Here is a 122,472-nt window from a genome sequence, read left to right as displayed (position 1 = left end):
CTTCTCCGCTATGCAATCTGGTTTCCGAGCTGGTCATGGGTGAACCTCAGCCACACTCAAGGTCCTAAACGATATCATAACCGCCATCGATAAAAGACAATACTGTGCAGCAGTCTTCATTGACCTGGCCAAGGCTTTCGAATCACCGCATTCTTATCGGCAGACTCAACAGCCTTGGTTTCTCAAATGACTGCCTCGCCTGGTTCACCAACTACTTCACAGATAGAGTTCAGTGTGTCAAATCGGAGGGCCTGTTGTCCGAACCTCTTACAGTCTCTATGGGGGTGCCACAGGGTTCAATTCTCAGGCCGACTCTTTTCTCTGTATATATCAATGATGTTGCTCTTGCTTCTGGTGATTCTCTGATCCACCGCTACGCAGACGACACCATTCTGTATACATCTGGTCCTTCTTTGGACACTGTGTTAACAAACCTCCAATCAAGCTTCAATGCCATACAACTCTCCTTCCGTGGCCTCCAACTGCTCTTAAATGCAAGTAAAACTAAATGCATGCTCTTCAGCCGATCGCTGTGGACTTCTCAGGGGGGGACTATTCCAACTCCCATGACGCAGTTGGCTCGACCCCTCCATGACCCCTTAGTATAGGTGGTCTAGAAGACCCACAATACCTATTTGACATAGACTAGGGCATATCAGAGGAATCATGGTGAAATTATTTTTTTATTTCGGCTTTCTGGAAGTAGTAGAGCCCTATGCATAAAAGTACTGCCATTTCCTGGTTGCTAAAATTCTAATAGTTCGTCTAATTTCAGTTTGTGATTAAACAACTGCTGTGAAATATATTTTCCTTAACCAAAAATATTGGATTTTCAGCTGTTTGAAGCTGGTGTACAAAAATGAAAGTAAAAGATACAAAAATGAATCTTAAGCACAGAAATATCGCACGTAGAACAGAACTACCACTTCTTGGACTTGCTTTCAATGAGACAACAGATCTATATAACACTTCTATGTGTATTTGGTCAGGTAGCCCAAAATCACATATTGCAGATTTAAAACAAGAATATTGTGTTTTATTTGTTTGTTTTCATGGCAACATAGGTTTTTTTAATTGCTTTTGGGAGTGTGGGAGGGTAGCAGTTGCAATTTTGATAAAGCATCACTGATTAATTCCAGCCTCTTCTCACAGGCTACAACTTAAAATCCAATTAATGTTCCTCACATGCTTCGCAGACAATAGGTAGACAAACAGTGACATGCTTACTTACGGGCCCCTTCCCAACAATGCAGAAAAATAACAAGGAATAACTGTAACAATAACTTTGCTATATCCACGGGGTACCAGTACCGAGTCAATATGCAGAGGTACAAGGTAATTGAAGATATTTTTTATTTAACCCTTAATTAGACAAGTCAGTTAAGAACAAATGTTTATTAACAATGACAGCCTACCCCGGAAAACCCCTAACCACGCTGGACCAATTGTGCGTTGCCCTATGGGACTCCCAATCACGGCTAGTTGTAATACAGCTTGGAATCGAACCAGGGTCTGTAGTGACACCTCTAGCACTGAAATGCAGTGCCTTAGACCGCTGTGCCACTCGGAGATGTGTGTGTATTTATTTATATATATTGGGAGAGGTAAAGTGACTAGGCAACAGGATGACTGATAAGTGAATTATCAGCTCATGTACAGTACATGCTACTTACCATATGGACCATTGATGAGAAATCTGTCTAATCTGCTCAGTTGTATTCAGAGACAAGTTGTACAACAAAGACATTGTAATAAATAAATAAAGACATTGCAAAATCAATTTATTTAATTTCCTTTTTGTCTGTAGTAAATACTTAATCATACAGGTGTCAACATGTTTATTCCCAGGTAATAAGAGCCTGGTTTCTACATGTGTGGTTCCACTGGTAATGTATTGCCATTTCCTCTATAATAGAAATACTTCAGCATATTGCTTTCTTTCTGTCCCATTGTCACCTGGGTGAGACATGCCCACTTGTCCAGTCAAATTCTGAATTCCAAATCACACCCTATCTTTTCAGATATACAGTTGTGTGGAGGGGGGCAAGGTGGCAAATTGGACTCAAGAAAATGTATACATCTCATAGGCCGAGAGGATACTGCAGTACACCAGGGGTGTATTCTCAATACTCTTAACGTGACTTCCTCGCCACACCTTTCTTCAAATAAACTGATTTGGGAGAGACTTAAGCCATGATGCCTATTCAAATAGGTGAGGTGAGACAAGGAAACAAAGCCACGTTAGACTATCGAGATGCACTGAGCTAATGACATAGCCAGCTTCAGCGGTAGGTTATTTTGCATTACATTTCTATTTCCTCCTGGGTCTGTTGGAACTCTATTCCCTACATAGTGCAGTACATTTGACCAGGGCCCATAGTGCTCTGGTGAGAAATGGTACAGTACAGGGAATATAGTGCCAATAGAGCCCTGGTTCTGCAGTAGGTAGGTCACTCTTTGACCTTGTGGACCAGGGTCTCCCCCAGTGTTTCCAGAACCTGTTTGTAGTCCTCAAAGTCTATCTGGCTTACACCACTCCAGCAGACGCTTGGCATGGTGATCTTAGGCTTGTGTGAGGCTGGTTGGCCATGGAAACCCATTTCATTAAGCTCCCAACAAACATTCGTGGTGATGTTGCTTTCAGAGGCAGTTTGGAACTCTGTAGTGTGTTGCAACAGAGGACAGACATTATCTTCACGCTACAGCACTTGCCGGTCCCGTTCTGTGAGCTTGTGTGGCTTACCACTTCGAGGCTCAGCAGTTGTTGCTCCCAGACGTTTCCACTCCACAATAACAGCACTCACAGTTGACCTGGGCAGTTCTAGCTGTGCAGAAATTTGACTTACTGACTTGTTGGAAAGGTGGCATCCTATGACGGTGCCACGTTGAAAGTCACTGAGTTCTTCAGTACAGGCCATTCTACTGACAATGTTTGGGCGGGGTTGTGGCAGCTAAAATAAAGCTATTCCGACGAACAAACTGGAGGCAAAACTAGTAATGAAATGTCAATTAATTGAAGAAAACGTTTTTTATTAGGTATTCAAATTCCTCGACGGCCACTCTTCAGACAAAATACCTGAAAAAAAAGAGCACACAGTGAAAAACACATTTAAGATATTCACTTATTTTCTTCGTGTGTTCATACACGCCTGAATCTTAAATATAGCTTTCTGATTATGGTTAAATTAAATAATTGCGCAGTCGTTTTTGTTATAATTTTTTTTTTTTAAATTGCAGTATTTCTTTCGACGTTACTCACCTCAGAACAAATCCAGGAATGAACTGGAAGGGGAGGGCCTTGGTATTTATACCCTGTGACGTTTTTGACGTCATACGCGTCTTCCAGCATGCATTTTCTGGGTTTTTCATGGTAACAACATTGAGTTTTTGGTGGACGCGCTGTTGTAGAACACCTTCATTAACTAAAGAGTGTTCTATCTGTGTCTTCATTGTCCATTAGGACAGAAAGATTACGCTGCACGTTTTGTAAATTCTCTTTTCAATTTACCTCACATCCCAAGTCTATTGTTGCATATCTAAACAAAGTTGAATGAGTATCAGTGCTAACTCACAAAATATGGTGCTTGCATTGAGTTATAATATCACATTTGGGAATAATTATAATTATAATATTTCTACAAAATGGCTGCGATGCAAATCAGGTAGACTGCCACACCAGCGGACACAATCAAAACCTTGCGTTTAATTAAAAATAATACAATTAATAAATAAATAAAATTCATAAAATAAATTAATTGAAGTCCAAAAGGAGAGTCTTTGGCCATGCACAACAATAAATAATGCGCTACTTGTTCTTTCACCTGTAACCTTTCAACCCTCAGTTGTGAAAGGCAAAATGGCAGCGTCCATACCAGGCATTTGAAAGATTTTATGCCGTGTCTATCCTTTACTTTTAGGCAGAATAAGGTATTTGACAATTATTTTCTATAGTGCGTCAGATAAGCGAAAGCTAGGACTTCCGCTGCACACATACGTTACAGATTATCAGATCACGAAACAGTGACCGAGCTAACGTTACGGTCGGTTAATGAACACAGTGAAGTTACAGCTTTAGCTAGCAACATAGTGAACTACATACCAGTACCTGACTTTGTGTACTGCGTATGCATATTGCATCTTCACTGTACATCATCCAATGCAACCCCCTTAATATGTTTCACATAGAACCATAGTCTATGCAAATGTATCAGCTTCGTTGTCTTGTGTACTGAACAGTACACTGTATTTGCAAGTTTTGCACTTGATGACTTGACTGACAGTCACTATTTGTTTGGTTTCTAGTTTCCAAAGAGGTTACCTGTCAGGCGTTGGACCCAGGCTGTTTCCATGTGTGAAGTCCAGCCTCTCTCTGTGCACTGCAGCCTAACCTGAAATCTCCAGTGATGCTGCTGTGGCAGTGGAGACTAACTGTTACAAGGACAGACCATGGGGCAACCTGGAGAGCGAAGGTATGGAGATTAGAGATTGTATGTATTTTCTATGTACTCTGCTGTTTTCTAAGGGATGGTTCCTCGGACCCAGACTAAGCCTGTTCCTGCACTAGAAAGCATGCTCAGTGGAGTGTAATTAATTACTGTTAATCCATCCATATGTGATCATTGACTGTCTGTCTACCTCTATCTCTAGAGTACATAGAGCACTAACTACAGGAGGAACCAGAAAGGAGGGATTCCCCCTCAGAAGACACGCAATACCTGCATTGTAGGTGTAACAGCAGTGGTTCTGTAACCTTGCCTGAGACCTGGAGACTTGTGGCAGCTCTCCAAGCTATTGTCTAGGCTTTTTTGGAGAGTGCACAGATATTCAGAGGATGTCTACCATGATGCTGTCTGCTCTGTGTTAGGCTATGTAACTCCATATTATTATTATTATATTCTCCACCAGACAGTCACACGAGTTCGTACTGTTAGGTGACCTAAACTGGGATATGCTTAACACTCCGGCCGTCCTACAATCTAAGCTTGATGCCCTCAATCTCACACAAATGATCAAGGAACCTATCAGGTACAACCCCAAATCTGTAAACATGGGCACCCTCATAGATATCATCCTGACCAACCTGCCCTCTAAATACACCTCTGCTGTCTTCAACCAGGATCTCAGCGATCACTGCCTCATTGCCTGCGTCCGTAATGGGTCCTTGGTCAAATGACCACCCCTCTTCACTGTCAAACGCTCCGTAAAACACTTCAGCGAGCAGGCCTTTCTAATCGACCTGGCCTGGGTATCCTGGAAGGACATTGACCTCATCCCGTCAGTAGAGGATGACTGGTTATTCTTTAAAAGTGCTTCCCTCACCATCTTAAATAATCATGCCCCGTTCAAAAAATGTAGAACTAAGAACAGGTATTGCCCTTGGTTCACTCCAGACCTGACTGCCTTCAACCAGCATAAAAACATCCTGTGGCGTACTGCATTAGCATCGAATAGCCCCCGCGATATGCAACTTTTTAGGGAAGTTAAGAACCAATATACACAGTCAGTTAGGAAAGCAAAGGCTAGCTTTTTCAAACAGAAATTTGCATCCTGTAGCACAAAATCTAAAACATTTTGGGACACTGTAAACCTCCTCCCAGCTGCCCACTGCACTGAGGCTAGGAAAGACTGTCACCTCCGATAAATCCACGATAATCAAGAATTTCAATAAGCATTTTTCTACGGCTGGCCATGCTTTCCACCTGGCTGCCCCCCCGCTTCTCCTTCACCCAAAATCCAGATGTTCTGAAAGAACTGCAAAATCTGGACCCCAACAAATCAGCTCAGCTAGACAATCTTGACCCTCTCTTCCTCAAGGTCCTAAACGATATCATAACCACCATCAATAAAAGACAGTACTGTGCAGCCGTCTTCATCGACCTGGCCAAGGCTTTCGACTCTGTCAATCACCACAGCCTTGGTTTCTCTAATGACTGCCTCGCCTGGTTCACCAACTACTTGATAGAGTTCAGTGTGTCAAATCGGAGGGCCTGTTGTCTGAACCTCTGGCAGTCTCTATGGGGTGCCACAGGGTTCAATTCTCGGGCCAACTCTTTTCTCTGTATATATCAATGATGTTGCTCTTGCTTCTGGGGATTCTCTGATCCACCTCTACGCGACGACGCCATTCGGTATACTTCTGGCCCTTCTTTGGACACTGTGTTAACAAACCTCCAGACGAGCTTCAATGCCATACAACACTCCTTCCGTGGTCTCCAACTGCTCTTAAATGCTAGTAAAACTAAATGCATGCTTTTCAACCGATCGCTGCCCACACCCTCCCGCCCGACTAGCATCACTACTCTGGATGGTTCTGACTTAGATATGTGGACAACTACAAATACCTAGGTGTCTGGTTAGACGGTAAACTCTCCTTCCAGACATTAAGCATCTCCAATCCAAAATGAAATCTTGAATCGGCTTCCTATTTCGCAAACAAAGCCTCCTTCACTCATGCTGCTAAACATACCCTCGTAAAATTGACTATCCTACCTAGAGGTAGACCGATTATGATTTTAACGCCGATACAGATTATTGGAGGACCAAAAAAAGCAGATACTGAATAATCATTTTTTTTTTTTTTTTGTAATAGTGACAATTACAACAATACTGAATGAACACTTATTTTAACTTAATATAATACATCAATAAAAATCAATTTAGCCTCAAATAAATAATGAAACATGTTCAATTTGGTTTAAATAATGCAAAAACAAAGTGTTGGAGATGTAAAAGTGCAATATGTGCAATGTAAAAAAAGCTAACGTTTGAGTTCCTAGCTCAGAACATATGAAAGTTGGTGGTTCCTTTTAACATGAGACTTCAATATTCCAAGGTAAGAGGTTTTAGGTTGTAGTATTTATAGTAGTAATAGTATTTATAGGACTATTTCTCTCTATACCATTTGTATTTCATATACCTTTGACTATTGGATGTTCTTATAGGCACTATAATATTGCCAGTGTAACAGTATAGCTTCCGTCCCTCTCCTCGCCCCTACTTGGGCTCGAACCAGGAACACATCGACAACAGCCACACTCGAAGCAGCGTTACCGATCGCTCCACAAAAGCCGCTGCCCTTGCAGGGCAAGGGGAATAACTACTCCAAGTCTCAGAGCGAGTGATGTTTGAAACGCTATTAGCGCACACCCAGCTAACTAGGTAGCCATTTCACATCAGTTACACCAGCCATTAGGCTGATTGGCTTGAAGTCATAAACAGCGCTGTGCTTGCGAAGAGCTGCTGGCAAAACGCACGAAAGTGCTGTTTGAATGAATGCTTACGAGCCTGCTGCTGCCTACCATCGCTCAGGCAGACTGCGCTATCAAATCATAGACTTAATTATAACATAACACACAGAAATACGAGCCTTTGGTCATTAATATGGTCGAATCCAGAAACTATCATTTCGAAAACAAAACGTTTATTATTTTAGGGAAATACGGAACCGTTCGGTATTTTATCTAACGGGTGGCATCCCTAAGTCTAAATATTCTTGTTACATTGCACAACCTTCAATGTTATGTCATCATTACGTCAAATTCTGGCAAATTAGTTCACAATGAGCCAGGCTGCCCAAACTGTTGCATATACCCTGACTGCGTGCAATGAACACAAGAGAAATTACACATTTCACCTGGTTAATATTGCCTGCTAACCTGGATTTCTTGCAGGTTTAAAAATATATACTTCTGTGTATTGATTTTAAGAAAGGCATTGGTGTTTATGGTTAGGTACAGTCGTCCAACGATTGTGATTTTTTTCGCAAATGCGCTTTTGTTAAATCATCCCCCAGCGTTGCATCGATTATATGCAACACAGGACACGCTAGATAAACAAGTAATATCATCAACCATGTGTAGTTATAACTAGTGATTATGATTGATTTTTACAAGATAAGTTTAATGCTAGCTAGCAACTTACCTTGGCTTCTACTGCATTCGCGTAACAGGCAGTCTCCTCGTGGAGTGCAATGAGGCAGGTGGTTATAGCGTTGGACTAGTTAATTGAAAGGTTGCAAGATTGGATCTCCCGAGCTGACAATGTGAAAATCTGTCGTTCTGCCCCTGAACAAGGCAACAATCTAATTTGCTCTCACAGTGCCATCTGTTTTGCCCCCAAAGCCCCATATACTACCCACCACTGTGACCTGTATGCTCTCGTTGGCTGGCCCTAGCTTCATATTCACCAAACCCACTGGCTCCAGGTCATCTATAGTCTTTGCTAGGTAAAGCCCTGCCTTATCTCAGCTCACTGGTCACCATAGCAACACCCACACGCCCTCCAGCAGGTATATTTCACTGGTCACCCCCAAAGCCATCTCCTCCTTTGGCCGCCAGCAGTTCTCTGCTGCCAATGACTGGAACGAATTGCAAAAATCACTGAAGCTGGAGTCTTATATCTCTCTCACTAACTTTAAGCATCAGCTGTCAGAGCAGCTTACCGATCACTGCACCTGTACACAGCCCATCTGTAAATAGCCCACCCAACTACCGCATCCCCATATTATTTATTTTTGCTCTTTTGCACCCCAGTATCTCTACTTGCACATCACCTGTACTTCTATCACTCCAGTGTTAATGCTAAATTGTAATTATTTCTCCACTATAGCCTATTTATTGCCCTACCTCCTTAATCTTACATTTGCACACACTGTATGTAGATTTTTCTATTGTTATCGACTGTTTGTTTGTTTATCCCATGTGTAACTCTGTGTTGTTTGTGTTGCACTGCTTTGCTTTGTCTTGGCCAGGTCGCAGTTGTAAATGAGAACTTGTTCTCAATTGGCCTACCAGGTTAAATAAAGGTGGGAAAAGAAAGACAAAACCCTCATCACTATTTCTGTTTTGTTTTCTTCAGAGGAGACACGATATGTGGGAACCCTTGTCCAATTTGTTGAGACACCATCATCCACTATCAGGTTTGGTCTCTCACATTTAGTCATGGCATATATACAGTGCCTTGCGAAGGTATTCGGCCCCCTTGAACTTTGCGATCTTTTGCCACATTTCAGGCTTCAAACATAAAGATATAAAACTGTATTTTTTTGTGAAGAATCAACAACAAGTGGGACACAATCATGAAGTGGAATGACATTTATTGGATATTTCAAACTTTTTGAACAAATCAATTATTCAGCCCCTTTACTTTCAGTGCAGCAAACTCTCTCCAAAACTTCAGTGAGGATCTCTGAATGATCCAATGTTGACCTAAATGACTAATGATGATAAATACAATCCACCTGTGTGTAATCAAGTCTCCGTATAAATGCACCTGCACTGTGATAGTCTCAGAGGTCCGTTAAAAGCGCAGAGAGCATCATGAAGAACAAGGAACACACCAGGCAGGTCCGAGATACTGTTGTGAAGAAGTTTAAAGCCGGATTTGGATACAAAAAGATTTCCCAAGCTTTAAACATCCCAAGGAGCACTGTGCAAGCGATAATATTGAAATGGAAGGAGTATCAGACCACTGCAAATCTACTAAGACCTGGCCGTCCCTCTAAACTTTCGGCTCATACAAGGAGAAGACTGATCAGAGATGCAGCCAAGAGGCCCATGATCACTCTGGATGAACTGCAGAGATCTACAGCTGAGGTGGGGGACTCTGTCCATAGGACAACAATCAGTCGTATATTGCACAAATCTGGCCTTTATTGAAGAGTGGCAAGAAGAAAGCCATTTCTTAAAGATATCCATAAAAAGTGTTGTTTAAAGTTTGCCACAAGCCACCTGGGAGACACACCAAACATGTGGAAGAAGGTGCTCTGGTCAGATGAAACCAAAATTGAACTTTTTGTCAACAATGCAAAACGTTATGTTTGGCGTAAAAGCAACACAGCTGAACACACCATCCCCACTGTCAAACATGGTGGTGGCAGCATCATGGTTTGGGCCTGCTTTTCTTCAGCAGGGACAGGGAAGATGGTTAAAATTGATGGGAAGATGGATGGAGCCAAATACAGGACCATTCTGGAAGAAAACCTGATGGAGTCTGCAAAAGACCTGAGACTGGGACGGAGATTTGTCTTCCAACAAGACAATGATCCAAAACATAAAGCAAAATCTACAATGGAATGGTTCAAAAATAAACATATCCAGGTGTTAGAATGGCCAAGTCAAAGTCCAGACCTGAATCCAATCGAGAATCTGTGGAAAGAACTGAAAACTGCTGTTCACAAATGCTCTCCATCCAACCTCACTGAGCTCGAGCTGTTTTGCAAGGAGGAATGGGAAAAAATGTCAGTCTCTCGATGTGCAAAACTGATAGACATACCCCAAGCGACTTACAGCTGTAATCGCAGCAAAAGGTGGCGCTACAAAGTATTAACTTAAGGGGGCTAAATAATTTTGCACGCCCAATTTTTCAGTTTTTGATTTGTTCAAAAAGTTTGAAATATCCAATAAATGTCGTTCCACTTCATGATTGTGTCCCACTTGTTGTTGATTCTTCACAAAAAAATACAGTTTTATATCTTTATGTTTGAAGCCTGAAATGTGGCAAAAGGTCGCAAAGTTCAAGGGGGCCGAATACTTTCGCAAGGCACTGTATATACACAATCATGAGAGATATAAAATTAGATGGTATTACCTTTGATTTCTTTAGGTTGATTTAACAAGCTATTCAATGTTATGTTTGGTAAGCAATGGACCAGTCTTTCTGCAGAATGTGAAGCTGCTGCAAAATTTTATAAGCCCATATACAGGCGTTGTGTATGACCCCACGCGGACAGGTAAGATGGTTTTATTTATGTAATGTGAATACAATTCTATGAATGAGTCTGAATCAACCATGCTGAATTCAGCAAGCGTTATCTAAATGCTTGCTGGTTTCATCAAAATAAGTTGTCTTTGATTTGATGAATTTACACAGTTGACACAGCCAAGAATCTGAGAGGCTGCCAATAGGTGTTTTAGTGATGAAAACCTTTCTGCATAAAGTAACATCTGGTTCAAGACCAACACTTTTTGTGAGGTTTGAGGTAACCAAAGTGGCACATTTATATTGTTATTCTACTTTTTTTATCCAGGAGAGTCAGAAACAGAAATTAACTCAAATCAGGCAATTGGCACTGCAAGAGACCATGGTAAGTTCAGCCTCTGACTAAGGAGCAGAATGCTACAGCAGTACAGTAATGAATAATATTTTTTTTTTGTGACCAGTGCAGCGGTTCAACAATGCCACCAAAAGAGAAACTGCAGTTCCCTACAGTACATAAATATTGTCCATATTTCCAGAGCTGCTACCCTTCCAGGTTCCTCATGTGGACTTCTCAGGGGAGAACTATTCCAACTCCCATGACGCAGTTGGCTCGGCCCCTCCTCCCCCCATCATGACCCCTTGGTACAGGTGGTACCACACCATACAGCCAGACGAGACTGAAGTGGCTCAAGTCAAGAAGACCAACGAGGCCCATTTGACATGGACTAGGGCCTATCAAAGGAATCATGGTGAAATTATTTTTTGTGATATCATTTGGGCTTTCTGGAAGTAGTAGAGCAAGTTTTAAAGATGCACTATGCAGAAATCACTCCACCATTTCCTGGTTGCTAAAATTCTAATAGTTTGTCTAATTTCAGTTTGTGACAAAACAAGCAAGTATAGTGTAAATAATCATTATACCATCTAAACCGCAGTGTGAAATCTTTTCCATAACCAAAAATATAGTATTTTCAGGTGGTGTACAAAAACAAGACGCTAAAAGTAAACTTAAGCATAGAAATAGCGCTCAGAGCATATTACTGCTTCTTGAACTTGCTTTCAACGAGTGACAGATCTACAACTCATATTTCTGTGAATTTGGTCGGGTCGCACTAAAAGTTCTAGAATATTGTTTATGGCAATATTGCTTTTGGGAGAGTTTTGCTAAAACATGTCACAGATCACCGATTCATTCCAGACACTTTTCACGGGCTACAACTAAAAATCAAATTGTATTTGTCACATACTTTGTAAACAACCAGTGTAGACTAACAGTGAAATGCTTACATCTACTTTGTGCATGACACAAGTCATTTTTCCAATAATTGTTTACAGACAGATTGTATCACAATTCCAGTGGGTCAGAAGTTTACATACACTAAGTTGACTGTGCCTTTGAACAGCTTGGAAAATTCCAACAAATTATGTCATGGCTTTAGAAGCTTCTGATAGGCAAATTTACATAATTGTAGTCAATTGGAGGTGTACCTGTAGATGTATTTCAAGGCCTACCTTCAAACTCAGTGCCTCTGCTTGACATCATGGGGAAATCAGCCAAGACCTCTGAAAAAAAATGTAAACCCCCACAAGTCTGGCTCATCCTTGGGAGCAATTTCCAAACCACGTTCATCTGTACAAACAATAGTACACAAGTATCATGGGACCACACAGCCATCATACCGCTCAGGAAGGACACGTGTTCTGTCTCCTAGAGATGAACGTACTTTGGTGCGAAAAATACAAATCAATCCCAGAACAACAGCAAAGGACCTTGAGAAAATGCTGGAGGAAACAGGTACAAAAGTATCAATAGCCACAGTAAAACGAGTCCTACATCGACATAACCTGAAAGGCCGCTCAGCAAGGAAGAAGCCAATGCTCAAAAACTGCCATAAAAATACCAGACTACAGTTTGCAACTGCACATGGGGACAAAGATTTTTTTTGGGAGAAATGTCCTCTGGTCTAATGAAACAAAAATAACTGTTTAGCCATAATGATCATCATGTTTGGAGGAAAAAGGGGGAGGCTTGCAAGACGAAGAACACAATCTCAACCGTGAAGCACGGGGGTGGCAGCATCATGTTTGGGGGTGCTTTGCTGCAGGAGGGACTGGCGCAATTGACAAAATAGATGGCATCATGAGGGAGGAAAATTGTGGAAATATTGAAGCAACATCTCAAGACGTCAGTCAGGAAATGGGTCTTCCAAATGGACAATGACCCAAACACACTTCCAAAGTTGTGGCAAAATGGCTTAAGGACAACATAGTCACAGTGTTGGAGTGGCCATCACAAAGCCCTGACCTCAATCCTATAGAAAATTTGTGGGCAGAACTGAAAGTGTGTGAGCAAGGAGGCCTATAAATCTGACTCAGTTACACCAGCTCTGTCAGGAGGAATGGGCCAAAATTCACCCACCTTATGGAAGGCTACCTGAAATGTTTGACTTGGGTCAAACAATTTAAAGGCAATGCTACCAAATACTAATTGAGTGAGTGTATGTAAACTCTGACCCACTGGGAATGTGATGAAAGAAATAAAAGCTGAAATCACTATTATTGACATGTCACATTAAAATAAAGTGGTGATCCTAACTGACTTAAGACAGGGAATTTTTACTAGTATTAAATGTCAGGAATTGTGAAAATGAGTTTAAATGTATTTGGCTAAGGTGTATGGAAACTTCCTACTTCTACTGTGTGTAGAGGTAAAGTGACTACAACAGGATGACTGATAAGTGAATAATCAGCTCATGTACATGAGAAATCTGTCTAATCTGTTCTACATCTATGCTCAATGTTTAATATTTAGAGACAAGTTGTACAATAGACATTAAGATGCAAAATCCATTTATTTAATTTCCTTTTTGTCTGTAGTAAATACTTAATCATACAGGTGTCAACATGTTTATTCCCAGGTAATAAGAGCCTGGTTTCTACATGTGTGGTTCCACTGGTAATGTATTGCCATTTCCTCTATAATAGAAATACTTCAGCATATTGCTTTCTTTCTGTCCCATTGTCACCTGGGTGAGACATGCCCACTTGTCCAGTCAAATTCTGAATTCCAAATCACACCCTATCTTTTCAGATATACAGTTGTGTGGAGGGGGGCAAGGTGGCAAATTGGACTCAAGAAAATGTATACATCTCATAGGCCGAGAGGATACTGCAGTACACCAGGGGTGTATTCTCAATACTCTTAACGTGACTTCCTCGCCACACCTTTCTTCAAATAAACTGATTTGGGAGAGACTTAAGCCATGATGCCTATTCAAATAGGTGAGGTGAGACAAGGAAACAAAGCCACGTTAGACTATCGAGATGCACTGAGCTAATGACATAGCCAGCTTCAGCGGTAGGTTATTTTGCATTACATTTCTATTTCCTCCTGGGTCTGTTGGAACTCTATTCCCTACATAGTGCAGTACATTTGACCAGGGCCCATAGTGCTCTGGTGAGAAATGGTACAGTACAGGGAATATAGTGCCAATAGAGCCCTGGTTCTGCAGTAGGTAGGTCACTCTTTGACCTTGTGGACCAGGGTCTCCCCCAGTGATTCCAGGACCTCCCGTTTGTAGTCCTCGAAGTCCCCGTCTATCTGGTTGACAGACCGATCCTCCACCACCCACAGCTGACAGGCTGTCTCAGTGATCAGCCGGGCATCGTGGCTCACGATGATCACAGCTATGGAGGGACAACAGCAAGGAATTAACATGTTACATATGAGAAACACTGTCAGAAGAGTCTACCAAAATGCACTATCAGCAGCATGCTAATTATATGTTTGATGTTGACAGACATTTTATTTATGCCACCACCACTGTTCCCAGCTCCCCCGTGAATGCCCCGCAGGAGAAATATCAGCACGCGCAGAGAAGCATGAGATTGAACTTAACTAAAAGGGGAAAACTAGTTAACACTTCCCTCTACTGTGCGAATTGTGATCAAATCAACATACCGAAACAAAATGAACAATGCAATAGATTTTATTGTAGGCAGAGCACATTGCAGTCGGATTCTATTGCATTGACAGGCACAATTCAGGCCCATACTTTACACAAACCGGTGTGCCATAACCAATCAGACCTCAGTATCCCTATATGTAAATAGACCATCGCCATATGGATCTGTGCCATTTACTTTGAACTGGACTGTGTTTACAGCATGAGTGGTCGAGAGTAGATGTGCTTGTTTTGAGCTCAAAGCAAGAGCTGCATGTAGCCAGGTGTGTATATTTGTTCATATTCTTTGCTAGTTAGTGAGTTATTAGCCCAGTTATAGCTAATTTCTAGTCAACAATGGGGCAGTGGTTGCTTCCTACAAGAGCACAAAAGTGTGCATTTCTAGCCATCTTTGAAAAGCAAGTTAGGTAAAGAGCAGTGTTGCATTTTGAGACGGGCTTGAATAAGCTAAGTAGTCAATCGGCAGAGTGTAGCATAATTTGTCTGATTCTCTGTAATAATAGTATGGTAATAATGAATTTTACACTGAACAGAAATATAAACACAACCTGTTTCATGAGCTGAAATAAAAGATAACAGAAGTGTTCCATACGCACAAAAAGCTTATTTATCCCATTTTGGGCACAAATTTGTTTACATCCCTGTTAGTGAGCATCTCTCCTTAGCCAAGATAATCCACACTTGTCAAGTGGATGGATTATCAAGAAGCTGATTATTAAACAGCATTATAATTACACAGGTGCACCTTGTGCTGGGGACAATAAAACGCCACTAAAATATGCAGTTGTGTCTCACAACACAATGCCACAGATTCCAATTGCACTCTCTCTCAACTTGACATGCTGACTGCATGAATGTCCGCCTGAGCTGTTGCCAGAGAATTGAATGTTCATTTCTCTACCATAAGCTGCCTCCAACATTGTTTTAGAAAATTTGGCAGTACATCCAACCGGTCTCACAACCGCAGACCAGGTGTATGGTGACGTGTGGGTGAGCGGTTTGCTCATGTCAATGTTGTGAACGGAGTGCCCCATGGGAGGGATGGGGTTATGGTATGGGCAGGCATAAGCTACAGACAATGAACACAATTGCATTTTATCGATGGCAATTTGAATGCACAGAGATAACGTGACGAGATCTTGAGGCCCATTGTCGTGCCATTCATCCGCTGTCATCACATCATGTTCCAGCATGATAATGCATTTCCCCATGTCTCAAGAATCTGTACACAATTCCTGGAAGCTGAAAATGTCCCAGTTCTTCCATGCCCTGCATACTCTTATCCATTGTTACCCATTGAGCACGTTTGGGATGCTCTGGATCTACGTGTAAGACAACGTGTTCCAGTTCCCGCCAATGTCCAGCAACTTCGCACAGCCATTGAAGAGTGGGACAACATTCCACAATCAACAGCCTGATCAACTCTATGAGAAGGATATGTGGTCTCATGCAGCAGGACACATCAGATACTGACAAGTTCTTATCACGCCCCTACTTTTTTTTTTAAGGTACCTGTGACCAACAGATGCATATCTGTATTCCCAGTCCTGTGATATCCATAGATTAGGGCCTAATTAATTAATTTCAATTGACTGATTTCCTAATATGAACTATAGCTCAGTAAAATCTTCTAAATTGTTGCATGTTGCGTTTAGATTTTTGTAAAGTTGTTTCTTGCATCAATTTGTTTCAGTCACCTTGTCTGAAGGACAAGTGGATAAACATTAACCTGTCAATCCCTACATGTTTTTTTTTTTCAAAAGTCTCATGGAATGTAGGCCTACATTTAACACCACACATTGGCTGCTACTGTAGAATGAATGATAGAACAGCTATTTCCATGTTAATATATTTTGGCCCTATTTCCATGTAAACGCACACCAGAAGTTAAACAAAATTTTCACAACGTTCAAGTTTGTGCGCAGCAGACCTGAAATTTGCTCAGTGCCCGAAAACAATTAGAGGGAACATTGGCCACAGCTACCCCATATCTGAGGCTACTTTCTGATCCTACATTTAAACAAAAGAAACCCTCAATACCAAACAGCCTCTTGTATTTGTGTACATACCTCCTTTGTACTCATTAATCGCTTCTGATAAGGCATCGATCGACTCAATGTCCAGATTGTTAGTAGGCTCATCCAGGATGAGAACGTCAGGTTGCCGACAGGCCAGCTCAGCGAACACCACTCTGGCTTTCTGACCACCTGGATGGAGAGGAACATAAACAGATTGACAATGGATGATGGTGTGTGTGCTTGCACATGTGTGTGCATGCATGTTTCTATTCCTAACCTGATAGCTTGGAGATCTGGATGGTGTGTGCATGACTCTCCAGTCCGAAGCGGCCCAGACACTTCCTGCTGTCCTGGTAGGGCAGGTTGAAGTTCCTCTGGAGGTACTCTGTAGCTGCCTCCTCCATGTTCAGCTGGTCAGCATATTGCTGGTTAAAGAAGCCCACCTTCAGCCGATGGTTCTTTCTCATCTCCCCCTTGATCTGAAAGGCAAACCAACACACATTTAGTCTGACACACAGTTAAACCAATCAGTGAAAAAGCAGATGCCGTATTTGCATTTGTAAGGATACTTTTGTTGTTATTTTTGTTTGGAGGCAAACTCACTGGATTTAACCTGCCAGTGAGAAGTAGTAGTAGGGTACTCTTCCCGACTCCATTGGGTCCAACTATACAAACTGAACAAGGATAAAGAGCTGTCAGGTATAGTATGGAGGCTAATGACATGGCCCAGGTTTTCAAACAGAAATAATTTCTCCATACTTCTAGTCTCCATGTCGATACCAAAGTCCACATTCTTGAAGAGAGGTTTGTGTCCCTCAAAGGCAAAGTCCACACCTGAGACAGACAGAGAGCAGAGGGTTAACAGGGATATACAAAGAGAGAGAGAGGAAGAGAAAAAAGAGGAAGAACTCACTGTGCAGTCCGAGGATGGGAGGAGAGAGAGAAGGGGGGTTGGGGAAGGTGAATTTGACAGTGTACTCTTTGGGCCGTTTGAGCAGCTCTGTTGCTTCCAGACTCTCCTCTTCCACCCCTCCCTTCTTCTTTCCCTTCGCCTGCTTCCTGGTCAAGGCTTCCTTAGTCTGCTTCTCCTAGAGAGATAGACAGAAAACAGTGGATGATGGGAGAAGTACAGAGAGCGAGACAGATCCAGGTAGAACCATGTCTAAACAGGTAGCTGAACTAAACTTACGGCCTGTTTGGTGGACTTCCCTCCAGCCTTGAGATCCTTGAGCTTCTTCTCCTGTTTGTCGTACTGTTTCTGGAGCTCCTTCTGCTTCTGAACGTACATCTTCTTAAACGTCACTGAGAGGGAGACAGAGTGAAAAATACATTTTAGTAAATTAGCAGACACTCGTATCCAGATGTAGTGCAACAGTTCATCTTAAGATAGCTAGGTGAGACATAGCTCAGTCATAAATAACAAAATCTCAGTCGTATCAACTGTCAGTGCCAGTGGAAAAAGACAAGTGCGAGGGTTAGATGCCCCTAGCATGCAAAAGACAACTGATGCTACTCCTGGAGAGATCAGATACATGTTCTACATTAATAGAAGACGTACCTACACAAAAACAAATACAACATACAACAATTTCAAAGATTTGACTAAATTACAGTTCATTAGGGCCTAATCAATGGATTTCACAGGACTTGGAATACAGATATGCATCTGTTGGTCAAAGATAACTTAAAAAAAAAAAAAGATAGGGGTGTGGATCAGAAAACCAGTCGGTATCTGGTGTGACCACTATTTTCCTCATGCAGCGACACATCTCCTTCGCATTGAGTTGATCAGGCTGTTGATTGTGGCCTGTGAAATGTTGTCCTACTCTTCTTCAATGGCTGTGCGAAGTTGCTGGATATTGGCTGGAACTGTAACACATGTCGATCCAGAGCATCCCAAGCATGGTCAAAGGGTGACATGTCTGGTATGCAGGCCATGGAAGAACGGGGACAATTTCAGTTTTTAGGAATTGTGTACAGATTCTTGCAACATGGGGCTGTGCGTTATCATGCTGAAACATGAGGTGATGGAGGTGGATGAATGGCATGACAATGGGCCTTCAGGATCTCGTCACAGTATTTCTGCACATTCACATTGCCATCGATACAATGCAATTGTGTCCGTAGCGAATGCCTATCCATACTATATCCACACCACCACCACAGGGTACTCAGCAAACCTCTCACCCATACAACTCCAAACACACTGTTTTCCATCTGCCCGGGACAGTTGAAACCGGGATTCATCTGTGAAGAGAACACTTCTCTAGCATGCCAGTGGTCATCTAAGGTGAGTATTTGCCAACAGAAGTCAGTTATGCCCCCGAACTGCAGTTAGGTCAAGAACCTGGTGAGGACAACGAGCACGCAGATGATCTTCCCTGAGACGGTTTTTGCAGAAATTATTTGGCTGTGCAAACCTACAGTTTTATCAGCTGTCCAGGTGGCTGGTCTCAGTCGAACCCGCAGGTGAAGATCCTGGGCTGGCGTGGTTACACATGGTCTGCGGTTGTGAGGTCGGTTGGACATACGGCCAAATTCTCTAAAACGACGTTGGAGGCGGATTATGGTAGAGAAATGAACATTCAATGCTGTGGCAACAGCTCTGGTGGATATTCCTGCAGTCAACATGCCAATTGCACTCTCCCTCAAAACTTGAGACATCTGCGGCATTGTGTTGTGTGACAAAACTGCACATTTTAGAGTGACCTTTTATTGTCCCCAGTACAAGGTGCACCTGTGTAATGATCATGCTGTTTAATCAGCTTCTTGATATGCCACACATGTCAGGTGGATGGATCATCTTGGCAAAGGAGAAATGCTCACTAACAGGGATCTAAACACATTTGTACAGAACATTTTTGAGAAATAAGCTTTTTGTGCGTACGGAACACTTCTGGAATCTTTTATTTCATCTCATGAAACATGGGACCAACAATTTACATGTTGAATTGCCATTTTTGTTCAGTGTAGTATGTCAATAACCAAATACACACATTTTTGTTTTTTGTTGTGTTGAAGTATTTCCAGGCTAACAGTTTGTGGGGAAGGAGAAAGAATGTACATAGCAAATACTCACAGTAGTTCCCTCTGTAGTAGTAAAGTTTCTGGTTGTCCAGGTGAACGATGTCAGTACACACATCGTCCAGGAAACTCTGGTCGTGAGACACGATGAGGAGAGTCTTCTTCCAGCCCTGAAGGTAGCTAGGTGGAGAGATTGATATATTAGCCACTGTAGTGTATCATTCACAGATGCAGGGCTGAAAGGAGACCCATTGAGTAAGCAGCTGTATGTTGTGTGGTGTCCTGTCCCTGGGAAATAAATGATATTTAAGTAAAAGACTGTGTGGTGTGCCCTTACTTGTTGAGCCAGATGACAGCGTTGAGGTCAAGATGGTTGGTGGGCTCATCCAGCATCAGCAGGGTGGGCTCCATGAACAGAGCTCTGGTAGGAGAGAGAGCCACAGGAAGCTTAGGTTAGAGTTTTCACTGCTGTTTTTATCTCTGTTATGCTTTTGTTTTATTATCTCTAAAAGTGACGCTTCAAAAATGTACTTTTAAAAAAGTAGCTAAAGAAAAAACAATTGAAGCAATTGCCATATAGCTAAAACCTCTAAATCAAATCCCTTCAGATAAGTGCCTAAGCAGGGCAAGGGGGTCTACAGATATAGGATCTTCATTTGACCTATGTTGTTAAGGTAAAATAATCCTGCAGCAACAGGATTTGAATGTTAAGTCCATAATGTTGCTTGATCGGTGGTTATGCTATTAGCTGGCCAAAACTGGGTTACATTAAAAGTGCGATACTGTTAATAACCATGTGGTAGTGTGGGTTTTCAGTGAATTTATTGAAATCATGAAACTCATCTGCATTTCAAATTCTCAGCAACAAAAGAGTGATCCAATTAAGATTCTACACCTGGAATTCCAAAAAAGTCTTACCTGGCAAGTGAGACTCTCATCCTCCAGCCTCCAGAGAACTTCTTGGTAGCTCGATTCTGCATCTCTGGGGTGAAGGAGAGACCAGCCAGGATACGACGGGCTTTAGCCTCCGCTGCTGCTGCCCCGATGATCCTCAACTCCTCATAGACCTGGTTGAGACGGACACACAATATGTAGACAAGCAGTGGCTTAGTCTATTGACAGATATTATATTTATGTCTTAATGCAGCCTAAGAGACAATAACTCCAAAGTCTGTTACCACAGTCTGAATTTAAAAAACGGTGTATCCAATACATTATCATAGAAATTAGGAAGTGGATATTTCAGCTGGCAGATCTAACTACATTTTATAAATTGTTTTTATTTTATTTAACTAGGCATTAGGGTTTCATTATAATGCTTCACCATACCTTGTCCAGTCTCTCAGCCACGCTGTCTTCTCCTTTCTCCAGCAGAGCCTGGAGTTGTCTCTCCTCTTCTAGGAGCTTCAGACGCCTCGTGTCTGCCTTCAACACAGCCTGGACCGCCGGGGTGTCATCAGCTATAACCTCTATGGAGAGATGGAGAGTGACATAGGGTGTTAGAGAGGGGGAGAGAGGGTAGGGGTGAAGGGAGTAGAGGAGTAGAGAGGAGTGTTGAGACAGGGGGTAGGGACAAAAGACATGCAAACAGATAGATGATGAGAGGGAGACAGAGAAGGGTATGATGGGGTGGGGTGGGGGGGTATTCTTCAGAGGGCAAGTGAAATACCTTGCTCACAGAGCAGCACGTCAATGTTAGGAGGGATACTGAGAGCTCTGTTGGCGATATGTTTTAGGAGAGTGGTCTTCCCCTTCCCGTTAGGTCCAACCAGACCGTAGCGTCTTCCTGCCACCACCAGGAGATCTGCGTTGACAAACAGCTCCTTCCCGTGAGCTGATATACTGAACCTCTCCAGCTGGGGGAGACATTAAAACACTGAAACCCCTACAGGTGAACTCTGATACTCATGGAACTTCATGGATTCCCATTTGACATTCTGCAGGCAGGATGGGCAACTGGTGGCCCGAAGGCCCTCAGATCAATTTACATTTTTGTTTTTAATTAGGAACTCAGTTGGGGTGTCAACTTACTGTTACACATTAGAGCAGTAGAATATACAAGGTGCAATTTCGAAATTTGGTTGTGCATTAGCAGTTGTCGTCAAGTCAGTCAGCAAATCTAAAAAATGTTAGCTGACATGGGCTAAGTTAGCTGGCCGCTAAACTATCTAAACTTACTATCATGGTCGAATTAACGTCCGGGGTGCCCCCATTGACTGTTAGTTAGTCCCAATCAGATATCATATTCAAAAATGAAAACATTTCTCTCCACCCTATGGCAAAATGTGTAGAATTACAGGAAATTAGTTATAAAACTGAATAATCTTCCCTGACCATGGGGTTTTGTGGCCCCCACACCCATTAAATTTGCCCATTCCACAGTATAGAATGGTTGAAGGAACTACCTCATACTGTCTACGTTTAATACATTTTCTTCAGTATTCAAGAACTATGTTCTATTAACTTTTCACTTAATTCTTCAGAGTAAAGTAACACTCGATGAGTTGAGACGGTCAGGTCACCTTGATATCGGATGCGTTCTCCAGCATGGCCTGCCTGGAAGACAACTCAGCCTGGGACACTGAGAAATCGCCCTCGATGGCGTTGGCAGCACGCACACTGGCCACCTGCTTCTCATATTCTATCTAGAAACACAGAGGCATGGATACACACTTCCAATGAATAAAAAGCTTCTTCTGTGTCTGGTCGAGCATACACTACCGGTCAATAGTTTTAGAACACCTACTAATGCAAGGGTTTTTCTTTATTTGTACTATTTTCTACATTGTAGAATGCGAGTGAAGACAACACACACATATGGAATCATATAGTAGCCAAAAAAGTGTTAAATCAAAATATATTTTATATTTGAGATTCTTCAAATAGCCACCCTGACAATGGTGCCGGAAGAAATGGCAGCAGTTTTACGGGCGCCCAACCAATTGCTATTATGTGGGGGTTTTTCACGTTATTTGTAACTTATTTTGTACATAATGTTTCTGCAACCGTATCTTGCTGCAAAAAAGAGCTTCTGCATATCAGGACAGCGATCACACACCTCAGATTAGACAAAGATTTTTTCTTCAACAAGCAAGACGCACAGGACATTCTCCAAACACCCGACAGGGCCAACATCCACATTATTTGCAAGAGGAAGCGACACAGGTACAGAGGACAAAGAGCCTGGTAAAGACCCGGAAAATGCGAGTGGGAAAGCTGCCGTTACCGTCAATACTACTCGCCAACGTGCAATCATTGGACAATAAACTAGACGAGGTACGACCACAAATATCCTACCAACAGGACATAAAAAACTGTAAATCCTATGTTTCACGGAATCGTGGATGAATGACGACATGGATATTCAGCTAGTGGGATATACGCTGCACCGGCAGGATAGAACAGCACACTCTGGTAAGACGAGGGGAGGCGGTCTGTGCATATTTGTAAACAACAGCTGGTGCACGAAATCTAAGGAAGTCTTTAGATTTTGCTCGCATGGAGTATATTGTGATAAATTGAGGGCAACACTACTTGCGTAGAGAGTTTTCAGCTATACCTTTGTGGTTGTTTATTTACCACCACAGACAGATGCTGGCACTAAGACCACACTCAGTCAGCAGTATAAGGAAATAAGCAAACAGGAAACCACTCACCCAGAGGCGGCGCTCCTAGTAGGCGGAGACTTTTATGCAGGGAAACTTAAATTTCCATCAACATGTTAAATGTGTAACCAGAGGGAAAGGAGTACGCCACATCAGTCACTCGCTTTATCAATAAGTGCATCGAGGATGTCGTCCCCACAGTGACTGTACCCCAACCAGAAGCCATGGATTACAGCCAACATTCGCACTGAGATAAAGGGTAGAGCCGCCGCTTTCAAGATGTAGGACTCGGAAGCTTACAAGAAATCATGCTATGCCCTGCGACAAACCATCAAACAGGCAAAGCGTCAACACAGGGCTAAGATTGAATCATACTACACCGGCTCGGACGCTCGTCTTGTGGCAAGGCTTGCAAACTACTACAGCCTTCAAAGGGAAGCACAGCCGCGAGCTGCCCAGTGTCACGAGCCTACCAGACGAGCTAAATCACTTCTATGCTCGCGTCAAGGCAAGAAACACTGAGGCATGCATGAGAGCATCAGCTGTTCTGGATGACTTTGTGATCAAGCTCTCCGTAGCCAACGTGAGTAAGATCTTTAAACAGGTCAACATACACAAGGCTGCGGGGCCAGACGGGTTACCAGGACGTGTGCTCCGGGCATGTGCTGACCAACTGGCAGCTGTCTTCACTGACATTTTCAACATGTCCCTGATAGAGTCTGTAATACCAACATGTTTCAAGCAGACCACCATAGTCCCTGTGCCCAAGAATACAAAGGTGACCTGCCTAAATGACTAGAGACCCGTAGCACTCACGTCCGTAGCCATGAAGTGCTTTGAAAGGTTGGTAATGGCTCACATCAACACCATTATACCAGAAACTCACTCCAATTTGCATACCGCCCAAACAGATCCACAGATGATGCAATCTCTACTGCCCTTTCCCACCTGGACAAAAGAAACACTTATGTGCAGTGGGGGAAAAAAATATTTAGTGCAAGTTCTCCCACTTAAAAAGATCAGAGAGGCCTGTAATTTTCATCATAAGTACACTTCAACTATGACAGACAAAATGAGAAAAAAAAACAGAAAATCACATTGTAGGATTTTTAATTAATTTATTTGCAAATTATGGTGGAAAATAAGTATTTGGTCAATAACAAAAGTTTATCTCAATACTTTGTTATATACCCTTTGTTGGCAATGACAGAGGTCAAACATTTTCTGTAAGTCTTCACAAGGTTCTCACACACTGTTGCTGATATTTTGGCCCATTCCTCCATGCAGATCTCCTCTAGAGCAGTGATGTTTTTGGGGCTGTTGCTGGGCATCACGGACTTTCAACTCCCTCCAAAGATTTTCTATGGGGTTGAGATCTGGAGACTGGCTAGGCCACTCCAGGACCTTGAAATGCTTCTTACGAAGCCACTCCTTCGTTGCCCGGGCGGTGTGTTTGGGATCATTGTCATGCTGAAAGACCCAGCCACGTTTCATCTTCAATGCCCTTGCTGATGGAAGGAGGTTCACTCAAAATCTCACGATACTGACCCATTAATTCTTTCCTTTACACGGATCAGTCATCCTGGTCCCTTTGCAGAAAAACAGCCCCAAAGCATGATGTTTCCACCCCCATGCTTGACAGTAGGTATGGTGTTCTTTGGATGCAACTCAGCATTCTTTGTCCTCCAAACACAACGAGTTGAGTTTTTACCAAAAAGTTATATTTTGGTTTCATCTGACCATATGACATTCTCCCAATCTTCTTCTGGATCATCCAAATGTTCTCTAGCAAACTTCAGACGGGCCTGGACATGTACTGGCTTAAGCAGGGGGACACGTCTGGCACTGCAGGATTTGAGTACCTGGAGGCATAGTGTGTTACTGATGGTAGGCTTTGTTACTTTGGTCCCAACTCTCTGCAGGTCATTCACTAGGTCCCCCAGTGTGGTTTTTGCTCACCGTTCTTGTGATCATTTTGACCCCACGGGGTGAGATCTTGTGTGGAGCCCCAGATCGAGGGAGATTATCAGTGGTCTTATATGTCTTCCATTTCCTAACAATTGCTCCCAAAGTTGATTTCTTCAAACCAAGCTGCTTACCTATTGCAGATTCAGTCTTCCCAGCCTGGTGCAGGTCTACAATTTTGTTTCTGGTGTCCTTTGACAGCTCTTTGGTCTTGGCCATAGTGGAGTTTGGAGTGTGACTGTTTGAGGTTGTGGACAGGTGTCTTTTATACTGATAACAAGTTCAAACAGGTGACATTAATACAGGTAACGAGTGGAGGACAGAGGAGCCTCTTAAAGAAGAAGTTACAGGTCTGTGAGAGCCAGAAATCTTGCTTGTTTGTAGGTGACCGAATACTTATTTTCCACCATAATTTGCAAATAAATTCATTAAAAATCCTACAATGTGATTTTCTGGATTTTTTTTCTCATTTTGTCTGTCATAGTGTAAGTGTACCTATGATGAAAATTACAGGCCTCACTCATCTTTTTATGTATGTGAGAATGTTATTAATTTACTACAGCTCAGCGCTCAACACCATAGTACCCTCAAAGCTCATCACTAAGCTAAGGATCCTGGGACTAAACACCTCCCTCTGCAACTGGATCCTGGACTTCCTGACGGGCCGCCCCAAGGTGGTGAGGGTAGGTAGCAACACATTGCCACAACAAAGCCTATTCCCCCTAAGGAAACTAAAAAGATTTGTCATGGGTCCTGAGATCCTCAAAAGGTTCTACAGCTGCAACATCGAGAGCATCCTAACTGGTTGCATCACTGCCTCTTACCACAAGGCACTACCAGCAGCTCTTCGTTGTGCGTCAAGCATTGCGCTGTTTATGACTTCAAGCCTATCAACTCCCGAGATGAGGCTGGAGTAACCGAAGTGAAATGGCTAGCTAGCAAGCGCGCGCTAATAGCATTTCAAACTTCACTCGCTCTGAGCCTTCTAGTAGTTGTTCCCCTTGCTCTGCATGGGTAACGCTGGTTCGATGGTGGCTGTTTTCGTTGTGTTGCTGGTTCGAGCCCAGGGAGGAGCGAGGAGAGGGATGGAAGCTATACTGTTACACTGGCAATACTAAAGTGCCTCTAAGAACATCCAATAATCAAAGGTTAATGAAATACAAATGGTATAGCGGGAAATAGTTCTATAATTCCTATAATATCTACAACCTAGAACTTCTTACTCATGTTAAAAGGAACCACCAGCTTTCATATGTTCTCATCTTCTGAGCAAGGAACTGAAACGTTAGCTTTTTTACATGGCACATATTGCACTTTTACTTTCTTCTCCAACACTTTGTTTTTGCATTATTTAAACCAAATTGAACATGTTTCATTATTTACTTGAGGCTAAATCGATTTTATTGATGTATTATATTAAGTTAAAATAAGTGTTAATTCAGTATTGTTGTAATTGTCATTATTATAAATAAATTGGCCGATTAATCGGTATCTGCTTTTTTTGGTCCTCCAATAATCGGTTTCGGCGTTGAAAAATCATAATCGGTCTACCTCTACTACAGGGTAGTGCGTACGGCCCAGTACATCACTGGGGCTAAGCTGCCTGCCATCCAGGACCTCTACACCAGGCAGTGTCAGAGGAAAGCCCTAAAAATTGTCAAAGACCCCAGCCACCCCAGTCATAGACAGTTTTCTCTACTACCGCATGGCAAGCGGTACCGGAGTGCCAAGTCTAGGACAAAAAGGCTTCTCAACAGTTTTTACCCCAAGCCATAAGACTCCTGAACAGGTGATCAAATGATTTGCCTTGTTGATTTGGCTTGTTGACAGCTTTGCACACTCTTGGCAATCTCTCAACCAGCTTCATGATGTAGTCACCTGGAATGCATTTCAATTAACAGGTGTGCCTTGTTCAAAGTTAATTTGTGGAATTTCTTTCCTTCTTAATGCTATTAAGCCTATCAGTTGTGTTGTGACGAGGTGGGGTGGGGGGATAAACAGAAGATAATTTGGTAAAAGACCAAGTCCATATTATGGCAAGAACAGCTGAAATAAGCAAAGAGAAATGACAGTCCATAATTACTTTAAGACATGAAGGTCAGTCAATGCGGAACATAAGAACATAAGTACAGTCGCAAAAAACATCAAGTGCTATGATGAAACTGGCTCTCATAAAGACCGCCACAGGAAAGGAAGACCCAGAGTTACCTCTGCTGCAGAAAACAAGTTCATTAGAGTTAACTGCACCTCAGATTGCAGACCAAATAAATGCTTCACAGAGTTCAAGTAACAGACACATCTCAACATCAACTGTTCAGAGGAGACTGTGAATCAGGCCTTCATGGTCAAATTGATGCAAAGAAACCACTGCTAAAGGACACCAACAAGAAGAAGAGACTTGCTTGGGCCAAGAAACACGTGCAATGGACATTAGACAGGTGGAAATTTGTCTTTTGGTTTGGAGTCCAAATTGGAGATTTTCGTTCCCAACTGCCATGTCTTTGTGAGACGTGGTATGGGTGAACGGATGATCACTGCATGTGTATTTCCTACCGTAAAAGCATGGAGGAGGTGGTGTTATTGTGTGGGGGTGCTTTGCTGGTGACATTGTCTGATTTATTTAGAATTCAAGGCATACTTAACCAACATGGCTACCACAGCATTCTGCAGTGAAACGCCATCCTATCTGGTTTGCGCTTAGTGGGACTATCATTTGTTTTTCAACAGGACAATGACCCAACACACCTCCAGGCTGTGTAAGGGCTATTTTAACAATAAGGAGAGTGATGGAGCGCTGCATCAGATGACCTCCTTGCCTCCACAATCACCCAACCTCAACCCAATGGAGATGGTTTGGGATGAGTCAGACCAGAGTGAAGGAAAAGCAGCCATCAAGTGCTAAGCATATGTGGGAACTCCCAAGACTTTTGTAAAAGCATTCCAGGTGAAGCTGGTTGAGAGAATGCCAAGAGTGTGCAAAGCTGTCATCAAAGCAAAGAGTGGCTATTTGAAGAATCTCAAATATAAAATATATTTCGATTTGTTTAACACTTTTTTGGTTTCTACATGATTCCATACGTGTTATTTCATAGCTTTGACATCATCACTACTATTCTACAATGTAGAAAATAGTTCAAATAAAGAAAAACCCTTGAATGAGTAGGTGTTCTAAAACTATTGACCGGTAGTGTATGTATAGACTGGTTACCATTTTCTTTTTCTTCTTCTTCTCCTTCTTGCTCATGTTGGCAAAGGGGTCGTCACCTTTCTCCTGCTCCTGCTCTGCGATCACATCTTCAGCACACTGACAGTAGAGAGGGAGGCAGACAGAGAGAGAGACAGTTCTATGAGAGGGAGTTAGGCGTTCTATGGTGGCTCTGCATGCTATGTATGACCCTTCCATATAGCAGACTCAGATTAGACATAAAAACACACCTTCATTGTGTCGTCTTCATCGTCTTCACCCTCTTCATCTTCGCTGCGAGGCGGGCGAGCAGGTTTGTTCATCCTCTGAATGGGACAAGTCACATAGCATTATGGTTTTACAGAAACTACCTTGACAAGACATTAAGTGTAACTGTGACCCATACACTGTGACCATGCATTATATTGGCCTGCATTCTTGACAGTTTACAGGTGGGGGTATTGGGACTTGGTCACACTATACGTCGCTAACCCAATATGATTTTGTCAATCGAATGCCATCCCTACATTCCAGAAGGAAAGCTTTTTTAAACAAATTATGTGTTGTTAACACCAAAGAGAGCTCTTCACTCACCTTGGGCTGTTCCTTCTTGCCTTTCTTCGGCTGAGGCTTCTCCTCCTCTGCTTCATCCTCCTCAGTTGCCTACAAGGGAAGAGAAAAGGAGTCTCTCATTTAGTTCTCAACATAATGCTGAATCACAAATCAATACTCTCTAGATACTCCTGTAGATCTAAAATGATTTGATAGGTGTAAGCAATATTCCACCAAGCCAATCAGAAGCCTGACCTTGGATGTTTTTTTAGCCTCTGGGTTCTTGTTCACCGCTTTTTTCTCATCCTTGTCTTTCTCCTCTTCCGCCTCATCATCATCGGAGGGAGCCTGGTATTATGTAGTAAAAATTGAGTGAGTCTCCATGTCTGGGAACAAGTGAGATCAGACTCACACGGTTTTATTGTATCGAGTATCTCAGTGGGTTAGATCTGCAGATATGAGGTGTACGAAGAGAAAAGACATCAAACAAAGAGTAGAGTGGAATAAAAGGAAATGGATTGAGAAGGGAACATTTAAAATGTGCTGCTTATCAACCCTGTTGGATGGGAAACAGACAGACACAGGGGCGAAGGGTATGAAGAAAGGGGAAAGGAGAGGGAAAGAAAAGAGTGCAGAAGGAGAAGAAACATTCAATCACCCACCTTTGCATTTGGTTTTGGCTTAGGTTTATCTTTTTTCTTGCCCTTCTGCACCTTCTCAACCTCCTGTGTTAAAGTATTAAAGACGCACGGACACGCACACAGATACACAAGTTCCTTTATATTAGACATGTCCTTACACCAGACCACCATGTCATTATGAAGAAAAATAACATGCTTGATTCAAATCATTAGATTCTAAGTGCCTTGCAAGCCCCAACCTTTCTGCTTATTTGTCCAAAGCATGTAGATGAAATGCAAAAAAATGTAATAATTTAGGAATCACTAAGAATATGGATGTGAACATGTGTAGCAGGTCTTATTGTGAGTGTGTGATGAAATCCAAAGGAGAAGAGAAGGCAGTAGAAAAGGAAGAGGAAAGAACAATACGAGGAGGGATGGATGAATTAGTAAACATAAACACATTCTTAGAGATGCCTGGACCTCTGAAACAAAAAGTATCAATAGAATCAACATTCAAAGTTAGAGAATGATACATAAACATAAGAAGCAAACCCCACACACCTTCATCCGTCTCTCTTCTTCATCATTATCATCCTCCCCTCCAGCCACTCCATCATCACCATCACTGTCTCCCTGACTGAGAGCTGCAAATATGTTCCCTGCCTGAGACAACAAAAATAACAAATACAATTTAAAAGTGGATTATAGTGTAGTCTCCCCTCAAAATGTAATAGAATAGGACAGTGATCAAATATGCTAAGTCTGTAGATATAGTGATCAAGACTGTTGCATGCAAAACACGCTCACCTTATTTCCCTTGCCTTTTCTGGGGGCCACAACTGAAATAAGAGAGAGAGCAAGAAGTTGATTAAAGTCTCGTTAAGCTATCAACTCCGCACATTTCCAGCTTGAAATGTATACATAATTTATGTTTGACAGACTTACTAAGCAGTCAACTTACCCTCCTCTTCCTCGTCATCGCTGGCTTGCACTGACAGCTTCTTCAGTTTCTCCATCATATCCTCGTCATCATCATCGTCTCCCTCTCCACCTTTACCTTTCCGCCGGTCTTTCTTTTTCTTCTGAGGCTGAGAGCAAGAGAGATTATATTAGATGGGCATGAAGGTTTACATGATAACTACTAGGGTTAGGTATTAGCAGGGAGGGACCACACGAAACACATAGGTCATGATTTTTTAAATATATATATCATGATTTTCTATGTTGGAGATTCAATACTGCAAGCTAGCTACAACTCTGGCTAGTAGTGGCTACCTCCCCAACCTCTTCAAGCTCATCTTCTGTCTTTCAAGAGAGCAAATTAGGTGGGATGGGAAGAAACATAACAATTATGTAATAGGTGGACCTATTAATGACAACATATCACTGGACATTGTGTTATTGATACAGTAATGCAAAAATAAGTAATCCAACTGAAAATGACCTATATGATCATCTGTATTAGTCAAGGAAAACAATTACCTGCTTTCCTTGAGTCTCCTTCACCACAGGTCCATCCTCCTTTTTGTTATCTGTGGCCAGCTCATCAAAGAACTGTGAGAGAGAGTGTGTGACAGTCAATGAGAGATGTTGATACATTTTGTTTAATGTGTTCACACATCGTGGATTACATTTTCTTTCTCGCCTCATTCAATCTACTAAAAATATCCCCAAAAGATGTATACTCACACTCTTCTTCCCCTTCTTATCCTTCTTTCCTTTCTTTACTGATTTTTCTGAAGTGGTGAGAGAAAATGTAGGCAACAAAATTAGCAAGTTTGTCATCAACATATGGATGCACTGAGTGACAAAAGAGAGGGTCAGAATGAGCCGGCGGGGAGGTAAAGCCCGTTATAAGGGAAGCGGGGGCTGGCGCATTTTCAGAATGACTTTTGGCAACACAGCAGTTCTTCTAACAATGCATATTAGCTATGACAGATCTAACCTTGTCTTCATGACTTCGAATGAATGAGAAATTCATAACTAGCCATGCATGACCCTGTGTTGATTATTCTTCCACAAATGACCCCTTTTACATGTTGAAGTGTGTGTCTACTTGACTGTCAAGTAGAGAGAACAATGAATCATGTCTGACAATTACAAGGAATGCATATGGCATTGCATCATTTTCAAAACATTTATAGCAAGTTAGCTAACGTAGTTTCTAGGTAGTTAACCATCGCCAATGCCACACTGCTGTCAAAATAATCCCTATCATATGACAGCCAGGACAGCTACTTGTTAATTACATTTCACATTGATGCACAATAGCTAACGTTAACAACTGTGGTGCAGTGGCTGGAAAGGATTCAGATGTAACCGTTAGCTTAGCTGCTAACAATTAGCTACCTGCCGCCGCTGGTGGGGCTGCTCCCTCTTCTCCTTCCCACTCTGCATCTTCTTTTGCTTTCTTGGGCATTTCCGTATATTTATTTATACGTATATTAACAGATAACCACCTGAATGTGTCTTCTAATAACTTAAAAGCAGTGGTAAGAGTGGCTGTCAGTGAAGCGCAAGTGTTTTGTCACAACACATGCGGCCTTAGAATTTCTCTCTTCATGACGTAGCGAGAGCACCACCAAAGAGGAAGAAGCAAAGCGAGAGGCCTAACTCAATGACGTGTATAAACACATCATTGGCCCAGCTCGGCCAAAAATCTGTCTTCTTGCTGAGAGAAAGAAACAAAAAATGCCACCTGATGGATCAGGTGGCATTTTTCGTTTCTTTCTCTCAGCAAGCGAGGAGTTTTCGTATGGAGGTCAATGAGTGTCGAATTTGGTCCATTAAAAAATCGTTGGGGTAAACAGTAAACATTACACTCACAAAAGATTCAGAGGACTAGAGACATTTCAAATGTCATAATGTACAGTTTATAACAATGTGAAAATAGTAAATTACAAAAGGGAAAAATAAACATAAATATGGGTGGTATTTACAATGGTGTTTGTTCTTAACTGGTTGCCCTTTTCTTGTGGGAACAGGTCACAAATCTTGCTGCTGTGATGGCACACTGGTATTTCACCCAATAGATATGAGTTTATCAAAATGTGTAATTGTTTTCAAATTCTTTGCAGGTCTGTGTAATCTGAGAAAATATGTGTCTCTTATATGGTCATACATTTGCCAGGTTAGGAAGTGCAGCTAATTTTCCACCTCATTTTCTGGGCAGTGTGTACATAGCCTGTCTTCTCTTGAGAGCCAGGTCTGACTATGGCGGCCTCTCTCAATAGCAAGGCTATACTCACGTCTGAATATAATCAAAGATGTCCTTAATCTTGGATCAATTACAGCGGGCAGATATTCTGCCACTCTCCATTGAATATAGGCGGTTGACTTCAACAACCCTCGTCGAATATTTAAAAAGTAACAATGAAATGTATCCACAAATCCTAAGAAAGGATAGGCGGGCGCTAGACAGCCCGCAGAGACGCTTTATGGACAACGAGCCCCCTTGTTAGGGGGTGGACACTAGTATCTTGTCAGTATATCCATAATCTTTGGCACCACCGAGTTTCATTCGCTAGTGAAAGAAAAGCAAAATTTCACAGCGCCACCAGTAGGTTTGTCACACAATTGTAGTCTATTGTGAGTAAAAAAAGCAATTGATAGTGAAATAATAATTTTGTTTAATGGATAGGATAAGTATTACATAATTATATGTTTTCTCAATAAATTGCTTGAAAAGTTTCATAAAAAATGTAGCTAAAGAAGGTAGTCTAGACCTACAAAATGTTTACAGCAGTCTTCGATTTAATACTAGTATAGTCAGACTGAAATATGCATTCTCCACCAATCAGAGCTACGCCGGTGTATGACGTGTGGCGGTTTTTCTTCTAGAAACGTTCATACGCTTGCGTGAGGCGCGTTGCTGCTGGACAAGGACATTGGGAAATGGAATGACATTTGTGTAACGTTTGATAACTTCCAATTTTGTAACATTACGTGGGAAATAAAAGTAAAGTACCTGACTTGGAGGATTATCATCTGGTCCTTGCTAAACTGACTCATCGCAATTTCTATCCAATCCGCTTCTGACACAGGTAACATGCTAGCTCCTAGCTAACCCAATGTTGTGCTGACATGTGATCTAGCTGCTAGCTTATCAACTAACAAGTTAGCGAGTTGTAGAACGTTGGAGTGCGTTTTACAACTGCATTGAGGGGTCCCTATATTCGTCAATCAATGATGTATTTCCATACATAACATCAGTTGCTGCATGGTTCACTTGTTTCTGGTTGTGTCTGTACGATTGTTAATCGTCCAACCAATCCACTCGGCTACCAAAGGTTGAATGTCAGTTCACGTTTAATAAAGTCTAGAACGTGAAATGTTACATCATAGTATTGTATAATATTGTAGCTGCCAGAAAAATGGGTTGCAATCTATTCTGCCTCTGCAGTCATGAGTAAATATCGTTTGTCTTAATGACAAACACGTACTGTTAGGTATGTACGTTTTTTCTATGTAATGTATCAACATCAGGGTTCTAAAGTTATAGAAGAAACATCACGATATTCGCTACTGTAGTTATCGAGTTAAAATGTACCAAATTACTGTGTTATTGGGAAGACGAGACGTCTGAGTATCAATTACGATCTCGTGGTTTGCGGTTTCCACCACTCACTGTCATGGGCAGTGTTGCCAACTCCTCAGTAAGGAAAGTTGGTATTGGCTGTCCTAGAAGTCGCTAAATGATATCACCTAATTTGCATAATTGGCCATGTGCATGTAATTGTGATGGACACTGTAGGAGAGAGCAATAAGGTCGTGGGAGAGACAAAAAAAGTGAGTAAAAAACACCCTAAATATGTTTAGAACTACAAATGAACTTCTGTCATTCTTGTTTTTTTTATGTCACAATTCCAACCCTCCTTTGTCCGGGCTTGGGACCTGCAAAAGTGACCCAGAAGAGAGACTCTGGCGTAGTTACTTCGTTTTTTAGTTTAGTTTTTTACATTTACATCCCACCCTGAATATAAGCCAGGGCGGGATCAGCCAGCTTCCCACATACGCGATTCGACGGGAGGGGTGAACATCTCCTGCTCTGACTGCAGCTGGGAGGGACTGCTGCGCGCATCTGCTGCTCGTTGAGAAGAGTAGGAAGGATACGTGCTTTCATGTCAGTCTCCAATAACACCAGAAAAAGTCGCTAAGTTTGTCGCTAGTCGCTTTTAAAAAAAAAAATTGCTAGAGGGGTCTGAATACTCCTAAATATAGCAGCAAAGTTGGCAACACTGGCTCTAAAAAGATCTTTCAAGTGGGGTGGGTTAAACTTTAAAGTAAAAGAGGACCGACATGCTTCAAATCTTTTTGCTCTTAGATGAGCACTTCCAAGGCTGTGTTGTGTTGATTTATGGTAATTTGGCAAAAAGTTTAAAAGGAAACTTTTAGGAAAATTCAGTCAAATACTGAATTTGAATTTGAAGTTGAACCACTAACTCCAAGGACATTTAAACATGTATTGAATCATTCCCACCTCATTGAAGTTCTCTTCCATATCTAGAATTTTGAGTATTTGGAAACAAAACCAATCTGTGAAATTCCATGGATGCTAGATCTGACCTTTGTCATGGTATAGGCATGCATGTATGTGTTATGCGTACCGTATGTATACCTGTCTGGCATAGCAGTGAATGCCAGTAGTATGAAGGTCACATGGGTCTTGATTTACAGCCTAGCAACCTATGCATGAACTCACAACTGTTCCTTGAGGAGCCTACACATTCACACACCAGGCCATATGATCATATGGACATATCCTTGAGACGATGGTCTAAAAATAACTGTTTACCCTCAACTGCCCCCCCTTATCTAGGTTTCTTATTTGGGATTGAGAGGGGACCAAGAAGATAAAGAGCTGGTCCTTCCTTTGGGTGGCTGTAGCATGATGGTCTGGTGACTGTCTGGGGTGTCCCCTGGTGACTGGGGTTACACCCTACCCCCTGTCTTGAATGGCTGCATGTAGAGGGGCCCTCGCCTTGTGGGCGGGGTGTGTGAGGAGCCATGGCAACAGGCAACCAGTCAAGCAACAGTGCTGGAGTCTTGCACAGGTATTGTCTCGACAGATAGGCCTACATTCATTATTTGAATAAACGCAAGGCTGGATCCAAGTCTGGGACCATGCTATATAAGAGCACCTTATGGAAAATCTTTACTTGTCCTATGTGAATTTGCAGGCGCTGGATGTGCAGTGGAGTGGACAGATTCGGCCTCTCAGCAGCGCGTCATGGGCCCTGGTTCCCCCCAACAGTCTGAGGTACCAGAACATCAAGCAGCCATCCCTGTCACACCCCTTCCACCATGCCAGCCACAGCCAGATGCCCCCGGGCCTGGACGAGGACTGGGAAGAGACTGTCAGCCTGTGTGTGCTGGTGCGGACTGTCCCTGGGGAGTGTGATGACCAGCACACCCTGGTGGAGGTGCCTCTGTTTGGGCAGACTAAACTAAGTGAGATCCTTGCTCCGAGAGGAGTCAGTAGGCCCGTGGAGTTCCTCTTCCCCATGACCACTGTGGATGGGAGCCGAGAGGATGACATCAGCGTTGGGAAGATGAACAAGGGAGAATGGCTGCATGATGATGCAGAAAAGAGGGAGAGAGGATCGTTCCGAAGGCTGTTTGAGACGGAAGGATGTCCTGCTCCATTTATGTATGGATCCAGGTTTTACTGCTTCCACTGTCCTGGAATGGAGCCGTTACCTGGTTACGGGGACAAATCGGGCAATATGATTGGACTAGAGAAAGAGTTGTTGCTGTTCCACACCTCTCTGTATAGTAGCTACACCGAGAGAGAGACAGTGGAGGGGGGACACAGCGACAAAGAGAGGGAGGATGAGGAGAAACTGGCCTTGATGTATGAAAAGCTGAGGATTGAGGTAAGAGGGGTTTGTTTGTTAAAGAGTGCTGTTTGATGGCATACACTGCTATTTAGTTATTAGTATTGATTATCATTTGTTTGATTTGCAGCTTCCAAGTTTTTTTGTGAAGAGTCATGACTACACCATGTACACAAATGATATCGAGTTCGTCAACTGTATTCTAAATGCCAAGACCAGGTAAACACTACATTCTGGCTACTCAATAGCAGTTCACTTCCTAAATTGAAATCGAATTGACCCGAACCCTGAAATGTATACGTATGTAACTACACACATTTACACCCCCATAATAGGTCTATATTATAATACAGTTATACTGTCTCTATCCTCTAGGGGCAGAGTTCTGTACCAGCTGAGCCTGTCTCTGTGGAGGCTGCTGTGTCTCTGTTACTATGCTGAGGCCCGGTTAGAGGTACTGAAACTGACTAAGCACCCAGAGGACAGGACTATCAAGGCCAGGTGGAGGGTCAGAGGACTGCCCTTCCTCTCTCTGCTGCTGAGATTCTACCGCAAGGACAAAACTGACCTCTACAGGTACAGAAACCTGACTGGGATATGTTCATCTTTACACAATGTTCAGATATAAATGTATTGATTTGGTATTGGAATGGATAGGGGTTCTAGTTAGTGTTCCTCTTCATTGTTAATTACTTTTGATCATTCATATAGTAAACACAGTCTTTCAACAGGTCATATGATGCGTTCTCCACCTTCTACCTTGGCCATGATGGACTCATACACTGTCACAAAGTGGAAAAAGTGAGTGGCCCTGTTGTGTACTGTCTCCTCTGACTCTGAAATGGACATGCCTACAAATTGCTGAGAAATATTATCAGATTCTCTGCCTTGCCTAAACTGATCACATCAAACTTGCTGAGTATTGTTTTCCCATCTTCCTCCAGATGATGAAGGCCCAGCCGCCCATCCTGCCCAGGGTGACCACTCTGTTAGCGGGGGCCCTTGTGGCCCTGGGGGTCCAGGAGCACCGGCCGGCCCTCAACCTCCTGCCCCCCCTGCTCTCCTCCCTCCGACAGAGCCGAGACTGAGAGAAAGGAGGGTCTAGAGGAAGGAGCATGTGTGTACCATGAGAGGGGAAACGTGATCAATGTTGTCCAGAAAAACAACTTGTTTATCCCTGATCACCCGTACAATCTCCCCCTATTGTGCGCCTGCTCTGGGGGAAATGTTTTAATTAAAATAAACCTTTCCAAACCCGTTCTCTCTCTGGACTCCCACAGCATTCAAATAGCCGCTAATATTTTAGTTCATATGCAATCCAGAACTTCAGTTTATCCAATAAGTTGAGTTGGTACCTTGATCAGTACCCTGTTAACGCACAAACAAATGATCGCACGGCACTGAGTGACTGCTTGTGGGATGTTGAACCTCTCTTTGGGCCTAAACGCTCACCATGCACATAGCCTGCTGCTCATAAAAGTATCTGCTAAATGGCATATATTATTGGACAACCCTATTTTCACTACCTTACATGAAGACACTGTTAAATGCAAAAAAAAAATTGAAGACATGCAAGCTTAGTATTAAAGTTAAATTGAGTCATTATTGGAATCAGTCATTTTGTGTTTCATGTGTTCTCAGCCTATGGGGCAGTCAAGCGTGCCTGGGAACTGGGCACACATTTGCCACTGGTTTCCGTTGAATACAGTTGTCACTGGTGAATGCATTGTTGATGTAACAGTTTGCACACAGCCCAAGAAACCCTTTACTGAGGCCAGGGGGTCTTAATATGGAGAGATTAGACCCCATTCCATATAGCCAGTTGAAGTTGTCTTATCTATGGCCTGCCATGACTCAATGTGGGCCTTGTTCTAACAGACCCTCTGATCTCTGTGTGCCAGTGGAAAGTCATCGAGATAGCATCCATGTGGCATAAAGCAACCTAATACTAATGCATGATGTGTCGGTCTCTCTGTCCCTGTACAATCTTATTTTGAAGAGCCTTAAATCTCATGTCCTCATTGCTGTACCTTTAACTCACAACCCCATTTGTACCTTAGTTGGAAACTGCTAATGTCCTTCCATGTTGGATGGCTAACTGGCTGTCAGGGAGAGGAGACAGCTGCAGACTGGCTGGCTTGCAGTTAATGTTTGACCTGACCTCAGCTCATGTCCCTGACATTGCAACACAGTTGCATGACATACACTACATGACAACGTATGTGGGCACCTGCTCAATGACCCTCTAATTCCAAAATCATGGGCATTAATAATATTAATATAACAGTCTCCACTCTTCTGGAAAGGCTTTCCACTAGATGTTGGAACATCGCTGTGTGGACTTGCTTCCACACAGCTACGAGCATTAGTGAGGATGGGCGATTAGGCCTGGCTTGCAGGCAGCGTTCCAATTCATCCCAAAGGTGTAGGATAGGGGGTCAAGGCTCTGCAGTCCAGTCAAGTTCTTCCACACTGATCTCAACAAACCATTTCTGTATGGACCTTACTTTGTGCATGGGAGCATTGTCATGATTAAACAGGAAAGAGCCTTCCTCAATTGGAAGGACATATTTGTCTAGAATGTCATTATATGCTTCCAGAGGCAGTTTGGAACTCGGTAGTAAGTGTTGCAACCAAGGACAGATTATTTTAATATGCTTCTGCACTTGGCGGTCCAATTCTGTGAGCTTGTGTGGCCTACCACTTCGTGGCTGAGCCGTTGTTGCTCCTAGACATTTCCACTTCACAATAACAGCACTTACAGTGGACTGGGAAGCTCTAGCAGGGCAGAAATTTGCTGAACTGACTTGTTGGAAAGGTGGCATCATATGACAGTGCCACATTGAAAGTCACAGCTCTTTACTAAGGCCATTCTACTGCCAATATTTGTCTATGGAGATTGCATGGCTGTGTGCTCGATTTTATACACCTGTCAGGTTTGTAATTTGGCTGAAATAGCCAAATCCACTAATTTGAAGGGGTGTCCACATACCTTTGTATATATAGTGTATATAGCACTCTGGAGTCATGTTTCTGAAAACGTGCATTTGCCTGTTCGGGACTGAGACTTCTCTGTTATTTTCTGAACGGTAAACAATACTCTTGATTGGAATGACAGTTGACTTTTAATTTAATGGTTATTATAAGTTGCAAAAAAAGCAGTATGTGTAGAATATTGAGTACCTGTCATCAGAATGCGACTCAAGCTTCCTCTGCATCATTGATAAAATGTGTTTCACTCAACATGATGTGTGTGTTTGAGACTACAATGCTTTCTTAAACTAGGTGACAAAGCATGCCATGTGTTAAATCTAGCATGACCGTTAATACTCAATAACACTTTACTTTGAAGGGGCATACGTAAGGCATTCATAACACCTCATGAATGACGTTGAATAAATAAGTTATGAAGGTTGTTATGAATGATACTGGAACACTTGTAAAGTTGTTACGATCTCTTTCATTAAGGTTTTATCCCCTTCAAGTAACGTGTTACCGAACTCTTTAGTATCAGTAAAATTCAATCAGTACAAAAATCGTAATGGAAAAAATGACAATGAATCATTCTCTTCTAGTGACGTGTGTTTGTTGTTGTTGCAATAACCTGGCTATGTATGTGTGAATAAAACTAGTGATTAGAAATGTGTATCTGCTGATATTCTTGACTTGAGTCCTATCATCCTACCCAACATTAGCACCGTAACACCTCAAAAGGACCGCACCAGACACTTATCTGACAACTTCAATCATATTTACATTTCTGCAAGAGCCGAGGGCTCAGTCAGTCAGTCAATCAATTGTTGAAAAAAATATATTAAAAAATCCCTTATTTCACAAAGTTAGCTTTTCGACATCGACAATTTATTTTAAAGCAATGTTCACAGGTTACATAGCATTCAACTTTTTACAACAGTCAGGTTCTAGAAATGACAGCCGTGGTCGCCTAGAAAGAAATACAATGGCATAAAACGAGACTTGTCTTTATCATGGTCTTGATTATGGCAGTTATTATTACAACTTAACATAATTATGGCTAAAACACCATTGAGCCTCGTATTCACAGTCACTTTAAAATAGCTCAACTCAAAATGTCACTGATGACATGACAATCACCCCTAACACCTAAACCTCTACCATCCTCTCTATCCTGAAAGTAAATACGTAAAGATGTAGCACGATTATACCAGACAATGTTGCGCTCACCACTGTTTCACTTGTTCGCACGGTTCAGTCTGGTTTAACCAGGCCAGTCAACATGTAGAATCTGTGCTTCTTTCATCTCTAGTCAGGATACCAAACTAAACGCCCCCCCCCCCCACCCCCAAAAAGCCTACGGAAGGTTTTCGTTACTTAACAAGGAATAGCTGTTGCATTATCACTAGAATATTATTACATCACGTTCTTAATACAATGTACAATTTGTGCTAATTTACAAGTTACAGCAAAACCTTAAGGACAACCAGACATACAGATGACCACAACCGGTTAGAAACAAGTTTGTTGGAATGAGAAAGCGGTGCTTTAGGGGAGATACCACAGAGAGACTGACATTTTCCATTGATAGATGACAGACCGGTTGTAAAGCTCTTCTCGGTTTTAAATACGTGTCATTTCAATGAGAAAGCAGGATTTAAGCAAGTCAAGACTCTTGTGTTTTCTTTTCTCTTTGTTCTTCACTGGACATGACAGACCCACAGGGAATGTTGCAGAATCGAATCTGGGGCGTGTTATAGAATGTTGAAGATAGAAATTTCACGAATAGAGCAGACATGTTTTGGGATGTGATGTTGAGATGCATGATGCTGGATACATCATGGTTGTGAGTGATTGGCTAGATAGGGTTATTGACAGGTGTGGCGACCAATCAGATTTTGAGTCATCCAGGGAGAAAACTGTGATTGACTAGATGGAATGGTTGACAGGCCTGAGGACCAATAATATTTAGGAGTCGTCTAGAGAAAATGCCCGGTGTGTGTTGGGGAAACGCTGGGAGCTGAATTCTGGGTCATCTCTCACTCTCTCCTTGATGTCACTCCTCACCTGAGAAACATAGGAGTCAAGGTTAGGGTTGGTCAGTCTCACGTTGCCACGCTTTAAAATCTCGCTCACCCTGCTGTTTCAGAGTGAAAGTGAGCCAAATATTTTTTAGGTTTAGGCCCGGTTCATATACTTTTGAAATGCTTCTGTGGTTCCGCCTATACTTGGAGGTTATTACTAATGTACAGTGTATTCGGGAAGTATTCAGACCCCTTGACTTTTCCACATTTTGTTACTTTACAGCCTTACTCTAAAATTGATTAAATAAAATATTTTCATCAATCTACACACAATATCCCATAATGACAAAGCAAAAACAGGTTTTTATACATTTTTACAAATGTATTAACACTTTAAAACAGAAATACATTATTTACATAAGTATTCAGACCCTTTGCTATGAGACTCGACATTGAGATGTTTCTACAACTTGATTGGAGTCCACCTATGGTAAATTCAATTAATTGGACATGATTTGGAATGGCACACACCTGTCTATATAATGGTCCCACAGTTGACAGTGAATGTCAGAGCAAATACAGATATAGCCCTTGGTTAACTCCAGACCTGACTGCCCTCGACCAGCACAAAAACATCCTGTGGCGGACTGCAATAGCATCGAATAGTCCCCGCGATATGCAACTGTTCAGGGAAGTCAGGAACCAATACACACAGTCAGTCAGGAAAGTCAAGGCCAGCTTCTTCAGGCCGAAATTTGCATCCTGTAGCTCTAACTCCAAAAAGTTCTGGGACACTGTAAAGTCCATGGAGAACAAGAGCACCTCCTCCCAGCTGCCCACTGCACTGAGGCTAGGTAACACGGTCACCACCGATAAATCCATGATTATCGAAAACTTCAACAAGCATTTCTCAACGGCTGGTCATGCCTTCCTCCTGGCTACTCCAACCTCGCCCAACAGCTCCGCCCCCCCCGCAGCTACTCGCCCAAGCCTCCGCAGCTTCTCCTTCACCCAAATCCAGATAGCAGATGTTCTGAAAGAGCTGCAAAAACCTGGACCCGTACAAATCAGCCGGGCTTGACAATCTGGACCCTCTATTTCTGAAACTATCCGCCGCCATTGTCGCAACCCCTATTACCAGCCTGTTCAACCTCTCTTTCATATCGTCTGAGATCCCCAAGGATTGGAAAACTGCCACAGTCATCCCCCTCTTCAAAGGGGAAGACACCCTGGACCCAAACTGTTACAGACCTATATCCATCCTGCCCTGCCTATCTAAGGTCTTTGAAAGCCAAGTCAACAAACAGGTCACTGACCATCTCGAATCCCACCGTACCTTCTCCGCTGTGCAATCTGGTTTCCGAGCCGGTCACGGGTGCACCTCAGCCACGCCCAAGGTTCTAAACGATATCATAACCACCATCGATAAAAGACAGTACTGTGCAGCCGTCTTCATCGACCTGGCCAAGGCTTCATCGACCTGGCCACCATATTCTTACCGGCAGACTCAGTAGCCTCGGTTTTTCTAATGACTGCCTTGCCTGGTTCACCAACTACTTTGCAGACAAAGTACCCTCGTAAAACTGACTATCCTACGATCCTCGACTTCGGCGATGTCATCTCCAAAATAGCCTCCAATACTCTACTCAGCAAACTGGATGCAGTTTATCACAGTGCCATCCGTTTTGTTACTAAAGCACCTTATACCACCCACCACTGCGACCTGTATGCTCTAGTCGGCTGGCCCTCGCTACATATTCGTCGCCAGACCCACTGGCTCCAGGTCATCTACAAGTCCATGCTAGGTAAAGCTCCACCTTATCTCAGTTCACTGGTCACGATGGCAACACCCACCCGTAGCACGCGCTCCAGCAGGTGTATCTCACTGATCATCCCTAAAGCCAACACCTCATTTGGCCGCCTTTCGTTCCAGTTCTCTGCTGCCTGTGACTGGAACGAATTGCAAAAATCGCTGAAGTTGGAGACTTTTATCTCCCTCACCAACTTCAAACATCTGCTATCTGAGCAGCTAACCGATCGCTGCAGCTGTACATAGTCCATCTGTAAATAGCCCACCCAATCTACCTACCTCATCCCCATACTGTTTATATTTATTTACTTTTCTGCTCTTTTGCACACCAGTATCTCTACCTGTACATGACCATCTGATCATTTATCACTCCAGTGTTAATCTGCAAAATTGTAATTATTTGCCTACCTCCTCATGCCTTTTGCACACAATGTATATAGACTCTCTCTTTTTTTCTATTTTTTCTACTGTGTTATTGACTTGTTAATTGTTTACTCCATGTGTAACTCTGTGTTGTCTGTTCACACTGCTATGCTTTATCTTGGCCAGGTCGCAGTTGCAAATGAGAACTTGTTCTCAACTAGCCTACCTGGTTAAATAAAGGTGAAATAAAATAAAATTAAATAAAAATACCAAGCCACGAGGTCAAAGGAATTATCTGTAGAACTCCGAGACAGGACTGTGTCGAGGCACAAATCTGGGGAAGGGTACCAAAAAATGTCTGCAGCATTGAAGGTTCCCAAGAACAGTGGCTTCCATCATTCTTAAATGGAAGATGTTTGGAATCACCAAGACCCGGCCAAACTGAGCAATCGGGTGAAAAGGGCCTTGGTCAGGGAGGTGACCAAGAACCCGATCGTCGCTGACAGAGCTCCAGAGTTCCTCTGTGGAGATGGAACCTGCCAGAAGGACAACCATCTCTGCAGCACTCCACCAATCAGGCCTTTATGGTAGAGTGGCCAGACAGAATCCACTCCTCAGTAAAAGGCACATGACAGCCCACTTGGAGTTTGCCAAAAGGTACCTAAAGGACTCTCAGACCATGAGAAACAGGGTTTTCTGGTCTGATTGAACTCTTTGGTCTGAATGCCAAGCGTCATGTCTGGATGAAACCTGGCACCATCCCTACCAGAGGTCGACCGATTACGATTTTTTTAACGCCGATACCGATTATTGGAGGACCAAAAAAAAGCCGCTACCGGCTAATAATGACAAGTACAACAATACTGAATGAACACTTATTTTAACTTAATAATAACAATAATTAAAAAATCAATTTAGCCTCAAATAAATAATGAAACATGTTCAATTTGGTTTAAATAATGCAAAAACAAAGTGTTGGAGAAGAAAGTAAAAGTGCAATATGTGCTATGTAAGAAAGCTAACGTTTAAGTTCCTTGCTCAGAACATGGCAGAACATATGAAAGCTGGTGGTTCCTTTTAACATGAGACTTCAATATTCCCAGGTAAGAAGTTTTAGGTTGTAGTTATTATAGGAATTATAGGACTATTTCTCTCTATACGGTTTGTATTTCATATACCGTTAACTATTGGTTGTTCTTATAGGCACTTTAGTATTGTCAGTGTAACAGTATAGCTTCCGTCCCTCTCCTCGCTCCTACCTGGGCTCGAACCAGGAAAACATCGACAACAGCCACCCTCGACGCAGCGTTATTCATGCAGAGCATGAAAATAACACGTTTATTCTTTCAGTGAAATACGGAACCGTTCTGTATTTTATCTAACAGGTGGCATCCCTAAGTCTAGATATTGCTGTTACATTGTACAACCTTCAATGTAATGTCATAATTACGTAAAATTCTGGCAAATTAGATCGCAATGAGCCAGGCGGCCCAAACGGTTGCATATACCCTGACTCTGCGTGCAATGAATGCAAGAGAAGTGACACAATTTCAACTGGTTAATATTGCCTGCTAACCTGGATTTATTTTTAGCTAAATATGCAGGTTTAAAAATATATACTCCTGTGTATTGATTTTAAGAAAGACATTGATGTTTATGGTTAGGTACACGTTGGAGCAACGACAGTCCTTTTTCGCGAATGTGCACCGCATCGATTATATGCAACGCAGGACATGCTAGATAAACTAGTAATATCATCAACCATGTGTAGTTATAACTAGTGATTATGATTGATTGATTGATTGTTTTTTATAAAGATAAGTTTAATGCTAGCTAGCAACTTACTTTGACTTTTTACTGCATTTGCGTAACAGGCAGGCTCCTCGTAAGGTAAAAATCTGTCGTTCTGCCCCTGAACAAGGCAGTTAACCCACCGTTCCTAGTCCGTCATTTAAAATAAGAATGTGTTCTTAACTGACTTGCCTAGTTAAATAAAGGTGTAAAAAAAAAATACTGATTTCCGATTGTTATGAAAACTTGAAATCGGCCCTAATTAATCGGCCATTCCAATTAATCGGTCGACCTCTAATCCCTACGGTGAAGCATGGTGGTGGCAGCATGTTTTTTAGCAGCAGTGACTGGGAGACTTGTCAGGATCGAGGCAAAGATGAACAGAGAAAAGTACAGAGAGATCCTTGATGAAAACCTGCTCCAGAGCGCTCAGGACAACAGACTGGAGCGAAGGTTCAACTTCCAACAGGACAACGACCCTAAGCACACAGCCAAGACGACAGGTGTGCCAAGCTTGTAGCTTCATACCCAAGAATACTCAAGGCTGTAATCACTGTCAAAGGTGCTTCAACAAAGTACTGAGTAAAGGGTCTGAATACTTCAGATTTTGCTTTGCCATTATGGGGTATTGTGTGTAGATTGATGAAGAAAAAAAACAAATGTAATACATTTTAAAATAAGGTAACGTAAGAAAATGTGGAAAAAGTCAAGGGGTCTGAATACTTTCCGAATGCACTGTACATGTGATTGGATTTACCTGTTCTTGGTAGGCCTCCTGAAGCTCTGGCTCCTCTAGCTCTCCCTGGAGGCTATCTGGGGTAGTGACAGGTCTGACTCCTGCCGCACGGGCCGCCCGGCTCACTGCCTCAGACAGGGACAGGTGAGGGCCTTCACCCTGGTGGGTCTGCGAGAGGGGGATAACAACAGGTCAACACTAACCAGAGCTGTGTTCAGTAGGCACGAAACAGGAGAATAATATGTTTTGAAATTGGGAGGTATTACACAAAATTGTCCAACGATAAACGCTAATTCCCCTCTTCCGTATCAAAATGTTTGTCTCTCAATTCCTATAGAAACACTGTTAGAATAACCAGGTATACAGACTACAGACTTTCTGTTGAGAATATTCCTTGGCCCGGTATTACTTAATGGGCATAGCGTCCTCATGACAAATTATTAATTATAATTTACAATGGCACATTAGGTTTCTAAGCAGATGGACAGCTCACCTTCCTCCTCTTGGCAGGCATCCCGTGGAGGTATGCATCAGACAGAGGGGGCTGAGCCTTCATCTTCCTCTGAGACAGCATGTCATGTCTGATGATAGGAACCCACTCCTGATGAACCCAAACACACAGCTCAGTGGTTAAACAGGTGGGCCTGTAACCGAATAGTCACAAGATCAAATCCCATGTCTGACTGGGGAATTCTAGGTATCCTAGAAGCCATTGTGTCCTTGAGCAAGGCACTTAACCCCTAAACAATAAAGCATAGGTCCTATGTCCTTACAGGGGGCACTGCAGCTGCCCAGGGCTCCACGTCTCCTCCAGACTCCTCCCTTCCTCCTGCTGCCATGGCAACAGCTCCTCTGGTCTCCCCTGATGATGCTCTCTGCGAGGGGGCGGTCACCTCGGGATATGCTCCGACCTCCTGTCTGTTCCCTGATGAAGCCATGGCCTCCTCTGCAGTGGTGGCCGGGGCTGGGGACAGACCTTCATCCATCTAGATAGGTAGAGAGAGGAGAGTAGGTTAACTAAGGTTAGCTGTACTGTCTGAAGACAAAGATAACCATGTCCTCAAAGCTGTCTGAACTTCGTGTTCCTTGCTGATTTCCTGGTATTACCAGATGTTTTTCTAGGCGAGCCCAAGCATGCAGTGTCCTTATAACCCTCAGATAACAACACCTGGAAAGACTGACCACAAACACACACACACACACACACAATCACTCACCTCCACACTCTGTGTGTCTGTCTGCTGTCCAGCCTGTGCCCCAGGCTCTGCTCTCTGTGTGTGGATGACATAGTGCTGGATGTGGTTCTCAGTGACTGGGTTGTGCTCCAGGATGACGTGGAGTCTCATGGTCATCATACTGGTCAGCCAGTTGACCAGGCTGGGGTTGACCTCTGCTGACATCCTCCTCTGTGGACATAGAGAGGAGAGAGAAAACATGTATAGATCTTTACATCATACACACCAAGCAGATATACCAGGACTCAACCCACAACCTACCAGATACAATGGGATTCAACTGATTCGTTCATTGACTAGTTTAGCAACTAGCTTGTACTGAAATGGGAAAATGTTGTTGACCGGCTATGGGTCCTGAGGACCGGGTTGGGAAACACTCAAGTCTATCAAATAGTAGAGTGGATAGAGTAGTGGAGGAGTGTACTAACGATGCGGTGGTTGATGACTTGGGTGAGTGCTCTCTGTTCCCCTCGGAGACAGTAAAGGTTGAGAGCCAGACACTCAAACAGACCCTGGGTGCAGAGCAGCAGCAGGCGGTGACCAAACGTTTGGTCTGCAGAGAGGTAGAGACACACAACACCAGCAACAGATTTACAGTCATGCTGCTCGTAGGTACTAGACTAGGGTTGACAGTAGTCCGGTAAACCAGTTTGGTCACAATGTGTAGGACCCAGTATATAAAAGCTTTACAAGGGGTTTGAGTGTTTTACCTGTGCAGCGTAGGATGTGTGTGGCCACGCGGGTGAACTGCTGTCTAAGGAAAGTGATGTTGGTTTGAATGATGTCCACACCCTCTCTCACGGTCACTGTGGCCTGAGAGAGAGACAGGGTACTGTACAATATTACAATATTCTAAACATTTTGTGACAATTTAATAGTCAGAGAGTGGGAGACTTACAAAGCTCTCTGCTATGTACTCCTCCAGATCATTGATGAGGTCCACAGATGCTGCCTGAAAAGACAAAACATAGTGCTTTCAGTTTCTAATCTTTTGAGGTGAGATGCCACAAACATTGGCCTTAATAAAGTTCACTGCAAATGGAGAGGATACTGTGCCAATTTCATGTCATGATTCTCATTAAAACAGCAGCTGGCAGTAGAGCAAAGATACTCACGTTGATATTGGCGTCAGTAGGCTCTCGACCCTGAAGGTAGTGCTGGTTGAAGAATTCAGTGAGCTGGGGCTGGATCCGGCTGATTGGCTGGGCGTTACCATGGAGTAACAACACCATGTCCACCATGGAGAAACTGTGACACACCAGGGACAACAGGTCCCCAAAGAACCCTGCAGAGAGATGAGGTCAAAGAATATGTTCAGCAAAAACTAAGACACTTCGGTCTTCTTTCACTTTTCCAAGAATGCTATCACAGGTGTAGATTTATACAAAATATATATTTTTTTACATTTACAGTCGGACGTTTACATACACCTTAGCCAAACACACTTAAACTCAGTTTTTCACAATTCCTGACATTTAATCCTAGTAAAAAATCCCTGTTTTAGGTCAGTTAGGATCACCGCTTTTATTTCTTTCATCACATTCCCAGTGAGTAAGAAGTTTACATACACTCAATTAGTATTTGGTAGCATTGCTTTTAAATGGTTTAACATAGGTCAAACATTTCAGGTAGCCTTCCACAAGCTGCCCACAATAAGTTGGGTGAATTTTGGCCCATTCCTCCTGACATAGCTGGTGTAACTGAGTCAGGTTTGTAGGCCTCCTTGTTCACACACACTTTTTCAATTCTGCCCACAAATCTTCTATAGGATTGAGGTCAGGGCTTTGTGATGGCACTCCAATACCTTGACTTTGTTGTCCTTAAGCCATTTTGCCACAACTTTGGAAGTATGCTTGGGGTCATTGTCCATTTGAAAGACCAATTTGCGACCAAGCTTTAACTTCATGACTGCTGTCTTGAGATGTTGCTTCAATATATCTACAAATTTTCCTTCCTCATGATGCCATTTATTTTGTGAAGTGCACCAGTCCCTCCTGCAGCAAAGCACCCCCACAACATGATGCTGCCCCCCCCGTGCTTCACGGTTGGGATGGGGTTCTTCGGCTAGCAAGCCTCCCCCTTTTTCCTCCAAACATAACGACAGTCATTATGGTTAAACAGTTCTATTTTTGCTTCATCAGACCAGAGGACATTTCTCCAAAAAGTACGATCTTTGTCCCCATGTGCAGTTGCAAACCGTAGTCTGGCTTTTTTATGCCGGTTTTGGAGCAGTGGCTTCTTCCTTGCTGAGCGGCCTTTCAGGTTATGTCTATATAGGACTCGTTTTACTGTGGATATAGATACTTTTGCACCTGTTTCCTCCAGCATCTTCACAAGGTCCTTTGCTGTTGTTCTGGGATTGATTTGCACTTTTCGCACCAAAGTATGTTCATCTCTAGGAGACAGACAGAACGTGTGGTTGAAAAACAAGTTTTAATGACTCCAACCTAAGTGTATGTAAACTCCGGACCTCAACTGTATATTCTAGTCATTTGGCAGCCGATTTGAACCAGAAACACTTACCTATTTAAGTTGAATGCTCATATTGTAAGGCAACCACATTTCCCCATTATTACAAGTAAATCCATCTAAATAGGCACTATCTTTTTGGTGCTAGTAAGAAAAGTGTGTATGAGTGCAAGAAAGACAAATACAACAGTTAAGTGTTAGAAGGTTTTTACTTTCGTCAGTGACTCACCGACAGCGTCTCCAGATCCAGGTGTGAAGAGGTTGGTGGTCTGAGACAGTCTCTGGATGAACTGAGCGATGCTCTCCCCGTTCCCCTGCGGAGCCCCCAGAGACCCCATCATGGTGGAGAGGACCCCTTGGACAATACCTGTAAATAACTCTGGGCTCAGGGATGGGTCCCCTCCACCCCCAGGGGCCGCCTGGTGAGGGGGGTTAGGGGTGCCTTGGCCAGGGGGAGGCTCCTGGCCAGGTAGGGGTACGGGTGAGGGTCGGGAGAAGATGGGTTGGTTAGCCTAGAAATGGGAGAGGAACTATTGGGTAACTACTGGGTGACACTTTGTTGCACAGTCATCTAGTTGTCTAGAGTTTACTTCTACTAATTGTGACTACTTCAACTTCGACTAATGACCACAACTTCGACTAATGACGACAGCTTTGACTAATTACAACAAACTTCTACTAATTACAACAACTTCCGACTAATTCAGACTTCTATACATTTCGATGACTGTGACAAATTCAGACAACTTCTACAAATTCAGACAACTTCGACAACTTGAAACTACTTCCGACAACTTCGACAAATTCAGGCAACTTCCGACTAATTCAGACTTCTATAAATTTTGACGACTTCCGACGACCTCTGACAACTTCGACAAATTCAGACAACTTCGGCCTAATTGCGGCGGCTTCGACTTCGGCCTAATTGCGGCGGCTTTGACCTAATTGCGGCGGCTTCGGCCTAATTGCGGCAGCTTTGACATCTACTAATTAGGACTAATTTAATTACGACTACTACTAATTAGGACTAATTTAATTACGACTACTACTAATTAGGACTACTTCAATTTCTATTACAGCGTGATAACAGAGTAATTACATAATTATAAGAGTTACTTTTCAGTCACATTGATTATAAGAGTTACCAATACGGTTCAATAATTTCCTCTCTGACCTGGATGAAGTCTGACATTCCCTGGAAGAACCCTGGGACTCCAGGTACGGTCACAGTGATGTGTGGGTTAGCTCCAGAACCAGGGGCTCCTGGCCCACTAGCTCCACCCAGTAGGGAGCCCAGGAGTTGGGCTAGGTTGGCCTCGGCGACCCCTTCCGGTGGCTGGCCCATGGAAGTGGTGTTGGTGGTGTGGGTGGTGGTCTGGCCAGATGTGTTCGCCCCACAGGAGGGGTGGGGAGGGACGGGATTGGAGGAGGAGAAGGAGGAGGAGGCAGAAGAGGATGAAGAGGAGGAGGTGGAGAAAGAGAAGGAGTGGGAGGCTGAGGAGGAGCTGGTGGATGTCTGATCACCTGGAGGAACTGGGAAAAAGAAGACTTCTGATTCATTGTCCATTTTCTTTGAACACTACAAAATAAAACCCATCATTCACCCATTATAATAATCAACCAATCAATCACTCACCTTGCTGTCCAGGCATCTGTCCAAACATCTGTTGTCCAGGCATCTGTTGTCCAGGCATCAGTAGCTGTCCAACCAGACCACTGATCATCTGAGTTAGGGGAGAGGAAGCCAGAGGTGTGCCCTGGAAGAAGAGAAGAAATGGACGAAGAGATCAGTTGATTAGTTGAATCAGGTGTGTTAGAGCAGGGCCGGAAACAAAAGTCTGCAAAACCAGTAGCTCTCCAGGAGGATTGGCCACCCCTGTCAAAGTACAACAGCACAAGGACATAAGAGACCAAAGTCATTCCTCACAGACTTCTCCATCTCTGCCCCTCTCCTCACCTGAAGGTTCTGTTGCCCGCCAGCAGGGGGCACTGAAGCCCTGAGGTTGATGGTGGTGCCCCTGGTGCCCACAGGCTGGGGGATGTGGGGGGAGAAGGAGGGGTGCGTGATCACCACCCTGGCTCCAGGGGGCAGAGGCCCGTGAGGGTGAGGGGGGGCAGAGGTGTCAGAGCTGGGGGTGGTCCCGGGGATGCCTACTCCTGGTTGCCCGGGGTGACCCGTGGCAGCAGCGGTTGCCATGGCAGCAGCCTGCTGAGAGATCTGGTGGACGATGGCCTGCATGAACTCTGGAGGAAGGCCTGCGATTTGGACTGGAGTAGCACCTTCAGATTGAGAGAGTACAGAGATAAATAGTTGATATAACGGTCAGCAACATCCCAGGGACTAGTGGTTCAGAGACTGTGGTATAGGGGTCTGGTGTATATACCATAATGAACATAGTGTGATGTAGGAGTCAAAAGCACTCACCAGGCTGTCCAGTACCCATAGGGATCGGTTGTCCTTGGACCTGAGGGCCGCTGCCAGATTCTAAGAGAGAGACCGAGAGACATTAACTGACAACTCTGAATATGTATACTGGGTATGCAAGCTTTTGCTACATTACAGCTCTCCTCAGACACACCTATAAGTTTCCTACAGGAAATCAACAATGACTATGGTCTCTCTCGGTTTGGAATGATTATCTAATGTACTGATTATTTGGTACGCATGAAAGACACAGTTAGGGCATGACAACTCCAAGATGAGCCAAGAGCAAGAGAGAGAGAAAATAACAAACGTGTCCCCTCCCTCACCATCCAGGTTCATCTGCATCATTACCACAGGCTCCATGGTCTGGTGGGTGATTCTGATGACATGCGGAGCCCCCTGGCCCTGAATTGGCTGCTGATTGGCTGCATTGGGCTGTGGAAGCGGGGCCTGGCCCTCTGACTGGCCAGGAGCCTGAGATGTTTGGGCCCAGCCTTCGGCTGCATGCCTCCCATTGGACGTCATGGTGACTGTGGTTCCCAAATTTCCGAGGTTCCCCAGGTTTCCAAGGTTTATCTGAAGACACAAGTCAAGTTAGTAACGTCCCAAGAAAATGGAAATGTGCATGTACAAAGTTAAATTTGAAAAGACCTACAGCTAAATGCTGGTAAAAAGTATGAATGGCTGGTGATTTTGAATTTGAATCCACCAACCAGTGAGGTTTAGTTTTAGAACCTGGTGCTAAAATTACTGAGAGTGTATGTGGAGGACTCTCTCCACACAGTGACCTACCGGTATGGGGGTGTGGTGTGGCATACCACCCTGCAGCAGGACGGGGGAGCCGTAGTGGGACATGGGCCGAACCACGTGGAGGTGACGGGGGGGAGGAGTGGCCAGGTTACAACGTAGGTCACTAAGGGCAACCAGGGTGTTGCCAAGGAGACGTAGAGACTCCCCGACCAGGTTGAGAACGTGCTGGTCCTCTTCTCTTTCCTGGGTCTGTGAAGACAGATGAACAAAGTGGTGACTGATTCACATGTGGTTTATTCAAGTCTGTTTGGGGCTCCATTTCACTCATGCAAGCAGCACTGTGACTGACCTATTCAAGAAGACTAACTCAACTCTGCGGCACAGTTTATGTTGTAACTTTTCTTCTCATGGACACCATTGAAGTTAAAGGACGAATATGTAACAGGAGTTTAAGTTTGAAGTAAAAACAGTGTGATAATGTGTTGCATGGGTTGAAGAGGTAGTTGCTGTGCAACTGAATATAATGGAGTTGTAGTGTTTACGTTGTTGTTGTAGTCTGCTGAAGTGGCAGCCCCAAGGATGGAGTGAGTTCTCTCTATGAAGGGACGAAGCCTCTCCTCCACCCTCCTCACCTCTGACAACACCTCCACTAGCGCTGCTGGGCTGGGGTGGCTGGGGAGGGAGTGGATGAAGCAGAGAGAGAGAGAAAGAGAGAGAGAGAGGGAGAGAGAGGTATGTGTTCAGTAGGCATGAAACAGGAGAATGCATTTTGATTCTATTTGAAACACTACGCTGTGCCCTCCCGAGCACTTACTTGGGCCCGGGGTGGGGTGGTCCCTCTGTCTGGCTGGAGGAGGTGGGAGGGGGAGGTGGTGGAGCAGGAGCAGGAGGGGAGGTGTCCATAGGCTGGGATGCTCCTGCAGTGGCAGCTGTAGCAGAAGAGGATGAGGAGGAGGAAGAGGAGGAGGTGGACTGAGATGTCTCCGGCTCGGCTTGAGATGGAACACCACTGGGCTGACCCTGCAAACACAAACATGTTGTCTAAAAGGTAAATTAGGCACTAAAAATAGATTTCTGTATAATATAGAATAATAGCATAACATAGCATAGTATGCAAGTTGTTACTGTACCTCCAGTCTGTGGATCAGAGACTGGGTATCCCTTAGCAAGTTCTCAGCCAATTGCAGCCTCATCCTGGGCTCGCTCTGCACTGATTGGTCAACGTTGATATGCACATCCACTGAACCATTGCTCTACAAACAAGACAGATCATAAACATACCCTAATAGTAATGTAATAGACACATATCTATGTGTACACATATTCCTTGATTTTGAAAGATAATCACATTATTTTGTCCATTTAAATAACATCAAATTGATCAGAAATACTGTGTTGACATTGTTAATGTTGTAAATGACTATTGTAGCTGGAAACGGCAGATTTTTTATGGAATATCTACATAGCAGTACAGAGGCCCATTATCAGCAACCATCACTCCTGTGTTCCAATGGCACATTGTGTTAGCTAAATCAAGTTTATCATTTTAAAAGGCTAATGGATCATTAGAAAACCCTTTTGCAATTATGTTAACACAGCTGAACACTGTTGTTCTGATTAAAGAAGCAATAAAACTGGCCTTCTTTACACTAGTTGAGTATCTGAAGCATCAGCATTTGTGGATTCGATCACAGGCTCAAAATTTTATCTAATTAGTCCAAATTTTAGGTTTTTGGTTCCAAACGCCGTGTCTTTGTAAGACACAGAGTAGATGAACGGATGATCGCCGCATGTGTGGTTCCCACTGTGAACCATGGAGGTGTGATGGTTTTGGGGTGCTTTGTCAGTGATTTATTTAGCATTCCAGGCACACTTAATCAGCATGTCTACCATAGCATTCTGCAGTGATACACCATCCCATCTGGTTTACACTTAGTGGGACAATCATTTGTTTTTCAACAGGACAATGACCCAACAAACCTCCAGGCTGTGTAAGGGCTATTTGACCAAGAAGGAGAGTGATGGAGTGCTGCATCAGATGACCTGGTCTTTTTTTTGCAAATGTATTACAAATGAGAAATGAAACATAACATTTACATACTTTTTCAGACCATTTACTCTCTACTTCGTTGAAGCACCTTTGGCAGCTCTTACAGCCTCGAGTCTTCTTGGGTATGACACAACAAGCTTGGCACACCTGTATTTGGGGAGTTTCTCTCATGCCTCTCTGCAGATCCTCTCAAGCTCTGTCAGGTTGGATGGGAAGTGTCACTGCACAGCTATTTTCAGGTCTCTCCAGAGATTTTCGATCGGGTTCAAGTCCGGGCTCTGGCTGGGCCACTCAAGGACATTCAGAGACTTGTCCCAAAGCCACTCCTGTGTTGTCTTGGCTGTGTGCTTAGGGTCGTTGTCCTGTTGGAAGGTGAACCTTCGCCCCAGTCTGAGGTCCTGAGCGCTCTGGAGCAGGTTTTCATCAAGGATCTCTCTGTACTTTTCTCCGTTCATCTTTCCCTCGATCCTGACTAGTCTCCCAGTCCCTACCGCTGAAAATCATCCCCTCATGATGCTGCCACCACTATGCTTCACCGTAGGGATGGTGCCAGGTTTCCTCCAGACATGATGCTTGCCATTTAGGTCAAAGAGTTCAATCTTGGTTTCATCAGGCCAGAGAATCTGGTTTCTCATGGTCTGAGAGTCCTTTAGGTGCCCTTTGGCAAACTCCAAGCGGGCTGTCAAGTGCCTTTCACTGAGGAGTGGCTTCCATTTGGCCACTCTACCACAAAGGCCTAATTGGTGGAGTACTGCAGAGATGGTTGTCCTTCTGGAAGGTTCTCCCATCTCCACAGAGGAACTCTGGAACTCTGTCAGAGAGACCATTGGGTTCTTGGTCACCTCCCTGACCAAGGCCCTTCCCACCCGATTGCTCAGTTTGGCCGGGCGGCCAGCTCTAGTAAGGGTCTTGGTGGTTCCAAACTTCTTCCAGAGTGATGGAGGCCACTGTGTTCTTGGAAATCTTCAATGCTGCGGACATTTTTTGGTACCCTTCCCCTGATCTGTGCCTTGAATCGTGTCTCGGAGCTCTACGGACAATTCCTTTGATCTCAAGGCTTGGTTTATGCTCTGACATGTACTGTCAACTGTGGGACCTTATATAGACAGGTGTGTGCCTTTCCAAATCATGTCCAATCAATTGAATTTACCAGAGGTGGACCGCAATCAACATGTAGAAACATCTCAAGGATGATCAATGAAAACAGGATGAACCAGAGTTCAATTTCGAGTCTCTGAATACTTACGTAAATAAGGTATCTGTTTTATGTTTAATAAATTTGCGAACGTTTCTAAAAACCTGTTTTTGCTTCATCGTTATGGGGTATTGCGCGTAGATTGCTGATGATTTTTATTTATATAATCTATTTTAGAATAAGGCTGTAATGTAACAAAATGTGGAAAGATTCAAGGGGTCTGAATACTTTCTGAAGGCAATGTATATGACAGTAATAAGGAAGACTTACTCGAGTGCTGGTGCTGACTCTGGTATTCCTTCCTGCTTCTCCCACTCCTGCCATCATCTGCTGCACTTGCATCTTCCAAGGAAACCACAGTTATTACACTTGTATTACTTCATTGTTAATACACTCGATGTTCAACAAATCCTACAGACACATTTGGTACCGATTAAAACGGTTTGATTCAATACATTTTTTAGGTGCTCAATATTTTTTCTGAATAAAGACTATGACACAGCTGCACACCAACACACAACCTTGACTCACCTGTATCTGCTGAGGGTCCATGATGTTGACGGGCAGGTTAAAGGTTCCCAGCATGACGTAGCTGTTCCCGTTGCGGTCCTGGGGGCCTCCTTGGGAGGAGGTGGTGGTGGTGGCACCTCCCTCTGTTCCACCTGAGGACACTCCTCCTCCCCCACCGCCAGACTGGGAGGTCTGAGGAGGAGCACGCTCCACCAGGTGGATCACCTTACCAGCCACATCTGAGAGGAGGCCATAGGAGGAGAGAATGAGAGTAGAGGAGAGAGAATGAGAGTGGAGGACAGAGAAGGAGAGAGGACAGAGAATAAGAGCAGAGGATGACAGGACAGAGAAGCAGAGTGGAGGACAGAGAAGCAGAGTGAAGCAGAGTGGAGGACAAAGAAGCAGAGTGGAGGACAGAGAAAGAGAGAGGAGGACAGCGAAGGAGAAGTTCGGGGGTTACTGGAGCAAGGTGCTCTCATGTACATTCTCAATAACACAAGATGTCTAGCAATGTTAACTGTTTTGCTGTTTTACAAAAGATCAGAGAGTATGTATGTAGTATATTACTTACTGTGTCCTTTGAATAGAATAGAATAGTTGCTGGCTTTTTTACTCACTGTATTCATTCAGTGTCCTCTCATCCTGCAGCACTCTGCCCTGGTAGATTAGTCTCTGCTTGTCCACTGGGATCTCCACTGATGCAGCTATGTGTTCTTTGAACTCCTTCACTGTCAACTGAGGGAGAGGTTGGAGGCTCAGTGCATTGCTAGTACAGAGCTGAATAAATATATTTCCCACTCATAAGTGTACAATATATAGGCCACATAGGAGTAGCCTGGAATCTAAACTGATATGTTCAGTTGGATTTCAGATTAAGACAAAAGCAGACAACAATAACAACAGGAAGTCACAGCCTACCTCCCTACGGACAGTGTAGCTCCTGCTCTGTGAGTCCAGGGTCTTCACAGTGACCTCTATGGTGCTTGCTGACTCCTCCATGGTTTCTCTGCTAGAGCACAGAGAAATAGTCGGCAAATGTGTTTTCTCCCAGAAATGTTTCACCCATGAAGACAAATGGGGTGTATTCATTACGGAAAACGTTCAAAAAGCATTTCGCTACACCCGCAATAACATCTGCTAAATATGTGTATGTGACCGATACAATTTGATTTGAACCCCCCCCCGCTACAAAGTCGATTGGTACCCAGATCGTTAATAGTACTGTACCTGTTTTGGGTAATTTCACTTGAATCAGGGTTGTTGTTAGCTTGCTAGCCAGCTAATCCAAACGAAATGATCAGAAAGCCAGCTAACCTCCCAGAGGAACTTCTTTGTCTTCGTTCAATGTCAAAGCAAGGCAATTCCGTTACTTTCTCTGCATCCAACGGAATACACTGTCGTGGAAATTGCAATGGTATTACATGAGCAATTGGGCACTTTGTCTATTCTTAAAATATTTAAAGTTCATATTCCGTTCAATAGTTGCTAAAAAAAAGTGCGACACCACCTATTCGGGCAAGGACCCATATGACGCACAACATGCAAGCGTCCATTTTAAATGCCTGTTTGTTTTAGTGTGAATCTGAGTGTGAGAGAGAGTAATAACTGGGTACAGTTAAACAAAATTGACCAATTATCAGTTTACTGATGCAGTTTAACATCAGTGTGTCTAATGTACTTGCGTACTCTACTGTATGCTCTCCCTCCTAATGTTCTTTCTATCTCTCCAAGACCCTTACTTCCTTCCTCTGGCCCTTGGGAATTAGATTTGGAGCACAGTGTTCCCTCTATTCATCCCTCACTCCTTCACCTCTTTCTCATCTCAGCTTGAGCTTAATCCTGCCTATTTTTAGCTGAAGCCAGGATGGTTGGTGTGTGTTAATGGGCACAGTGTTAACTTTACCTTCATGACACAATGTTCAGCTTGTGCAAAGAGGGTGTGAGAGGAGAGGGAACACAAGAGGCCATATGCACTCGATTGGAAATAACTGGACAGTTGAGAAATTCCAGACATTGCTTTCACCTTTTCTGTGTTCTGAAATTAGTCCAGATGTAGGGTGGTTGGCGGGGAGTGAAAGTTACCATTAACTACGAAGATATATATATATATATAATTTGTAATTTTTCCAATCATCCTTGCCGAAGGCATAGAATAGTCACCATCTAATAAACTGAATATGTATGTTTCCACAGCTCCCACTAGTGGCAATAAAGAATAACGCCGCAGCTGTAGAAATGTCATGATTTAATTCAACATAAAAGGCAGGGAAGAGCACTGCATAGGTATTCATAATTTACAATTCACTTTCTTACAAAATGAATATATTCAAACATTCAAAGATGTAGATACCACAAATGTACAACATACAAAAGGTGGCGATTTAAAGTCAAACTGCAGAGAATTCCCAAAACAAAACCAACCAGTACAAAAAGCCAGAACAGATTGATGGTTTATCATAAAGTCAGAACTGATCACAGATCAGTTTTATGATGGCCCCCTGCATAATGGTTAATGTTAGGATTTCAGCAGGGTGGGCTGATCCTATATATTTGTGTAAGGTCAACTTCATTCCAGAGTGATATGAGAAAGGCAATTAAAAAAAAGGGAGGTAAGGATCTGAATGTACCCCCCAATAGAATCCTATTCCCCATATAGTGCACTACTTTTGACCAGAGCTAAATATGCACTCTTTAGGGAATAGGGTGTCATTTGAGATGGAACCCAACTCTTTTTCTCTGTTCATCCAATAAGAAAAGGGAAAACAACAAATGTTCATGTTTGAGACACCAATGTTTATGCCTATGAAAATAAATACACTTAAGCTGTGGGATGTTTCACTCAAGCAACATTAAAACCATTAACACGTTTAAAACCATTTAAAAAGGCAACAAGGAGCTCAATGTGAACGTGGTTTAAAAATAATAAGTCTAAGTTTGGTCCCATATTCACCCATTTTAACAGTTTGTCTTGAGTTGCTATGGTCTACAAGGCAGTGAGATGCTTAGTTTCAGCTCGATCCAATTGATCTCAGTCAGTCTCGTTATGATTAACGGCAGTGATTAAGCTCAGCTCAGTTTGGTGCTTAATCACCTGATAAAACTAATCTTGAAAAAAAATATGAATCATCTTACCAGAGTGTGCATTTCATTGTCATTATGATAAAAAGGAAAGACAAATAAATACCTATACTGTACATAAGAGAAAAGTAAAACCCTTTTGAAAATAAATAGCCAAAGTGTTTGATGAACTCAGGTGTCCAGGTCCTTAAACTCATGTTGGAAATCAGAAAGCATACAAAGTCCTTGAAAACAGTAGCAGACAAAACCAGAGATGGGAGTATTGGTGTGAGATGGTGTCCGGAGGAACAGATTGTCTCCACCCTCCATCATATTCTCTCACTAACCAAATCTCTCCCTCTACTCTACTTCAACATACCTAACCCTTCCTTCCCTCCATCTCTCCCTTTCACAGTCTCAATCTCTATCCACCTAATAGTTTCTTACTTCTCTCTCCCTCTGTCTATCCACCCCTTCTTATCTCAATATATCCTATCCCTCACTCCCTCCCTCCCTCCTCCTCTCTGGTAGAACATGCGGGCCACAGTAACACAGAAGATACAGTAACTGTAGAAGATAGATTTGTTTGATAGAGGCCCAGGACCTCCCGATCGTCCTTCTATCCCGCCATCTTTTCCCTCCTCCCTCCATTCCCCTCCTCTCTCTGTGATAGGCAGAAGATAGATCCATTTGAGTCAGTCTTCTTTCCTCTTTTGTCCAGGGAGGCTGCAGGTCTGCTCCTCCATGTCGTAATGGGCCACACTGAAGCCGTTGACCAGGGGGGCTGTGTGGGGGGTAGAGGGGGTTGTCCTGGAGGAGAGGAGGTACTCCTGAGCAAAGTCTGGGTGCTGCTCCACGAACCGACAGAAGTCATCTACAGATGGATATAGAGAGAGAGAAGGACAGAGTGAAAGAGAGATTGTAATTAGTGTTGGCCATGATCCCGTTAGTTGGACGCTCTTAACCAGAGTGATTTACAGTTAGTGCATTCAACTTAAAGTAGCGAGGTGAAACAACTACATTTCACAGCAAGTAAAACGTTTTCCTCAATAAATCAACTATCAGCAAAGTCAATGCTAGTAAGAAAAGACGAGTGAGAACGTTAGTGCAAGAAAGGGCGTTAGTGTGTGATATCACCGTGTGTGATCTTCCCCGCGTCAAGTGTGTCGATTGCTGAGAACAACTCTGTGACGTCGACCTCTGCTACTCCCAACGCCGTTCTCAAAATGGATGCCAGATCCTTTTCCACGATCGCCCTGTCCTCCTTCGCCTCGTACATCTGACCAGGGTCAGGACATAGGACAGTTATAACGTTTTATATAGCAGACGGTTTATATCTTTTCTAGGTATTTATATTATAAATGCCTTACAAGAGCAGACATTGGGTTCTTATAGTGCTTCATAGGAACTGTTATAAAGCTTCATTGCCTGTCACTCACCCCAAAGGCCAGCCTGAGGGTGTCCATGGCTTTAGAGGGTTGACATGCCACAGACAGGGCTATCACATACTCCCTGATGTCAATCTGACCATCTCCATGCTTCAGAGAGTGAGTAAGAGAGAGAGAGTAAGAGAGAGAGAGAGAGAGAGTAAGAGAGAGAGAGGGAGTAAGAGAGAGAGAGGGAGTAAGAGAGAGAGAGGGAGTAAGAGAGAGAGAGGGAGTAAGAGAGAGAGAGGGAGTAAGAGAGAGAGTAAGAAAGAGAGAGAGAAAGAGAGAAAGAAAAAAAGAGAAAAAGAGAGAGAAAGAGAGAAAGAAAGAGAGAGAGAGAAAGAGAGAAAGAGAGAGAGAACGGGACAGAGCAAGAAAAGAACACTAATGGTTATTTATTTATCCTAATTTGATTGACTGACTGAATAAAATCAGTGTGTGTAGGACCCCATGTGAGTTATACACTGTGTGTTAGATATCTACCTGGTTGAAGAGGCTGTGTAACTCTGTGAGCATGTCCGTCACAGGTAGGTCGAGGTAATGAGCAAAGTCCCCCAATCCCAGTGTGTATCCCCAAAGCTTCCTGGCTTTGCTAGCCTGCTGCTCTAACACCGTATCTGTCGTCCCCGCTCTCAGCCTGCACATAGAAAATACATGGTTTAGAAATACATTTCCTACTGTCCAGGGTTGTGGCTAGAAGCTTGATTTTGTCCATTTAATGCAGCGTTATTCAAAGTCGGGCCCGCGAGAATTGCAGTGGGATTCACAAATTAAATATATATATAAAAATCGGGAACCAATACAGATTATTTTAATGGGACAATATACAAACTTTATTGAGAAATAATTTGACATTTGATTGAGTAAATGTATGTATTGGCTGTCTTAATGTTGATAGGAGAAATGAGAATGTAATGAATTGAAGGTTATTTGTTGATGTGAAAATAAACATGTACCGGTTTTAAAGATGTGTCATTAGATTTGGGGTGGGATGAATTTCTGGTGCCAAAAATGGGGTCCCTGCTGAAAAAGTTTGAAAACCACAGATTTAAATGGCAAAATCAAGTACATCTCAAATAATTTGAAATAATACACTTTCTAGTATCTGAATGTATTCAACACATTCCTTTGACATTGATCTGCCATTTTCCTTAGTACTATTTCCCAGTATTATCAGTAAACCCAGTAGTATTTCCTAGTAAACCCACTAGCATTTCAGTAGTATTACCCAGTATTATAACTAAACCCAGTAGTATTTCCCAGTATTATCAGTAAACCCTGTAGGATTTCCCAGTTCGACCAGTAAACCCAGTAATATTAGTCGTAGTATTTCCCAGTAAATCCAGTAATATTGGTCGTAGTATTTCCCAGTAAACCCAGTAATATTTGTCATAGTATTTCCCAGTAAATCCAGTAATATTAGTCGTACTATTTCCCAGTAAATCCAGTAATATTAGTCGTAGTATTTCCCAGTAAATCCAGTAATATTAGTCGTAGTATTTCCCAGTAAATCCAGTAATATTAGTCGTAGTATTTCCCAGTAAATCCAGTCATATTTCCCCAGTATGACACCCTTAAAATGTCAAAACGAGGTACAGGAGATCACTCATACCCTACCTACCCATTCAGACACCTCAACAAAAACAGAATGTACGATTTTAGAATAAACATTTATAACATTTTTAAATGTTCTTATTCATTCAACATCAATGTTTTGTTACATCAGCAAAACAATTCTGTTTTTAAAAACTATTAAGGACCTGTAATAACGCTTAACAACCAATAGTAAAGTAAACTCCAACTCACCCGAGCCTTCGCGCTAGTCTATTGAACTGCAGTAGGCTGCTGTTGCTAGGGACACGCATTGGGCCCTTTGCTAGGCTCAGCTGGCAATCATCAAACGACAGGTCTGTGATGGGCAGCTCCAGGGCCCTATCAGAGCACAGAGAGAGCAGTCAGGATACCCCCCTGACATGTCAGATATACTGTATATGTGGCAGGCATTTAGAGAAGTATAAGACACACAGATAGCCAGATGTAAATTATGTAACCTGGGGAGGCCACACACACACACAACTAACTTGGCCATGATGCTTCTGACATTATTGGCGAACAGAGCAGGGTTGTTCTTCTCTTCCTCAGAAGGAGTGTAGAGAGGCAGGTACTGCATGGAAGAAAAACTCATTGTTATCACCTGCCCATCTTCCATTTCTCTTCCTTCAAGAAAGATTGGACGTCCGTACGCAGTAAGATGCCCCACTATGTAACAATGACATCATATTTGCTGAGTCCACCTTTAAAAAAATAACCGTTACCTCAATCTCTATGGGGTTATGAAACTGGCACAGTGTCAGCCACAGTATCTCAAACCTGAGTGGAAAGCGAGAGAGAGTAATCAGCTGATTCAGAAAGAAAAAAGGGGGAGGGGTGATGAGAGAATAGAGATAAGTTGTGCAAGGGGATACTGTGAAGATTAACCACAGGCCTAAAAACACAACATCCCCGTCCAATCTAAAACATATTGCCAGATGTGTGCCGTTTTTGAATATTGATTAGTGATTGTCAAGGACGCACAGAAATCCCAAAATGTGCGGAGTTTTTGTTTGCAATGTGTATAGGCTAAGAGAGCTTCATCAGCTGTTTATTGGTGAAGTATTGTTATAGCGTGAGAAGAAAACCTATTTGGTGAGAATTACAACACAAGGTACAACATCTATTCTAGCTCCTAAAGGGGCAGTTTTTATCTGCAGTTTTTCTATTGCTATTTATTCTGCTACCAATCAAATTTACATGTTAATTGTATCTTCTGATTACAATTATTATGTCTCATATTTCCCCCCATTTGCAATCTATTAGCTTCCAAAATATCGGTACTGTAAGTATATCTAGCTGTCCGATAACGCATTCTGATTGAATGGCTGGTCTGTATTTTGTAAAAACAGAGTGAATGTTGGGAAAAGATCTTGGTTCCTTTCTAAACATAGCAATGTGAATGCAAAGAGGACTCTGTCCACAAAAATAGGTGAAGTGAGCTGGCTAAAGAGTGGTCCTCATTCAAAGGCAGTGTGAATACAAAGAGAACAGAGTTCACATTAAAGAGGACTGTGGTCGGTTCTTTTAAAGAGGCCCATATGTGAAAACACGCTGAGAGAGAGACAGAGAGACGGAAATAATGAGGAAGAGATACTCACGCTCCAGGGCCTTGCCATGTCCACGTGATCGTATCCTGTCGGAAGAGGAAATTAGTTACACAGCAAGAATGGGGCCTACACAGAGGCTGCATCTCAATACTGTACACTGGCTTCCTCTCCTCTGCGGGCCAGACACACAGACGCATGAATAGGGATCAAATCGTACGACGTACATCATTGTCCGTTTTTGTCCGTCAAAAGTGCAACTCAAGCCAACTATTTTCAGACGAGTGCCGACGAGTTTCATCTGTCTAAAGACAGACCATTTGTGCATTTGTCAGACAATCTCTGTTGTCATTCATCTGTCAACAGATAACTCCCATTGAAAAAGCATTGGCTCCTTCTGAAATACTCAAACACAAAAATCACAGTGTGCTCATGGCCTAAATGAGTGACACACAGCAGGACTGGCACCTACAGAGGCTGCATCTCAATAGTCTACAGAGGCTTCCTTTCCCCTCTCCTTCATCTACAATGGTCTGAAAACTATGTACAAGTGAAAGCAACTTGGGGCATCGTCTATTTGAGACTTGCTTTGACGGTTTCAGTTATTTTGTGCTATCGCAGGTCAAGAGGAGAGGACGACATTGTAGAGATGAAATATCACTCCGCACAAGTATGAAGCCACTCAAAATGGGCACAGACTGACTCACACCTTGAGAAGAGAAAAACTAGGGCCTCCCAGGTGACGCAGTGGTTAAGGGTGAAATTGGGGAGAAAAGGGACAAAGGGTCAAAGGACAAAGGGAGGGAGAGGGGAAGGAAGGATATGGAAAGGAAAGTAGGCATGGAGAGAGGGTGGTTTGGAGGAGAAGAGGGAGGGAAGGAGAGTAGTTGTATGCTTACCATTCTGTTGGGGTAACGTAGGACTACTGGTTGGACTGGAACTGCTGGAATGAAGGCCCCTGAGAGAGAGAAATGTTACTGAGTGTGTGTCTGTGCGTATTTGTGTGTGTGTCTGCGTATGTGTGTCTGCGTGTGTGTGTCTCTGCATATGTGTGTGTGTGTGTCTCTGCGTATGTGTGTGTGTGTGAGCATATTCATAATCTCCCATATATACCGTATATCGGTTATTTGGAAATAGCCACGGGATGGTTTTTCAAAACTGTTGTAACAATTTTTGTATAAAAGTGAATATTTCTAGGTACTTTTTAAGTATACTGAAAAAAAGATATGAAACGCAACATGTAAAGCGTAGGTACGATGTTTCATGAACTGAAATAAAAGATCTCCGAAATTTTCCAAACGCATAAAAAGCTTATTTCTCTCAAATGTTAGCCACAAATGGATTCCTCCTTTTCCAAAATAATCCATCCACCCGACAGGGTTGGCATATCAAGAAGCTGATTAAACAGCATGATCACTACACAGGTGCACCTTGTGTTGGGGACAATATAGAGCTGACCCTATTTAGTCGACTGGTCGATTGTTTGGTCGCTAGGCTGTTGGTGGGCTGAGCAGTCTAAAATATATATGTTTTTATGGCATATGAGACACCGGTCTGATTCCCGCCTGTCGCAGTAGACAAATCCATTGCTGAGGCCGCGGGGTTGGCACACCATTATCACCAGTAGTACATTTACCGTTAATTCCCATCATTTCCCATGTTTTGTTACGGTAATTTCTGTTAATGCATTCAATATATTCTTATTACAATCTTTAACCTTTCTCATTGTCTAGGGGGCCGCACAACCTAGGCTACATTTGTGAGGAACAAGTTTTCATTGTCGTTTGTTTGTAGCGCTGTCAATGTTGAGTAAGGACGCACACCTGATTATACATAGAAGTAGGCCGAGGCTACCTGGCCTGCGCGCAAATATAGACCTATAAAATGTGCCCATTTGAGGATCTGATAGTATTTCTGATTGTCTTAATGCACCACCACTGTGGAACTTCTCAAAGTAATACATTCTTCACCTCAAACAGCAAGTAAACAAAGTCTGTTCTTACATGAATTGAGAATGACATTAGTTCCTTAACTCAGCCTAGATAAAAAAATCTTTCAAGCCCTCTTTCAATAACCACTCACCGTGAAAAGGGTAAAAAAATCTAATAAAAGTCATGCTCTGGTCCAGTGGAAACGTCATAAAATAGGCCTACCTGATTATTTCTTATCCCTTGCGCAAATAGCCTACAGCTATGTCTGTCTGGAGCTGACTGGAGCAGGAAACTGAGGGCCCAGAAAATGTTACGCAATGTTGCAAGTTCGCTAGTGCTAGCTTCAGATTGGACCAAGTTAATAGTTGACACAATGTTTCAAGTTCCTTACAGACAGGCCATGCATAGCCAATTAGATTTATAGAATACTTATAGAATACTTCTACCTACAGGCTGCAATGTTATTTGTTGGCCTTATGTAGGCTGTTTATATAGTTGGCAATGGCAATAGAAGTTACTTTGAGAAAAAAATGTAACTACATGATAATAATTTTAAGATACGAAGACTATTATAAATGAAAATAAAACTGTTTGACGAAAATGTGCACTTAAAAATAATAACTGGTATGCAGAAAAGGTAAGATAAATCGTCACTCCAAATGGTAGCCTATTCGTAGCATTACAGCAGGAGCTTAACAGCAGAATCTGCAAAGGCCAGCAGCAGTAGGAGGAAGAGGGTCGAAAGAACAGACAACTGTCTGAGACAGCCCTAGGACAACAAAAAGCTGATAAAATGTGCAGTTCTGTCACACAACACAATGCCACAGATGTCTCAAGTTGAGGGAGTGTGCAATTGGCATGCTGACTGCAGGAATGTCCGCCAGAGCTGTTGGCAAAGAATTGAATGTCAATTTCTCTACCATAAGCCGCCTCCAATGTCATTTTCGAGAAATTGGCAGTACGTTCAACTGGCCTCACAACCGCAGACCAATGTGTAACCACGCCAGCGCAGGACCTCCACAGCCGATGAAACGGGGGAGTATCTGTCTAATAAAGCCCTTTTGTGGGGAAAAACTAATTTAAAATTTGCATTTTCTAGGCCTGTCTCCCCAGTGGGTTAGGCTGGCTCCCAAGTGGGTGGGCCTATGCTGCGACCCTGCCCAGTCATGTGAAATTCAAATATTAGGGCCTAATGAATTTATTTCAATTGACTATTGACTAAATAACTAACTCAGTAGAATCATACATTTTTGTTGCATGTTGAGTTTATATTTTTGTTTGGTATAAATACCTGCAAATCAAATCACATTTTATTTGTCACATACACATGGTTAGCAGATGTTAATGCGAGTGTAGCGAAATGCTTGTGCTTCTAGTTCCGACAATGCAGTAATAACCAACAAGTAATCTAGCTAACAATTCCAAAACTACTACCTTATAGACACAATGTTTGCAGTTAACTTACATGTGTCATTTCACCGGTCACATAACTGTTCATAATGAAGCTTAGCGGTAGACCACAGTCACCTTATGTTTGTTTACAAGCACACAACATTAAGAGACTGGAGCCTTGGGAGTCACTCACTTTTGTGCAACATGAGTCAGGTGACGTAGTTACAGTATGGAATTCACAACCAAATGTTTGCCAGCTAGATGTATTATAACTATTAAAGTTAACTGTCTAAAAATGTGCTAAATGCTCTGTAGTTGTGCATTTGGTTTGCTAAATGAGTAGCTAGCAAGTTAGTTAGTTATCTAGCTAAGTGGTTAGCTCGTTTCATAATCAAGCTGTGCTTGGTAACAGCAGAGAATCTCCTCCTGGATCAAGAGCCTTGCGGTCTAATATTTGTTTTGCGTGTGCAGCAAACTGTCAGTAGCATTTTTGAGTTACTTGTATAACTTGATGAGCTGGGATGTCTGCCCTGTAAATTGTTTGTCAGAGACTGTATAGAACGTTCGCAATGACTCGGTTAGCATTTAACTAGCATTCATCATGGGATTTTACATGGACTTATTAGCATTGCTAACCTTCAAATTAGAGACTCAGTGGGGTTTGAAAACCGTGCCCTTTGTGTTCAGTGCTGCTATTACCAAATAACCTGGGATGGCATAAGGTTGGTATGAAGGTATGACAATCTGGTCAACGCCCATGCCTAATTCACAGTCGGTGGATGACTGACATTCTGACAACCTTCTGTGTGTGTGTGTGTGTGTGTGTTTAAGATGACTGACAAACTTCCCCCTGAGGACACACAACATCAAAATCCTGCGTTAATGGTTACAGTGTTATACAGTAGTACAGCCTGGTCATGAAACTGCTGGAGACTACCCTGACCTCTGGGTGCAGTGGGACCATTACCACTAGGATACTGTAGGAGTTATGACTGGATGATTATGTAGGAGTATGGAGAGAGGGATGAGGAGGTATGAGAGGGAGAGAGGGGGCGAGAGAAAGAACAAGGGGATAGAGAAAGAGGGAGAGAGAGGGGCATATGCATGTGAAGATCGGTGAGATTGACATTTTAGTACAGCAGAGAGGAAGAGATGAGGGAATTCAGAAAAGAGAGAGAAGATCAGACAAAAGCAAAAAGAAGGGAAGATGAAAATATGATTGAGACATACTGTATGCCAGGGCTGTTTGGCAGAGAGCCAGTGAGAGGACTAAACAAGAGACACATTGGACAGCTAAATCCAGACAAGACCGAGGTACTTATTGTTGGAGCCAAAGCACAGTGAGAGAATTTAGCCTCACATTTTAATTCACGGGCAATAAAGGTAAAACACCAAGTAAAAAAACATAGGTGTTATTCTATTGGTTTTTAAATCAATCCACGATTGTGCATCCCAATACACGTCAGACATGTTTTTAAGTTATGTACCCAGTAGGTCCCTCAGGTTCTCTGGCCTTTTAACTATCCCAAAGCCTAAGATCAAGAGGAATGGAGGTGTATCCTTTAGTTAATATGCCCCCAGCCTCTGGAATAGCCTGCCAGAGAACCTGAGGGGGGACCAAGAGGCATGGAAAGGTAGCTTTTAGTTACTATGCCCCCAGCCTCAGGAATAGCCTGCCAGAGAACCTGAGGGGGACCAAGAGGCATGGAAAGGTAGCTTTTAGTTACTATGCCCCCAGCCTCAGGAATAGCCTGCCAGAGAACCTGAGGGGGACCAAGAGGCATGGAAAGGTAGCTTTTAGTTACTATGCCCCCAGCCTCAGGAATAGCCTGCCAGAGAACCTGAGGGGGACCAAGAGGCATGGAAAGGTAGCTTTTAGTTACTATGCCCCCAGCCTCAGGAATAGCCTGCCAGAGAACCTGAGGAGGACCAAGAGGCATGGAAAGGTAGCTTTTAGTTACTATGCCCCCAGCCTCTGGAATAGCCTGCCAGAGAACCTGAGGGGGACCAAGAGGCATGGAGAAGCGAGACTGAAACTGTGGACAAAAAGAGATCTTAAAAAGCTTTGCTTTTCCTTAGGGTGCTTTTTATTTGTTCAGATTTTACTGTTATTCTTTAGTTTTTTTAATCCTCTTACTTAAATATTTCATTTTATTTTCATTGTTTTTATTAGTTTTTTCCTGTGACGACCACTGTATTGCATTTCTGAAATGTGCCGTATAAATAAAAATGGATTTGGACCGACAACCCAGAGTTAAACTGAAAGCTGGGTTTCAAGGGGCAACACTACACAGACGGGAACACGCTTAGATAAACAGGGATTTACAGCTCCAGTCAGAGCTGGTCAGTGAAATTCCTATTATATATAACTATTTACCTTTGCCATAGCCCAAAATATAACAATGTTACTCCATTGTTTACAAACAACAATGTATGTCTTTCCTTGCATCTGGAGCCCTGTCTATGAACTTGTGGTGACATTTCCCTAGCCCCAACCCTCAGCTGTATACCATCACAAACGGCGAGGACACCATTTTGTTGTTTTTCGTTTCCCAGAATGTCGCTTAACTGAACAGGGTGAGACAGGTTTAGAAAAGCTTGGCTTATGGGGACAGGACAGTGACACAGGGGTAGAACAGAAGGGATTACTCTGTGGGGACAGCTACAATGAAGAGGGGTCACTAGTGGGAACACACACACAAAGCGACAACACACACACACACGCTGAACAGAAATACACACACATGGAAGTGCGCATTCAAGACTCACATACACAGTGACAGGCACAAGGGGTGCAATTTTCAAACCCCACTGAGAGAGAGGGCGAGAGAAACAGACACACACACAGACAGAGAGAGAGAGCGACGGCGCGAGAGAGAGAGCGTGCGCGCAAGAGAGGAACAGCGAATGAGAAACAGCGAGCGCGACACAGAGCGCGAGAGCGACACAGAGCGACAGACAGAGAGACGCAGAGACAGAGACGCAGAGACAGACAGATGAGGACCTGGTCAGCATAAAGAACACATACCAGGCTTGAATGTGATGAGGCAGGATCTGTTGGTACACGTCCCCTCTGGAAATATCATTATCTGCAAACACACACACACACAGTACAGTACACATATGGGTACTTATCTAAATACACTGTACATTGAATTAGACTTCCAAGATTGAGGAAGGTTGGTCTTTACGTTACCTGAGGCCACTCCCCTCCAGCGTGGGCTCTGCGTTTGATCTCCTCAACCGTCTTCTTGCGAGAATCCTGGTCCGACCGCGACACGAACACTGGCCTTATGAACTTTATCAGAGCTGGTGGGGCAGGGAGAGACAGAAGGGGATGAGGGAAAGACATTGGGGAGAGAAAGAGGAATGATAGATTAGTGATTAGCACAGCATAATATCAATATAACAATAATGTTATAATGACAATATGGTCATCATTAACACCTGGTCTCACCACCTCATACTGTTCCTCTCTCCAACCGTCATGTCAACTCTGATAACCTCACTAACACACAACAGTCAATATCTATCAGAAGACTATGGTTCTCACTGCCCCTGACAGAGACTGGGGTGGGTTTCTCATGCATACTACCGTGCTCCACACTCTCATGCTCTGAGCGCATTCTCCGACAACCTTCTCTTGAGTACATTCTTGTGAGGTTGAGTGTGTGGAGAACGCATAAAACAATACATTTGAGAAGCAGTCACACTCCCCCAACTGTATTACCTCACGCTGCACCTCCCCATTCACTGAACCTTCTTCCAGCCAGGACAGTGGCAACCATAGACGATACAAGACATACACAAACCAAATGTTTTACTGCGTAATTATACGCTAGATATGTGAACTGTAATAATCTAGCTAGCTAGCTAGTTAAACAGGCAAAATGTCCTAACACTAACGTTATGCAAGGTAGATGTACATATTTTGTGGGTAGCTACCAATTCTTCGTGGTTTGCCCTATTGACTTACTATGGACATGGGACTTACCCATTCACTGAACGGTCTTTCAGCCAGGACAATGGCAATAGAGACGAAACAAGATATACACAAGGCAACCGTTTTACTTCATAACTATCAGCTAGCTAAATGTGAATTGTAACAATATAGCTAACCAGATAGTTTAAGAAGCAAAAATGACCTAAAACTAATAATAGGCAATAGATTCATGGGTAGCTAGCTAACTATTCTTTGTGGCTATCTGGTTAGCTAACAGTAGTAGCTAGCTCTATTGACCTATTATGGGCTTGCCAGAATTAACAGTATTTATTTACTAATGTATCAAGATCAAATATTGTAGTCAGGCAACACACGAGATGTGAAGAGGCAACACACGAGATGTGAAGAGGCAACACACGAGATGTGAAGAGGCAACACACGAGATGTGAAGAGGCAACACACGAGATGTGAAGAGGCAACACACGAGATGTGAAGAGGCAACACACGAGATGTGAATAGGAAACATTTCATTGCAAAGTCGGAGTGTATTTTCTATCACTTCCGTTCAAATAATGGCCACCATTGATTTGAACACATTTTGTATATTTGTTTAAAGTGGTTGCGTCATATTTCTTTGCATACCTTCCGTTGAAGCTTGTGCATCGATGCATGCTTCAAAATATGTACAAACGGAGTGCGCATTCGAGAAGTGCCCTCCATGCTCTGTTTCGCATACTTTCATTTGGACTCATACTCTGACCCTCCCGCGCTCCAATTTGCGTGCTTGGAGCACAGTAGTATGCATTTTGAGACACACCCAGAGAAAAATGAAGAAGACTGCGGTACCAGAGAGAGAGAATGAAGATCAACAGACCGGGAAAGAAAGAGATGAGGAAGACTGTGGAACCAGAGAGAGAGAATGAAGATCACGACTAGAGTACACACTTCCCTAGACAGTGAGACAGACTGAAAAGGCCTGACAAATCAGGAAGAGGCAGAGAGAAGGCAAAAGAGAGGTGAGGAAGACAGTGGTATTTAATGAAGATGAGAGAGATGACAATGAGGACGACTACTCACTGCCCCAGACGGGGATGTTCTTGCTCTCGGTCTTCATGACGATAGAGGCCATGGTCATGGTGACGGGGATGGCGTCAAAGTAGGACGAGTGAGGGGCCAGGGTGAGGATGGGCGCCTGCGAGGGCGGAGCCGGTTCCCCTTTCACCGTCACCCAATGGAACCCTCCACAGAACCACATGGCACGCATGATCCCCCTCAGGGCGATGTCACAGATCCTGTAGGAGAGAGACTGATTGAGGGCGTGTGTGTTTATTTTTATTTAACCTTTACTTATACAGTTAGTTTACTTAAGACTTGTTTGCAATTATGTCCTGTTGCGCGCACATGTGTGTTTGCCCTGGCAATGTCAATTGTATCCAAACCTTCTACAAATATTCCACAATATTTGTCATTATCAGGTGTTTTCATTTTATACACCGAGTGTACAAAACATTATATTGAGTTACACCACCGTCGAAAGCATTTCACAGGGATACTGGCCCATGTGGACGCCAAAGCTTCACACAGTTGTGTCAAGTTGGCTGGATGTCCTTTGGATGGTGGACCATTCTTGATACACACGGGAAACTGTTGAGCATGAAAAACCCAGCAGCGTTGCAGTTCTTGACATACTCAAACTTGTGCGTCTGGCACCTACTACCATACCCCATTCAAAAGGAACTTCAATATTTTATCCAGCCCATTCACCTTCTGAATGGCACACAAAACATCCATGTCTCAAGGCTTAACAATCCTTCTTTAACCTGTCTCCTCCCCTTCATCTACACTGAGTCATAGCATTTACCTGGCCAGTCTCATGGAAAGAGCAGGTATTCCTAATGTTTTTCTGTCACTCGCTCACTCACACTGACACACACAGTGACAGGTGTACCTCCTCCACCAGGTCTCGGTCTCCACGGCCAGTTCAGATCGTCCCAGAGAGGCAGCGAAGGCAAAGGGCCAGGCCAGCAACATGAGGAGCACTGCAAAGAACAGCCGTACTGGGAACACAGTCACCGTCATCACACCGATCTAAGAGAGGGTGGTGGAGAGAGAGAGAGAGAGAGAGACTAAAGCAAATGGTCATGCATTCATCCATAAAAACAGAGATCAAGAGAGGGAAATAGAGGGGTACAAATGATCACATCTAAGCGATTGGCCCACAACACACAGTTCAGGACAAGCATCTATTTTTGTGTAAACAAGTAAAACTACTATAGCTTTGCCTTGGGCCTACACATTTTCCCTTCTATGAAATAAAATCTAATTTTATCAGTTGCGTAGACATATTTCGCAGATGTTCCAGCTCCAACAGTGCAGTATACCTAACAATACAAAGCAATACACAAACTCCAAAAATAAATAAAGAAATATCAGAACGAGCAATGTCAGAGTCCAGAATATAAAGGGTCTGAATAAGTATGTAAATGTGATTAGTTTTTTTAATGAAAATTAAAAAAAATAGAAGTTATTTTCATTTGTCATTATGGGGTAGTGTGTAGATTGATAAAAACATTTTTTAAAAGATAATCAATTTTACAATAAGGCTGTAACCTAAGAAAAAGGGGAAAATGTCAAGGGGTCTGAATACTTTCCGAAGGCCATGACTAGAAAAACAGTATATACATATGAAGTGGGTAAAACAGTACGTAAACATTAAAGTATGTTTTCTCCAGAGTGGTCAGTGCTGGTCTATTGATGAGCAGTGTGAGGATGTGGAAGAGAGCTAATAAATTAGATTGACCCATCAGGAAAGGCTCTGTTGAAGTAGAGACTCGGGCTTGCCTTTAACCATCAACCATACAGCAATGACAGACATACAGCTAATCATCCCTCCTATCTTTCCTTGTTCACTCTACGCTCCTTATGTTAGCGCAATCATGGTCGATGCATACATTAGCTTATACAGAACAAAAAAGGTCATTAAGGTCAAAGGATCATCTGAGATCAAAGCTGATAACTATTGACCCGTCATCCCTTGCAAGGAATATGGTCATCTTGTGTGTGTGTGTGTGTGTGAGGGTCATGTCATCACGCCTAATAACAGGGTCAAAATGTCACGGCCAGAGGTGGAAAAAGTACCCAATTGTAAAAGTAAAGATAACTTAATAGAAAATGACTCAAGTAAACGTGAAAGTCACCCATTAAAATACTACTTGAGTAAAAGTCTAAAAAGTATTTGGTTTTAAATATACTTAAGCATCAAAGTATAAATCATTTCTCATTCCAGATAGCCAGGGACACACTCCAACATAATTTACAAAATAAGCAATTGTGTTTAGTGAGTCCACCAGATCAGAGGCAGTAGGGATGTTCTCTTGATAAGTGTGTGAATTGTCCAATGTTGCTGTCCTGCTAAGCATTCGAAAAGTAACTAGTACTTTTCGGTGTCAGGGAAAATGTATGAAGTAAAAGTACATTATTTTCAGAAGGAATGTAGTGGAGTAAAAGTTGTCAAAAAGATATGTAGTCAAGTAAAGTACAGATATCCCAAAAAACAACTTAAGTATTACTTTTTACTATATTTTACTAGTACTATTTTTTACTAAAGTAGAGGAGGAAGACTACTCACTGCCCCAGACAGCAAACACTGTCATTTCAGATCCCATCCCCCCAGTCCTCTCCCCATCTCTAGAGATCTCTTCCCTCTCCTACTGGGTGTTACAGTAGTGCGTTGTTGTTCTCCATATTGTACATCTTATCTGTCTATTGCCTTCTCTCTATAATTATATTTCCCTCTCTCCATCTCTGCCTCCCTTCATTACAATGATGTGGTCTCCTTTCCTCTCTATGATTTGCTTCTCCTCTCTTTCCTTGTTTAAAAGTAGCCTAGGCAAAATCCAACCATATCCGTGGAGGGAATTACTTTCTACAGACTTCCATATGCCATTGAGACCAGTAACCTATTGTTTTATAAAGACTTCCATATGCCATTGAGACCAGTAACCTATTGTTTTATAAAGACTTCCATATGCCATTGAGACCAGTAACCTATTGTTTTATAAAGACTTCCATATGCCATTGAGACCAGTAACCTATTGTTTTAGAAAGACTTCCATATGCCATTGAGACCAGTAACCTATTGTTTTAGAAAGACTTCCATATGCCATTGAGACCAGTAACCTATTGTTTTAGAAAGACTTCCATATGCCATTGAGACCAGTAACCTATTGTTTTAGAAAGACTTCCATATGCCATTGAGACCAGTAACCTATTGTTTTAGAAAGACTTCCATATGCCATTGAGACCAGTAACCTATTGTTTTAGAAAGACTTCCATATGCCATTGAGACCAGTAGCCTATTGTTTTAGAAAGACTTCCATATGCCATTGAGACCAGTAACCTATTGTTTTAGAAAGACTTCCATATGCCATTGAGACCAGTAACCTATTGTTTTAGAAAGACTTCCATATGCCATTGAGACCAGTAACCTATTGTTTTAGAAAGACTTCCATATGCCATTGAGACCAGTAACCTATTGTTTTAGAAAGACTTCCATATGCCATTGAGACCAGTAACCTATTGTTTTAGAAAGACTTCCATATGTCATTGAGACCAGTAACCTATTGTTTTAGAAAGACTTCCATATGCCATTGAGACCAGTAACCTATTGTTTTAGAAAGACTTCCATATGCCATTGAGACCAGTAACCTATTGTTTTAGAAAGACTTCCATATGCCATTGAGACCAGTAGCCTATTGTTTTAGAAAGACTTCCATATGCCATTGAGACCAGTAACCTATTGTTTTAGAAAGACTTCCATATGCCATTGAGACCAGTAACCTATTGTTTTAGAAAGACTTCCATATGCCATTGAGACCAGTAACCTATTGTTTTAGAAAGACTTCCATATGCCATTGAGACCAGTAGCCTATTGTTTTAGAAAGACTTCCATATGCCATTGAGACCAGTAACCTATTGTTTTAGAAAGACTTCCATATGCCATTGAGACCAGTAACCTATTGTTTTAGAAAGACTTCCATATGCCATTGAGACCAGTAACCTATTGTTTTATAAAGACTTCCATATGCCATTGAGACCAGTAACCTATTGTTTTAGAAAGACTTCCATATGCCATTGAGACCAGTAACCTATTGTTTTAGAAAGACTTCCATATGCCATTGAGACCAGTAACCTATTTCTCTCATGTTCTGTTTTGTTTTCTTTCTTTCATTGTCTGGTAGCAAAAACATTTGTGCGTACTCTACTGCCTTGTGCGCATTGCTGCCCTAATAATGTTAAGAAAAAAATTGTTGACCAACATTTTAAGCTAAACGTCCTGATCTATTGCATCAGATTTGTTGCGGTTTTTTTTATGTAGCCTAGGCGTACTGGTTCTATGAATTTGGGATCTATCGTCCCGCAACTGTGGGAAGGCAGGGGGTCTAGTGCTTAGAGCGTTGGGCCACTACCCAAAAATGTTGCTAGATCAAATCCCCGAGCTGACAAGGTAAAAATCTGTCGTTCCGCCCCTGAACAAGGCAGTTAACCCACTGTTCCTAGGCTGTCATTATAATAATAATTTGTTCTTAACTGACAAGTTAAATAAAATACAAATTAAAAACTGTCCCAGAGTCTGGGCTATTTATTTCTTGACAAGCTGACCAATAGAATAGGTCAACTTTTCTACTATGGTGTTCAGGAGATTGACATAGCGGTGCGTCCATAAAGCTAGGGGAAGCTAAGCTTTCCCTAAGTATATTGAATTACCAAAATAATATAGCCTAATTAGCCTATTCCTGTCTATACAGAAATAAATCAATTCAAAATAGGCTACTAAAGCATGACTTGGCCAGAGGATCATTACTTTCCATTACACCTAAAAAAAAAAAAATTTTTAAATAAAAATAAAATGTTGCGCTCTTGGAATAGCATGCTATAGCACTAGTGAAAATTGCTATTTACATGTGAAAAATAAATGCAATATCAAATCAAAATGTATTTGTCACATGCACATGGTTAGCAGATGTTAATGCGAGTGTAGCGAAATGCTTGTGCTTCTAGTTCCAACAATGCAGTAATAACGAGTAGTCTAACCTAACAATTTCACAACAACTACCTTATACACACACACAAGTGTAAAGGGATGAAGACTATGTACATAAAGATACATGAATGAGTGATGGTACAGAACGGCATAGGCAAAATGCAGTAGATGGTATCGAGTATAGTATATACACATGAGATGAGTAATGTAGGGTATGTAAACATAAAAGTGGCATTGTTTATAGTGGCTAGTGATACATGTATTACAAAAAGATGGCAAGATGCAGTAGATGGTATAGAGTACAGTATATACATATGAGATGAGTAATGTAGGGTATATAAACATTATATTAAGTGGCATTGTTTAAAGTGGCTAGTGATACAGTGCCTTGCGAAAGTATTCGGCCCCCTTGAACTTTTCGACCTTTTGCCACATTTCAGGTTTCAAACATAAAGATATAAAACTGTATTTTTTTGTGAAGAATCAACAACAAGTGGGACACAATCATGAAGTGGAACGACATTTATTGGATATTTCAAACTTTTTTAACAAATCAAAAACTGAAAAATTGGGCGTGCAAAATTATTCAGCCCCCTTAAGTTAATACTTTGTAGCGCCACCTTTTGCTGCGATTACAGCTGAAAGTCGCTTGGGGTATGTCTCTATCAGTTTTGCACATCGAGAGACTGAATTTTTTTCCCATTCCTCCTTGCAAAACAGCTCGAGCTCAGTGAGGTTGGATGGAGAGCATTTGTGAACAGCAGTTTTCAGTTCTTTCCACAGATTCTCGATTGGATTCAGGTCTGGACTTTGACTTGGCCATTCTAACACCTGGATATGTTTATTTTTGAACCATTCCATTGTAGATTTTGCTTTATGTTTTGGATCATTGTCTTGTTGGAAGACAAATCTCCGTCCCAGTCTCAGGTCTTTTGCAGACTCCATCAGGTTTTCTTCCAGAATGGTCCTGTATTTGGCTCCATCCAGCTTCCCATCAATTTTAACCATCTTCCCTGTCCCTGCTGAAGAAAAGCAGGCCCAAACCATGATGCTGCCACCACCATGTTTGACAGTGGGCATGGTGTGTTCAGGGTGATGAGCTGTGTTGCTTTTACGCCAAACATAACATTTTGCATTGTTGTCAAAAAGTTACATATTGGTTTCATCTGACCAGAGCACCTTCTTCCACATGTTTGGTGTGTCTCCCAGGTGGCTTGTGGCAAACTTTAAACAACACTTTTTATGGATATCTTTAAGAAATGGCTTTCTTCTTGCCACTCTTCCATAAAGGCCAGATTTGTGCAATATACAACTGATTGTTGTCCTATGGACAGAGTCTCCCACCTCAGCTGTAGATCTCTGCAGTTCATCCAGAGTGATCATGGGCCTCTTGGCTGCATCTCTGATCAGTCTTCTCCTTGTATGAGCTGAAAGTTTAGAGGGACGGCCAGGTCTTGGTAGATTTGCAGTGGTCTGATACTCCTTCCATTTCAATATTATCGCTTGCACAGTGCTCCTTGGGATGTTTAAAGCTTGGGAAATATTTTTGTATCCAAATCCGGCTTTAAACTTCTTCACAACAGTATCTCGGACCTGCCTGGTGTGTTCCTTGTTCTTCATGATGCTCTCTGCGCTTTTAACGGACCTCTGAGACTATCACAGTGCAGGTGCATTTATTCAGAGACTTGATTACACACAGGTGGATTGTATTTATCATCATTAGTCATTTAGGTCAACATTGGATCATTCAGAGATCCTCACTGAACTTCTGGAGAAAGTTTGCTGCACTGAAAGTAAAGGGGCTGAATAATTTTGCACGCCCAATTTTTCAGTTTTTGATTTGTTAAAAAAGTTTGAAATATCCAATAAATGTCATTCCACTTCATGATTGTGTCCCACTTGTTGTTGATTCTTCACAAAAAAATACAGTTTTATATCTTTATGTTTTGAAGCCTGAAATGTGGCAAAAGGTCGCAAAGTTCAAGGGGGCCGAATATTTTCGCAAGGCACTGTACATTTTTTAAAGATATTTTTCCATTATTAAAGTGGCTAGAGTTGAGTCAGTATGTTGGCAGCAGCCACTCAATGTTAGTGGTGGTTGTTTAACAGTCTGATGGCCTTGAGAAAGAAACTGTTTTTCAGTCCCTGCTTTGATGCACCTGTACTGACCTCGCCACTACCTGTTCACCCCGCTATCATCCAGAAGGCTCGGGTGGTTTTTGTCCTTGATCTTTATGGCCTTCCTGTGACATCGGGTGGTGTAGGTGTCCTGGAGGGCAGGTAGTTTGCCCCCGGTGATGCGTTGTGCAGACCTCACTACCCTCTGGAGAGCCTTACGGTTGTGCCGTACCAGGCGGTGATACAGCCCGACAGGATGCTCTTGATTGTGCATCTGTAAAAGTTTGTGAGTGCTTTTGGTGACAAGCCGAATTTCTTCAGCCTCCTGAGGTTGAAGAGGCGCTGCTGCGCCTTCTTCACGATGCTGTCTGTGTGGGTGGACCAATTCAGTTTGTTCGTGATGTGTACGCCGAGGAACTTAAAACTTACTACACTCTCCACTACTGTCCCGTCGATGTGGATAGGGGGCTGCTCCCTCTGCTGTTTCCTGAAGTCCACGATCATCTCTTTTGTTTTGTTGACGTTGAGTGTGAGGTTATTTTCCTGACACCACACTCCGAGGGCCCTCACCTCCTCCCTGTCTCGACGTTGTTGGTAATCAAGCCTACCACTGTAGTGTCATCTGCAAACTTGATGATTGAGTTGGAGGCGTGCATGGCCACGCAGTTGTGGGTGAACAGGGAGTACAGGAGAGGGCTCAGAACGCACCATTGTGGGGCCCCAGTGTTGAGGATCAGCGCGGTGGAGATGTTGTTACCTACCCTCACCACCTGGGGGCGGCCCGTCAGGAAGTCCAGTACCCAGTTGTACAGGGCAGGGTGTCAGGTAGGGTGGAGAGATATGGTCCTTGACTAGTCTCTCAAAGCACTTCATGGTGACGGACGTGAGTGCTACGGGGCAGTAGTCGTTTAGCTCAGTTACCTTAGCTTTCTTGGGAACAGGAACAATGGTGGCCCTCTTGAAGCATGTGGGAACAGCAGACTGGGATAATGATTGATTGAATATGTCCGTAGACACACCAGCCAGCTGGTCTGCGCATGCTCTGAGGACGCGGCTGGGGATGCCGTCTGGGCCTGCAGCCTTGCGAGGGTTAACACGTTTAAATGTTTTACTCACGTCGGCTGCAGTGAAGGAGAGTCCACAGGTTTTGTTAGCGGGCCGTGTCAGTGGCACTGTATTGTCCTCAAAGCGAGCAACGAAGTTGTTTAGTCTGTCTGGGAGCAAGACATCCTAGTCTGCGACGGGGCTGGTTTTCTTTTTGTAATCCGTGATTGACTGTAGACCCTGCCACATACCTCGTGTCTGAGCCGTTGAATTGCGACTCTACTTTGTCTCTATACTGACGCTTAGCTTTTTTGATTGCCTTGCGGAAGGAATAGCTACAGTGTTTGTATTCGGTCATGTTTCCGGTCACCTTGCCCTGGTTAAAAGCAGTGGTTCGCGCTTTCAGTTTTGCGCGAATGCTGCAATCAATCCACGTTTTCTGGTTGGGGAATGTTTTAATAGTTGTTGTGGGTACGACATCGCCGATGCACTTGCTAGTAAACTCGCTCACCGATTCAGCGTATTCGTCAATGTTGTTGTTTGACGCAATGCGGAACAAATCCCAATCCCCGCGATCAAAGCAATCTTGAAGCGTGCAATCAGATTGGTCGTACCAGCGTTGAACAGACCTGAGCGGCGGAGCTTCCTGTATTAGTCTCTGTCTATAGGCAGGGAGCAACAAAATGGAGTCGTGGTCAGATTTTCCGAAAGGAGGGCGGGGAGGGCCTTATATGCGTCACAGAATAACAATGATCCAGGGTTTTACCAGCCCTGGTAGCACAATCGATATGCTGATAGAATTTAGGGAGTCTTGTTTTCAGATTAGCCTTGTTAAAATCCCCAGCTACAATGAATGCAGCCTCAGGATATGTGGTTTCCAGTTTACATAGAGTCAAATAAAGTTCGTTCAGGGCCATCGATGTGTCTGCTTGGGGGAATATATGCGGCTGTGATTATAATCTAAGAGAATTCTCTTGGTAGATAATGCGGTCGACATTTGATTGTGAGGAATTCTAAGTCAGGTGAACAGAAGGAAAATATGCTGCATTTTCTTAGGCCTATTGTTTACCTTTTTGTTGGTGACATTTTGATAATATGCAGCTGTTTAAAGGGCAAATCCACTGATGAAACAATAACAAAACGGCCACCCCGCCTGTTTTGGTAAAAAGCTGAGGGATGGGCATGGATAAATGTGACCACTCTCAGATGAATAGACAGAGCTATGGATGTAAGGACCGACCATCCATGATATCAAAAGTATTGTTTTAACCATGTTATGAGGCTATACAGTGTTTGTTTACATTTACAATGTTTACAAACATTGGAGAAAAACAAGTTTATATTTTGGGTTCTCATGGAGTGTGACAGTTGAACTAAGCTCATGAGGAATGTATAAGTTATATTCTTCAAGAATCAATGGAAATAAACTTTTTAAAGGACCCTGTCTTTCAAAGATAATTAATAAAAATCCAAATAACTTCACAGATCTTCATTGTAAAGGGTTTAAACACTGTTTCCCATGCTTGTTCAATGAACCATAAACTATTAACGAACATGCACCTGTGGAACGGTTATTAAGACACTAACAGCTTACAGACGGTAGGCAATTAAGGTCACAGTTAGGAAAATGTAGGGACACTAAAGAGGCCGTTCTACTGACTCTGAAAAACACCAAAAGAAAGATGCCCAGGTTCTGCGTGAACATGCCTTAGGCATGCTGCAAGGAGGCATGAGGACTGCAGATGTGGCCAGGGCAATAAATTGCAATGCCCTTACTGAGAAAGCGCTACAGGGAGACAGGATGGACAGCTGATCGTCCTCGCAGGGGCAGACCATGTGTAACAACACCTGCATAGGATCGGTACATCCGAACATCACAGCTGCGGGACAGGTACAAGATGGCAACAATAACTGCCCGAGTTACACCAGGAACAAACAATCACTCCATCAGTGCTCAGGCTGTCCGCAATAGGCTGAGAGAGGCTGGACTGAGGGCTTGTAGGCCTGTTGTAAGGCAGGTCCTCACTAGACATCACCGGCAACAACGTTGCCTATGGGCACAAACCCACCATCGCTGGACCAGACAGGACTGGCAAAAAGTAACGGTTTTGTCTCACCAGGGGTGATGGTCGGATTTGCATTTATCATTGAAGGAATGAGCGTTACACAGAGGCCTGTACTCTGGAGCGGGATCGATTTGGAGGTGGAGGGTCCGTCATGGTCTGGAGCAATGTGTCACAGCATCATCGGATTCAGCTTGTTGTCATTGCAGGCAATCTCAATGCTGTGCGTTACAGGGAAGACATCCTCTTCCCTCATGTGGTACCCTTCCTGCAGGCTCATCCTGACATGACCCTCCATCATGACAATGCCACCAGTCATACTGCTCATTCTGTGCATGATTTCCTGCAAGACAGGAATGTCAGTGTTCTGCCATGACCAGCGACGAGCCGGATCTCAATCCCATTGAGCACGTCTGGGACCTATTGGATCAAAGGGTGAGGGCTAGGGCCATTCCCCCCCCAGAAATGTCCGGGAACTTGCAGGTGCCTTGGTGGAAGAGTGGGGTAACATCACACAGCAAGAACTGGCAAATCTGGTGCAGTCCATGAGGAGATGCACTGCAAAACTTAATGCAGCTGGTGGCCACACCAGATACTGACTGTTACTTTTGATTTTGACCTCCCCTTTGTTCAAGGACACCTTATTCCATTTCTGTTAGTCACATGCCTGTGGAACTTGTTCAGTTTGTGTCAGTTGTTGAATCTTATGTTCATACAAATATTTACACGTGTTAAGTTTTCTGAAAATAAACGCAGTTGACAGTGAGATGACGTTTCTTTTTTTGATGAGTTTAGATATATACACACACTACCATTCAAAAGTTTGGGGTCATTTAGAAATGTCCTTGTTTTTGAAAGAAAAGCACATTCTTTGTCCATTCAAATAACATCAAATTGGTCAGAAATACAGTGTAGACATTGTTAATGTTGTAAATGACTATTGCAGCTGGAAACTGCTGATTTTTATTGGAATATCTACAAAGGCGTACAGAGGCCCATTATCAGCAACCATCACTCCTGTGTTCCAATGGCACGTTGGGTTAGCCTTGTAAAATGATAAACTTGGATTAGCTAATGGATCATTAGAAAACCCTTTTGCAATTATGTTAGCACAGCTGAAAACTGTTGTCCTAATTAAAGAAGCAATAAAACTGGCCTTCTTTAGACTAGTTGAGTATCTGGAGCATTAGCATTTGTGGGTTCGATTACAGGCTCGAGTACGACTCCCTTCACAGAACAGCGCAAACTAGCTCTAACCAAAATAGAAAGAGTGGGAGGCCCCGGTGCACAACTGAGCAAGAGGACAAGTACATTAGAGTGTCTAGTTTGAGAAACAGATGCATCAAGTCCTCAACTGGCAGATTCATTAAATAGTACCTGCAAAACACCAGTCTCCACTTGACCAGTGAAGAGGTGACTCCGGGATGCTGGCCTACTAGGCAAAGTTGCAAAGAAAATGCCATATCTCAGACTGGCCAATAAACCATGCCCCAGGACTACCTGACATGATGACTCCTTGCTGTCCCCAGTCCACCTGACCGTGCTGCTGCTGCTCCAGTTTCAACTGTTCTGCCTTATTATTATTTGACCATGCTGGTCATTTATGAACATTTGAACATCTTGGCCATGTTCTGTTATAATCTCCACCCGGCACAGCTAGAAGAGGACTGGCCACCCCACATAGCCTGGTTCCTCTCTAGGTTTCTTCCTAGGTTTTGGCCTTTCTAGGGAGTTTTTCCTAGCCACCGTGCTTCTACACCTGCATTGCTTGCTGTTTGGGGTTCTAGGCTGGGTTTCTGTACAGCACTTTGAGATATCAGCTGATGTACGAAGGGCTATATAAATAAATGTGATTTGACAGAGGAACTCTGCCTAGAATAGCAGCATCCCGGAGTCACCTCTTCACTGTTGACGTTGAGACCAGTGTTCTTCGGGGGGGGGAAAAAATGTTTGGCAGTGAAACAAGGCTACTCAGGCGAGAAAATAACCTCACCCAAATGTATAGCCCCATTGGAAAATATAAATATAAATGGGCTGTTTGAAAATGTGAGGGAATTTTTATTCTATTTTTAAATATATATTTTTTTGTAAATGTGAATCACATTTGTATTTGGTGTACCCTAGTTTGGGGAATACCTGGACTACACCACCACTGTCATCCTTACCTCCACGCGTTCGAATTAGATAATCTTTGGATGCCGACGGCAGTTGTACCATTTGAAGAAATCGCTTGGAATGCAGCCTACAAAAGCCTATTCCTGCTCTTTTCCCACAATCCATCAAACCCATTTGGTGTGTCATCATAGTGGTCTCTGACTTGTGGTCAGACTCGCTCAGGTGGAACAAACCTTTTTTTCCCCCCAATGCTGATTTGAATGTCATTGAGAAAACAGAGAAGTGTCAAAGATTTGTCTTATTGGCACCATGGGAGAGCATCGGCCATATATCCAGTGAGTGCACACTGCACACGTTCACTCTATCATTGTGGGTCAGTGCCACGTAAAAGTTAGTTTTTGAACAATAACTACCTCATCCAGTAATATTATATTTCTCTCCCCCCTTCTCATAGGCATATTATATGACCAATGTCATTTTTATTGATCTGTTTATCAGTTTCAGCAGAGTAGGCTACCCTGTAATTTGTCGTATTAAAAACATATTCTGCTAATGTCTCCAGTCATAGAAAAGTGGGGCAGAATTGCATGAAATGTGTTTTTCCCCAAGCAAAGAAAGAAATGTATCTGATAGGGCCTATAGCCCAGGCCTCTACACTACACACGCTCAGCCCATGCATTGAACGGTATTTTTTGTGAACAGTGATTGAGTTATATTATTAGCCTATATTATGACTATCCAATCTACTCGTCACATTACACATAGGACTCTTACATACTATACTGTAAGTCTGCACATGCGATGACGCATGGAATGTTTTATTATAAAGGTGAATTTTTAATGGACAAAATGTGCTTCCCCAATCTTGACTCTCACGCTCCGCCAATGCATAGGCTAGTGATCTTTTAAGATTCATTACCATAACCTAAATATGATTTGTCATTGTGAGCACCATGTGTGGACGCCATAATCAGGCAACAAACGCATATTAGTCCGGTACATTTCTCAAATGTCCGGTAAATTAAAATGCTGCCGGTCAAACGGAAACGCTGGCGCACACGTAGGGGTGGGTCTCTGCCCTCTAAAGGCGTCCTCATGCATATATTATGACAGCACTTTATGACGATTTTTCTGGTCTACTGCAAGATTATTATTTATTTTTTTTAACTTTGTGCACATGACAGTTTTCTCGAGGCAAGCCGAAGTTCGGTTGCCGAAGTGTATGCCCCTTCGTCCGTGATTGGTCAACAGTAGGGATTCCTCAATTAAAATGGTTGTTGACTCGTTTTCATGCATTTTCTTTTTTAATACTTGTGAAATACCGCACCAAAGATCTCCTCCGCAAAAACAGCCAACTTAATGACAGATTTAGTGAGTTACCTTACACTGAACAAAAATATAAATGCAACATGTAGAAATGCAACAAGTGTTGGTCCCATGTCTCATGAGCTGGAATAAAAGATCCCAGAAATGTTTCATACACACAAACTTCACTCTCAAATGTTGTGCACATCCCTGTTAGTGAGCATTTCTCCTTTGCCAAGATAATCTATCCACCTGACAGGTGGGGCATATCAAGAAGCTTGATCCTTACACTGCTGCACCTTGTGCAGGGGACAATAAAAGGCCACTTTAAAATTTGCAGTCATAACACAATACCACAGACGTTGGCACAAGCATTTCGCTACACTCGCATTAACATCTGCTAACCATGTGTATGTGACAAATAAAATTTGATTTGATTTGGCATGCTAACTGCAGGAATATCCACCAGAGCTGTTGGCAGAGAATTTAATATTAATTTCTCTACCATAAGCCACCTGCAACATCATTTTAGAGAATATCACAGTACGTCCAACCAGCCTCACAATCACAGACCACCCGTAACCACACCAGCCCAGGACCTCCAAATCTGGCTTCTTCACCTGCAGGATCGTCTGAGACCAGCCACCTGGAAACCAAAACATTTCTGCACAAACCGTCAGAAACCGTCTCAGGGAAGCTAATCTGCATGCTCGTCGTCCTCACCAGGGTCTTTACCTGATTGCAGTTCGGCGTCCTAAACGACTTCAGTGAGCAAATTCTCACCTTCGATGGCCACTGGCACGCTGGAGAAGTGTGCTCTTCATTAATGAATGGCGTTGGGGTTATGATACAGGCAGGAGTAAATCTACAGACAAACAGTTGCATTTATTCGATGGCAATTTGAATGCAAAGAGATAGTGACATGATCCTGAGAACCATTGCCGTGCCATTCATCCGCCGCCATCACCTCATGTTTCAGCATGATAATGCACGGCCCCATGTCGCACAAATCTGTACACAATTCATGGAAGCTGAAAATGTCCCAGTTCTTCCATGGCTGCATACTAACCCAAAATGTCACCCATTGAGCATGTTTGGGATGCTCTTATTAACAGAAGCTGCTATTATTTAGTTGCATCATCAGTGCCGCCAGGGAGAAATGCAAACCCCAAGGACTTCAGCTCCCTGGGCTAACTAACACTAACTAAATGTCAACAAACACGACGTGTACGACAGCGTGTTCCAGTTCCCGCTAATATCCAGCAACTTCACACAGCCATTGAAGAGGAGTGGGGAAAACATTCCACAAGTCAAAATCAACAACCTGATCAACTCTTTGCAAAGGAGACGTGTTGGGCTGCAAATGGTGGTCACGCCAGATACTGACTGGTTCTGATCTTTTTTTTAATTTTTTTTAAATGTATCTGTGACCAACAGATGCATATCTGTATTCTCAGTCATGTGAAATCCATAGATCAGGGCCTAATGAATTTATACAAATTAACTGATTTCCTGTATACTGGATAGTGAGTCAAACAGTACTAGGAGTTCTACTTGGGGCCAATTGAACCCAGACGCCTTAACTCCCCATCTGTCCTTCAGAACCAATCCACCCATCTGCTGCTGCTAGGGTCACACACACACATCACAATGGTCTTTGGAATCTTGGTTTGTTGACCTTCGTGGTTGTCAAATATAACAAAATATCCCCCCCTCTTTCTTCCTTCCGGTCTATGTCACCGATAGCCCCAATCCCTTATTTTTCCTCCATCCCCTGCACTCCCTCTCTTTTTTCTATCCCTGTACTGTCACTGATAGTATGACCTTTCCATCCTCCGCCTCTCTCCCACCCATCTCCCTCCTTCCGGTCTGTGGGGGATAGTCCCAGATCCCCCTCTGGGCGTGTCTGTCAGTCTAATGAACCAACAGCTTGAAGTGCTTATTAGCAGAAGCTGATGTTATTATTTAGTTGCATCATAAGTGCCGCCAGGAAGAAACGCAAACCAGAAGGACTTCAGCTCTGCGAGGGCTAACTGAACCTAACTAATGTCAACACACAGGTTCCTCAAATAATGCAGACCTTATCCATAGGCTAAATGGCAGACAGAGACACTACAATAGAGATTCAGTCAGTGAGTGACTTCTTTATTAGGGACATTTTGTTAGTTCATTGTGAAGTTAATTCATTTGGGGTGTTTTTGTTGTTTTGCAAACTCCTCTTCTTCAAAAATAGGCCGTCTGGGAGAGAGAGAGAGAGGCCTGAGGGAGGAATGTACTTACATGTGTTGGTGTGACACACACACACACTAAAACGTGTTACCCAGTTATATGACTCTGTTGCCAGCTGCGTGAAGGGAACTAGTGTTTATCTTCAGGCAGAGAGAGAAAGGCAGCTCTTAAATGAACCAGTCTGTGTGTGTGTGTGTGTGTGTGTGTGTGTGTGTGTGTGTGTGTGTATACATAGAATGGAAAAACACACCTGGACAACTTCACAGTAAGCGCAGGTAGTAGGCTAGTGAGAACAAGACTGAGATAGACCCATACTATAGTTCACTAACTCAACTAGCAACCTTCACAACTCTGATTGGCCCAAGTGTATGTGTGTGTGTGTGTGTACTTCAGCCCAAGTAACCTCCACCTTTTTCTGTCCCACTAGCCTAACTATTACTTTGATCTGAGTTTAACAATAATGTAGATGTAGTCTTTGACAGACATGCAACAGCAATGCAATTGGATACACTGTGACAGTCTTCTAAGAAATACATTTAAAAGGCCAACGTGCTTGTGTTACAATAGAAAAGACACGCACATTTCCAGAGGCTTGGCCTAGATCCAGAGACTGGAATAATTAGCACCAGATTCAGAAGCTAAATGCTGTTCCAAAGTCTCTGTCCTTTCTGCTCCTTTATCGAGTTACATTCTTCCCCTTGTCTCTGTCTGCAGTGTGTGTGTCGACATTATGTGTAAAGTGTGTGTGCATGTGCGTGTGTGTGTGTGTGGCTGTGTGCAAAGCAAGCCTCCTGCTGCAGGAGTAAACTTGTTCACCGTGTTTCTCTCCCACTGCTGGCACAAAATGTTCTGTGCCAAAATGGAGGCAAGTTTCCTGGACACTGTTGAGAAGGGCTCTCCATCCCTGTTCCTGGAGAGCTACCGTCCTGTAGGTTCACTCCAACTCTCATCTAGTGCACTTGATTCTAATTAATTACCTGGTTGATAAACTGAATCAGGTTAGTTATAACTGGGGTTGGAGTGAGAATGTACAGTGAAAGGCATGCATGCAGTTTTACAGCAAAGAAAACAGATAGTCTCAAACGGTTGAAGAAACACGACTCCTATAACCAGAGCTACCTTTCTTCTTCCTGCGCGATTTCCATTTTCGATATGTCGCAGGCCGTTTTAAACTAATCCCGGGTCGCTAATTATTGGTTTGATAAACAACGTTTTTCAGTCGCATTACCTAGCTAGCTAACAACCAAGTAACTTGAAAGTAGGTCTAGGAAAATTTGATTGGCAGAGGAAGAAAGCTCTGCTACTCATGTGCTTTAAAATATAGGACTCCTATAGGCCTAATGTAAGGACTCCTATAGGCCTAATGTAAGGACTCCTATAGGCCTAATGTAAGGACTCCTATAGGCCCAATGTAAGGACTCCTATAGGCCCAATGTAAGGACTCCTATAGGCCCAATGTAAGGACTCCTATAGGCCCAATGTAAGGACTCCTATAGGCCTAATGTAAGGACTCCTATAGGCCTAATGTAAGGACTCCTATAGGCCTAATGTAAGGACTCCTATAGGCCTAATGTAAGGACTCCTACAGGCCTAATGTAAGGATTCCTATAGGCCTAATGTAAGGATTCCTATAGGCCTAATGTAAGGATTCCTATAGGCCTAATGTAAGGACTCCTATAGGCCCAATGTAAGGACTCCTATAGGCCTAATGTAAGGACTCCTATAGGCCTAATGTAAGGACTCCTATAGGCCTAATGTAAGGACTCCTATAGGCCTAATGTAAGGATTCCTATAGGCCTAATGTAAGGACTCCTATAGGTCTAATGTAAGGACTCCTATAGGTCTAATGTAAGGACTCCTATAGGTCTAATGTAAGGACTCATATACGTCTAATGTAAGGACTCATATAGGTCTAATGTAAGGACTCATATAGGTCTAATGTAAGGACTCATATAGGTCTAATGTAAGGACTCATATAGGTCTAATGTAAGGACTCATATAGGTCTAATGTAAGGACTCATATAGGTCTAATGTAAGGACTCATATAGGTCTAATGTAAGGACTCATATAGGTCTAATGTAAGGATTCCTATAGGCCTAATGTAAGGATTCCTATAGGCCTAATGTAAGGACTCATATAGGTCTAATGTAAGGACTCATATAGGTCTAATGTAAGGACTCATATAGGTCTAATGTAAGGACTCATATAGGTCTAATGTAAGGATTCCTATAGGCCTAATGTAAGGATTCATATAGGCCTAATGTAAGCCTAAACTATCAAAAATATTACATTCTGTTTGGTGCTTAATGTTTTTTAAAGTGGGAGTAGTGTGTATGGGTTTGTGGACGAGAGAGTGGTGTGTGTTTATGAGAGGGAGACAAAGTGAATGTGTAAGGGAGTGTGTGGTAACTGAAGAGTAAAGAAGGTTTTATGCAGTTTTCCCAATTGCCACAATGACACGCCACATTATGCACGCATATTCCTCCAGCCAAGTCACAGGTAGGCCTTTGCAAATATGAGCAAAGTAGCCATTCTATTCAGCGTTATTATACAGTGTGAAGTTAAATTCAATATATGTTGCATTGAGTAGAAGTATGAATACAGCCCCACGGTGGAGGTGGCATATTACCCATAAAACCTAGCGGTCAAACGGGGAAATGGTTCCAATCGTTTTTCCACCCTTCATTTTCCCATGGGGAATTTTAGAAACACTTCAAATAAAGGCTGTGCCTCGTGTCGGCTTGATGATGTTTTAATAACCATGGAAATCTCTCTCGTACAAGGCGACTTATCAATATAGTCGGCTCTACTTACTCTGACAGGACCATGCTATTTAGCATCAAAGTAGACATTGTGTAAGACTACAAATCCCTGCAAGCTCCTTCACGTCATCTCTAGAGGACACCTTCGCTAACAGGTATTGTGTCAATTTAAAACTTCCTACTTGACCTGGTATTGTATCGTTAGTAAAATGCTGGTATCGTGACAACACTACAGGAGGGTAGCTCTCCAGGAACAGGGTGGGAGAGCCCTGCTGTACAGTATATGGCGGAGAGTGACTGGGACACACCCTAGTCCTGGGGCTGTGTGAGAGCCGAGAGACCAAGGAAACAGGAACGGGACATACCACATTTCCTGCACTTATAGGAAGAACGCCTGGTATACTTTCTAATGTTATTGTAATGAAAGTCAGTTACATTTCTCTCACTCCTCAAAATACTAACTAGCTACACACATTAGCTAGAATGTTACGGTCAGGAAATGGAACACTTGGTGCAAATAAGGAAGATCATTTTCTGAACGATGCCATATGCTACAGCGATTCTGTCCTTTGCAGCATGGTCTCATAGTGACAACTGCATGTCCAAGCCCCATGGCTGTGTTTAGAAGGCTAAACAGAGAGCATGGGGACAACTGTGTGTGTGGTCTTGTTTTTCTATCCAATGAGGCCAAAGGCCATTTTAAACTTAAGGGTTAGGTTTAGGGTTAGGTGTAGAGATTAAGGTTAGGGGAAATAGGATTTTGAATATAAAAAAACAAAAAGTAGAACTCCGTGAGGATATAAGAATGTGTGTGTAATCAAATTGTTTTGGGGCATACACAGTTTAGCAGGTGTTATGCAGATGCAGCGAAATGCTTCTGTTTATTAACGTTATTTCCTATCAATCAATGAGATAGAGAAAGAATGTGTGTGTGACCCAGATCTATTCAAAAGCCACAGTAGGCAACCCCCCCCTTTAACAGTGAACGCTGTCCAGTCATTTAGGACAACAGTTTTACAGTTGACTGCTATTATTGGACGTGGAAATCCAATGCCAACGTTTGACATGCAAATGATGAAAATCAATATCACCAATTCAATAGCTACAAAACGTTGGCTCTGGTATTTTGTAAATAAACTCTTCTTTATTTGATCAAATCACCATAAAATTACAGCATATGTTTAGATTTGAGTTGAGTCCCTAAATGTAGCTTATGGTCGAGATATACCAATTATTCTAGCAACATGCAACAACAAGCTTAAAAGGCACGGAAAACTTGGTGGGCGGAGAAAAATCAAGTACCTACTAGTAGCTAGCCTGCTAGTACCTACTGTAGAACATAGTAATGTTAACTGTCTAGCTAACAGGCGAAATAAAACACCAACACATAATTTGAATGTTCATTAGATACGATGTCATGAAAAGTTGAACGGTTGCTTACCCTGATTTTCTCCAAGGGAGTGAATCGTAACTCGTGAACGAAAGGATTTCTGAACGGGGGAGGCAAGTCCGACCCATCTTCATTCTCCGAGGAATGATGCTGCTTATTTGGCAACTTCATAACTGAAAACAAATAAACAAACAGTTATCAGTTAGCAACAGGTTCTCTTCCACAATAAACAGGCAATGCTTCTTTGAAATCGACTATGTAGGCTAGCTACACCGTGCTGATCTGTCGGCTCGAGGACCATCAATTCGTTCTCGTCTGTGAGGGAGATGACGTATGTGTGGTGAGCAACAATACTGGAATCGGTTGTTTGCCTTAAATAAAAGTTCTCCAAGTTCCCCATCTAGTTGGACTAGATGCTAAACAGGTTTGGGATGTTGCTATATAGGATCAACTGAAGACAATAATTAGTTAATTTGACAAAAGTAAAAAATCAGTTGAAATCGCACTGTGATGTATTAGACATCAGAATTGAATTGGAGGCATACTTATATTGCAATGTATAGTCTTACCTATGGCTCTTGGGTCCATGAAATGGGCTATCAGCCTACTCAGTGACACTCAGAACACATCTGTGAAGAGCATATAGGTGAGGCTGTACGTTAAAATATGAATGGTGATTTTCCCACAATTAAAGTCCCACAATAACAGTTGTGACACTAATATGTGTGTGTGGGGGGGGGGGGGGGGACACTCATGATGAGTTCCCTTTTTTTGTGGCACCCACCCCCATCAAAGTTGCCCATCCTTGGTCTTGTCCAATTGTGGAATGATTCCACTATTTTAACCGTTTACATGTTTCAATTGGGACTTTTATTCTGAAGGCAAACCGCCGATTCCACTATTGTTGTTCACAGCACACTGGTAGGGAGATGTGGGGCGGTGAAGGGAGGATGGCTAATTTGAGCATGCAGGGACTGCGCACGCGTATTAAGGAGTCCCTTTTTCTGAGCTGAGATCCTTTTAACACTTTTTTTGTACAGTGGTGCCACAAATTCAGCACACATGCCACACACAGACACAGGCACACACACAGACACAGGCACACACACATCGATAACTGATATGTGTCTTTGAGAAGTGCCAGATACCTTTGAGTGTGTGTGTACGAATATGTGTGTGAAGTTGCAGTGCTTCCTCTCTCACCTGATCCACCAATAAATGTGTTACTCCGTGCAGATTAGTCTCATTGACTAGACGTAACATAGTAAACATAAATCTGGGACACTCAAATTACCATAATATATTATGTTAGGTATGGTCACATAAGAGAGAAGGTTACTTGAGGCAAAAAGGATAGGAGGGTGGTTGGTCGGAGGGGTGAGCGTATAACGGAAACATCTAGCAAAGCAAAGTTTGCATGTTCGAATCTCATCACAGACAACTTGAGCTTTTTAGCTACTTTGCAATTACATAGCATACAATTAGCCACAACAAATTGTAATTCCTAACACACCATACGTTTTGCAAAATAGTAACATATTGTACCATTTGTAAATCTGTAACATATTGTATGAATTGCAATTCATAATATATCATAGGGAATAGATGATGGACAGCCACAAATGAATACTTAACAAACACAGACAAAATAATATGAAATGCTCTGAGACCATGTTTCTCAGTTTGAAGTCTTTGGGTCTCTCTTGTTTTAGCCTGGTCTCATAGACTAGACGTAACATAGTAAAAGTACACTCAAATTACACTGAACAAAAATATAAATGCAACATGTAAAGTGTTGGTCTCATGTTTCATGAGCTGGGATAAAAGATCCCAGAAACGTTCCATATGCACAAAAAGCTTAGTTCTCTCAAATTTTGTGCAGAAATTTGTTTACATCACTGTTGTGAGAATTTCTCCTTTGCCAGGATAGTCATCCACCTGACAGGCGTGTTATATCCAGAAGTTGATTAAACAGCATGATCATTCAACAGGTTCACCTGCTGCTGGGGACAATAAAAGACCATTCTATAATGTGCAGTTTTGTCACACAACAATGCCAAGATTTGAGGGAGCGTGCAGTAGGCATGCTGACTGCAGGAATGTACACCAGAGCAGGTGCCAGATAATTGAATGTTCTCTACCATAAGCTGCCTCCAACATTGTTTTAGAGAATTTGGCCGTGTATCCAACCGGCCTCACAATCGCAGACAACATGCAAACACGCCAGCCCAGGACCTCCACATCTGGTATTCTTCAGCTGCGGGATCGTGACTACTAGACCAGCCACCTGGACAGCTGATGAAACTCTGGGTTTGCATAACCAAAGAATTTCTGCACTAACTGTCAGAAACCGTCTCAGGCAAGCTTATCTGCGTGCTCGTCTGTGCAAATGCTCACCTTCGATGGCCACTGGCACGCTGGAGAAGTGTGCTCTTCACGGATGAATCCCGGTTTCAACTGTCCCGGGCAGATGGCAGACAGCTTGTATGGCATCGTGTGGGGAAGTGGTTTGCTGATGTCAGCGCTGTGAGAATGTATTATTATTGTTCATTCAGTATGGATGTCATAATAATTTGGGATGATTTTCATTGAAAGTTCTCTCTCTATCAGGACAGGAGAGGCCCTGCCAGAGAAACAACAGCAGGGTCAACAGTTAAAGAATAATTCCCAGTAAATTAAAATAATGAATCACACACTGACAAGGTGGTTCCTATGTGACTGTGACCAGAAGCTTGATTTACGTACATGCCAGTCCACAAAGTCAACCACGAGGTCAATATTATTTATACTACTGACTGCCAGGCTTGGAAACCCATGCACTTCACCCACACACACCCACACACACCCACGTTATGTTCTTCTTTCCTCGTGGGGACATAAAATGAATTTCCATTCAAATTCCTATTTTCCCTAACCCTTTCCCTAACCCCACAACCTAAATCTAAATCCTAAACCTAACACTAACCTCTTACTCAAACCCTACCCTTAACCCTAATTGTAACCCTAACCCTAACCCCTAAGCTTAAAATAGCCTTTGTCCTCATGGGGATGTGGGAAATGTTGTTTTACTGTCCCTGTGAGGAATTTAGGTCCCCACAAGGATAGAAGAACCAACCCACCAGATTTCTCCACTTCGAGTCACACAGTAGTACTGAAAGAGATAGCTAGGTGGCTATTGCACTTGCCAAGATTGTTGTTTAATGAAAAATATCTCAAAGTAGACAATCCGGTTTCCAGAGCTCAGGTGATCCGTCAATACTGCACTATGTGCATTTCAAATGTTACTGTGTGTCTTTGTCCTACAGAGAATGCTCTGCACAAAAAAAGTAATCCTGGATTCATAACTGGAAAAACATTTTGTAAATTAAGATCTAACACCTCCCTCTTCAAATGGAAATACAACTTATGACAAGGCTTATTGATAACCTCAGCATATATTTTTATTCACCAAACATCAGACTCTAGCTAGCACTAACTGTAACAAGGGCATGACTATCTGGTTTGCATAGATCGGGGATGTGCCCGGGTGCCCCCCACACCCATTTTAGTGGCCCCCCTAGTGAAAGCTAAAACAAAACATTTAAGTTTTAAAGTTCATTTCTTGCAATTCTACACATAGTTTTTTTCACCATGGGGTGGAGGGGTGATTTTGCAATTGTCTAACTCATTCAATTTCATTTTGCCATGGGGCGCATATTTTCTTTTGCAGTTTTACAGCTAAATGTTTGCCATGTTTAATATGATAATCAATGGGCCTCGGGCGGTAAAGCAACCATGGCTGCTAGACTAACTTACCAATGGAAGAAAAAAACATGGGCAAGGCTAATTAGGCCTTTCCTGCAGTCATTGACCAAAAGCCTCTTTGGCCTCATGGGTGGAATGTTATTCATATATTTTCCATTTTTAAAAACCTGACCAATTCAGTGTTTCTATGTCAAATAGTTTTGTTATATTTCAGTCTTCTGTGAAGTATATAAAGTGTAATATTGTGATCCAAACTCACAATTGAATACATTTCAACTCTATATCTGACATTCATTTCAATATCTGACATGGTACAGGTGTCTTCTTTTTCTAAGCTCATAACCATGTGTGTGAGGTGTACACTTTGTTTCTAAGTGGATTTGTTTAAGACTACCAAGAATCACTCTGTGTGACCCCGATTTAGCCCACTGCAATTAAAGGTACTGCTGACGCACAACCAAATTTCGAAATTGCACCTTGTGTATTCTACTATTCTAACTCTCAACAGTAAGTTGAGACCCCGACTGAGACCCCCCCCCCCCAAAAAAATACTGTATATATATATATATATTTCTTTGGTGTGCGGGCCTACAAAATGGGGGCCACCAGTTGCCCATCCCTAGCATACATAATACAGGATGTGGCTAAACGTCTCACTGCTGCAATCAGTCAAAATGAGAAGCTTTATTCCACTTTCAAATGTAGCCTATATGTTGGATAATTGCTTGAATCTAAATTACATGTCAGCATGGATACACATGGTTTTTATACAGCTCACAAAAAGCAGTGAGTAGTTAAATAATTACATTGAGTCCAGGAATAGAAATGATTGGTACAGAGGAAAGCAATAGGCAAATTAGACCCTGGATATTTGATCTTCCTAATGACCTCCATGGCAACCAAAAACTTGGTAGCGTTAATAGTTCTCCTAATTATTAAGCTCTATCGAACCTTTCGATCCTCATTGAAAGGGCATAATCTTGGAGAATAAGGCAGAGGAAAGTGTGTGTCCTTGATGCATATTGTTTGAAGATATTTATGGCATGATTTTCTAGGGTTCTGTGAACTGACGTTTTGGCGCCATAGTGTGGTGATGGACAGCACTTGAACAGTGGACATAAAAAATGCATTTGCTGGGGTTTATTAATTATGGAAGCCGTTTAAGAACCAAACGAAGCAAACAGAGTTAAACAAGTTTCTATTGGACAAATTCTGGTAGGTCCATTCCCATTTCGTTCCAATTAAGAAATGTTTTGTAACAGAAACGGTGTAATGAATACACCACTAGCTTATTGCTACCCTCACATTGTCTCCTAGCTATGGATGAGGATTGGAACAAGGCAAATAGAGAACTACTCCTGATTCCTCATATCACATAAATGAGGTTCAGGAGACCAAATGGCTCTCTATTAGATCAGCATCATTTAGTCCCTAAATAATGAATGGGTGCATTAGCTCTTAGCGACTATTAGCAGAGTAGCTAGCTCTCATAGTAGCAAAATGTTCTCCATTGAGGTAATAGTGCATTTAGGCTGCCAGCTGTACATGTATCAGAATAGTTTCTTCTCTACTGTGTAGATTTCAAAGGTATAACAGAAGGGCAGAATAGGACTTGTTGAGAAAGAGAGAAGACAGGGAGTTGGCGGTGAGAGAGAGAGAAGACAGGGAGTTGGCGGTGAGAGAGAGAGAAGACAGGGAGTTGGCGGTGAGAGAGAGAGAAGACAGGGAGTTGGCGGTGAGAGAGAGAGAAGACAGGGAGTTGGCGGTGAGAGAGAGAGAAGACAGGGAGTTGGCAGTGAGAGAGAGAGAAGACAGGGAGTTGGCGGTGAGAGAGAGAGAAGAAAGGGAGTTGGCGGTGAGAGAGAGAGAAGACAGGGAGTTGGCGGTGAGAGAGAGAGAAGACAGGGAGTTGGCGGTGAGAGAGAGAGAAGACAGGGAGTTGGCGGTGAGAGAGAGAGAAGACAGGGAGTTGGCGGTGAGAGAGAGAGAAGACAGGGAGTTGGCAGTGAGAGAGAGAGAAGACAGGGAGTTGGCGGTGAGAGAGAGAGAAGAAAGGGAGTTGGCGGTGAGAGAGAGAGAAGACAGGGAGTTGGCGGTGAGAGAGAGAGAAGACAGGGAGTTGGCGGTGAGAGAGAGAGAAGACAGGGAGGTGGTGGTGAGAGAGAGATAGGAAAAGGTGCATCTGTCAATCAGTCAAACACTTTAATGTGGCAATACAATACAAGTAACAAACAATTCACAGGGCCATACACAAATCATTATCATAACCCCTGCTCCTCTTCACCACCTCATCCCTGCCTTTGCTTGTGTCTGGGATGAGCCTTACAGAACACAAACAGACATCCCCGCCGCACCACAAAGAAGCAGTCTTTACAGCGGCGTTTCAGAGCACTCTTGGTTTTCATCCCTACAGCGGGCTGGAGGCAGGCCAGGTGCTGACACTGGCCCTGGAGGGCGACCCGGCCCTGGGAAGAAGATCCAGGGGAGAAGGCCAAGGGCTGGATGGGTCTACTTGGCGTCAGGAGCACTCTGACTGGGTAGGAGGTAAGGGAGGAAAGGCATCGGGAGATGATGGTGGTGGTGATAGGGTAGGATTGGCTGAGGGTGATCCGGGTCAGATGGCGGGTTAGGGAGCTGACGAGGTGGTTCAACAGGAGTGGAGCCATGCTGTCACCAACACCTGCCTGGAGAGAGAGAACAAACAAACAAACACACACACACACACACACACACACACACACAATATCTTTTTTTTAGGACGTATCTAGTTTAGTTTCATTTTTTTATTTTTACAGGGACAGTGCACATTAATCAACGTTTCAGTAAAAGTGCCGGTTTTAGCCAGCCGGCTAATTTTCAACCGCAGTCCCTGGGCAGGTTATTAAAAACAATTACAATATAGACAATAGCAGAATAGAACAAGCAAGACATAGCAACATAGGACAAGCAAGACATAGCATACAGACAGAGCAACATAGGACAAGCAAGACGTAGCATACAGACAGAGCAACATAGGACAAGCAAGACGTAGCATACAGACAGAGCAACATAAAACAAAAAGCAGCAAGACAAAATTCATAAAAGCAACAAAGTGTTTCCATACCTCACAAGCTACAGACAACAGACAATATGGAAAGCGGCAACACACAGCTAGGGACCATGTTCACAAATCTGATTGACCTTTAGCCATGTCTTCAGGCATTTTGTGAAAGTGTGATATGTGGTGCAGTTATGTGTGTCTGATGGCAGTGTATTCCAGACATGGGAAGCTCTCACAGAGAATGCAGATTTACTAAAGGTGCTTTTCCTTAGGGGAACTATACAGTCACCTCTCATGGCAGACCTTGTGGATCTGCTGCCAGATGTCTGGGTTTTCTGTTTAACAAAAATATTGAGTGGAGGGGGAGCCAGGCCATTAAGGATCTTGAATACAAGACATGCGTCGGTGTATTGCACAAGATTTTCCCAACTCAAGAACTCATGCTTTCTAAGAATGTGACAATGATGATGGCCATTGGGCTTCCTATCAAGCACTTTGAGAGCCTGTTTGTAGACAGACTGAATAGGTTTTAATGTTGTACAGCAAGCTTGGGCCCAACTAGTCAAGCAGTATGTTAAGTGGGGGAGTATCATAGATTTGAAGTACAGTTTTGCTACCTCTGTAGTCAAACAATATCGTATAAATCGGAAATTAGCTAGGTTGAATTTGGTTATTTGAATTACCTTTTTCACATGCTTTTTAAAAGAGAGGTTGGAATCAAGTATGATGCCAAGGTACTTAAAATCGGATACCACCTGGAGCTTCTCCCCTGACACATAGACATCTGGCTCAGTAGCATCTGTTGCCCTCTTTGTGAAGAACATGCAAACAGTTTTTTTCACATTGAGATGCAAACACGAGTCACTGAGCCACTTTGTAACCTGGACCATTACAGTAGTGAGTTCTTGTGCAGCTTGTTGTTTGCTCTTTGCATGCACATATATCACTGTATCTTCTGCATACATTTGAACTTCAGACCCAGTACAGACAGAAGGCAGATCATTAATGTACAGGCTGAACAGGAGGGGCCCCAGTATTGACCCTTGGTGCACGCCCACATCATAGCTACGAGTGGGCGACAGCTCATTGCTCACTCTGACACACTGAGTTCTGCCTTCAAGGTATGATTTCATCCATCTCAAGGCATCAGGGGAAAAGTTGAACTTGGACAATTTTGTGATGAGAATCTCATGGTTAACAGTATCAAAAGCCTTCCTTAGGTCCAGAAACACAGCCCCAACAGCACCCCCTTTGTCCATCTTGGACTTCACATTTTCCAGAAGAAAGCAGTTGGCCGTTTCTGTGGAGTGTTTCGCTCTGAAGCCAAACTGCATGGAGTGTAATGTGAAGGGGCTGTTGTTGAGGTGGGCAATCAGTTGTTCTGCTACACACTTTTCAACAACCTTTGACACCACAGGTAGTATACTAATGGGCCTGTAGTTACTCACGTCAGCAGGGTCACCTGATTTAAAGATGGCCGTTATTATGGCCGACTTCCATACCCTTGGAAACACCCCGAGACCAATAGATGTGTTGGTGACCTTAGTAATGGGGCCAATTAGTGACTTTTTGTAGTTTTTAAGAAAGGTAGAGTCCAGCCCAAACACATCTTTGGCTTTAGAGTTCTTTAGTGAGCTAATCACCTTGTTCACCTTTGACTCAGAAACCTCCCTTATGATGAAGACAGGTTGAGTGTCATTCACTAGCACTGAGCCCAAGAAACAAGTGGAGGGGTTCTGTGTCAGTGCCCTGACAGAGTTATTAAAGTAGGAATTGAAGGCTATTGCTATTTCGACTGCATCCTGTGTTAGATTGTTATTCACCATGATTTCTAGTCTTTTTGCAGTGTTACTATGGTCTTTCCCTGTTAACTTTTTTAGATTCTCCCATATCAATTTAGAATTTCCCTTTGCTTCACCAATTATGTTAATAAAAAAGTTTGCCTTGGCCTGTCTGATTTCTTTCATCACCTTATTTCTCAACATGGTAAACCTACGTCTGTCATGCTCTAATTTAGATTTTAGGGCTATTTTTAGAGCATAATCTCGTTCTTTCATCAATTTCCAGATTTCTCCATTTAGCCAAGGAAGAGTGCTCTTTTGGCCAGATTTGGATTTGATTTTCTTTAGGAAACCATTTATTGTAGTCTGGATTGTGGATAGAAAAACCTGACTATCAGCTTCCACGTCTGTATAGGACAAGAGATCATTCCAGTTTATTCCCTTAATCTCAATAGTTTAGTTGCTTTGTTCTTTCCATTCCTTCATTATCACTGATCTGACAGAACAAGCAATATGGTGGAAATCCATCCAGTCCTTTCAGCTGCTAGTGGTATTGAAGGAGTAGAGGCAATCAAAACAATGCAGATAGAAATATAATATGCAGTGTCTATTATGCTTTGCTTATCCTGGATATGTTATATATACTTTTTTTGCAGATTGTATCAGGCTATACAGTGCATGATTCATGCAGCATGGTGGATTCTGAAGGCCAGACGAGATCATCTTTCTACTGCTCATTTAGTACTTGATCCAAATAAATTTATGAATGTAACATAATATGCACCAACCTTTCAGTTATAAGAACGGGTTAGAGCTGGGAATAAACTCCAGGAAATGCACCGTTTAATCAAAGCAACACTGCCGAAGAAGGATTACTCTCGCACGGAGATATCGCTGCTTCCTGACTGTGACGTAAATGACTTTGAGAAAAGTCACAGCGCGTGCGCTGGGTCGTAGAACACCAATGGGGAGAATCTGTGCCCACTAAATACATTTTCTCGCTTTCATTTAAACTGTAACGCGTTGCATAATTGATTAACTACAAAGTATTTACAATAATCCATTCCTTAATGCAACAAGTATGTTACTGTTGGTTGCAAACGATTCGTGAATATTTTATGAAATTCACAGCACTAGGACCAGGCGGTCGTCTTTGGAGGTCGGAGAAGCTCCCTCATCTTGTGTATAGAATCCATTGTAAACATGGCTGCCGCTGTGCATCGGATTCTGTCCTTCAGTAGAAATGCTAAGGCGCTTGTATCGCCTTTGAAGACCTCGGCGGTTTCTCTACAGCGCTACAGTTTACAAGCGTCGACCACTGGAGAGCAAATTACCCACACCGGACAAGTAAGGCTCAAACGTTAGGTTGTGTGTGTTGGTTACCCCGAAAATATGTAGTTACTCGCTAGCTACCAAGCTAACGACACCTACTAGCACCACTAGCTAACGTTTGGCAAACGTGTCAGATGTTGGGGTTGTCAATTAAGATTTGACAGTTGGTTCAGCTTTGAATTGTGGTCACCAGCTAGATAGCTGCTCAACCACTAGTGGGGTAGTTAGGCGTTTATTCACGGTCAGTAAGTATTGGCACTTCTATCACCATAAAAGCTAGTAAGGGCAAAGGCAGATGACACTTTAGATAACTAGGTGGAGTGTCAGTTTACATAACTATTTTATTGATGGTTGTGAGATAACCTTACTGTGATCATGTATTGTATGTGTAGAATTTGATCAGCGATATCTGATTGTTCTGGAACATATCTATTACAGTGTCTGCATGTTGTTTCAGGTGTATGATGAAAATGATCCCAGGCGGGCCAGGTTCGTGGGCCGACAGAAAGAGGTAAAACGACATTGTCTGAAAGGGCCACAGTTGCCATGTGACTTAAATATATTATTTACTTTTTTTGCACACCAGTATTTCTACTTGCATCATCATCTGCACATTTATCACTCCAGTGTTAATTTGCTCAATTGTAATTACTTTGCTACTATGGCCTATTTATTGCCTTACCTCCATACTCCCATTTGCACACACTGTATATAGATTTTTCTATTCTGTTATTGACTGTACTTTTGTTTATCCTATGTGTAACTCTGTGTTGTTTTTTGTTGCACTGCTTTGCTTTATCTTGGCCAGGTCACAGTTGTAAATGAGAACTTTTTCTCAACTGGCCTACCTGTTTAAATAAAGGTGGGGGGAAAATGTAGAAGTTGAGTCCTATGATTCATACCACACTACCTGTTCAAGTAAGGCCTAGAGCCTCTTTACATTGCTCGGGAAAGTGGCCATTGATAGATTTACAATGCATATTTAGTATTCCACTGAGAGGGAATGTGGACTACAAAACAGAGTGTAAGCTACTGACGGTGCTGTGTGTTTCAAGGTGAACAAGAACTTTGCCATCAAGCTGGTGGCTGAAGAGCCAGTCAGTTGCATAGAGGCCAGAGTGGTGTCATGTGACGGTGGTGGAGGAGCACTGGGCCACCCAAAAGTCTACATCAACCTGGTAATGACGTCTGTAGTGCACATGTCCCTATAATGTACACTAGTTGGTGTAAAAGTCAGAACTCCTAAGCTGTGACTACATAACAAGCGCTTCACGCTACTTGGTGATTTGGTCTATTTTATGTGGTGTTCCATTGTGCTAATGTCTGTTTTCTGTCTGTTTCTCCAGGATAAAGAAACTAAAGTGGGCACATGTGGCTACTGTGGACTGCAGTTCAAGCAGACCCATCATCATTGAGATGCTTTCTCGGTCCTCTCTCTCTCTCTCTCTGTAGTCTGTCATTCTGGTTAATAAATTATATCTACTTTTCTCCTCAGTCTGTATCAGTTCCTATGATGTGGGCTCTATGCATATGGAAGCTTCATCAGTTGGTAAATGCCTAGTCTTGGCACCCAGACCCAAATCAAGGCTCCCATGAGAGACTAGTAAATGCCACAATATTCTTTCTAGATGGCTTGGTTCAAAATGTGTTGCATCTATTCCGCAAGTGATTGCAATGAGTTGTGTTTCTGGACCCTGCAGAAAATAATAATTGGGTAACTTTTCGATCTTACAGTTCCCTGTCTCACTGCCAGAGGGCAGCATTGGCTGACTTGTCAAAAGTGTTCATGCAATAGTAAATGATTCAGTGAAACAACAAGGTACAGGACAGACAGGGTGTTGTGGTTACTGTAGAAGCTGTGATGGGGTTAGTTTTGACAAGGCATTAAAGACTTATTGTGTTCGTGACTATAACCCAATGGCTTATTAAATAGTTATGCTGTGCAAGTGGCACTTCCAGTCCTGGTATCTTAATTATTTTTCTTAAGACATGTGGTGCCATCAGAAAGTATTCACTCTCACCCCTTGACTTTTTACACATTTTGTTGTGTTATAAAGTGGGATGACAACTGATTTAATTGTCTTTATTTTTTTGTCAATGATCTACACAAAATACGCTGTCAAAGTGGAAGAATAATTCTAACAGTAGTAAAAAAAATAAAATAAACATGATTAGGTAAATATTTAACCCCCTGAGTCAATACATGTTAGAATCACCTTTGGCAGCGATTACAGCTGTGAGTCTTTCTGGGTGAGTCTCTAAGACCTTTCCACACCTGGATTGTGCAACATTTACCCATTATTCTTTTCACAATTCTTCAAGCTCTGTCAGGTATTGCTGCAGATTTACAGTACCAGTCAAAAGTTAGGATACGCCTACTCATTCCAGGGTTTTTATTTTAACAATGTTATTCGTTGTAGAATAATCGTGAAGATATTCAAACTATTAAATAACACACATGGAATCATGTAACCAAAAAAGTGTTAAACAAATCAAAATATATTTGATATTCTTCAAAGTAGCCACCCTTTGCCTTGACAGCTTTGCACACTTGACATTCTCTCAACCAGCTTCATGAGGTAATCACTTGTAATGCATTTCCATTAACATGTGTGCCTTGTTAAAGTTAATTTGTGGAATTTCTTTCCTTAATACGTTTGAGCCAATCAGTTGAGTTGTAACAAGTTAGGGGTGGTATATAGAAGATAGCCCTGTTTAGTAAAAGACCAAGTCCATATTATGGCAAGAACAACTCAAATAAGCAAAGAGAAATGACAGTCCATCATTACTTTTAAGACAAGAAGGTCAGTCAATAGAGAACATTTCAAGAACTTTGAAAGTTTCTTCAAGTGCAGTTGCAAAAAAACATCAAGCTCTATGATGAAACTGGCTCGCATGAGGACCGCCACAGGAAAGGAAGACCCAGGGTTACCTCTGCCGCAGAGGATAAGTTCATTCGAGTTACCAACCTCCGATTGCAGCCCAAATAAATGCTTCACAGAGTTCAAGTTAGACACATCTCTTTATCAGAGGAGACTGCATGAATCAGGCCCTCATGGTTGAATTGCTGCGAAGAAACCACTACTAAAGGACTGAAATAAGAACAAGAGGATGGCTTGGTCCAAGAAACACAAGCAATGGACATTAGATCGGTGGAAATCTGTCCTTTGGTCTGGTGAGTCCAAATTTGAGATTTTTGATTCCAACTGCCGTGTCTTTGTGAGACGCAGAGTAGGTGAACGGATGATCTCTGCATGTGTGGTTCCCACCGTGAAGCATGGATGAGTGATGGTGTGGGGGTGTTTTACCTGTGACACAGTGATTTATTTAGATTTTAAGGCACACTTAACCAACATGGCTACCACAGCACTCTGCAGCAATACACCATCCCATCTGGTTTGCCCTTAGTTGGACTATCATTTGTTTTTCAGCAGGACAATGACCCAAAACACACCTCCAGGCTGTGTAAGGGCTATTTGACCAAGAAGGAGAGTGATGGTGTGCTGCATCAGATCACCTGGCCTCCACAATCACCCAACCTCAACCAAATTGAGATGGTTTGGGATGAGTTGGACCTCAGAGGGAAGGAAAAGCAGCCAACAAGTGCTCAGCATATGTGGGAACACCTTCAAGGCTGTTGGAAAAGTATTCCAGGTGAAGCTGGTTGAGAGAATGCCAAGAGTGTGCAAAGCTGTCATCAAGGCAAAGGGTGGCTACTTTGAAGAATCAAAAATCCTAAATAGATTTAGATTTGTTTAACACTTTTTTGCTTACTACATGATTCCATATGTTTTATCTCATAGTTTTGATGTCTTCACTATTATTAGAATAGTAAAAATAAAGAAAACCCTTGAATAAGTAGGAGTGTCCAAACTTTTGACTGGTACTGTAAGTCAAAACTCTAACTCAGCCACTCAGGAACTTTCCCTGTCTTCTTGGTAAGCAACTCCAGTGTAGATTTGGCCTTGTGTTTTAGGTTATTGTCCTGAGGGAAGGTGAATTAATCTCCCAGCGTCTTGTGGAAAGCAGACTGGGCCAGGTTTTCCTCTAGGATTTTATCCTGAAAAACTAATGTCCTTAACAATTACAAGCATACCAATAACATGATGCAGCCACCACTATGCTTGAACATATGGAGATACTCCGTAATGTATTGGATTTGCCCCAAACATAACACTTTGTATTCATGACTGTGAGGTTGACCATGCAGTCGGATTGGAACAGTGTGGAGGCATACGAGGATGATGTGTTGTTTCTTCCAAAAGTGAGGCTTTTTATTAGCAGATAAAGAATTAATATAGCTGGCGACTGTACAAGTATTTACAAAAACAAACAGGACGATGAACAAAAAGAGGCCTAATAAACTCAAAAGAAAACCCATGCTCAATAATTGTCTGTTAACCTAGCAGCATGCCATCCTTACCCTGTCTGTCTCTCAAACAGAAATACCAATACCCATCATGCATTTGACAAATGGGAAGAAGCCCTTTCAAAGCCTGTTCAATTAACATTAAGCTGCATGAATTAACATCTAAACTTTTTCAGATGCTACACACATAACCTTAAGCGCAAATGTCAATAACGGTGCAACCATGCTTTTAGCATAAATAAAATCTGGGATATGAACATGTACGTCCATCCGGGGATAAGAAACTTCCAAAATACTGTACACTGAATAAACCATGCGCTCTTGAATGCATCCCATTACCTGTCAATGCTCTGACCAGGAAATTAACAGATAACCCTCTACAATCAATGAGGAAATGCCAGGTAATAATGTCTGATTATTAATATAAGACATGTCTTTAGATAATGTGACGGGGATCATAGGGCGATCATCACAAGGAGATCATAGGGCGATCATCACAAGGAGATCATAGGGCGATCATCACAAGGAGATCATAGGACGATCATCACAAGGAGATCATAGGCGATCATCACAAGGAGATGTCGTGTCTTTGGCTATGCCGGATTAAGTGATATGACATGCTATTCTATAAAATAATTTCTCCATAATTAATATTACCTGATTGAGCTAATCACGTAAATGTAATTAACTAGAGAGTCGGGCACCACAAAATAATATTTATGGAGCTGTTATCTTCCGAATAAACTCTTAAAGACCTAGTAATATTTTACATCAATAGCAGTCAATATTAATCGTCATCTTAATTCAGTCTCATCTGAAAGTTGTAAATTCTTGGTTATCTGCACGAACCCTGGCTAACAAGTTGAACCAGCAATACAAAATTGGGTTGAATTATTTATTTACTAAATACCTAACTAATCACACAGAATTACACATACACATAATTAAATCATAACTTGATTACAAATTACGTCATAAAGGAAAACGTCCCTAGCGGGCGGAACAGATATGACAGCTGGTTACACAAAAAAAAAGGGGCTGGGTTTGAGTGAAAGAGCGGGAAGACTGAGGAACAAAGGGCGAAGCTGTGCTATCGTAAATACAGTATCTTATGCATTCTAAATTACCGGCTATTTGGAAAAGGAAAATGCAATAAATATTTACTCTGAGCTGCGCTTCGGTAGGTTGGTGGTAGATGGAAGGCCATGTTGCCCAACCGAGTGCTTTGTCCTTTGAAGAATGTCTTTGGTGGTCAATTGGATACGTTGTAGTAACGCCGTTGTGTGGTAGATGGGATACTCTGTCTGTTCCTTCCTAACCTGCGTTTGCAGCTGCGGTAGCTAACTCAACGGCTAGGAGGTATCACTCCTGTAGTGAATAAGAGTTCAAAGTTCATACCATTCGCAACCAAAGCTCACGCTGATGTTGGCTTCGTTCTGTAGTTATTATCTGAACCATTCTGACATCAGACCGTCGTCCTCACATCCTTGGAACAGGAGGTTGTATTGTCGCCAAGGCTTTATATAGGAAGGGAAAGTTTTATAGCCCATGTCCCTTCACAGGGGCGGGCCACTGATTGAGCAGAGCCCTATCTTATGAAAACCCAAATCTCACATTTTAGAAGCTAAAATCACATTTCATCCCATCACGAATAATTTCATATTCAAACATTTAAATTGAACAACAATTCCATGTGAATCCGATAACTCTGATGTGTGGACTTTCCACTGTAGAGTTTATGTAATCTTATCATTGATGAGAATGTCTCAGATGACAACCGAACTGACATAATATTCATTAAGTACTACCGCATATGTTCAATTGGTCGGATTACCAGAATATAGTTAATTTCCCCCCACCTTCTGATGTTCCCAGAATCTCTATGTTAACCAAAGGGGTTTGCAAATGTAACATCAGTAGGGTAGAGAGAGGAAAAAGGGGGGAAGAGGTATTTATGACTGTCATAAACCTACCCCCAGGCCAACGTCATGACAGAGATCATAGGACGATCATCACTAGGAGATCATAGGACGATCATCACAAGGAGGATCATAGGACGATCATCACAAGGACAAAAACTTAATTTCTTTGCCACTTGTTTTGCAGTAACGATGCATGTTTTGGAATATTTTTATTCTGTACAAGCTTCCTTCTTTCCACTCTGTCATTTAAGTTCGTTTTGTGGAGTATCTAAAATGTTGATCCATCCTCAGTTTTCTCCTATAGGCCCTCTTCACAGGGACCAGGGAGATCCTTATAGGACTCATCCTGCATTAATCCACCCTTCCACTCCCAATCCCCCCTTACACATACTCTCGCACCCCACCCCCTCCTCACTCCCACTCCCCACGCTGCGCTCTGCCACCCCTGGAAGATGTCAGGGGGGCTCCAGTCTGATAGGGAACAGCCGCGCGGAACAATACATGTTTGAAAAAGATGATATATATATTTCAGCAGCCATATTCTCCATAGACCTGCATGCCAAATTGGCCTAGGCAGGGTGTAGTAGGGCTGGGCTACAGATACAGACAGGCAGTGCTAGAGCTATCCTGTCCTGTCCCGGGCTGGCGATGCAGGCAGCCATTGGAACAGCGTTTTCCACACCATGGCGCTCAGGTTGGAAGGAAAGCATCCAAGCTGATATAATTGGTCCTGGTGACATAGGAAGAGAAGGTTTGATGCGATGGTAAGAGGGTAAGACTCATTCATAGTCAGACCAGGGATGGGTGATTGAAAGAGAGAAGAAAAGGCCATTGTTAGAAAGGATGTTCGGTCAGGGTTAGGGAGTTGAGAGGTTGAAAGGCGTGGAGGTTTTAGTGAGACACACACACTGGTTGGTTAAGAGGTGTGTGTGTGTGTGTGTGTGTGTGTGTGTGTGTGTGTGTGTGTGTGTGTGTGTGTGTGTGTGTGTGTGTGTGTGTGTGTGTGTGTGTGTGTGTGTGTGTGTATAGGTTGCAGGCTCTTGGCTGGCTGGGGCATTGCTCTGAGCAAAATTTTCAGATGAAACTGAGCATATGAATTGTGTTGAATAAAACAGCGCCTTTTCAATTATTCATCGCTCTAAAATAGGCGGACCACCTAATAGATATAGAGATGCAATGCTGTGAGGAAACTGTAGGTATAATTTAAGACTGTCATCAAACTCTTCAGATTCAAAATTATTTTAGTCCGATGTGCAATTAAGCTTATGTTCATTGTCTAGGATGGGTGCATGCTGTCAAATCACTTTTTTACAGGAAGAGAAAACGTATAGAAATGTTAAAGAAGTTGTCTGTAATAATGTGTCCTTTTTAAGAATGTCTTCAAAGTTCTGTTGTTTCTTATGCAAACAAAGGGAAGTAAAAGTAGATGTGTTGTGTGAGAAGAGCAACTCAGTAAAAATCTCCAATAGATTCCTCTATGCAGAAGATGAGGAGGATAAATACCACTGAATTTCCTCTGTGCGTGCACACACACACACACACACACACACACACACACACACACACACACACACACACACACACACACACACACACACACACACACACTATAATCACTGTATTCTCCCTCAACATAAAATAACAATTCTCACCGTATAATTGCCCCATTAAAAGATTGTACCTCTAAGATCTGTCACATTACTGAGCCTCCAGCCTTACTAAGGAGCTACCCCTGATCTCTCTTTAGCCAATTATCTAACCTTCACTTCTCTAAAGTCACTCTGGATCTAAAATGCCCATAGACACAGGTCTAGGATCAGCTCATCATCCTTCAATCCTAACCTTTACTATTAAGGGTACAAAAATCATAGCTGACCTTAGATCAGTGTGTTGGAGGGGCTTCCTCCTACTCAGCTGAAGTAACAGAGTACAGACGTCGTGACCTTTACCATGGAGACGATATGACATGTTCTAGTGCCAGGGACAGAGAGGGTAGCTGGGGGAAGCAGACACCTCCGCCAAGGGGGGTGACGTGACAGTCTAGGGAGAGAGTTAGCTCTCAGCACTCTGATAGCCTCAAAAGACCTGAGTGTGTGTGACAGGACACAGGAGAGAATGGTGTGGCTGTGGTGTGTGTCTTGGAGAGAGAGAGGGAGAGAGGGGGGGGGGGGGGGGGGAGAGAGTGTGTACGTTTGTGCGTGTATTCATATAAGTGTTTGTGTGCGAGTGTGTCCGTAGGTGCATGTGTCCATAGGTGCGTGCGTGTCCGTAGGTGCATGTGTGTGTGTGTGTGTGATGGAGGGTGTTGAGTGGGCTAGGTGTTAGACTGAAGGTGTAGACAGTGTTTAGGATAAGTCAATATAATGTTCTTAGAGCCTAGAGAAATGAACTTCCTCCTCCTCTGGAGTCTGCAGAAACACCCTTACACAGACCTTCTTCAGAGTTAGAAATTCTGAAAAACAGGGCTTCCACCTTATTATGGGAGAGAGAATGCAATTCTATTAGAATGCACAATATATCAATTAATGTTGTGGATAGTTCCACCCATATGTAACTGTCAAATTGCTGTGGTCGGAGGGGCTTTGCCTGTTCTAGTCATTTCTATGCTTCCACCACTATCGAAAATCTGAATGTGATGGAAGACTTCATGTTGCAAGAAAGAAATTCACCGGTCGGGCATTTGACAGATGCTTGACTGTAAATGTTTGCATGATGCGTCCCCACAGGGTGTGCTGTGGTGGGGCTGTTTTCTTAGTGGTGTGAAACAAACAAGCTAACATCAGGTCCAACCTGTCTCTGCTACTCTACCAGACTGGGGCATTAAACACACTATGGCTTAATGCATTATCTGGCCCATAGAGCTTGGTGTTGTGTGGGAAAAGTGAGAGAGACAAGGCAGGGTGGGATATATTGTTTGTGTGTCTAGACTGCTTCTCTGGTTTAAGTTGAGAGAGAGGGAGAGTAGGGGGCAGTGGAGGAGAGAGGGTGAGAAGAGAGAGGGTGAGAAGAGAGGAGGAGATGACAGAGAGGAAGAGATGACATAGAGAGGAAGGAGAGAAGAATTTAGCAGTAGAGGTAAGAGAATGGAATGGAAGGAAAGTCAGAGGACGGTAAAGAGGGAGAAAGGACAAAGAGAGGATGGAGAACAGATAGACATCTCCACTGGACAGACAGAGACATGGAACACATGCAGTATTGAACTTAACCCACAGTGAGAAAACCTACAAGTTGCCACTCATCAGTACAGTGCTCTGCAAGACAGGCTAGTGCTCTCCAGCACTTGAGGCCCCATGTCACCGCAGCAGCTGAGGGTGTAAACAGGTACTCCAGTCCCGTTAAGCCTACTCTCCCTCTCCCCTCACATCTCTTCATATCTTTTCCCTCATATCTCCTCTCACCTCAGAGCTAAACGCCATGGATGATATAAGCACACTGAACTTTGGGGGTGGTTTGTTTTGAACCTTTTGATTTAGGCCTATTATTGAGCGTCTTGGTTTGGGGTAGAGTTCTCATTCAGGTTTGAGAGTTTATCATCTCACAAATTGCGATTGAATAAAGTGGAATGGTAGCCTATACACTAAAAAATGAGGGTTACTCAAAGCTTCTTTAGGAAGGGTGATGGTTCTATGTGGAACCATAATGACTCAAAGAACCCTTTTGAGCTTTTCAATGGTTATTTACAGATCACAAAAGGGTTCTTTGCTCTTTTAGTGAAACTTTTAATATAGGGTAGGCAGCTCATTAGAATATTTTGTGGCGTGGTTTTCTCATAGCTCTTTTTGTACCACCATGAGTGAGTATATCCAATGTGTTGTGTTACAGCACCTTCAGAAAGTAGTCACGCCCCTTTACCTTTTCCACACCTTGTTGTGTTATCAGCACCTTCAGAAAGTAGTCACGCCCCTTTACCTTTTCCACACCTTGTTGTGTTATCAGCACCTTCAGAAAGTAGTCACGCCCCTTTACCTTTTCCACACCTTGTTGTGTTATCAGCACCTTCAGAAAGTAGTCACGCCCCTTTACCTTTTCCACACCTTGTTGTGTTATCAGCACCTTCAGAAAGTAGTCACGCCCCTTTACCTTTTCCACACCTTGTTGTGTTATCAGCACCTTCAGAAAGTAGTCACGCCCCTTTACCTTTTCCACACCTTGTTGTGTTATCAGCACCTTCAGAAAGTAGTCACGCCCCTTTACCTTTTCCACACCTTGTTGTGTTATCAGCACCTTCAGAAAGTAGTCACGCCCCTTTACCTTTTCCACACCTTGTTGTGTTATCAGCACCTTCAGAAAGTAGTCACGCCCCTTTACCTTTTCCACACCTTGTTGTGTTATCAGCACCTTCAGAAAGTAGTCACGCCCCTTTACCTTTTCCACACCTTGTTGTGTTATCAGCACCTTCAGAAAGTAGTCACACCCCTTTACCTTTTCCACACCTTGTTGTGTTACAGCCTGAATTTCAAATGGATTACATTTAGATTTTTGTTCACTGGCCTACACACAATACCCCACAATGTCTAAAGTGGAATTAAGTTTTTCTAAAATGTTTTGATATTAATAAAAAATGAAAGAATACAATTAGCTTTAAGATCCCTCAGTCGAACAGTGAATTTCAAACACAGATTCACTCACAAAGACTAGGGACATTTTCCAAAGCCTCACAAAGAAGGGCACCTATTCATAGATGGGTAAAAAAAAAACAGACATTAAAAATTGCCTTGAGCATGGTGAATTTATTAATTGCAACTTTAGATCAATGCACACAGTCACTACAAAGCTACAGGCGTCCTTCCACACTCAGCTTGCCGGAGAGGAAGGAAACAACTCAGGGATTTCACCATGAAGCCAATGGTGACTATAAAACAGTTAGAGTTTAATGGTTGTGACAGGAGAAAACTGAGGATGGATCAACAACATTGTAGTTCTGCCACATAACTAACCTAAATGACAGAGTGATAAGAAGGAAGCCTGTACATAACATGACCTGAATTCAAAGCGTTATGTTTGGGGCAAACACAACACAACACATTACTGACTACCACTCGTCATATTTTCAAGCATGGTGGTGGCTGCATCATGTTATGGGTATGCTTGTCATCGGCAAGGACTAGGGAGTTTTTTTTTTTGGATAAAAAGAAATGGAATAGAGCTAAGCACAGGCAAAATCCTAGAGGAAAACTTGGTTCAGTCTGCCTTCCAACAGACACTGGAAGACAAATTCACCTTTCAGCAGTACAATAACCTAAAACACAAGGCCAAATATACAATGGAGTTGCTTACCAAGACGACATTAAATGTTCCTGAGTGGCCTAGTTACAGTTTTGAATCATATCAGCTTGAAAACCTATGGCAAGACTTGAAAATGGCCGTCTAGCAATGCTTAACAATCAACTTGATAGAGGTTGAAGAATTGAAAAGAATAATGTGCAAATGTGCAAATATTGTACAATCCAGGTGTGCAAAGCTCTTAGAGACTTACCGAGAAAGACTCGCAGCTGTAATCGCTGCCAAAGGTGCTTATACAAAGTTTTGACTCAAGGGTGTGAGTACTTACGTAAATACGATGTTTCTGCATTTCATTTTTTACACATTTGCAAAAATCTCCCAAAAAATGTTTTCACTTTGTCATTATGGGGTATTGTGTTTATATGGGCGAGAAAAAAAATATTGAATCCATTTTGAATTCAGGGTGTAACACAACAAAATGTGGGTTAAGTGAATACTTTCTGAAAGCACTGTATGCCATTACATATTATATATGACTGTGGCCAGTGACGTGTCTTGTGAAATAACCTTTCAGATTGAGAAAGGTTCTTTATAGAACCATTCTCCATAAAGGTTATATAAAGAACCATAAAAAAGGTTCTGTACATCCACATAAAGGGTTGTAACCACAGTGGAACCTTTTTTTGCTGCTATTTAGATCATTTTTTAATTGTTATTTTTTATAGAATCTTAGGGTTCTTTATAGCACCATAAGGTTCCAGGTAGAACCTTATGAGCATGGTTCTTTATTGAACCTCCAAAAAAGGGTTTTAAATTACATTAAAAGGGTTTATGCTATGGTTACAAGCCAAATAACCTCAATCTGGTACTATTTAGAAACATTATTTTTTGTGTGTGTCGAGCATTATTTCAGAGATTGTTCATTGTACCGCTTTGTAATCCTTAGCTAGCTCTATGTAAATAAGACTACAGGATTGTTCGATATACTATGTCTACATTCATTGCGCTGAAGAAAGAAAGTAAACTTTACAGGAAGAGCCAGATGTCATTATTTATCATCTTAAATCTAATTTATTTATGAAGCAGAAAAAGAATGGAATTCTCGGTTGAATTCGTCTTGAATTATTTAGACTGAAATGGTTAATTCCATACAAGGCCTCGGAAGATCTCGGCTCTGTTCTGTTTAATACTTTATCATCTTTCCTAAACCCGAATACTGAGGAGAAAAGAAGAGAGGGAAAAGTAGTTTATTCATCCTGGACCCTACCGCTTAATTGTTCTTTAACTCTTATTTAGAAAGTGTTTATGGAACATTTTATAAAGCCTCAAATTCGTGAAGTTATGTTGAATAATTTATTGTTCTTGACAACTGAAGGTTTTTGGGATATTGTAGGATTTGAGTTGAAGAGAGGGTGAGAACTATTCCATTAGGCCTATAATGTTATATATTTACTAAATTGTATTTGAAGCAACGACATTAAGCATCTTATAAAGATATGATGGGTGTGGTGATTCAAAGACCAAAATAAGTCCATGATGTAGGCCTTTACTGAATATATATATATATATATATATTAAAGATGTTTACCAGATCGAATTGTACCTCATTTGTATCAATAGTATCCATCCATTCGATCCCTCTCATGCCACTTATTATTCTAGCCTTAATATTTGGAAAAGTCTCCCTCAACCCTCGGGTTGAACGGCATCATGTCATGGATCGTCTTACAATGTCAGACCTAGGCTACTCCTAACCCGTCAGCTGGCAAATCAGAAGAGATATTGCATGAAGTCAGTGGAGATAAAGCTATTAGATTAAGAAGTGTGTTAGGCAGCTCAACTCCTCGCTAATGGAGTATATTCTATAATGGAGTGACCCGTTTAGAGAGCGGTGGATGCGCAGCTCATGGTCCCAGGTTGATGCAGTCAAAAGCCGGCTAATGAAAAGAGACGCATCACTGATTGCTGCTATATCTGGGCCCGCGGTGGAAGTGGCATCGATTTAACAATTTAGCAGCCCTGTCCTCTGTGTGTTGGAATTAGTCACGGCTCAAGGATGCCCAGCTTGCCCTCTTTTACAAACATACACACACACACACACACAAACTGAGGGAAAAATAGCCTACTACAGTATATCTCGATCTCCAATGTGCATTCATTGAGGAACTAACTATATGTGCAAAATATTCCGTCTTGGAGGAAATTTAAATTTACATTTTAGTTCAATAAAAAATGTAAAATAAACCTATTTATATTTCATTTGTGGGCTATGATATATTTTCATGATTTAGCGACACAGTTTCAGGACCATGGAGAGCGAACGCCACGAGCAAACAGACGCATAAAGAGAGAACATCATTCTGCAAAAAACGATTGTTTATTTCAGTGACTCAACAACTGCAATCGGACTTTAGTGCAAGAACATGTATACACGTGTGAAATAGTCATATCAGATGTGATCATAAGCAAAACATATATGATGCTTTATTTCGTTTAAGAGAAAAAAATGGTGCTCTCATGCATCTGGTTATTATAAAAGGTCTGTAAACGGTGTAGGCCAGTAGGCTACTCCCCCTAAGGTATTCCCACGGTGCTGTAGGAATGACAAAGTTCCAATAAACGACTAATGTGATACTCCAACATCATAAAACTACATATTTTCAGTGTTTTTGTGATCAAACCATCCAGCACTTTCCAATCTGTTGAGGGGTTCATTTTACCTGAAGAATGAGTAGGCTACTACATTGCTTGTCTATGTCCAAAGGGATTGAATCCCTCTTTTCCACTCATTTACATCTGTGTTTTAAACTGAAAGTAGTAAGAATTTGAAGTTCATGCAGAACTTATTTACTGACACTGATGTAGCCTACATGATGCATTGACACTTTTCTAAAACAAAAAAAAGGCATGGAAGCATGTGCCATCACAGGGAGTTCATATACCTTTCTACAGCAGTCTCTGTAAGTCTCTGTACATCTCTGTAAGTCTCTGTAAAGAAGTCTATACATTCTGCAAAGACGAGGTAACATGTTCAACAGAACGTTGTCCCAGAGTTCTGCCTTCCATCACCTGTCTATTTAACCCAATCCATGCCCTGTCCATGGCTGGCTTGGACAACACAGGGTTAAAGGAACTCTGTCTGAACAGTGGGTCGTGGAAGACCCCGTCCACCCAATCTCTGAGGGTAGTCACCGGGGAGTCCTGCTGCCCAGCCGCCCCCACCTTCAGGTGGGGTACTTCAGTTGGATACCCCCCTGGGGAGAGAGACTCGCTGGGGGTGGCTGTGTGCATGCATGCAGGGAATTCAGGTTGGATAGCAGCAGTTTGTGCGATGGACCAGATTTTAGGTTTGCTGCTCTCTGTACTTTGCAGGTCCTGTTGAGTGTAGAATGAGTTGGTTGTTCGGTTGTGCTCTGGTGTGTGTTTGGGACAGTCTGCTGACAGTGACAACCGCTCGTTCCCGTGTCGGGATGTGTCTGGGGTATGTCTGAGTGGGCTGGTAGAAGGGTCTTTGGGGTGGTGGTGGTGGTCCGGTGGTGTGTGTACTGGGGTGTCCTTGGTGTGAAACTGGTGTTTAGGGTCGCAGTCAGAACCATCCGACTCAAGCAGATCAAAGTCCTCCAGATCACTCTGTTGTAGGTCCACACACCTCACTGTTACAGAATCTACAGCCAAAAAATACATAGATGTTTTAACAATCATAAACTTGACAGCCTGATAGAAAGCAACTTCCATCTAAATTAATAGACGCCCTTTTAATTGCTTCTTCTAGTTAATGATATAAATCTATGGTACGCATGCACTCACCATCAACATCTATCTCGCTTTTGATTGGCTCTTCCTCTTGTGATCCCTCTGCACTGTCACTGTCATCATCACAGCCCCTCTCGTCAGAGCTCTTATTGGCTCGTGGTGACCATGTGACTTTGTTCTCCTTCTTCAGCCTCCGCCGTGCATTGGCAAACCACGTGGACACCTGAATGAACAAACACATTAAGATAGTATTGCATATTTGATCAATTCCCCATCTGGCCTTTGTGGCGTTGAGCAAGGCACTTAACCCCTAAAACTGCTTCAGGGGCACTGCAGTACGGCTGCCCTCTGCTCCAACCTCTCCAACCTGTGTTTCTAATTGTTTTTAGGATAAAGCAGAAGACATTTCTGTGGGATGTAATCTTTATCTGTGAGTATCCAGTGCTGACACTGTAACAGAAAACTGTAATTTATACGGTAATTTGGGGTATTATCAGCAGTAAAATACTCTAGCATATTGTAAATGATGGTGCATTGTGGAAGAATGTTGTGGGTGGGGAAATACTTACTGTATTTCAAATGGTACTGAAATTCCATCCCACAGAATACAGTAGCGTACCATGTCTTTGGAGATCCCAAAATGTTTTTACCACTAGCGGGTGCATGGCATTGTTGTTTCTGTCTCATTAACATATTTTGAGGTGTGCCTTGTAAGAGACTATATTTGTTGCACCCAAAGGCTGCAACACAGGTTCAAAAGTGATGAGGCAAAATTCGTACATGTCTTTGCTGGGCCTGGAGTTTGTACTGATATCATGACCTGGTCAGGTAAAACTCTGGGTCCTATTCGTAGGCTATGACAGGGTCCAATGTTAACTTGGCTCAAAATTGACTGGCCCAAACAGAATCTCTACTGGCCCGGACATGGTGTAATTTTAAATGCATTGGGGTCACACAGGGCCTAGGTTTGCATGCTTTCTATCTATATTCAGCTATTAATAGCCTATATTTGATTAGTATGATATGTATTAAAAGCTGTTTAATATAATTTAGCAATGTAAGTCATTACGTTGTAATAATTGCATTCATTTTTGTTTCTAAAGTATGTTATTTAAGACAATTGCGTTCCAAAAGAGATATCTAACTGGCTACAGTAGGCCAGGAAAGAGGAATGCTATAAAGGGTATTTTGTAGCTTACTCCTTGCAGACTATGAGGAGTAGCCAGCATAATGCTAGTGTGTTCACTATTGAAGGTTTACTTTTGTAAATTACTTTCACTAAAATAAATAAGCTCAGCAAGTAGATTGATGGGCGCTTCTTTTTACTTGAGGACAACTCGTACGTGCTGTTCGATTTTAGCTATCAACTTCTGCAGTGCTCGAGAAGTTGTGACTTGCGCGAGTGTAGTGGTGCTTGACTGTGCGGTCAATTATATTGCACAAATACAAATAGCACGACTTTTCTGAGTGTAGTCTTCAATGGTTTTCAATGGTAGGCGGCGACAGAGCAGGTAAATGTTGAACTGGAATTCAAAAATGCGCTGAGAAGTTACTGGCCCTGTCGGTACTGCTGCTTTGAAAATGGCAACACCAGATTATGAAGTACTGGGGGAAATGCTGTCTCGCCACACGTTTTCCGGTGGCTCTGTTTGCACCTGTGAGTAAGAATGCTGTACCAATTTAACTCGGAACTCGAACATGTACTTCATGTTTTTGATTTAACTGACCTGGAAGACCAGTTGTGCGGAATTTAGTCAATCACTGAACAGATCAATTAGCTCAGTTGACCTGGTATGGTGCCTAGTTGTACCTGTGGCACTCCAGGAGCAGGGTTGTCTACCCCTGGAGTACTGTTTTTAAGCAATAAGGCCCGAAGGAGTATGTTATATGACATATATATCATGGCTAATGGCTGTTCTTAGACAAAACACAATTCGGGGTGCCTGGATACAGCCATTAGCCGTGTTATATTGGCCATATACCACAACCCCCTGAGGTGCCTTATTGCTATTATAAACTGGTTACCAACGTAATTAGAACAATTTTGTATTTTTTTTGTCATACCCATGGATACGGTCTGATATACCATGGCTTTCAGCCAATCAGCATTCAGGGCTCGAACCACCCTGTTTATAATATGACATATATAATTTTACTTGCCACTGAGCTGCTTGTAAGTTACTGTCAAAGTCACTGCAACCCCTTTACAGTGTAGTGCTCCTCAAAAAGTGAGGAGCACTGTGACTAACCAGTACATAGTGCTCTTCGGTCGGACATGTACTGGAACACAACAATAAGTTCAGTAGAGCTCCAACTAACATATTCAGTCTCCAAACTGAGCCAGTTGTTACCTGTGTGAGTGTCATCTTGGTGATGATGGCCAGCATGATCTTTTCTCCCTTGGTGGGGTACGGGTTCTTCTGGTGTTCCTGCAACCAGGCCTTCAGAGTGCTGGTGGTCTCCCTGGTAGCGTTCTTCCTCCGGGCAGCTGCACTGTCCACTGATGACCCATACCTGGGAGAAGGGAGGAGATGGGAGGGGTGTCAGAATAGGAGTTTATTTGAAAGAGAAACTCTTCCAAATATTTATTTTCAACCCTCTGTTTATTGGATCTAAGATGTGCTGGAGTTTTCAAATATTTGACTTTTTCCTCCTTGTACTTGGAACTCTAAGGGGTTTGACTTATTACATTGTGCAGGAGACATGCGTTTGTAAATTGAACTATTTTATGCCACAATTACGCATGCGTTATCACCATTTCTCACGGTTAGATACAATTGAAATGTTTTCTAACGGAATTACAAGTTATTTAGAAACAGATAGCACGTTTAGTAGACATACCCATATCGGTCATATGGATACTGTCCAAATGCGTAATCGTACGGATAGTAAGCAGGGGTTTGAGAGGCCCCCACATGCGCAGCCGCTCCATCTTTGGACTCCAATGTTCCCTGCAAATATGAAATCAAAATATTGAATTATTCATTATTATTTCATTGTGATTGAGAAAACTTAAGAAAACCTTTCAAAACCTGACTGTCAAACATAGTTTTGTTTAGGCTACGTGCCCACCACAGATATGGAACAGTCCAGTACGTACGAATTGGGCAAATGTCTGTCCTTTTAATTTTCGCTGACATGATGAATTAAGTGAAATAAGAAGATATATATAATATATATATATATATATATATATATATAAACGAAATTCAATATAGATAAGTACATACCCTGGCATATAAAGCTGTTGCGTCGCCTCCGCAGGTGCCATAGTACCCCTGGCTCTTTCCATAGGCAGCGCCGTACACACCCAGACCTATAGCCGGGGTTGGTAGCTCTTGGCCCGGGGAGCCGAGCAGTCTGCTCTCGTACACCGGACACCGGAGAGGCTGGGGAGAGGGGGGCATCACACCGGAGTCCAGCAGAGACCTTCCGCTAGGCTCGAGGCAGTTGGCTAGAGAGCTCGTGCTCATGAGGAACTGGCGCGAATACAAGAATAGATTCTTCAGGAAGAATATAACCAATATGCAATGCATGAGCACAAAACGAAAAAGGCTATCTATAAATTCGTTATTTTGTCAAGCAAACAAAAAGTTGGGCTACAGGATTTATGTGCAAAACCGAAGACACTATAGTAACAGAAACAAACAATGTTTTCCTTCACCACACTGTGATGTTTGTTCTAGTGAGAGACGCCTTACCGGGTGTGTGGGTGAGTAGGGATATCCTAACTGCGGGTAAGCCATGATATCAAACATCAGTGAATGTCGGCAAACTTCAAAGGATCGAGCACGATTTCCAACTGTCACTCATCCGTGCATCAGGATTAAGTAGCTCCTAGACGTTGATCTAAGGTCACTTTTGCAATTGCCCTCCGATTGTGGGGTCTGGAGAGGTTATGCTTGTCTTAGATCTGTGAATAAAGGTAACTTTTACCAAATCAAACCAACACCGAAACGCACTGCTTTTCACCCCGGGTAAAGTGCCCGCACCCAATATTGGTTTGTAATGAACAGTCTGATCAGCTCCTCTTCAGCTCTTCTTCAGTTCTTCTTTCGATGTATTTGGGAAACATCAGCTAGGGAAATGTCCGTTCTCCCCAATTCCCAGTAATGCCCTTGGGATGTTTTTTGGGGGATGGCTTAGGTGTCCAAGTCGGTTGACAGTTGGTGACTCGCTGAATTAATGAATCTGTTTACTGTCCAGTCAATCTGACGCGGTGAAACGCATCATTTGCAGTCCAAAGCGGTAGTGATGTTGTGATCTATCATCCACAAACCAACCATGCCACTCCTGATGCGCTCTCTGCTTTTAACGCGCCTGTCTCTCTGACGTCACATGGACTCCCGCAGGCACCCTACGGGTCCTCTCCTTCAGGAACTTATATTCAGTTTAGAACCTTCGATTTATCCCCTTTCATGGAGAAATACAAATGTTTTAAATGAAACAAAATAGGCCTATGCCCCAAAAATACAATGGCAGAAATCCTTGTGCACGGAGTTGTTCTTCCTCAATGAGAGAACAGAACAAAGCCGAAGGTAGGCCTACATT

The 122,472-nt window shown here is 42.7% G+C and overlaps 7 protein-coding genes and 2 long non-coding RNA genes across 14 annotated transcripts in view; 3 read left to right on the top strand and 6 right to left on the bottom strand.

Moving 5' to 3' along the window:
- Positions 1-1,345: 1,345 nt before the first annotated feature.
- LOC110488118 lies at positions 1,346-3,408 on the bottom strand. Its single transcript, XR_002468348.2, has 2 exons — positions 3,260-3,408; positions 1,346-3,076 (listed from the first exon to the last, which is right to left on the bottom strand). It is a non-coding gene; the product is annotated as an uncharacterized LOC110488118 (long non-coding RNA).
- Positions 3,409-3,850: 442 nt separating this feature from the next.
- Positions 3,851-4,997, top strand: LOC118946453. Its single transcript, XR_005041282.1, has 3 exons — positions 3,851-3,927; positions 4,303-4,469; positions 4,648-4,997. It is a non-coding gene; the product is annotated as an uncharacterized LOC118946453 (long non-coding RNA).
- Positions 4,998-13,531: 8,534 nt separating this feature from the next.
- On the bottom strand, positions 13,532-32,243 carry LOC110488117 (ATP-binding cassette sub-family F member 1). 2 transcript variants are annotated; one of them, XM_021560145.2, is made up of 24 exons: positions 31,984-32,243; positions 31,324-31,370; positions 31,117-31,188; positions 30,596-30,722; positions 30,442-30,473; positions 30,196-30,297; positions 29,674-29,736; positions 29,267-29,359; positions 29,054-29,122; positions 28,711-28,785; positions 28,484-28,579; positions 22,228-22,350; positions 21,375-21,561; positions 21,035-21,174; positions 20,624-20,772; positions 20,043-20,126; positions 19,761-19,885; positions 17,871-17,983; positions 17,595-17,769; positions 17,441-17,515; positions 17,285-17,355; positions 16,959-17,160; positions 16,733-16,870; positions 13,532-14,385 (listed from the first exon to the last, which is right to left on the bottom strand). In XM_021560145.2, exons 1-24 carry the CDS (start codon positions 32,051-32,053, stop codon positions 14,219-14,221), a joined length of 2,595 nt encoding a protein of 864 aa, XP_021415820.2. In that variant the 5' UTR covers positions 32,054-32,243; the 3' UTR covers positions 13,532-14,218. The 2 variants fall into 2 exon arrangements, with proteins under 2 accessions (XP_021415820.2, XP_036826590.1); XM_036970695.1 differs by lacking the exon at positions 29,674-29,736.
- A 1,225-nt stretch (positions 32,244-33,468) lies between these two features.
- Positions 33,469-38,073, top strand: LOC110488116. Of its 2 annotated transcripts, none has more exons than XM_021560144.2 (7): positions 33,469-33,677; positions 35,453-35,687; positions 35,814-36,509; positions 36,601-36,689; positions 36,846-37,046; positions 37,202-37,271; positions 37,415-38,073. In XM_021560144.2, exons 2-7 carry the CDS (start codon positions 35,589-35,591, stop codon positions 37,556-37,558), a joined length of 1,299 nt encoding a protein of 432 aa, XP_021415819.2. In that variant the 5' UTR covers positions 33,469-33,677; positions 35,453-35,588; the 3' UTR covers positions 37,559-38,073. The 2 variants fall into 2 exon arrangements, with proteins under 2 accessions (XP_021415819.2, XP_036827744.1); XM_036971849.1 differs by lacking the exon at positions 33,469-33,677 and adding an exon at positions 34,634-34,756.
- Positions 38,074-40,309: 2,236 nt separating this feature from the next.
- Positions 40,310-58,526, bottom strand: LOC110488113 (large proline-rich protein BAG6). 3 transcript variants are annotated; one of them, XM_021560136.2, is made up of 24 exons: positions 58,029-58,526; positions 57,720-57,810; positions 57,419-57,536; positions 56,823-57,040; positions 56,562-56,633; positions 54,177-54,299; positions 53,861-54,066; positions 53,589-53,718; positions 53,089-53,295; positions 52,623-52,872; positions 52,297-52,356; positions 51,829-52,151; positions 51,508-51,628; positions 51,046-51,404; positions 50,101-50,383; positions 48,518-48,687; positions 48,301-48,354; positions 48,113-48,215; positions 47,831-47,955; positions 47,385-47,573; positions 46,941-47,153; positions 46,661-46,768; positions 46,189-46,335; positions 40,310-41,510 (listed from the first exon to the last, which is right to left on the bottom strand). In XM_021560136.2, exons 2-24 carry the CDS (start codon positions 57,798-57,800, stop codon positions 41,412-41,414), a joined length of 3,759 nt encoding a protein of 1,252 aa, XP_021415811.2. In that variant the 5' UTR covers positions 57,801-57,810; positions 58,029-58,526; the 3' UTR covers positions 40,310-41,411. The 3 variants fall into 3 exon arrangements, with proteins under 3 accessions (XP_021415811.2, XP_021415813.2, XP_021415810.2); XM_021560138.2 differs by having other exon boundaries at positions 50,101-50,332; positions 57,720-57,807; XM_021560135.2 differs by having other exon boundaries at positions 57,720-57,807; positions 58,029-58,525.
- A 503-nt stretch (positions 58,527-59,029) lies between these two features.
- LOC110488115 (lysophosphatidylcholine acyltransferase 1) lies at positions 59,030-93,394 on the bottom strand. 2 transcript variants are annotated; one of them, XM_021560141.2, is made up of 15 exons: positions 93,327-93,394; positions 92,809-92,930; positions 73,637-73,776; positions 72,766-72,980; positions 70,942-71,054; positions 70,774-70,834; positions 65,322-65,380; positions 64,477-64,511; positions 63,601-63,655; positions 63,367-63,449; positions 63,092-63,217; positions 61,769-61,922; positions 61,298-61,396; positions 60,996-61,137; positions 59,030-60,732 (listed from the first exon to the last, which is right to left on the bottom strand). In XM_021560141.2, the coding sequence occupies exons 1-15, from the start codon at positions 93,343-93,345 to the stop codon at positions 60,554-60,556; spliced, it is 1,602 nt and encodes a 533-aa protein (XP_021415816.1). In that variant the 5' UTR covers positions 93,346-93,394; the 3' UTR covers positions 59,030-60,553. The 2 variants fall into 2 exon arrangements, with proteins under 2 accessions (XP_021415816.1, XP_021415815.2); XM_021560140.2 differs by lacking the exon at positions 93,327-93,394 and adding an exon at positions 93,031-93,183.
- Positions 93,395-98,681: 5,287 nt separating this feature from the next.
- mrpl36 (mitochondrial ribosomal protein L36) lies at positions 98,682-102,274 on the bottom strand. Its single transcript, XM_021560134.2, has 2 exons — positions 102,111-102,274; positions 98,682-99,185 (listed from the first exon to the last, which is right to left on the bottom strand). The coding sequence occupies exon 2, from the start codon at positions 99,165-99,167 to the stop codon at positions 98,790-98,792; it is 378 nt and encodes a 125-aa protein (XP_021415809.1). The 5' UTR covers positions 99,168-99,185; positions 102,111-102,274; the 3' UTR covers positions 98,682-98,789.
- Positions 102,247-104,148, top strand: ndufs6 (NADH:ubiquinone oxidoreductase subunit S6). Its single transcript, XM_021560133.2, has 4 exons — positions 102,247-102,669; positions 103,112-103,165; positions 103,710-103,832; positions 104,001-104,148. Exons 1-4 carry the CDS (start codon positions 102,526-102,528, stop codon positions 104,067-104,069), a joined length of 390 nt encoding a protein of 129 aa, XP_021415808.1. The 5' UTR covers positions 102,247-102,525; the 3' UTR covers positions 104,070-104,148.
- A 12,378-nt stretch (positions 104,149-116,526) lies between these two features.
- LOC110488110 (iroquois-class homeodomain protein irx-4-B) overlaps positions 116,527-122,472 on the bottom strand; it is a 6,103-nt gene continuing 157 nt past the window's right edge. Inside the window, exons 1-6 of the mRNA XM_021560132.2 lie at positions 121,623-122,472; positions 121,152-121,400; positions 120,763-120,872; positions 120,273-120,435; positions 117,976-118,144; positions 116,527-117,833 (exon numbers count right to left, since the gene is read on the bottom strand). The exon at positions 121,623-122,472 is cut by the window's right edge and continues 157 nt beyond it. Of these exons, the coding sequence (XP_021415807.1) occupies positions 117,169-117,833; positions 117,976-118,144; positions 120,273-120,435; positions 120,763-120,872; positions 121,152-121,400; positions 121,623-121,679 (1,413 nt within the window). The 5' untranslated portion in view covers positions 121,680-122,472 and the 3' untranslated portion in view covers positions 116,527-117,168. The remainder of the gene's footprint in view (positions 117,834-117,975; positions 118,145-120,272; positions 120,436-120,762; positions 120,873-121,151; positions 121,401-121,622) is intronic.

This window comes from Oncorhynchus mykiss, chromosome 32 (genome assembly GCF_013265735.2).
Source record: "Oncorhynchus mykiss isolate Arlee chromosome 32, USDA_OmykA_1.1, whole genome shotgun sequence".
Classification (NCBI taxonomy): Eukaryota; Metazoa; Chordata; class Actinopteri; order Salmoniformes; family Salmonidae; genus Oncorhynchus; species Oncorhynchus mykiss.
This window is presented reverse-complemented; position numbering and strand designations above follow the sequence as displayed.

Coding starts and splice junctions, on each gene's coding strand:
- LOC110488117 (XM_021560145.2), bottom strand. CDS start 32,053: ATGCCCAAGAAAGCAAAAGAAGATGCAGAGTGGGAAGGAGAAGAGGGA. Junction 20,773..21,034: donor TGGCTGAGAGACTGGACAAG/GTATGGTGAAGC, acceptor CGTCTCAACCAG/GTCTATGAGGAGTTGAGGAT. Junction 17,516..17,594: donor TCCCATCCTCGGACTGCACA/GTGAGTTCTTCC, acceptor TGTCTGTCTCAG/GTGTGGACTTTGCCTTTGAG.
- LOC110488116 (XM_021560144.2), top strand. CDS start 35,589: ATGGCTGCATGTAGAGGGGCCCTCGCCTTGTGGGCGGGGTGTGTGAGG. Junction 37,047..37,201: donor GACAAAACTGACCTCTACAG/GTACAGAAACCT, acceptor GTCTTTCAACAG/GTCATATGATGCGTTCTCCA. Junction 37,272..37,414: donor ACTGTCACAAAGTGGAAAAA/GTGAGTGGCCCT, acceptor ATCTTCCTCCAG/ATGATGAAGGCCCAGCCGCC.
- LOC110488113 (XM_021560136.2), bottom strand. CDS start 57,800: ATGGAGGAGTCAGCAAGCACCATAGAGGTCACTGTGAAGACCCTGGAC. Junction 54,300..56,561: donor GAGTCAGCACCAGCACTCGA/GTAAGTCTTCCT, acceptor TCTTGTTTGTAG/AGCAATGGTTCAGTGGATGT. Junction 47,574..47,830: donor AAGTCATCAACCACCGCATC/GTTAGTACACTC, acceptor CTATGTCCACAG/AGGAGGATGTCAGCAGAGGT.
- LOC110488115 (XM_021560140.2), bottom strand. CDS start 93,157: ATGGGGAACTTGGAGAACTTTTATTTAAGGCAAACAACCGATTCCAGT. Junction 92,931..93,030: donor CGAGCCGACAGATCAGCACG/GTGTAGCTAGCC, acceptor ATTTGTTTTCAG/TTATGAAGTTGCCAAATAAG. Junction 63,656..64,476: donor ACATGGCAAGGCCCTGGAGC/GTGAGTATCTCT, acceptor CTTTCCACTCAG/GTTTGAGATACTGTGGCTGA.
- mrpl36 (XM_021560134.2), bottom strand. CDS start 99,167: ATGGCTCCACTCCTGTTGAACCACCTCGTCAGCTCCCTAACCCGCCAT.
- ndufs6 (XM_021560133.2), top strand. CDS start 102,526: ATGGCTGCCGCTGTGCATCGGATTCTGTCCTTCAGTAGAAATGCTAAG. Junction 103,166..103,709: donor TCGTGGGCCGACAGAAAGAG/GTAAAACGACAT, acceptor GTGTGTTTCAAG/GTGAACAAGAACTTTGCCAT. Junction 103,833..104,000: donor CAAAAGTCTACATCAACCTG/GTAATGACGTCT, acceptor CTGTTTCTCCAG/GATAAAGAAACTAAAGTGGG.